The sequence below is a fragment of the Hoplias malabaricus genome, chromosome 2 (assembly GCF_029633855.1).
Source record: "Hoplias malabaricus isolate fHopMal1 chromosome 2, fHopMal1.hap1, whole genome shotgun sequence".
NCBI classification, from domain to species: domain Eukaryota; kingdom Metazoa; phylum Chordata; class Actinopteri; order Characiformes; family Erythrinidae; genus Hoplias; species Hoplias malabaricus.
This window is the reverse complement of record NC_089801.1, coordinates 38625492-38731090: the sequence shown is the minus strand read 5'-3', so window position 1 is coordinate 38731090 and position 105599 is coordinate 38625492. Positions and strand designations below refer to the sequence as shown.

General features: G+C 40.4%; 4 protein-coding genes across 4 annotated transcripts; 2 read left to right on the top strand and 2 right to left on the bottom strand.

The window, feature by feature from the left end:
- Window positions 1-1592: 1592 nt before the first annotated feature.
- si:dkey-237j10.2 (uncharacterized protein LOC568721 homolog) lies at window positions 1593-7677 on the top strand. Its single transcript, XM_066662132.1, has 3 exons — window positions 1593-1789; window positions 5537-5711; window positions 6334-7677. The coding sequence occupies exons 2-3, from the start codon at window positions 5549-5551 to the stop codon at window positions 6978-6980; spliced, it is 810 nt and encodes a 269-aa protein (XP_066518229.1). The 5' UTR covers window positions 1593-1789; window positions 5537-5548; the 3' UTR covers window positions 6981-7677.
- Window positions 7678-24121: 16444 nt separating this feature from the next.
- On the top strand, window positions 24122-56734 carry si:ch211-26b3.4 (uncharacterized). Its single transcript, XM_066659304.1, has 26 exons — window positions 24122-24154; window positions 24485-24604; window positions 25496-25555; window positions 25876-25944; window positions 28662-28808; window positions 31092-31222; window positions 31594-31754; window positions 32814-32894; window positions 33587-33825; window positions 34908-34942; window positions 36893-36941; window positions 38794-38842; window positions 38955-39127; window positions 39433-39506; window positions 39605-39676; window positions 39958-40028; window positions 40142-40224; window positions 40608-41273; window positions 49967-50062; window positions 51038-51157; window positions 51629-51683; window positions 51757-51855; window positions 52027-52118; window positions 52198-52296; window positions 53328-54618; window positions 55489-56734. Exons 2-26 carry the CDS (start codon window positions 24587-24589, stop codon window positions 55575-55577), a joined length of 4119 nt encoding a protein of 1372 aa, XP_066515401.1. The 5' UTR covers window positions 24122-24154; window positions 24485-24586; the 3' UTR covers window positions 55578-56734.
- A 2471-nt stretch (window positions 56735-59205) lies between these two features.
- radx (RPA1 related single stranded DNA binding protein) lies at window positions 59206-69817 on the bottom strand. Its single transcript, XM_066660053.1, has 16 exons — window positions 69512-69817; window positions 68173-68603; window positions 67842-67984; window positions 66837-67029; window positions 66388-66496; window positions 66206-66306; window positions 65986-66105; window positions 65536-65628; window positions 65250-65426; window positions 64810-64982; window positions 64516-64658; window positions 62849-62896; window positions 62230-62324; window positions 61821-62108; window positions 60920-61081; window positions 59206-60561 (listed from the first exon to the last, which is right to left on the bottom strand). The coding sequence occupies exons 1-16, from the start codon at window positions 69625-69627 to the stop codon at window positions 60425-60427; spliced, it is 2529 nt and encodes an 842-aa protein (XP_066516150.1). The 5' UTR covers window positions 69628-69817; the 3' UTR covers window positions 59206-60424.
- Window positions 69818-71706: 1889 nt separating this feature from the next.
- Window positions 71707-100840, bottom strand: npas2 (neuronal PAS domain protein 2). The gene is made up of 21 exons (XM_066659286.1): window positions 100546-100840; window positions 98421-98477; window positions 97366-97520; window positions 96629-96720; window positions 92565-92654; window positions 90739-90862; window positions 87941-88054; window positions 86834-86952; window positions 86494-86576; window positions 85667-85773; window positions 84500-84647; window positions 83981-84062; window positions 83624-83750; window positions 83289-83389; window positions 83003-83071; window positions 82623-82784; window positions 82013-82243; window positions 81451-81635; window positions 80230-80319; window positions 79709-79916; window positions 71707-77986 (listed from the first exon to the last, which is right to left on the bottom strand). The coding sequence occupies exons 1-21, from the start codon at window positions 100617-100619 to the stop codon at window positions 77804-77806; spliced, it is 2601 nt and encodes an 866-aa protein (XP_066515383.1). The 5' UTR covers window positions 100620-100840; the 3' UTR covers window positions 71707-77803.
- Between the last annotated feature and the right edge of the window lie 4759 nt (window positions 100841-105599).

The following is a 105599-nucleotide window of genomic DNA, read 5'->3' as shown; positions in this document are numbered from 1 at the left end:
TTCCATATATCAACAGGTTTTCTCTTGCACAGAAGGCACTTATTCTGCTCAATGCTATTGCGAAATGTACCATTTTTAAGTCACATTCTTCATACTGCAGTATATTTGTACAAGTTACAATACAATATTCAATTGCTTAACACTCATTGAAATGTCAAACAAGAAAAAGTTGACTTAAGGCCACCTTATGACATTAATGCAAACAAATGGAACTTAGCACAACTCTAGAAAAACATTTCATTCTGAAACTGGACATTTTTCTGCAAAACTAAAAACTTAAACTAAAGACTTATTTTAGAATGTCAAAGTAGAATTCCTCCAAAATATCAAAATATTTATTTCTTAAATTAATTAATAACCTCTTGCTAACCTTAGGCAGTGCTGTAAGCAGAATTTTGATAAGAACCTGCCCTCAAATTCCATTTGAGACACATTTTGAAGGTAGCAATACCAATCCCACATTTGCTAGCCAGAACATTTGGAAATAGCAGATGGCAATAATATATTAAGATGAATTTTATGAACTTACATTTGTACAGAAACTTAGCTGGGTCAACTACATTCCTGCAGCTGGCACTACTTGTGTACTGCTGACTGTGCTGACACCCAGGATTTTGTGAAATGTAGGCAGCAAAGATTAATCTACAAGGCCTTCAAGAATCAGCCAAACTGAGGTACCTAGCATGCAAAATTTTATACAAACATCTAGTTCAGCCACAACACAGTGCCTTCCTTCCTCTGAATATTGCCTCAGTCCAGCATTTATGATGTTTTAGACAGGACGTCTAGCAAGGAGATGGCAGACTATATGGTTGTTTCACTGAGGACAAAGTTAGAGGTCCACTGGCGTTTTGCACAGTGTTTTCTGGGCAGACCACCGGTGATTAAACAGAATTTTAAAGAAAATGCCACATTTGATCATTTTTCCATGCACTGTCCAATTTACAAATTTTTCTTTCATTAGGTTCTTTTTTAGTCTTTATAAATTAGATTAGTAAATAATTTTAATTCAGCACAGTGTTAACATTTTTGCTGGTAATATTTGTATTAGGTTGTTTTCTAGAATAAAAGTCTCTGTGAATTTAAAATCTGCTCGAGGTGATTAAAAGTAGTTATAATCTATACACAGGACAGTAATCTGAGCAGTGGTCTACAGTCAGTGGTGTGCCAACATTTTTATGTCAGTGGACTGAAATATGCTCACTGTCTGGGACAGGATAACTGAAAATATAATTTCTAGGATTAAAAAATAGTTTTGAACGAGAGTCATCAAAATGTTTCCTTACTTACTATATCTACAATGTTCAAATGAGATAAAGATAAATATAAGATGGGTTTATAGCTTTTTTTCCTATTTAGATGTGCATTTTCCTCTAAATAAAGCATCTCTCTTTTGTTCTGCTCTGCTGCAGATGGGAGTGTGGTTTTCAGAGACTGAGGTGTGTGTGTATAAGAGTATGTATGTGAATGAGGCCTTCCTTTTTCTCAGTTCTGCTTTGGACACTATAAGAACATGGTGTGTGCCTGTCTGAATGTGTTTGTGTATGGCCAATCTGCTTGCACTTCCTCTTTATCTACACTGGTTTGAGCAGGGAAGTGTTAAAAGCAGAGAATACGTATATTTGTTAAATGGTGTCAAGAGCTTAAAGTTGTGTTGAGAGATAGACAGTAAGTAGACAGTGTAGAAACTGAATGAATGAAAAAAATGAAGACTGAATTGAATTGAATCAAACGAAAATAATTAGAAGGAGGATTATTTTGTGGGAGTATACGTTTAGAACCAAAGTGGGTATGTATGACATTTTCTTTTTCGCTCTCCATTCAGAATTCTGTACATCTGTGTCCATTTATGGTTTAAATTCCACTGTGTGTACATGGGCATGGACAAAATGTTGCTTGGCTCACTTGTTATTTTATAACAAATATTGACAGCGTGGCTCCCCGAGTATTGTCTTACTGTAGCTATAGTTTGTCCCCAGACATTTGGCTGATTGATCTTTAAATTGATCAAGTGGTGCTAGAATTAGTTCATGGCTGTTTCATGAATGCAGAATATTGTCAAAACCATTGTAACAATGATTGTTAGTGTGCAATATCACAATAAACTCTACGTTATAATGATTTTGGGAACATTTAAATCCATGATGATGTCACAAAATAATATTACTGAACAGAATGTTGTCAAACACGACAAACATTTGTACCCTTTATAATGTTCCATAAGGTACAACTGTGTAACGTAAATACATTTTAAAGAGATGGATTGCTGCATGGTTTTCTTGCATAATCAGGTACCAAGCTACACAATTTTGTATTTATCCCAATAAGGGTAGAAATATACTAGCTGTTAGGTCATGCATTCATATACAAAATGTTGTGAAGTGCACATATGAACTGCACTCATATACATATACACACATATAAATGAAAACTGTTCATATATTTGCCTATGTCCTTGTCACTTGAGGGCAGACCAGAGGAAGATGTGGGTAATTGCAGATTTGTCTCTGACACAGCTTTATTAAAAAAGACTTTATGCCAATGCAATTCTGTTGATCACCTGCACTGCCCCCTACCATTTAAGCGTGTGCTGAACCTTGCAAATGTGTAGCGATTGTTTTCTGAGGACGTGCACACCCTACGAACCAAACGGATGCATTATACCCAAAGCAGCATGTAGTTAACAGCAAGCATCTATACACTGATGGTCAAATTAAGAGCCATGGACCTGTTAAGGTTTGGGCTTCTTGGGCATTGATTTCTTAGTAAACTAAGAAGAAATGTTTTGTAATTATTACCAGATGCCAGATGTCACCATTGTTTTTGTCTTTATTTTATTAAATTTATTTATTTATTTTGCAGTAGACACTGAAATTGTAATGTATACAGGAATTAAGGAACTTAAAGACATTCCTGGGAAGTCATAGGATGCCCTTTGGGTTAATTAGCAAATGTAATCACAACTGAGCTGAAATGAATGTATCTGTACAATAGAGTTTTTTGTTTGAAAATATTTGACAAAAAAGGAGATAAGAATGATCTTATTCATTTTAAAAATGAAAAAATGAAAAAACAACTTTATATAATCCTTTCTTCATACATGTTTTGCCATGTGACAGGATGTTTATTATGTGCCTGTTAGTATATTAGAAGATTATATATAGAGATCCAAGTACAAAATGCTGGACTCCTAATTGTAATTTTTATTATAATTTCATTATTACTGTAGTAATTTATTGCTTTAAGCCTGTGCCCAAAATCTTTGTGAGTAATGTCATCATGAGTGGTTGGTTTGGTTTTGCAGCACTTAATCTATTTTAGGTTTGCAGTGTCTGATAAGTTTAAAATAAAATTTTCAAACACATACTTTCCAAAATTATATTCTTTAGTCTCTATCTAACAGGCTAATGCAGATAATTAGTAATGGAATCTTTTTTGCACTAATTAGCTTAGTGTAAACTACATGCAAAATATTTACACCTATTTCAAGTCTTGTCCTTTAAAATAAATGAATGTATTTAATATTGAGCCAGGCTCAGAGTCCATGTGACTAGAGAATCAACTTGGATACATTAGATAATGCGGCTTTTGAGTGTTGTTACCAATTTTCCCACTTGTAAATTGCATCCGAATAGCAGACAAAGTCATACTTACCACTGGTAAACTCTAGATGATACACAAGTTTATGCAATATGACGTATATCACAACATTTTACCTCTACCCCTGAAAAAAATATGCATTTGAATCATTGCATTTTGTATGTTTTATGTAGATAAGTGCAAAATATTATGATCAGAGTTATGATTCAAAAAGCATTTAGTTGTTATTTAATGATAAATCACTATTTGTTGTATATGTGGGCAGATCTTAAGCCAAGCACTCAAACATTGCACGTACTACTTAACCACCTATATCCTCTGAGCACCCGAATGCAGCATTACCAAACTATTTCCTGTGTAAATGTTTATATATATATATATATATATATATATATATATATATATATTAACCACTTTTTGTTCTTCTGTCTTCCTGGGGACAGTTATTTCTGACTGGTGTGTAAAGTCATACAAAAGTAAGCTTCAAACACATTTCCTTCTAGCAAATAAAAAAAATCACAGAGATGCGACAAGATGGGAATTAGTTTTCTGTATATGTGGTGTGTGCAACCAGTGAAATGTGGTCCACTTATTTACACAGTTGCACCAGATCTAGATGTTATCATTGTGACTGGGCTTAAAGAATAGTTCAGCAGAGAAATAGTTTTTCCACTCAGCTAATGCAAATAATGTAGAGCTAGCTTATACCCTGCAGATTAGCTTTTGGTTTTGGCAAACTGCTAAAATAGTGTAGATTGTACCTATAGCCTCTGTAAAGCTGTGAAATAGCAAAACTAATTTGTATTTGGGTAGCTTATAGTAGAACATATCATGAAATATTCCCAGTATTGGTTATCATTGGGAAAAATCTAATTTATCAGATTTCCCATTTACCCTGCTGAAAAAAAATGTCTAGCCAGCTCAAGCTTTTCAAGCTGGTTAAGCTTGTTGACCAGCTTAGCTCTTGACCAGCATATGTTTTTGTTTGAGTTTAATGGCTTGTCTACAAGCATGAAAAACCTGAACAACCAGTAAGACCAAGCTTGACCAGACTGGTTGGCCATCATAACCAGCATCACCAAAGTGATCGACCAACATGACCAGCAAGACTGAGCATATGACTGAAAAAAGGCTATGCTGGTCAAGAGCTTGTTAACCAGCTAGTTTACCAGCATAGGGTATGTTTTTGCCTGATGACCACCTTTTCAACCACTTTGACCATCAAAGACCAGCTTAGACCATCCAAAGCCATCTACCAGCAAAAGCTGGTCTTGAGCTGGATTTTGCAGCAGGGTGGTAGCTAATACAAAAAAAATGTAGTGGTAGCAAGCCATTTCCTTTTGCTTTAGCCTATTGCTAGCACGTGTCTCCAGTTAGCATTGGGAAAGTTGCCTAAAATGGCTAAACATGTAACGTTAGCATGTACTACTGGGCCAAAGAATTAGTAAAAAGAGTAAAAGAAAAAATTATTAATAAATGTTAGCATATTAGACCAATTAGCATTAAGCATATACTACTACTACTACTACTACTAATAATAATAATAATAATACATATGCAAAAAGAAAATTCCAGAAGCCATGGGGAAATATGTTGAACAGCTAACACTTATCAAGTAAATCTGACAAGTCACTGTATTTCACTGAAATGCACCTGACTCAATTACTATATTTTGTAACATTAACGATAGTTTCTTTGTTAGTGTGTGTGTGTGTGTGTGTGTGTGTGTGTGTTTGCGTCTGTGTATGATTGCGCACATGCTGGCTGTGATCAGTAACCTCATTGTTTATTACATAATTTCAACTGTATTTGGCAGTGTGTCTGTTCTTAAAATTAAAAATAAACAGTTAATTAAAAAAGGCCTCCACACAAATGAGCAGACATTTCGAACTCTCTCTCTCTCTCTCTCTCTCTCTCTCTCTCTGTTGTGCTGTAGGTTATCATCATCATGCTTGGTGAAGCATTCCTCCACGTTTTGCAGTATACACAGGAAGCCCCTGAACACATCACCCTCAGGGAACAGTACACACACTCACACACCATTTCTCCACCTGAAACCACCATTACCCAGCTGACCTCAGAATCACCCCTGACACCCCGGGCCCTGCAAGGTGAGCATTCTGGGAACTGAAGTTTTATAAATACATGGCTAAAATTAAATTATTAGTATGCCATATCAAAACACATATATAACAAAATACAACAAGCATCTGTAAACATGTATCAAAACATCTTTTGAAAGCACACTTTCATGACTAGTCCACTACAGATCTTCAACTACCTGTTTAACCCCCGCTGCACATTACTTTCACGGTAGTTACATGAAATGGGCTAAGTTTAAGTTAAAACAACACTAGGTATGGGTTGGTATTTATTCTACTGGGTTCCCGCTAGAGCTGCAGAGTGTAATTCACTATTACAGCACTGTCCTGAAATCAGGGGGGGTGTTGCCCCCCTCCAGCTACATAGTGCAGTTTTACAGTGCCTGGAGTAGCAAACACAGATGTTCTGTTCTCCCTATTACAGCTCAGCGGAGCATCACAAAAATTTTTAATCTGTAATTTTATATTGAAAATACTACCTAGTGTTGCTTTAAGGTGCACACAGATTGTTTTAATTAATTGTTGCTTCTTGTACATTTCCAACACTGTTCTTTTTCTGTAAACACCACTGCAAGATGCTCAGTATTGAACTATTATGTAGTATATATATTTTCCGCATTTTCCTTGCTAGTTACTTGGCTTGCGGGCCAAGAGAAGCCTGTGTATTGCCGGACTCTGACGCACAGCACAGCCCTTACCATTCCCAGCTGCAATGTAGATGACCTGAAGCCCTGCAGTTCTGGGAGCTGTCCCAGTTTCTGTAAAGCTTACCCTGACCTCCAGTTGGCAGGGGACACGCTGAGGGGTCCTCACCACCCAGCACTCCTCATCTCCCCATCCCAGGGTCCTTTTCTGCAGTCACAGGATCTCAGCTCCCTGGATGCCTTTGAGGAGGATGGACCGGACAAGGAACCTACATCCAAAACAGACAAAGGTTACCTGGTGATAGAGAGCATGCAAGGCCCAGGTTCAGAGCCCAGGCTCACCAACTCAATGCTAAATGGCTTTCTGGAGACTCAACTGATGGAGGTTTACCGCCAGCACATGCAGGACAGCTTGGCTCGCTGTGCCTCGTCCTCACTAACTGATAGCGTTGTCCCAGTGCTAGTCCCTGCCAATCTGAGCTCATCTGATGAGCGTAAGGCCGGTCAGGGGTTAAGCTCCTCCCACATCAGTGTACGATACCTAAGCACCTGCTCTGCCCCAGCCACTTCTCACTTTAGTTCACCTGTGCTGCGGATTTCGTACCCTTCAGAACACACACAAAAACAGCCTTAGATCAGTATATTAAAAATATGCTAAATATGCTTTATTTTTCCCAGAGATCCTCTTATGTGTGACATTTGTATGGTCATCATTCATTTTTGCATTCAGCCTCTATTTATCTCTTAAGATTAAACCTGCTGTTGTTACTCCGCCTTTAAGGCTGATGCATGTAAATGAGCTCTGTTTTGATTGCCTGATTTAGGCTTGAACACTACCTATACTGGTCTAGGTTTTGGAAGGCACCTGCATATACTTTCCCGTTGTGTATAGAGCCCTGCTGTTGACATCCTTTCAACATCAGTGTAGACATGTAAATGATTTAAGGCATTCACACTCCTTAAGTCATTCCTTATTAAGTCATTCTCATGCCTTCAGTTGTTGCTACACATTAGTTCATTCTCATACCTTATTAAAGCCTTCCCTCACATGTCAGTTCCAATGCTTAAGTGATCCCCAAACTAATTCTTGCTCCTTAAGTTGTTCCTATGCATTATGTTGTTCCCATAACTTATTACATTGTCCCCACTAAGTCAGTCACATGTATTAATTTATTATAGATGTAGGCCTCAGTAATCATTAATATTGCACTTGTGATGTGTTCCTTGTTTATACACACACACACACACACACACACACCTCATTGGTTCAAATACATAATACCTTGCTGCTTTGTCTTCCTTTTCACTGAACTGACAGGAGCAATGGGTTTGTGGAGCATTTTTAAATAAACATTGTTAAATAAAAAAAAGTTAGTTTTTTTTCTTCTTTTTTTTCCTCCAGTTCTGTCTTAATTTACATTTACGTTTGAGCCATGCCCTATTTAATCATAGTCTGCTGCTTCAGAAGAAGAGGAACCAAGTCACAGTGACATGACAGGACTGTGTCGAGTAATGACATACTTTAGCACTTCCATACATTCATGTTTAAAATAAAATGAAGTAAAATTTAGCTGCTTTTCCACAAGGGTTGCTTATTTAATTCTGAACTTTGCCACCATATCAACAAAATCTAAGGGTATAAGATATTGTAACGGTGGGTGGAGGCAAATGCAAAGTAACAATTTATTTACAAACAGAATAACTAAACAAGACAGAACTAATGACCAAAGCAGTTACAAGAGATGAGACTAAATAGAGAACTAAACAGAAAAACACAGCTAGAGAAAGGAAACCTGGGACCTAAGCTTAATATAGAAAAAAGACACGAGCAACAACATACATAACTAAAACTGAAATAAACAAGGGATTAACTAAACGGGGCTAAATACTAAAAGACTAGAATGAATAAACCTGGGTCATATTAAACTAAATCTAACCAAAGAGTTAGAAAGGGAAACTAAAACAGAGTTACAAGGTTAAACAGTAAACTAAGACTAAACACAAAGCTAGGACTAAGATAAGGAGCTAATGATAACACATAGAGCTAGGGCCAAACAAACAGAGTTAAGGATAAACAAACAGAGCTAGGGCTAACACACAGAACATATACGAAAACGTGGGAAATGTGACAGGAGCAGACAGAAAGATAAACAGAATACACATTGAGAACACCGGGAACTTGAAGTACATAGAACAAACAGAAGACTAAGAACAAGGATATGAAATGTCCACCAACAACAACACTGAAACACCTGGGAAGGATAATGAGAGGGGAGGACAACAAAGGAGACACAGTTGGAGACACTGATAACAAAGTGGGGACTAAGGCGGAGACCAGGACAAAATTAAAACAGAGCTTAGCACATAGTAAAAAATTAAGCATTTATTTCAGTAACCTGTAGAGTCAAAAAACAATAAAAGGGGGAAAAAAAGAAATAAAAGAAAAAATATCTAATGACAATGTTTATAAGGAGTCGGTGCGCTAGCGGAGCGGGTAGTGTCGCAGTCACATAGCTCCAGGGACCTGGAGGTTGTGGGTTCAAGTCCCACTCTAGGTGACTGTGTGTGAGGAGTTTGGTGTGTTCTCCCCGTGTCTGCGTGCAGAGCCTAGTGCTCTGGTTTCCTCCCATGGTTCAAAAACATACATTGGTTGGTGTGGTCAAAAGTGTCCATAGGTTTGAATGTGTGAGTGTGTGCCACCTTGCGAAGGACTGGCACCCCTCCAGGGTGTGTTCCCACCTTGCGCCCAGTGATTCCAGGTAGGCTCCAGACCCACTGCGACCCTGAACTGGATAAGCGGCTTCAGACAATGAATGAATGAACAACAATATAAAATGGTATCATTTTTATAATTTATGACCTTTAATTTGTTTGTAAGCTAAATATTTGTATTTATCTTCAGACTGTGGCCAAGAATGTCACACTTTCATTTATAGTGAATATTTATTTGACCTATATGAGGATGTGGATTTCATTCATTTCATTTAGTGAAAGAAAAGAGAAGAATTTAACCCCAAGAAAACCACCCCCAATTCAATGTTAATTTTTTTTCTTTTACCAGCCAGTTAGCCAGGCAAACAATCTCATGAGAAACAAGAGCAAGATCAAAATTCAGGAGGAAAAAACCCCTCAGGCAGTCTGCATAAGAATTTAGCTTTAGGCAGCATTGGACATTTCAACAACACAATGATCTGAAACATGGAGCCAAAGTGGTCAGATATGGGTGACACAAAACAATACATCTCATAAAGCATCTGTGGAAGAAATTAAAGCCCAGAATGGTTATATGGGTAAATCTGAACATCTCATTTTAGTGAAAAGGTATGAAATAAATTAAATTCACGATAAACATCTCACTTTTGTCGCCTGATTATCTCTTTTACAGCCTGGAGAGTCATGATGGTCAAATGAAATACAGCTATGAATCAACATTGGTCATGGGTATTAATAAATTTGGACTTACATTTATGTATGAATAAATGTTTGTATGCTGTATGTTTGATTAGTACTGCCACTTGGTGGCCAAGCTTAGGTACTGCGCACAAACAAAAAAATTCTGCTGGTCAAAACTGGAACTGCATTCAATGTCACTATATAAGGTTATGCCATATTGTCAATGTCATCTCTCTCTCTCTCTCTCTCTCTCTCTTCATCTCGTTTGAGATTGATGTGGAATCTCACTATCACCAAGAAGCAAGGAGACATAGAAATTAAGAAAAAGTTGCTTTTAACTTGTATGATAATTCACAACATGCACATGCCACAACAGCCCATCGGCTCATCAACAAACAGTTAAGAATAGGATTTACACCTTTAAGCGAGGAAGCGAGTTTCTTATTTAAAATGATTCAGCACCCATATTCAGATCTGTCTGCCCGATGACCCAGTGATTGTGTCTAGTCCCAGTGTGGTGGGGGCTACTGTGTCATGGCTGACGTCACAGGGGGAGGGCGCGCACATAGTGTGTAGGTTAATCCATAATGGACGTTGGGTGTGAAACCTGTGAGAAAAGTTTGATTCATTTGTCATATTTTCAATCAACGTAGACATTATTTTTTTTTTATATTCAATTAAATTCACACACTCACACTCACCTCAAAACTATGGACACATTCACACACTCACCTAGTCACTCACACACTCACACATATGGACAACGTTACAGACTCACACCAGTGGACAGTTTGATACACTCACCCAGTCATTTACACACTCCCAACTATGGACAGTTTTACACACACACCCATTCATTCACACATTCACACCTGTGAACATTTTGACACACTCACCCAGTCACTCACACCCGTGGACTGTTTAAAATAGCCATTCACGCCCTCCCTCACCCTGTCACTCACATACTCACACCTGTTGACAGTCTCTATCCTTCCATGTGAGCCACATCAATTTTGCAACATGGACAAATGGAACTGGTCCACTCATTTACTCGCTCGATCACATACAGTTCATACTCACTCATGTTCAGGAACTGCTCCACAGTGACCCTGGGCTAGCAACACTGCATCTTGGCCAGAAGTGATCACTTCTGTGTACTATTGCACTGTGTGGTGACTGTGGAAGGGATTAACTGCACACAGAGAATGCGACCAGTGCCAGAGGCTACTTCACACCCTTGTAACCACTCAGTGGGCAACTAAATAGCGCTTTAGCCTTTCAGTATGAAATCAGACATAACACCAGATGGAGCTGCTGACAAACAAACACACACACACACACACACACACACACACACACACACAAACAAACACACACAGGCTCCTTGGAATGATCCCAGTGGCCAGTACCTCTCCAAACATGTTTTTTAGTGTCACAGTGAACATGATGAGAAGACAGAGCTTTTTTCCTAAACAAGCTCTTCCATTTACACCTCTTCATCTCTCTCTCAGTTTTACTCTTTCTCGTTCCCCTCTGTTTCTTCTCTCTCGTGTCATTTTTCTATCCTTTCTTTCTTCCTTTTCTTCCCTCTCACTTTTTGTACACCCACCTTGTTTTTCTTTTCTTTCTCTTTTTCCTTTCTCTCACTCCCTGCCTTTTTCCAATGTATCGCCCTATTCTTCAGTCTCTATTTTTTGTTTCTTTTTCTTTCTGGCTTCCACTCTCATTTTTTTCCTGTTTTCTTCTTTTGTCTTTCTATCCTTGCTTTTATATATCATTACCATTTCCACTTCCACCCCATGCTCTTACCACTTCTCTTCCCTCTTTCCAGCATCTCTCCCTCTCTCTCTGGTGTGACCTGCTTTTCAAAGATTTTTTGTCTGTTGTGTGTGAATAATGGGCAGCGGTGACGTAAGCTCAACCTGGAACACTACAGCATGGGTGGCGGGGGGGGGGGGGGGGGCAGAGAGAGTGACAGATGAAAGAGAAACAGGGGAGATTTTAGTCCTGACTCGAGTGCTGAGCGGAGACCGAGTCTCACTGATGGTTAAGGGGTGGGAGTGAGGGGGTCAGTGTGGTCACTCAGGCACCCAGGACCCTGTCACCACTTACTGCTCATCTTTTCTCTGTTCGCTTTGAGTCAGTGACCCCTGCACACCGGGAAATCCAAAATCTGACCGTTCACTTGCTGCCGATATACACCCCACCCACACCCTCAACAGGGGGTGCTGTAACCAGATCATTAGTGTTACTTCACCTGGCAGGGGGTTCTATCCTGTGAATGATCTGTGATTTATCTTGCTTGTTGATAATAAGTTGTTTTAACTTAAGATGAAGCCTGTGGGTAGAACAGCAAAGCACTGTGGGTCTGAAAGAATGTGGTGCTAGTGAGCAAAGGAAATAGACACAAAAGATGCGTAAATATTATGTGTGTGTGTGTGTGTGCCTGTGTATACACATGTTTATGTGTAAAGTGCATAGAGTCTCATTCATGGATGTCAGGCGCCATACTGCAGCGATGTGTGTGTGTGTGTGTGTGTGTGTGTGTGTGGTAGGGGTGCTTCAGCTTCTTTCCCTTTAACATAGACAGAGAGAAAGTGTGTGTGTGTGTGTGTGTGTGTGTGTGTGCGCGCGCGCGCACGCTGGAGGGGGCGGGGCTGAGCAGAGCTTTGCGCGCGCGCGTGCGTGACTCTCCGTCGCAGTCCTTCCGCGGGACGCGCCGTAACGGAGCCGCACGTGTTTCTTTTCTGACTCGGACCGTGAGGGGCAAATAGCTGTGAATAGCCGCCTCTCCTTACTGCCCCTCCTCGCAACCCCCCACCCCCCACCATCTAACTACCCCCACCGAGAGTCGGATGATCCGTGAGGATTCTGTGCGCGCGCGGCCATGGCGCTGGTGATGGAGCCCATCAGCAAATGGAGCCCGAGGCAGGTGCTGGAGTGGATGAAAGGTAGGGGGGGCTGTGGGGGTACTATTTTTGGACGAGGGGGTTATTATAAGGGCCTTGCTGGGGTAGATATCATCAAGACGCGTGGTGTATTGATCTCGCTCTGTGGGGAGTATGTGATGTTGAGCGCTGCTGCACGCGAGGAGGTGTGTGCGTGCTTGTGTGTATATGTGTAGGCTGTGTGTGTGTGTGTGTGTGTTAGAAGTGTTCAAGAAAACGGTGACCTCAGTGGTGCTTCACGTTTTAGATGACTTCATACATGCAATACACACACACATATAGATACAACACATACACACACTAATAATCACACACACACACACACACACACACACAAAGACAGGCGCATATGCATGCTGTGTTGTGCCGTGTTTTTAACGCTGCGGAACAGCGTGTCCGTAGACTGCGCGAGAGCGCGCCTGTGCGCGGGACATGATGACGGAGTCTGTGGGGAAGCAGCAGCAGAGCGCAAGAGACCCCCGTAATAAGACCCCCATCCCCCTCCTTCACTGACACACACATGCTCACACATACACAATCTCTTTCTATCTCTCTCTCTCTCTCTCTCTCTCTCTCTCTCTCTCTCTCTCTCTCACACACACACACACACACACACAAACACACGCACACACACACACCAGTCCATGCATGCGGGTGTCGTAAGCTCGCTACAGAACCTGAGAGCTCTAGGCCGTGCATAACCGCTGGGGCTGTTTTGGCACGAGATTTAGTTCGGATAGGTTCCACGAGACGCGGCAGAGGTTTGTGATCCAGAAACGGCTCACGCGCTAATCCCCGCTGTGCACGAGACAGGCTGTAAATAATAGTACATCCCGAGCAGAGCCTACAGCTCCAGCCCTGAATTATAATCTAAGGTCTATACTGAATTCAACGCAGCTGGACACTGGAACTCAGAGAGAGAGTTCATGCAGAGCATGAACACATGAATAGCACATTCAAATCACTGCTTCTGCCAGTTAGTCTTTCATCTAGGCGAAATGCACGAAAACAGGTAAAACTGCAAAAATGAGAAATAAGAGAACCAGGCAAAAACGGCAAAAAGGAAAGCAGCAAAATAAGAGAACCGAGCAAAAGCAGTAAAATGACAGTGGAGAAATAAAAGAAACGTTCTGGAGAGTTCTATATGCAGAGAGGAGCATTGTCTGAACTGAGAGTGTGCATATTTGTTCTGTTAAAGTGTTTAGCTAAAACGTATCACATTGTCAACGCTTTCCTCAACAATGTTGTTGCAATTTGTTTGTAAACAAAGGTAAGATAAAGGTAAAGATAACAGCACAGAGCGGTAAACAGTTTCTCAGTTTTTCATAATTTCCACAGTATTATTTTATTAATGATTTCTACAGAGTTGCACATTTATAAAACTTTACAGGTTCCAAAACCATTACCCCTTAGACCTAGACCTCTGCAGACCAGGGGCGCCACCAATGAGGAAAAAGTTAAGAAATTTCTAAGGGCCTGGCAGTGACAAGGTGCCATTTTAGGACTATTAATATTATTTTAATAGTAGGGGGATTTGGGGGTGGCATCTTTCAATGGACCCAAGATTTCTAGCAGCACCTCTGCTGCAGACCATAAGAAGAAGAAATCTAGGTTCTCTAAAAACCTTTCAGAGAAATGTTCTTCCAAAATCTTTGTGGTAAACATTCTGTTCGAAAGCACCCCTGAATATCTGTGAAATGATTACAGCAGCAGTTAGAATCTGCTCCAGTGAATATGTGACAAATAACATTTATTTGTAAGAACTAAACTGTTTAAGGAGCTAAATTTACGGTATATTTAATTTAACACATACAATGTTATAATGTTAGTAATAATATCATTCTTCTGTTCACTGATTGTATGCGATTCAGTTCTAGGTAACATAGGGAGAGCCTCTTTTCATGTGGCTTTCAAAACCATTTCTAGCCCATATAGGGTGAGTTTTTAGGGTTTTTAAGTGGACACCTGGTAAATGCCAGAGCACTGCATTGTTAAACAACTGACGTTTACCATGAGGTATGATTTGCCAGCGTGTGAGCTGTGTTACATTTTGATATACATTTGATTTGTACTGAAACGGCTAAGGCTTTGTTGCTGTATTTTACTATCAGACTACATATTATGTACACAATAGTATAGTCAGTCTGCTTCCTGTAGTCTGTTCTCAGGCTACACTCTCAGAAAATCTGTCACTGTGGTGGTACCATCTAAGGGACATGTTCAGTACCTTTAGTTAGGGAACATTATAGAAAATGTACAAATACTCACCTCTCTTTCTGAAGAAGAGAATGTAATGTACCTTTAAGAAGTGACTATACAATGTACATGTACAATACCTTTTTCTGAGAGTGTACATACTGTAGACTACTATTATTATTGTGCTTACTGCATTCTATTGTCAGTCTACATGCTGTAGTCTATTACACGTACTTACAGCATTCTGCTCTCCGTCTGCTTTCTTTAGTTTTTCTATCAGTCTATATACTGTAGATCATTATACAGCACAGTACATACTGTAGTTTATTATTCTGTGTATTGTAATATTCTATCAGTCTGTTTACTGTACTCTATTATCATTCTGCATACAATAGTCTACTATCAGTGTACTTAATGCACACTGCTATCCCCTGTAGACCACTGTCTGTCTATGTACTGCAGTCTGATAACAGTCTGAAATTTGTAAGATTTTATTTTAATGAAAGTACATTCATTCATTCATTCATTCATTCATTAATTGTCTGAAACCACTTATCCAATTCAGGGTCGCAGTGGGGCTGGAGCCTACCTGGAATCATTGGGCGCAAGGCAGGAATACACCCTGGAGGGGGCACCAGTCCCTCACAGGGCGACACATGCTCACACATTCACTCACACACTCACACCTTTTAAGTCGTCAATCCATCTACCAACGTGTGTTTTTGGACTGGGGGAGGAAACCGAAGCACCTGGAGGAAACCCACGCAGACACGGGGAGAACACACCAAACTCCTCACAGACCTGGAGTGGGACACAAACCCACAACCTCCAGGTCCCTGAAGCTGTGCTGATCCTGCTGCTGCGCCACCATGCCGCCCCTGAAAGTACATCATTGTTTATTTTAGTCAGTGTTTATGATTATATTATTAACGTGTAATGGAAATGAATGGAACCAGATTTTTTCCAAAGCACTTTTAGACCATTTTTTGTTAGTGTTTTCAATTAATTGCTAATATAATTAAGAGGAAACCATGCTATAAAATTTTGACGACCATCAACATATATGCCATGCATTTTTTGATGCTCTCATTGTTCACCTTTAGCATTAGCATTGTATATAATGCTCAGAGTCTACATTGAATGTGTGTGTGTGACAGAGTGTATGTGTGAAAGAAATTGGGTTCATACTCATGTTTTACATATGTATGTGTGTATTTTGTGTTTATTTGCATGTCTATCTTTACTGGTGTGTGTGTGTGTGTGTGTGTGTGTGTGTGTGTGGACAAGTTTTATGGTGAGGGGTTTCCTCTGTGTGTGACTCATCTGTCTCAGTGGGAGGCTGCTAGACGTTTGTCTTTAGCGCTGATCTGACAGCAGTTGAAAACAGCAGTTCTTGTGCCCTGTCCCACAGCAGAAGGGAGTTGTTGGTATCCTTTCTCTAACACACATTACTCAGCTCTCAATAGCCTCACAGTACCCCAGTGGTTTGAATCTAGAGGTTGTTTAGGGCAGCTGTAGAAATTTCTAGCACACTCGAACGTGCTCAGGACAAGAAATGGGTGTCTGAAGTTTCCTTCTCTATTATTGCTATGCTACTTTAACAAGTAATATGGTGCAGTAGCTAAAATAAACTTATCCTACATTGTAAACTAAATCACAGACTTGCCTCAAATCATGTAAAGGCTGAGAACATATTATCAATATGATTCTTTGTCTTAATGTGATATTATTATGGCTGTGGTGAACTGTCAAATATGATCTTTTCAAATCAGATTTGAGTAATGTTTATATGTGGTACTAGATCCAATACATATACAATTAAAGGCCATGCAACATGAATGTGAATGCTCAGGTTGAATGTTTTTGCCTGTATGCATGCATTTAGTGCTGTGGTCATTGGTCAGAACTGGCAGCAAGTGCATGTTGTGTTACAAGCGACTCTCTGCTGCTTACATAGTGCATTGTGCAGGTGATGAAACTGTGACTTCTGCACCAACATAACTCACAGAATGCCAGACAAGGAGCCATGCAGGTGAGAGCTGAATATAAACAGATTTGTTTTAGAAATATTGCGCAGTGCCTGGGTGTAGAAGCTGTTATTTAAGGACCAAATGGCTATAGAGACCCATCTGGGACAGAGCTGCAAACATTTATCAATGTGTGCAAGTGTACCATTTTTGGGACAGATACGTTTACATTACAGACAGATACAGGTCACTTACATTTCATGGCTGTCCAAAGAAAAACATGTATATCTAAAATAGTGACTTTACAGAAGAAAGAGAAACCTTCTTAGCTCTTAATGAAAGTTAAAATAAACAGATTTTATTCAGATTAATTTTGAAGCATTTCTATTGGTCTATTCATTGTGAAATGTTCACACAATAAGTGTGATCACACAGATGTTGTGAACTCTGGGAGATGGCGTTCATTCTTAAGGGTTTTTTTAGAATGTGCAAAGAGTTCCTGTAAAAGGTATCATTCCCTATATTCCCTGCATTCCTACTGAAGTAAACTGAAAAAACTTAAAAGCATTATTTCAAATTCCACAACATTTACCATAACACAATATGCAATATTTTATTAAAAACATTTTACGCTTCATTTAAACTTAATGTAAATGCTCTAGGAATAAAAAACAAATCAAGTAGTACTCATAGCAGATTTATATATGCCTGATTGTGTTTATATGAGGTTGAAGTAGTGACTTCGTAGGTTTTTTTGAGTTGTGGGTGAGAATAGAGCTATGCGGTAATCAGGACCACAAATGTACTGTGAATTAGCCATAACCTGCTGTATGCTCACCTACAATGACCTTGTAAACCTACAGGATATTATGATATTTCAGCTAAAGCTTATTAGAATGAGCGTGCAGCGGGATATGTTTGTATCACAGTTCAGTCGTGGTCATGATTAGTGTGAAATCACTGGATGTAAATCACAGGTGTTAAAGTAATGCACCTAGTATTTAGTAATATTTAAGTTTTTTAGTGTAACATAATATAAATTACAGTATTTAAGCATAGGCCTGGTTGTCTGAAATGATTCCCATTTGCACAGCAGTAAAAGCCACTGAGAACTGAATTTTGTCGGTGCTTTTCTCCGTTTCTATTTATAACAGTATGTCATAGTGTCAGGAACCACATGAAAAGGCTATATGAGATTATTGAGCAGTGTGTCACGGTTTGAGGTGTGTGAGATGACATGGACAGGCAGTGAGCACAGTGCAGGCGTCCATTAGCCTTGTAGCTCAAGTGCAAATCTAAATGCCCTCAGACACCAAGGGCCTTTGTTGACTGGAGGAGGAAGACAGTGTAAATCTAATTTGTGACTGAACTGTTCTTTAATTGGTCTCTGAGCGAGGAGTGTTCAGGAAAAACTGCTGGTGATGAATCAAGGCTTGGAGGAGTGCAAGCTGCAGAAGAGCTTCAGTCTAATCCCTCAGTTTGAGAAATGAATTGAACTCAATCTCCAAGCGAGCAGCAACTGTATGTGCTTGTGGTACAGTGTGTTTGTGTGTGTTAGTGTGCGGAAATGGAAGACTTTATCTTCCTATAGCATGGGGCTTAACTTTACCTCAGCATCACTAAGAAATGGTTGCCAGGGAGCCATGATAGCTAGTGCATGCTAACAGATTGGATGCAGCCATGAGCGTGAGAGCCTATTAAAACTGAAGGACACACATACAGCCACACACACACCAACGCACGCACACACGCATGCACGCACACACCCACACACACACACACACACACACAGATGTGCGAATAAGGCAGCATTCTTTGGTCTAAGCTATATTGAGGCATTGTGTAAATGCGTGTACATGTGTGTGTGCATGTGTGTGTGTCTGTGTGTGTGTGTGTGTGTGTGTGTGTGTAAAATACAGTAGACTTGGATTTCTGGAATGCGTGCTGTGAAAATGAGATTTTCCCACATGGGTATACAGGGATCTATTGCATTGCAGTGCGTGTGCGTGATCTATCTGTCAGTGTGAGTGACGCTTTCTTTCTTTCTCTCTCCTTATGTGTGTGTGTGTGTGTGTGTTTGTGTGTCAGGTTTGGATGACTGTCTGCTGCAGTATGTTCGGACGTTTGAGCGTGAGCGGATCTCAGGCGAGCAGCTGCTGCATATCACTCACCAGGAACTCGAGGAACTAGGGGTCACTCGCATCGGCCACCAGGAGCTCATCCTCGAAGCAGTAGACCTGCTCTGTGCACTGGTAAGTGTCTGTGTGTTTGTGTGTATGGGTGTGACAGCATGTGTGTGCATTGTTTCAGGGTTAAAATCGGTATTGCTTGGATGCCAGATCATTCTCAGAGTTGCAGTGACAGTGGTATGGTGTATTTTGCTGATGTGTTTGGGAGGTGGATCAAACACAGAAGTGCTGCTGGAACTTTTTTTTAAATCCCGTGCCACTGACTTTCATGTCACACCTACCTCGCTGTTTCACCTATTAGATGTAAAGCCATAGACTAAATATTCAGTCAGTCTTATATTTAATATAAATCAGTTCAATATGTAGAGGGCCATTAGTTTTTTTTAAATAATTTAATATATAAAACAGTCACTAAACGTTTTGAATGATAGTGTATTTGTGTGTGTGTGTGTGTGTGCACATATATTTGTATGTTTTCTAGAAAGTGATAATGATGTGTTTACTTTGTATAAATGACACTGCAGCAAAAAATCAGTTCAATTTGCACTGTATGATTATCACTCAGCAGGAAACACGCAAGAAAAACAGCCAGAAAAAAGTCTGTGTTTGTGTGTGTGTGTGTGTGTGTAATTTCTGTATATTGTTACACATTTTTATTGGCAGATTCTGCAGATTCAGGACAAAGACAGAAAGAGAAAGAGTTAGAAAGACACAGAATAGAGAGTGAAGTGGTGGGAGAAAGTGAGAGAGTGAGGGAGAGAAAGAGAATGAGAGAGAGAGAGAGAGAGAGTGATTGAGAAAGATAGAGAGAGTGAAGGAGAGATAGAGAGAGAGAGAGAGAGAGAGAGAGAGCATGCGAGGGATTCTGAATGAAAGAAAGAAATCAATAACAGATTAAAGGATAGAACACTATGCTAATTAGGAGAGACATTGCCCAGGTTGCTATAACAACCACAACTGTGTTAGTGCTGTGGTCAAGGATATTAGAGCATCTTCTTAAATTAGCAAAGTGCCAAGAACACACACACATATACACAAACACAAACATGTGAATTGATTTTGAGCCCGTTCCAGGTTCACACGTTTACTAGAGCTCTAGAAAAACATTCTTGAGGAGTGACTTCACAAAAGCAGATTTGTGATACCGCAGTGAATGATGAAAGTTTGAGGTCGTTCTCATTGGTCATGAACCGATGCATCCTCGTTATTATGGAGGGAGTGTGAACAACATCCTGTACTTGAACCTTTCTTGGCATTTGAGTATTGGAACGTACTTCAGCTGTGGAAGATAACGTCAAGCAAGAACGTAAGAACACACAAGAACACCTATGGAGAAACAACCTAGGTGTTTGCTGTGTGGTTCTATCTGATTTTATTTTTTTTTCTTAATGCCAATTTGTTTTATATTTCATACACCATACGGCCACAGAAGTAAATATGTCTGTGTGTATTTTTTTTTGTGTTTTTTTAGTTAATTGTAGGAAACACACGAACGATGAGATGGTTCATGTTAATGAAATAAATTAAAATATTTGACCTGACAGTGATTAGAGTGATTCTTTCTGTTTTTTATTAAAAAATAATGTGTTGTCCAGATGGCCTAAGTGTTAGTCTGTCTAATCATCATGAGTCTGTGAGTCCGTCCATTAATGTGTTTCCTTGACCTAACCAAAGAAACGGCTAAAATGTCTTTAGTGTTTGAAGAGAAGTTTTGATTCAGTGATTTTTTGCTCTTGGGCTCCCCCTAGAATTGCAGAGTGCAATTAACTTTTACGGCACAGTCCTGAAATCGGGAGAGTGGGAACGGATGGGTGGAGGTTTCCTACTCTCCACCAAAATTTACATAGTGCAGTTTCTGCAGTGCTGAGACAGAAGTAGCAACAACAGAGGAAGTTCTTTTCTTCCTGTAACAGCTCAGTGCAGCAGTACAATAATTTTGAAACTTTCATTTTTTCTCACTAGGAACTTTCATTCCTAGTGTTACTTAAATTACACTTAAAAATGAATGCAGTGAAACCACTGCCTCCTGACAAGAGCAACACAGTGCACCCAATACTTCTTACAGTCTCCGTTCACACAGAAACACATCTTTATTATTGTTTTTATACATCACGTTTATCTCAGAATTATATTTTTTCAGAATTATGGCCTTGAGACGGAAAATCTACGCTCCCTCTCTCACAAGCTCAACGCTTCGGCCAAAAACCTGCAGAACTTCATCATAGGGAGGCGCCGAGGGGGCCACTATGATGGACGAGTGTCCAGACGACTCCCCAATGACTTCCTCACTTCTGTGGTGGACCTGATCGGAGCAGCCAAGAACCTGCTGGCCTGGCTGGACAGGTAAATTTACTCTGATAGTTAAACTGACCAAACATAGTTGGAAAGATCAAACGATACAGAAACGAAATAAAAATATGAATAACTCTCTTCTCTGCATTGAACCCATCTGTTGTAGTGAACACACAAACAGACACAAGTAAGCAATTCTTCACACATGCTTGGGGCAGGGAGCATACACACGACAAAGCCAGCAGGTTGCCAACAACCTTGGCGCCTGGGGAGGGCTTTGGGGGTTAGATGCCCTGCCCAATGGCAGCAATGTCACAGTAAATTTACAGCATTAGGTTTTAGATGCAGTGCTCCTTGTGGAACTGTCTTGTAACTCACTTACTCACTGTTGTTTAAGAGCTGCTTCACAAGGGGGTTGATATTCAGTGCTTGGCTTCTGTTTTTTTTCTGTGAAAAACAGAACCGATTCAAATAAACCAAATTTGGGCCTCAAGTTTTCTAGGCATTTGATCAAACTAAGGCTGGTGAAACTGGGTCTAGAATCAGATCCAGTTTAACTAATAGTAAACAGAACTAAACTTCGTGATTGACATCTGAGCTGAGTTGAAGTATCCTCTGCTGAATCAAAGTGAACAGATGGAACCAGATTGAACTACATTATTTCCTATTAAACAGGTTTGTGTGTCAGACAGCAGGGCTGAATGACAGTATTGATGTGTATTGATGTATACTGATGAGTATTGACACTTATCACATATAGCAATGCTAACAGCCCACACGCTGAACTGAACTGCCCTATGTTTAGACAGAACAGACATATGGAACAAGCCAGCTCCGTAGAAACAGGTGTATGTCAAGTGCACTGTTCAGATGGGGCTATTGTAGAGTCAACCTGAACTCAAAATAGAGCTGGTTTATCTTGTTGGTACACATCTTACATCAGAATAAGTAGAATTTATTGAGCCATGTGACCTCTTGCTACTTTATTAAGTTTAAGCACAGATTAATGATTTTCTTCTCTTCACTCTCTTCACTAAAACACATTCTGATATGTGAGGACCTCAGCGAGAGCCTCTGGCTATGGAAAACTTTTTAATATTAAGATTTATTTTGAAACTTACACTCTATATCCAGTCAAATCTTGAAGGATAAAATCATGTCCCGCCTCAATGTCCTGTTTCACACAGTAATACATCACTTAAAATGCATTCCCATTTCCATTTCACAATGATTTAAAGATCAGCTCATCATCTCGCTTTCTAACACCTCCTTGAGGCAGAAGAGCGGACCTCTTTCATTCTTTCCATCTCGTGTGTGTGTGTATGTGTGTGTGTATGTGTGCCTCTGTGTGTATTGTTGTCTGCAGTCACACCAAGGCCTCAGCTCATGTAAAGACATAAATTACACAATCCTGGAACTCATTTATGAGAACTACTTTCTTGAAGAGTCAAACGACAAGGCCATACAAGGACATGTCCACATTCATCCATTCTACACTACAACTGTGCCACTTTTACAGATAAAAGGCAGCAGTTCTTGCTCTCTGTGATGGTGGGTTTCAGTACAAGGCGCATCTTGGTTTTTGATAAATAATGCATCAAATTTGACCACTCAATATAAAAAGGTCTAGTAAATAATATCCTAATGTTGTATCTGATTCAGTCTGAAAAAACAGGAGTTAGTAGCTATCAAAATTGGTCCAAAGAAATACATGGTGGAGGGGAGTAAAGGAGTCATTGTGGTCATTCAGTCTCATCCACCGCCAGCTGTGCTGACCTGTGGGTTCTGACCAGCATCAGAGCAGCGTTGACTCTTTCAGCAGTGTGTGTTCTGACCTGGTTCTATCAGAGCAGCATTAACTCTTTCAGAAGTGTGTGTTGCTGTAGCTTCTCTGTGGGACTGGACCAGACAGACTCTCCTTCACTTCCTCCACCCTCAGTGAGAGTCAGGGCCAGGACCAGGTCGCCACTCATTGCTCGTCCTTCCTCGGACCACTTTGGGCTGGTACTGACCACTGCACACCCCACAGACCTAGGTTCTGGAGTCTGAGTTTTTTCAGAGTTCTAGAGACTGACCGAAACATTATGACCATCGCAGTGTGGCCCTCAAATCCTTACTCTGACCATTTCTCCTGCTTCAACATCAGCTTCATCACTCACTGCCTGATATATCTCCCCCACCTTCCACAGGGGGCATTGTAACCAGAAAATCTGTGTTATACTCACATAGTCTGTTTTAATCTTGTGGCTGATTGATGTATTTTGGGTGTTGATGGATTTAATTGTACACCATTTTGCTTGAAGTTTTAAGAACATTTGCAGTTATAAGCTATGAGTGTTAATCACAAATAAGGACATAAATGCATAGTTTATGATTGTGTGGAAGTGTTACATTTAATGTGGACACTTACCTGTGTGTGTGTGTGTGTGTGTGTGTGTGTGTGTGTGTGTTCTGTTTGCAGGTCTCCGTTTGTCAGTGTCACTGAGTATTCGGTGCTGAAGAACAACATTGTCCAACTGTGTCTCGAGTTAACCACCATAGTGCAACAGGTGTGTGTATGTGCGTGTGTGTATGTGTCTTAGTGTGTGTATTTGTGTGTCTGTTTGTTCAGTGTTGCCATTGGATTCTAGATGCTCAGTTTGTTTGTCTTTGTGTAATGAAGAGCAGACACGTGTCTTAAGAGCTTGCAAAACATAAACACTCATATTTCAATGTAAAAAGCTGTATGTTAAAATATTAATATTTTGCATAATGTATTTAATATAATGAATATTTTTACAGGATTGTACTGTGTACGAAACGGAGAATAAGATTCTGCATGTGGTGAGTGTCTCTACAACACATAAACACACACAAACACACTCACCCACTCACACCCACCCCACACACACCACACACAAACAAACTCACTCACACACACACACACAGAGATAGTGGTTTTAGTTCTCTCAGTGTAGAGTGCAATACTTTCTGAATAGAATCCTCTCCTGATTCTCATTAGTCCTAATCACTGTGCTATTTGTTCTAACTCCTCCCCATGAATGTGATTGGCCCATATATATATATATATATATATATATATATATATATACATATACACACATATATAATAATGTTTTAATAAATATTTATCTCTCTCCCTCCCTCTCTCAGTGTAAGACTCTGTCTGGTATCTGTGAGCACATAATTTCTCTCTCGTCTGATTCGCTGGTGTCACAGTCCGCTCACCTGGAAGTGGTTCACCTGACTAATGTCATGCCCAACGAAGGCCTCGTGAGTAAATCACAGCAACAACACAAAAACAAGAGCAGCTATAAGATATTTGTATTTTACAGTTCATTTTTTATAGTTTCTTTCCAATGAAAGCAACAATACAATAATAATAATAATAATAATAATAATAATAATAATAATAATAATAATAATTATCGGGCGGCACAGTGGTGCAACAGGTATTGTCGCTGTCACACAGGGTCCTGGGGTTGCCCCGCTCTGGTGACTGTCAATTTGGTGTGTTCTCCCTGTGTCAGCGTGGGTTTCCTCATGCCTTGCACACAGTGATTCGATGTAGGCTCCGGACCCACCGCAACCCTGAACTGAATAAGCAGTTACAGACAATGAACTGCTGAATGAATATTATTAAACTTTATTTGTTTAGCACCTTTCATATGAAAATGCAGATTTGTCCTGTGTCACATTAATGATCGACATGTTACACCAGGAGATGATGGGGATTTTCCATATTTTACAACTGACTGAACTCTTGTTACATCCAAAAATAATGTACAAATATATATATTCATTCATCAACGGAGAAACACACCCTGGAGTGTACTCCAGTCCTTTGCATGGTGACACACACTCACACCTATAGACACTTTTGAGTCACCAATCCAGCTACCAACATATGTTTTTAGGACCATGGGAGGAAACCGGAGTACCCGGAGGAAACCCACAGAGACAACACACAGACATTAACCCGGAGCAGGACTTGAACTCACAACCTCCAGGCCCCTGGAGCTGTGTGACTGAGACGCTTCCTGCTGCGCCACTGTGCCTCCCACAAATATATATAGATAAATCTATTATCTGACAAAGATAAAAGATTGATATTTTTTGCTCTCTCTCGTTCTCTCTCTCTCTCTCTCTCTCTCTCTCTCTCAGGGGATGTATATTAAGTCCACTTATGATGGGCTCCATGTGATAACAGGAACGACAGAGAATGTGAGTTTAAATTTGTAATGAAACAATGCTTTTTATAAGATGTGAAGCTCCTCATGGGGCTGGCTTGTAACTCTCTCACTCACTCACTCACTCACTCACTCACTCACACCCTTTTAGAAACTGCTTCACAAGAGGGTGCTATTTAGTGCCTTGCATCAAACACATTGTCCTTTTTCGTTATAGTGCTTTTTGTGATGTTGCTGTTTTCTTGTGCTTTGTATCAGAGAGAATTTAAGCAGAAATATACACATTTCAGCATACTATTAACTGTCTTTGCTCTTCAATTTCTCTCTCTCTCTCTCTCTCTCTCTCTCTCTCAGTCTCCTGCTGATCTGTGTAAGAAGATTCATGCTGGTGATGAGGTCATTCAGGTGAACCACCAGACTGTGGTGCGTATCTGTGTGTGTGTGTGCTTGTGGGTATTTGTGTATGTGTGTGTGTTTCAGATCATAATGGCTTTATTCTTTATTAATATTCAGGACGTGTAGAGGTACAGTGCAGTTTTCTTCCTCTTTGTTCAGAGTGTTTTATAATAATGTAAAGAGGGGAGTGTGGCTTCACACTGTTAAAGGTATTTGACAGAGACAGAGATCATTTATAATACGCACGAATCCTGCGTCTCTGATGCGAATGAAAATGTACATTTTTTTCAGCACCTACCGTTAAAAAATTATTCAGAATGAGGGAAACATAGTGCTACCTGCACAGGGAGGGTGAGGATGAGGATGAGGATGAGGATAATCATGCGATTCCTCGTAGAAGAGTCAACCACAGCCTCTTTTCACACTGCCACTAATGGGACACCACTGGAGAATTTAACTCATTGGAGGAGAGTGTAGACTCCCCTGATCTCACATCAGCTGACTCCTGTGTTAGCTGCCCCCAAGCTGTGTGTCAAAGGGTGGTGGAGATGTTTTTGATTAATCTGTGCATCAAAACATCTGAGATATTATGTGTTAAACCAACACAGACATAACACAGTCCTTATTCCCACCTGGGGGTTTGATAAGACTCATGTGTGGACTGATTTCTGAAGGGATTTTAACCACATGTATTTACACTATGGGTCAAAAGCGGCTGTGGCCAGTGTTAAATGCAAATTATCTCTATGTTTTGTCTAGGGACCCACTGTGTGTGCCCTCCATCATTGCCATGGATTACTGTGGTGTACATTATTGCAGGGGGGATTTGGAGGGATGGATTTTTTTTACACTTCCATAACATCTGGCTACAGTGTGTCTCAGACCCCCTGCTGAAGTGGTCGGAGGAAATGAGGTTTAAATGAGTCTAGGATGTGTTTACATCTGTGTTTATGTGGATAATCTCTATCCAGATACAATCCTGCTACTCAACACACATGAATCCACCAGGGTTGTTGACGAAAAGTTTTGGACAAAATGGATTTGTCCAACACAGTAATCAGATTTCATAGGGAATGGATAAGAGCTTTTGAGCATCCAGTGTAAATGTTTGTGGTTAAAATCAGGATGCAATCCACACACTGGGCTTTTAAAACCAGTATGTGTAAACAGGGTCAACGACAAAGAGACTTGAAATAGCCACCTTGGTGAAAAGTAAACTGTACATCACGCGTGGGAGCACCCACAGCAAAGCTTTTAAACTGATTTCGATAAAGTGATTGCTGCTATTCTTAGACGAGCGATCAGATGGAAAACGAGAGTCTGTATCAGAGACCCCATTTACCCACAGTGCCCCGGGGCGTTGTACTGCCATCGATTAGAAAATGGACTCAGTCGTGTGTGAGTGGGTGAGGAGCTATACACTCTCTCTCTCTCTCTCTCTCTCTCTCTCTAATCACTTACTACCTGCCTCTTTCCACGCTTCCTCTCCTGGTATTCTTCTCTTTCTGTTCCTCTGTCTTTTTCTTATTTTCTATCATTCTATTCCACTCTTTCTCTCTCCCATCATTCTCACTCCCTCACCCCTCCTCTCACACTCTTATTTAATCAATACCCTGACAACACTGCAGTGTTACACAACAGCAAAACCAGCTGAATTCAAAAAAGTGAGGAGAAAGCGTCCCGTATTGGACTGATCACCAGCCTGCCATACAACAAACAACCCAACAGAACAAAAATAAACAAAAACCAACAGGAACGAACACGATAATCACAGAAAATCCTACTGTAGCTTGTCGCCAGGTGGTGGCTTGCTCTTGGCTCCTTCTCCAGCTCCTGGTTAATCCTGTGAGTTCAGGAAATAATCCCCTCAAAACCACACCATCCACTGGGACTGTTATGTCGTGTCTGACTGCTGGCCGTTCTGTTTGCTGCGAGGAGTGATGCCATTTGAATCAAAGGAGTGTGGAGTATGGTCCTGTGTTTGCAAGAGCTCTGACTTGAACACCACCTCAACAGTGTTAGAAGAGAAGAGTCTTTTGGTGGGTTTTCAGGACTGTTTGGTTTGGTTAACATTTGGAAAAAAAAATCAGACAGTTTTTCAAAAATGTTGGGAGCTGGGAAGCTGTAGCACCCCGAGGAAACTCACACAGACACAGGGAGAACATACCACACTGGGTTGGACAGTGGAGCGATGCCCAAAGAATTCCTGAGTTTTATCTTCATTTTGTGTTTGTGTGTGTGTGTGTGTGTGTGTGTGTTTGTGCATGTGTCTTCAGTCCCCAAAAGAGAATTCAATGATTATATGATGAAAAAAGAAGAGCTGATGTAACAGAGTGGTAAACGTGCTCCTGCCCAAGCTTTTTGTGGGAATGGGTCGCAGCCATCAAATCTGGAAAGAGGACATCTTTAACAAACAAAAACAAAAAAAACCCCACAAAACTATAAAGTTCATAAAGTAAAACTCATATCATGTTTTCATATTGTTTCAGATCAAAGAGAATTCACTGCTTTCTGTTTCATTTGAATTTCCTGTACCTCTTATTAGACTCATTTCTCACTCTCTGTATCTCTCTCTCTTCTCTTCTCTATCACTCTCTGTCTCTATCTCTACCACTTTGTCTCTCTCTTGCTCTCTCTTTTTCATCTCTTTCTCTCTTTCTGATGTTTCTCTCTTCCTCTCTCTTGCTCTCTCTCTCTCTCTCTCTCTCTCTCTCTCTTGCTCTCTCTCTTTCTCTCTCTCTCAGGTTGGATGGCAGTTAAAGAATCTGGTGAATTCTCTTCGTGAAGATCCGAGCGGAGTCATCCTCACACTTAAGAAACGGCCACAGAACACCCTAGGCTCCACCCCTGGGCTGCTTAAGAACACACGCTGGAAGCCCCTCGCCCTTCAGGTGTGTATGTGTGTGTGTGTGTGTGTGTGTGTGTGTGTGTGTATGTGTGTGTATGTGTGTGTAATTTGGGCAGGTGTGTTTTAAATGTGTATATTTGTACCTGTTTTTTTTCCAGTACATGTGCATGTGATGCGTGCTTGCATTAGGGAGGCACCGATCCGATATAAGGATCGGATATTGGTCATGATATTAACAAAATTATCTGGATCAGGTATTGGATAAATAGGCTGATCCATGGGACAGATCCATTCACTTTCAATTCATATTATATAAGCTAAACTTTTTTTTATCATTTTTAGCTGCTACATTATTTATTTTGAATTGCACTAAATGTTTGCATGTTTGCAATGTTGGATTACTGATTGTATTTCACTTATTGTATTTGTTTTTTCTCAGGTTCAGATGGTAGATTTTATTTTGGATTTCTGTTTACACTATTTATTTAAAAATAAGATTGATTACTGTTCGTATGTTTGACAAAGTGAAGCTGCGTATTTTCATTTTTGACTGAAACATTTCAATATATTTTGAGAAGCCTGACTCCTTTTTTATTTTGAATATGAATGCTGTGCCAAGTTCCTGCTCAGTTGTTCATTTTAGTGACAAATAAATAGTCTTTCAGTATATTTATATCTATTATCAAATATTTTAGATATTATTAGATATTTTATTTTGTTAATATTTTTGCTAGTTATGTTTAAGTTAATTCTTATGTCTTAAGTCTCTCTCATATGGTCTGGTATATGGTTTATTAATTCAATAATGTTATCTGATTGGTATGGGGTATCAACCAATACGAAGAGTTTATGTATCAGCATCGAAACTGAAAAAGTCGGATCAGTGTATCCCTAGTTTGCATATATATGTATAAATGTGTGTGTGTGTGTATGTGTGTATTACTTCTTGCCTTGTTGCCATGACTCCTTGAGTTCTGTAGTTGCCGTGGTTACACATCTCCGACAGACAGAAGTAGGTTCACGTGTGTCAGCATCATCGGAGTCACGACGCATAGTAAGGGTGTGTGTGTCTGAGTGTGTGTGTGTGTGTGTGTGCGTATGTGTGTGTGTGCACCTGTTCAAGATGATCAGCAGACTCAGTAAATATGAGCTGAAGGATTCTGAGGTTTTTTAAGGGCCTCTGAACTGGGTTTAAAATTCTAAGCATTAAACCTCATGCAATATGATACTTCAATATGATACTTTAATTCTGTTAATTATATAATTCAAATATTTATATAAAGGGCGGCACGGTGGCGCAGCAGGTAGTGTTGCAGTCACACAGCTCCAGGGGCCTGGAGGATGTGGGTTCGATTCCCGCTCCGGGTGACTGTCTGTGAGGAGGGTGGTGTGTTCTCCCCGTGTCCGCGTGGGTTTCCTCCGGGTGCTCTGGTTTCCTCCCACAGTCCACACATTGCAGGTGGATTGGCAACACAAAAGTGTCCGTAGGTGTGAGTGCATGAGTGCATGAGTGAATGTGTGTGTGTGTCTGTGTTGCCCTGTGAAGGGCCCTCCAGGGTGTATTCCTGCCTTGTGCCCAATGATTCCAGGTAGGCTCTGGAACCACCGCAACCCTGAATTGGATAAGCGGTTACAGATAATGGATGAATGAAAATATTTATATATATTCATTAGCCTTTGTAAAGCCTTTGTAAAGGTTAGTGAATTGTTCAAAAAAGAGCATTCAGCCTATATTGCTCTAGCCTTCTTTGAAGCTGGACACCACACACAAAAAATAGGACAAGGACTTTTTTCTCAAGCATGTCATAACACTTAGTTTTCAGTCATGTGGTGTAGTTTCAGAAAAAAAATACAGACATATATGTTTTTATGCGAAATAAGGTATACAGCTTAAAGTATTTATTTGTTGCTAGGGATGCTCATGTTGCTAGGTATGCTTGTTGCTATGCTGTACTCCCTGGATGCTGGAAGTCTGATCTAAATGTTCACTGTTGCTCCTATACTTCTGTTCTGTTCCTATACTTCAGCTCAAGGGCTGTGTCTGTGTGTGTGTGTGTGTGTGTGTGTGTGTGTGTGTGAGAGAGAGAGAGAGAGAGAGAGAGAGAGAGAGAGAGAGAGAGAGAGAGAGAGAGAGAGAGAGAGAGAGAGACTGGTGCAGACTCCAGTTTGATTTTATGGTGAATCCCCTCTGGGGGCAGCACTGAGCTGATAAGTCGAGAAAAAAACTATTGCTGATTTATTTGTAATGTTTTCCTCTGTGTGTGTGTTTGTGTGTGTGTGTGTGTGTGTGTGTGTGTGTGTGTGTGCGCATTTGTTTGAATTACAGCCGCTCTCTACCAGTCCATGTAGTGAGTCTCCAACACCACCCAGTACTCTGGGGTCTCTGGGGATCTCACCTGGTCTGGACACACCTTCCGGACATGATGTTTTCATACTGTCTCCAGCATACGGACACAGGTACACACACACACACACACACATACACACACACACACACACAAAATAAACAGCTTATAAAGAAGCTTTCTGCTGTGAGAGGTTCATGCAGCTCTACTGCTTGAACCTGCTTCAGACCTGAACACATCCACAGCTCTGTGTCCATGCTTGAACTGTGAGAAGAACAGCTCAAGTATATGGGTCTGAAAGGATGTGGAGCTGGATAGAAGCTCTTAATAAATAAACAGTCCACACTGGAACAGCACTGAATGTGTTAACGAACGTCTAAGACAGGAAATGGGGAGATCTTAAAAATATATATATATAGCTATGCGTTACTCCACCTCTCTTTCTCAGTGCCCTCTTTCTCTCTCTCTCTTTCTCTCACTCAGGGAGGATGATTCTGAGCGGGTGGGTTTCGGAGTGTTCGGTTCAGAGTCTCCAGGGTTCTATATGGATCAGGAGGGGCTCGGAGTGCATCATTTCCCTCTGCTGGAGGATGAAACAAGCAGGAATCCTGGGATACGCCGTAGAGACCGGACCCCCACACGAAGTATGTATACTAATTAACTCAGATACACACAGCCCGTAGTGTTAGAGTCTTGGTTACAGACCTTAACATATATTTGAACAGCTTATGTCACTATTTTACATAATATTTTACTTAAATTATATATATATATATAGAATATAAATAGCAGGTAGTGTCGCAGTCACACAGCTCCAGGGACCTGGAGGTTGTGGGTTCGATTCCCGCTCCGGGTGACTGTCTGTGAGGAGTTGGTGTGTTCTCCCCGTGTCTGTGTGGGTTTCTTCCGGGTGCTCCGGTTTCCTCCCATAGTCCAAAAACACACGTTGGTAGGTGGATTGGCGACTCAAAAGTGTCCGTAGGTGTGAGTGAATGTGTGTGTGTGTGTGTGTGTGTGTTGCCCTGTGAAGGACTGGCGCCCCCTCCAGGGTGTATTCCCACCTTGCGTCCAATGATTCCAGGTAGGCTCTGGACCCACCGTGACCCTGAATTGGATAAGCGGTTACAGATAATGGATGAATGAATGAATATTGCATTATGTATCCCCTGAACTGGATAAGTGTTCACAGACAATGAATGAATGAATATATTTACCAAAATCCAAACACTGCCGTCAAAGAATTAGCCCTGTCATCAAGAGAGCCGGAGTTCTAACATTTCTTGTCGATACCCCACTAAGGTGAGGAGTCCTTGGTCTCACTCTCTGGGTGGGTAAGATAGCCCCACCCCCCACGTCTCACAGTGCTAGCTGATGTGACAGATGTGGGCAGTATGTGTTCTCCTCAGAAGTGTTAAGCTATTCAGTGATGTTCTGTTAGAAGCAGTTTGTAAAGAAGTGGTGGGTCGGCCTCAAGTGTCTTGACAGAAACACATGTTGTTTATGTTATTTTAGATCAGGTTTACATATGAATGTGGAGAATTCTTTCAGGTTCATACTACATATCACGTTTAAGGGAAAATGCTTGCTTTTTAAGTGACAGACGGTCATTAAAATGGTCATGTATAATGCTTTTGAATTGTTTATAATAAATTAATACACCCTTTATGCTGAAACACGAACTCACAGTGTTGTATCTCCCTCAGGTGATCCAAGGCAAGTCTCCATGGCAACGGAGTGGCTTACAGAGCCTCAGGAATCTGGGGTGTACAAGCGAGGAAGCAGAGGTGTCTACTTTACTTTACTTTAGTCATTTCAGTGCTAATGTCTCAGTCTATCCTACCATAACTCCTTTGATGCTTTCCAAGAAACTTTTTAGTTTTTTTCAGGTGAGAAATATTGAAAACAATGTGTTTTGAAATAAATCACATGCTTCCTATAAAGTGCAGCATGTTCACACTCATCTCTAGAGTTTCCTCATGGTCTGCGGATGATTATCTTGTTGTAGGATCTTTCACCTATAACCACTTACTCTAATGTGTTTTATTTCTGGGAAAGAGAAGTTATGCCATGGAGATGTGTGTGTGTAGAATTAGCTGATTCTTGTTGATTTCAGCTGTGTGGAAACAGACTTCAGTTGAGATTGAGTGGGAAACTGAGAGATCCAAATATAGCACCAAGCAAACCACATTAGGAAACTAATGTCTCTCTCTCTTCCTCACACACACACACAGCCGCCGACACACACAAACATACATACACGCACACACACACTAAACATGCACACAAACAAAAACACACACACATCTTTACAGTCTTAGAATGTTGTGGCATACAGTGTCTCATATGTGCCATATTTATGTAATAATCTTATAAAGAGATGGTTAAGTTATTACAGCATGAAACACACACACACAATAAGAACTCTCTCTCTCTCTCTCTCTCTCTCTCTCTTTCTCTCTCTCTCTTTCTCTCAAAGATTCTGACTCCTCCCTCTTGCGGTTCCTGAGTGATGACAGGATCCTGGTTCTACAGGAAGAGGCGGAGTTTTCACAGCGTGACACGGGCCGGAGGACCAGGAAGAAGAGCCGCAATCCCAGTAGCCCCAGCTTTCCCATCAGTCCCTCAATGCTGGTCCCACCCGTGCGGCTGGACTCAGGACCCCCAGATGGGCTGCCTTTCCCAGTGCCTGACTCCAACACCATGCCACACTACCATGTGAGTCTCTACACCAGGGGTGTCAAACCAAATCCACAGAGGGCTGGTGTGGGTACAGGTTTTCCTTTCAACTATGCAGAAGCCTTAAGGTCTATTGATAACATCCATTAATTAAAAACATGTGGAAAGTAATGTTACTGCTGCTTTGTTGGAAAGAAAACCTGCACCCACACAGGCCCTATGTGAATTTGTATTGACACCCCTGCTCTACACAATACACACACACACACACTAATCATCAACCACACTAACAGATGAGTCAATACACAGTACACACAGACACACACCAACCATTTTACCACACATCACACTACCAAGCCTACACACACTACTCATCAACCTTACTAACACGTGAATTCACACCCACTGCATAAACACTGATCATCATTACTGCACACACTACAGACACTACACTACTATATAAACACACATACACACACACACACACACACACACACAACCATGTTAGTCTATCTACAACAGTCTACCACAGACAACACACAAATCTTAAAACACTTTTAAAACACACCATTTGATGTCACAAATTTGCTTGAAAAAGACCCAAAAAGAATTCATTTTGAAGAAGTGATTTATATAAACAATAATTAATAAATAATTAATATATTTTCATCAACAGTTCATTGAGGATTATGTACTAACTCTTAACTCATTTGTGTGTGTGTGCATGCCATTAGATAACAGTCTCAGAGATATATATCTGTGTGGGCCTCTAAGTTATGCATCTGTTTTTGTGGTGTAAACTTCATCCCATTTGTTGGTAGTGCTGTTATAGGACATGCACACACACACACACACAAACACACACACACACACACACACACCGATACCACCTAACCTATACACATGGTTAAAGTGAACTTTCAGTTCAATACTTTGAACAGGAAATTACCCTTACCCACTCTCTCTCTCTCTCTCTCTCTCTCTCTCTCTGTCTCTGTCTCTCTCTCTCTACTCTTTTTCTGTCTCTCTCGTTCTCTTTCCCACACACCCCCAACGACCCAACCCACGGTCTTTCTTTCTTTCTCTCTCTCTCTCTTTCTCTCTCTCATTCTTCCTACCAGAGGGCCTCAGACACACTCCGGGCCGACACTGAAAGGTGAGTAAGCTCTATTTTTTGATTTACAATTTCATGTTAAGAGCTGTTTTGAGCTGTACGGTTAATTAGAAGATCATTTACAGTAAACAGGACCTACTACTTCTGGATTACATACAGTAGATTTCAGTGAATGTTCTTATGGCTAACTCAGTGATAACTGATAACACTTGCAAAGAAGAACCTTATTCCAACCGTTTTTAATTGTAATTTGAGCACTGCTCACTTGTCCAATCTTACATGTGGAGGTAAATGTGTTTAAGTGGATAAATAGAACCTAATAAACAGCAGTAATTCTTTAGTGATTGCTTTATTTTAAAGAGAGGATATTAAACAAAGTCGTTTCAGGCTTAAGAGGTTTTCAGAAAAAAAAAATCACATATACAATTTTTTGTTTCAAGGGCTTAGATATTAAAAGAAGAAGGTTGTATGCTATGATTATTAAAGTTTAAAAAATATTTTAAAATAAAATATAAATAAATGTAGTGATTTTACCATCAGCCAACACAGTCCTGACCTGACCTTTATGTAAAGAGATTTGCCACTGTACTCGAATGTTTGTGTGTGTTTAATGGTAAATTTTGTTCAGAATCAGATTGTGTCAATGGTATTAGAGCTGTTAAAAATGTTTCACAGAAAATCTGCACCATATCATGTTTCCTTTATTAAACAGTAAACCTCTCTTTCTCTCTCTCTCTCTCTCTTTCTCACACACATATAAAAAAACACATGGTAACTGTTTACAACACATATAAACTTTTTTTTCCACATTGAAATACAAAGAGCATTTGCTTTTTCAGAAGGTGCACACACACACACACACACACACACACACACACACACACACACACACATAAACACACATCCTGTGCACGTTTAGTTTCTGCTCACCTCATGCTACACTGTGGCTAGTGAGGTATATCTGAGAGTAAAATAGGGTAATTGTAACATCCTTTACACCACACCTTACCCACAGAGAGAGAAGGAGAGATAGTTAGAAATAGAGAGGGATACATTATATATTATATTATACTTTATATGTTGTATATGTGCATGTATATATGTTATATCTGCATTATATGTAGGTATATATATATATATATATATTTATGTGTGTGACATGACATTGGACTAGAGAGAGAGAGAAAGAGAGAGAGAGAGAGAGAGAGAGAGAGAGAGAGAGAGAGACTGGCACTAGCTCAAAACACACAAACACAACCACAAAGTCAGTTACTCTGCCACCCTGAGAATAATCCTCCACCCAAATCATACCTGCTCTGTGGAGGTCCTGAGCATTGTATGAATACTTAAGATGTATGGAGAACAACAGATGGACTACAGCCTAGAAATGTAGAGCTACAGCGTGACCTGTGTGGTCAGTGGAGCTGAGAAAGTGAACAGTGAGTGGAGAAACAAAGAGGTAGTTTTAATTTAATGGCTCATCTGTGTATAAATGCACATAGATGTGGCTTAAATGGAAAGTCTATGATTGTGGGGAACTGCAGATCTCTCTGGTTTGTTTCAGTCAAGGTATGTTTGAAGAAAAAAATGACTGTTGTTTGAATGTGGCTGAAGTTTATGTCTGTATTTTTTACGTTTTCTTTTATATGAATTTGTTTTATAACGATTTGGTCTGTGTTTACTTTCATGTCATTAGCTCTTTTCATGATTTTAATGTTTGGAGGGCTCTCTTTGCTGTTTTTCTGCCATGAGCAGAGAGAGAGGAAGCTTAGCATGTCACCTTTAAGGGTTACTAGCTCTGCACTGAGATGGTGGAGGAGGAGAGATCTGTAGGCAGTGGTGGGAAGAGGATCTGAGATAGTGGAGATGACAGCTGCCCACCAGAAGAACTTTAGCACAATGTCATGACATTTTTCTTTCTTCACTTTAAGTCATACTTCTTCTTGTTTATGCCCATTTTTAAATTATTATATCTGTATTCCTCCTCCTCAGGTATGCCAGTTCTGCAGGGGACAGACAAGCAGGAGCATCCATGAGGAAGGTAAGAACAATACACAGTCAATACTCTCTGTCCCTGGGTGAAACAGGACGTGTTCAGTGTGTTTAGCTCTGGCTCTACCAGGCTTCAACTTCAACAGGAACAAGCCCCACAGCAGCTCTCTTCCCCGTCTAAACAGTCCTCTTCAGAATGGCCACTTTCAGCACCTGGTCCTTTAAATGATAATGAGCCACTCACTGTTCACCCACAACCCGAGCACACAGCAGTAAGGAGTGAGGAGCAGAAGCTATGGTTTTCAGCTGTTTTTGCCTGATTCTATTTATTCTCTGATTTTGTTTCCTTCGTTTTTACTCTGTACGTAATTCTCAGTGTTTTGCTGTGTTTAATCTTGACTTTGCACTCTCATACAATGGGAGATTTAGGCATGGGCCACATGGGCAGACACCCACGCAACGAAGACAAAAAAAAACAAAAATACAAAAAAAACAAAAAATCTGTGATATTTGTGCTGCGCATCACGTTAATAAATGAAGGTTACCTATTTTGAAGCTGGTGCCCTGTCATCATGATGTTCTCATGGGTCATGTAGCTTCCCCGTTGTCATCTGTTTTCCTGTCAGGTCCACCATGTGTTTTGTTTATGTTATAACAGCACTTGGGTTCACTTTGCCCCTTGATTTTGACAAGCACTAGAGGAGAGGGGAAGGGGGGTGGTGAAGTCCTGTCTCTACACTGAAAGCCCGCTGCAGAGGGGAGCAGGGGAATGAATCATATTAAACTGTGCCAAATACTCTTTTCCAAGAGTGCTAAAAGAAGTAAAAATAGGTAGTGACACTAAACTTTTTCCTAAAGTTTAGGAAAAAAAGGAACGAAAAAGAAGAGATTTGTGCAAAAGATGCAGCTGTTGTTTATCTCTTTATTAAGATACTTATTAAATATATAGCTAATAGATTGGCTAGTTTAAAACTTTCTTTTTCCGATATTCTTGATATGCTATTAACATAGACTGACAATATTCCATTTACTGTATTTAAAATAAATACTGCATTTACTGTACTATATTTATTGACATAATTACACACTTTTCTTAAATGATATGTGTAGCCTGTGTCATTAATTACTCAGTCTGTATCACAACTTAATAGTACATTATTGATTTGGTGAGGTGATATCATAAGGGTTTCCTGTAGTTGTGTTAGGTACTGTGATGTAATTTAGTGAATAAATTTCATTATCGGTTATTTTAATAAATGTACGTACTTATTGCGCAACAATAAGTGTAGTGTCTCTGGCTCTATAAGTTTTATATACTGAAATTCCCTGCAAATGTAGGTGCACTAAAATATTTAGGAGCTAGAGCACCCTCTGGCAGTGACCAGAACACGAGGTCTTACACCTTTAACCTCACAGGTGTTGAGAAATGACTTAATACTTTGCTATGTTCCCACACTGTCCATAGCAATAATTATTTTCTTACTGGGCACATATTAAGAGTTCATTTGCAAAAACAGACTTCTCAGTTTATAATCATATATTGTATTTATTTTATTTTTTATATTACCTGGAGTACACAATAAAAAAATGATATATGATAATTAATGTAAAAAATCTGTTTTATTTGTGTGTAAGTAAAAGCTTCACATGTTTCATCATTATATATACTGTGAATACAAATGTGTAAACTAATGCCAATGTGGTTTCCAATAGAAACACCTGTAGGCGCACATCCACACATTCATTTGAACATTGACTGAACAAGGGATATTTTTAATGTCATGACCCCGTTAATTAAATATTACGATTGCTAAATTGCTCTAATATTTAATGATGTTACTTAACACTGTATTTATTTGTGTGCATGTGTGTGTGTGTGTGTGTGTGTGTGTCTTCTCTAGTCTGTGCATTATGCCTCTTTAAGGACCAAGACCAAAAAGAAGAACAGAGGTAGGAGAGGAACGGCAGACTATTTTCATGCTGATGTTTTGCATTAGCTAGAATGCTGTTTGTACTCAGTTGTGAGTTCATTGTATGTGTGCGTGTGTGTGTGTGTGTACAGGTTCCCAAAGCAGTTCCAGCAGGAGGCGTATAGCGTGTAAGGATCTGGGTCATGGAGACTGTGAAGGGTGGCTTTGGAAGAAAAAGGACGCGTCTGGATACTTTACTCAGAAATGGAAGAAGTACTGGTTTGTCCTGAAAGACTCGGACCTGTACTGGTACACCAACCAGAATGTAAGCAGCAGCTGGACCAACCCAGAACAGCAGTGTTATACATTTACTCAGTTCTATAAATGGTAAACCTAGCTTCACCGGACTCTGTTGGGATTGAAATTGGGTGGGGCTCTGCTGCTATTTTTGCTTTGGTTTCATAACAGCATATAAACACAGGGGGCAGAAACACTAGAAACAATAAGCATGCTCCAATTCATGTAGTTTCTATGTGGACAGGTTTGAGTCTGCAATCCTGATTTAATCATTAGTCTATTACAATATTGCAAAACTGTTTTGTTCTCTTCTTTTTCCCATCCTTCGTTCAGGACGAGAAAGCTGAAGGCTTTATTAGTTTGCCTGAGTTCAGGATTGACAGAGCGATCGAATGCAGAAGGAAACAGTGAGTAAAAAAACAGTAATCTAATAACGACGCAGCAATAAATCTGATACTTCTTCATTTGGGTGAAAATTTAATTATTCTTTTCTTTTTTCTCTAAGTGCTTTCAAAGCCTGCCATCCAAAAATCAAAAGCTTCTTTTTCGCAACTGACCACCTGGAAGAAATGAATAGGTACATTTCTCTTCTCTTCTCTTCTCTTCTCTTCTCTTCTCTTCTCTTCTCTTCTCACATTGTCTCTTCTCTTCTGTTCTCTTCTCTTCTCACATTGTCTCTTCTCTTCTGTTCTCTTCTCTTCACTTCTCTTTTCTTCTCTTCTCACATTGTTTGTTCACTTCTCACTTGGTCTCTTCTCTCTACTCACATCTTTCTTCTCACATTTTCTCTCTCTCTGTTTTCACTCGTCTGCTTCCCTTCTCTCTCCACTGTGCTCATGCTTGTGCTTCTTGTTTCAGGTGGATGAATCGCCTGGGCTTGGCTGCGATTGGCTACACTCCTGATGACCCGGTTCCTCGTCCGGATGAAGGTGAGAGGTCACATGACCTGTCAGGCCAGAATATTCATCAGCTGCTCAAAGCAGATCCACTTGTGTTTCAGCGAAATTCCAGTGTTATTCCATTATTGTTTCTGGTTGTGTAGATTACTGGAGTGAGAGTGATCAGGAGGAGATTGATGGCTCCATGACGCTCAAACAGGAGTCGACTTATCACTGCAACCCGTCTGTGAGCATCTCTTCTTCTCATCCCTCCTCTTCTTTCTTCATCTCCACACATCACACATTCTCATTCTCACTCTCATTTGGTCTCTTTCTTTTTCTCTTGGTCTCTTTCTCTGTCTGTTACTCTCTCTCTCTCTCCCTCTTGCTCTCTGTCTCTTTCTCTCATACTCTCAATATTTGTCTGTCTTTCTTTCTCTTGTTCTCACTCACAGTCTCGCTTTCTCTCTCTTTCTCTGTACTGTGCTCTATATTGAGACATTTGACCATTCATTTTGAGCAATTTACATTGTCCACCTGACTCTGGACCACCAGCACCGGGGGAGGGGCTCTTAATTATTGATTGTTATAATAATCATTATTAAGTGTATTATTCTGTGTTTTTTACAGGCGAGTTCCTCCAGCCCTTTTGCTGAGCGTCACTTCTCCAGTGGTTCCACCTTCTCTCACTCTTCCGCAGAAGACTCTCACTCGTCTTGTCGTTCCAACCATCGAGAGCGCCGCTCCTGGCAGGACCTGATTGAGACCCCTGTAGGCAGCACAGGGCTTCACTACCTGCAGACGGCTGGGGGCGGGCCCATGCTGGAGGGTCGTGGATTGGCACTGTCACCTGACCGGCTACAGCAGGCCACTCTCCCTGCTCGCCGCCGCAGGTGTCCCCCTGAGCGTGAGGGGCCTTTCCCTCTGACAGACAGTGAGGAGCCACGCCCCCGGCACAGCCACACCCACAAACAGAGGAGCCAGAGTCTCCCTAGGAACCGAGGGGTCCCGCACACACACGTGGCTCATGCACATGGGACGCTCCGGCCCCGCTCGCGTCTCCGAGAGGAAGAGGAGGATGAAGAGGAGGAGGAGGTGTTAAGGGTGTGTGAAGCTCCGCAGCTGGACCCTCTGGAGCAGCTCTATCGCTCACTGGAGCAGGCCAGCGTGTCTGCCTTCGGAGAGCAGCGGCCCTCCACGCGCCAGGAATTCAGACGCTCCTTCGTCAAACGCAGCAACGACCCAGCTACAAACGAGCGACTGCACCGCATACGGGCCCTGCGTTCCACCCTCAAGGTTAGATCAACTCGCCTCAGTGTTGTCGTCCCCTCCTTTAGCTTTAGACCCCCAAACGTACAACTGCTGGGGGAGTAAAGGCAGCACATGCTTCTCTAGAGACATGTGAAGCTCCACCCCTACTATTCAGTCATTCATTCATGTCACTGGAGCTCAACACGCTTTCTCTCACTCTCTCTCTCTCTCTCTCTCTCTCTCTCACCCACTCTTTCTCTTTTTCTCTCTCTTCAGTGAAAAATCAGAAGATAAAAAACCTCCAATGCAAAGTATGTGCACTCTACTGCTGCTTAAACTCTTCGATCAGTCCAAAGATTTAGCTACAGTACAGCCCACCCCCACACACAATTTTATATCTATTTGTAGCTCACTCTCTCCCACCTTCTTCCTCTCTGAAACCTTTCTGTCCCCTCTCCCTCTCTCTCTCTCTCTCTCTCTCCCCTCTCTCTCTCTCCCCTCTCTCTCTCTCTCTGTCTTTCTCTCACTCTCTCAGGCTAAGGAAGGGGACCTGGCTGCTATAGTTCAGGTGCTGGACGACCCATGTCTGACCTCGAGGAAGTTCAGAGAGTGGAAGCAGAAGAACCACGAGCTCTTCTTGGATATCTGCGAGTTTAGCTCCGCCCCTCTGGAAGCGCCCATCGATCCCAGCGACCTCTCACCTCTCTCTCCTACACTGCTGATGCACACACACTCCTTCATAGAGACCCATGTCTAAAACACACACACACACACACACACACACACACACACACACACACTTACATTGCTTTATACAGGGACATACCTGAACCATGCATACACACAGCACTGTGCAAAAGTCTTCCAAAAATGAGTTTTATTACATCAGTGAAAATAACAGAAAGTAATAAAAAAAACACCTCCAACGCAAAGTACATGCACTCTACTGCTATGCTTTAACTCTTCGATTGATCCATAGAGTTAGCTACACTACACTACACCCCACACAACATGGTCCAAAATCACACATTGGTAGGTGGATTGCCGACTCAAATGTCCATAGGTGTGAGTGTGTGAGTGAATGTGTGAGTGTGTGTCGCCCTGCAAATAATTGGCAGCCCCTCCAAGGTGTGTTCCTGCCTGAATAAATACTAACTTGTACTTAATAGTTATTTTTATTGGCCATTAAAACATGTTAAGGTGGTCTCTGACTTTTGCACAGTGCTGCACACTTATTCAGCCTCCATGCACTGAAGGACACATATAGGTTTGTTGGAGGAGATCACTCTCACGCTTACAGATGGCATGAATGAAACACTGTGCAATCAAATGCCCCTCCCCCTCCCCCATGGATCCCTTCTGCCCACCCTTGACCATAACTGACCATTGAGTGTGTCAGAGCACTGTAAAATAACTCTGAAGGCATTTTACAAACTCTAAACCTGGGCTGTGCACCATGTCTGCGTCTGCCTTTGCTCTCTGCAGGTGAACAAACCTGTCCTGGACACACTCAAACAGATATGAACTCCGTTTGTCCAGTTTCACTGACCACGGCTATGACCACACCATGCAAAAGATAGTTTTTTTCTTTTATTTTGTCCTCCAATCTTTTCCACTTTCCACTTTAAAATCTGGAGTTTTTTATTAGTTTGTATTTTTTCTTGTTTGTTTGTTTGTTTGTTTATTTGTTTATCTCCTTCCCTCAGAATGCTGCAGGAAGAGCGCTCATGTAGCCATGGGCAACGGGCTTCACTCTGTTACCAAGCAACACCGCCCTACTGTGTTAACTCTGTACAACTCTCAGAGCATGCAAGCGTGCGTGTGTGTGTATGAGAGAGAGAGAGAGAGAGAGAGAGAGAGTGTAAGAGAAGATATATTTCCTGTGCATTTTTGATGTAGGAATGGCCGACTCTTGCGGCAGCCCCTGAGGCGTCTGTAATTTGAATGATACTCGGGTTCTTTAGAGTACTTAGAAAATAGCTAAACTCCTGCATGGTTTAAAGATATATTCCTATATTGCCAGAAAAATGGGCTGATAACGTATGTACATAAGAAAATATTCTTTGCCTAGCTGCATCCTCTGTTGAAAACTGTGAAATTTCATTGTGAATGCAATCTTCTGGGTCTGCAAAGACAGAAGCTTTCTACTTCTATTATTTTTTTCTAAAAAAAAAAAAAAAAAAAAAAAAAAAACATTAAAAAAAACTAAAGGAAAACAGAAAAAAGATTAGGAAAAAAGGAAGACAAAACACAACAAAAGCTTTGCTTATCTGGTATTCTGACTGTTTTTGCTCGGAGTCAGCCCGACGGCTGGCCATTACCTCTTAAGCTATGGGTTATATTCAGGTCGGAGATGTTTGTTTCGTTCTTTCTTGTTGTTTGCACTTGGGCGTGTTTCTGAATTTTCCAAATTTTCCAGCTGAAATTTCTGGAAGAATTTGGTGAAAACTCTGGAATCGTCTGTGTCTGAGGTTTTGTCTGAGGTGATCAGCTGGACATGAGCTTTACTGCAGCCTCACAGAGATAGGTTTAAGCCTCGGAGGTCTAGGAGTTACTCGACTGATTAAATTACATCTTTAATAATGTTCATACTGACACAGTCATTTATATTTACACTAACTCTATGTTCAAAAGTGACAGCAAGCAAGAGCACTGTGATATAAAGTTTAAAAACTGTTTTAAAAACAGAGACTATCTGTATTTACCCTCAATTTTGCATTTCACTTTCATTAAGGTCCAGTCTACTTTGGTTACATGTCTCTCACCGTCTCACTTTCCATTTAAAAAATCTTGCTTGAGTTAAAGCCCTGATTTGACATAAGGGCAGGATCAAGTCTGTCATTAGCTATGGAACAAATGACTGACATAAGAGCAATAGCTCCACCCACAGAATAAAACCTATGCCCCTGCTCCAGACACACTTTTATCTCTCAAAGATAAATGGCAAACGTGGATAATCTGTGTTTTCTTGTTTGTGTAATGTCTGGCCCATGCCACATGATTCTGAGGCCAATTTGCTCCTCCAACCTTCTCCCAGTTCAATAATTAACAACAATCAAGCTCAGAAACATCTGCGAAAACTGTCCTTATGTGTGCGGTGTCTTGGCATTTTGAATTTCATATAGGGTTTTTAAAACCCTGCGCTTAGTCCAGATATAACAAAGAGTGTTAATTAGTACAATGTTTGTCACAGAGACAGAAAGTGAAGCTGTTATTGACTGGTCATTAACATCTCAACTTGTCAAGCCAATGACTGACTGGATCCCACCCTCAGGTCTAATCAGGGCCTAAACTTCAGTGAGAGACTTTCTGAGGTGTAAATGAGACAGTGGGTGATCTGTAAATGAGGAAAAGTCAAGTAAAAGCAATTATGATAATTATGAAAGTGAAATACAAAATGCAGGTTAAAAATGGAAATATCGCTATTACAAAATCTTTATAAAACTGAAGATTTTAATGACTGAGCTTTGGTTTACTCATTCTGATTTCCTAGTTATAAATTTACCTAATTTGACTCCATAGCTGATGCTAACATTTGTTTTTATGTACAACTAAAAAACATTGTTAGAGAAATTTGTAGCGAGTGAAGTCACCAGGGCATCAGCTGCAACTAAACTGCAGGGAAGAACTTTCTTTCCACAAACCAATATTTTATTAATAAATATCTCCTCCTCACACAGATATGATTCAGAGCTCTGTGATCTACACTTTTACACAGTTTTATATTAATCTATAATCACAAAACTGTTTAATTAACACAGGCAATAGCTATGACCTCCAAGGGTTAACTCTTCTGTATCCAGTTGATTCTTGTGGCCTAAGGAGAAGACTTCTTTTTGTGTGTGTTCTGTTCATGTCATTTGCGTTACTTTAGGTTGTGGGTAGGACTGTCGTGGGATGTATTTTAATTGAGTAGAATGTAATTATTTTTTAATAGTCTGTAAATTGTACAGTTTATCAGAAACAAACACCAACACACATGGATACAAACTCCATTTTTGCATTTTAATATTTTTATTTGTGCGTTTTGAAGATTCCACTTGTGTAAAATTGCCCTCATTTAGTTTCAGTCCAGGGGTTTTATGAACCTCTCTCAGTGTGTGTGTGTGTATGTGTATGTGTGTGTGTGTGTGTGTGTGTGTGTGTGTACTGGGCTTCACTGTGGTTCTAGGCATGTATCTGCCAACTGTTCTGCTGAGTGAAGTGCAGGTTGCACTTAAACTTTTCAAACAGAAAGTATTGCTTTTTTTTCTCCTCACATCAACTTCCTGTCCCTGCACTCCACCACCACTCACCCATCTGCAGACTCCTTTTTCCTATATATACATACAGAAATATATATATATATATATATATATATATATATATATATGATAAAGATTGTAAAATGTAAAAGAAATAAATTAAGTTCTCTGCACTCTGGAGACTGCATTGTGATTAAAAGAAACAACAACAAAAAGTACACATTACACATTCAGAATCTTTTCAGTTGGTTCTGAATGAATAAATTGCCACTGATACTTGTAATGTTTGTAATTTAGTTTAGAAACATTTATAAAAGAGTATACTGAGAGTATTAAAAAAAAGTGCTACTCCTAATATTGCCAATACTACTACTACTAATAATAATAATATTTATTATTATTATTATTATTAACAAAATAATTACGTTTTGTTCTATATGTTCTGAAAGATTACTTTGACACAAAAATTGCTATAGAAAGAAAAGTATATTATGTATTTTTCTGAATATTATTATCTTGTGGAAGTTAAAGCACACTTTGAAATGTTCCAGGCTTTGTACAAAACAAGTGTATATTTTTATGATGATGAATATTATTAGTATTATTAGGAAAACTAAAGTGTTAAAGTTTTTTTTATTATTTTATGTATAATAAGATAAAGTTTTGAGGGTCAGTTTGTCCCACTGTGCTCTCTGTACCAAAAGCAGAAGGGGGCGGGGTTAACATGGCGTTCAAGGTGAGTTCCACAAAAACAAACTCCGCGGGAAAGCAGCAACACTCTGGAGTGAATGAACGAGCGTGTGAGTGAGTGAGTGAATGAATGAATGAATGAATGAATGAAAAGATGTGCAAACCGAATCTTGAGTGGAGTTCTCCGCTTTACGCCTTTCCAGAGTTAGCTGAGTGTGCACGCGCTTCTCAGTGATTTGTGCGCGTTCTAAATCACGGAGTAGTGCACTACTGTGCACACTACAATATATTACTAAATTATAATACACTGTACTGCATACTAAATTATTGCTCTAGTTCACACTATATACTTACGTACATACATTACTACATAAACTTACACTATGTGGATATGAATACAGCCAGAGTCATAGTCATCTTGCTTAACTGGATTAGATCAGCTTTAACTCACTGCTGTTTCTAATCCTTTCATCAATTAAACTACCCCCACCTTTCCTGAATAACATGCAGAGGATATTAACCAAAACAATAACAGCTAAAGGACAGCTTCTAACTATAGCCTGAAGGCTCTCAGAAAGCATTACAGAACTGAGCTTTTCTCAGAATATCCATACAAAACACTTTATAAGGTCCTGAGTACCAAAGAAGACTGGTCCTTTACAAGCTCACAGTGTCCAATACTGTCCCTGTCTGCTGTCCAACTGCATTCATCAGTCATCAGCCCGTTTCAACAATCTACTCCATATTAGAGAATATTCAGATGATAGCAGCAACACCTCAGATCTAAAATTTGGGTTACTAAGATCACTTAACTCAAAAGCAGTCATTGTAAATGATATTATAAGTGATCATAAATGTGTTTTCTGTCTCATGGAAACGTGGGTTAGACCAAATTAATATTCATCACTAAACGAAGCCACCTCTGTAGGCTATAATTATGTACATAGCCCAAGATTTTCAGGAAAAGGACGTGGAATATGTAATTTACCAAAATGCCCTAGATATCAGTCATAAACCATCTGACACCTTCACATCTTTTGAGGTTCTTCCCACCATTATTACAAATCTGATCACAAAAAAGAACACATTTTTATTATGTAACATTTACAGACCACCAGGGCCCTACTCAGAACTTCTAAAAGAATTCAATGATTTCGCTGCAAACCTATCTGTGTGCAATGATAAATTTATAATTGTATGAGATTTCAGTATCCATTTTGAGAAGGCAGATGACCCACTAAAAAGGTATTTACCACAATCCTAGACTCCTGTTGGTATTACTCAAGATGTAACAGGGCCTACATACTACTATAGTCACACTTTAGATTTAATTTTGACACTAGGTCTTAACATAGACAAAGTTAATATTATACCACAATCCTCAGCAATCTCTGACTATTACCTAATTTCATATGAGTTACGTCTTAGCCGTAATATATGTGCTTCCCCTCGCTATTCTAAAAAGCATTCAATAAAGCCATTCATAGTTCATAGAAAACCTCCCAGAACTATCATCCCCAATTCCCACTCCATTAGACCCAATGGAGCTAGATGTACTAACTGACTACTTAGAAAATACCCCTCAATCTACTTTAGAAAATGTGGCACCACTTAAAAGAAAAAGGATAAGACAGAAAAGTCTCACCCCATGGTACAATGATAAAACCCTTACCTTAAATAGCATGGAAACTAGAGCGTAAATGCCGATCAACCAAGCTGGAAGTGTTCCACTCTGCCAGAAAGGACAGCCGTATAGAGTATAGAAATGCCCTGTCTAAAGTTCGCTCAGCATATTTGACCTCGCTGATCTACAATAATAAATTTAATCCTAGAGTAATGTTTAGTATGTTTTCCAGAATTACAAAAAATCAGGCAGATACTGAACCACAAATTCCGGCAACTCTCTCGAGTAAAGTCTTTATGGACTTTTTAAATAATAAAATTGCAAATATTAGACAACAAACTCAACAGTATTAAATCCGACCTGACTGTCATCTGATGTGGCTGATATAAAACATAACGTAATTGTAAAAGAAAGACTTGAATTTATTTACCCACTCTCGCGGTTAGAACGGGAGAAAATGATCACCTCTGCAAACTTGCACACTTGATGCAATTCCCACAAAATTACTTAAAGAAGTACTACCAGCTATTATCAATCTTCTTTTAACTATAGTAAACTCAGCTTTTAAACTAGCAGTTATTAAACCTCTGATCAAGAAACCAAATCTTGATGCTTGCGTATTGCCTAACAACAGGCCTATTACTAATCTACCATCTAATCTACAATCTCTTTATATCCAAGATCTTAGTTCATATCTACATAAGAATCATATATATGAAAAATTCAAATCTGGATTCAGGCCACATCATAGCACTGAGACAGCTGTAGGTAAGATAACAAATGATCTTCTTCTTGCCTCTGATCAATGCTACATATCCCTGTTGGTGCTACCTGACCTCAGTGCAGCTTTCGATAAGATAGACCACAATATTCTCCTAGAAAGGTTAGAAAACACAGGTTGGAATCACAGGGACAGACCTATTGTGGTTCAAGTCTTACTTAATGGAACGTTATCAGTTCATAAAAGTAAATGATTTATCTTCAAATTATTCTAAAGTAAGATTTGGAATTCAGCAAGGCTCTATTTTAGGACCATTATTATTTACATTATACATGTTACTGTTAGGCACAGTTATAAGAAACTCTGACGCTAACTTTCACTGTTATGCAGATGACATGCAATTGTACATATCGACCAAGCCTGATGACAAACGCAGAATAAATCAAATACAGGGTGTGAAAGGCTGGATTTTGTATAACTTCCTCTTTATAAACAGAGGTTCTGCTTCTGGGTCCAAAAGTGGCCAGAAACAACTGATCAGATTTAATTTTAAATCTTGCTGACTTTTCATAGTCAGATCTGCCGGAGTCATTAGCCACACTCACATTCTCTACTTTACATGCACCCAAACAGAACAAAGCTAACTCCATCCCTTTACCTGTTTCCGAGTAAACAATCCCTGACCTGTCTGTTTGGACATTGTTGGAGGACTGATTGTCAAGCTCCTGCTCCACGCTTCAGACCAGCTGCCCACGCTCCAGCCACTACCAATTACCTTGGAGCAGCCCACCCTACATTGAAGTTTGGACTCCTAACTATTATTACCAATAGACTGACCTTTCTGGAAGGATAGCCTCCCCTTGTGAGCCTTGGTTCCTCCCAAGGTTTTTTCCTCAGCTCAGAGGGAGATTTTCCTTGCCACTGTCGCCCTTGGCTTGCTCTCCTGGGGGATTTTTACATTCTTTACATTTTTACATTTCATGTTAAAACTTCATATTTACTGGAATTCTGTGAAGCTGCTGTGTGACAATATCAGTTGTAAAAATAGCTATACAAATAAATTGGATTTGATTCGATTTTTTTTTTAGCTCCTATACATTTTGCTCATTAATGGTCATAAAGCAGGTATGGTTTGGGTGGTGGATCATTCTCGTTGCTTCAGTGATCCTCACGTGGTGGTGTGTTGTGCTGGTATGAGTGGATCAGACACAGCAGTGCTGCTGAAGTTTTTAAACCCTGTGTCCACTCACTGTCCACTCTTTTAGACAGTCCTACCTCTTTGGTCTACTTTGAAGTCAGAGACAGTAGCTCATCTGTTGCTGCACATTTTGTGTTGGTCGGTTGGTAGTCCTTCATCAGAGACAGGATTTTTTGGTTGGTGGGCTATTCTCAGTCTAGCAGTGACAGTGAGGAGTCTGAAACACTGCAGTTATTACATTAGGTGTGTGTGTTTCCTCAGGTGATGAAGTTGACCGCAGTGCCTGCTGCCCTGGGCTTGCTTTCAATGCGAGTGTATGCTGAGGAAAAGGCAGATAAACAGATTTCTCCAAGAGAGGTAACACACCTGGTGATTTATTATTATTTTTTTAATCAATAATAATAATTATATTGTTCAACATGACAGCTTCAGTTAAAGTCAAGGAAATTCAACCTTATTTTCTTTCATCAGTATAGCTTGTACACTCAAAATGGCATCCTTCAGGCACATGAAATAAAACCAAGAAAAGTTATGAGACCTGTCTTATTAGGGTTCAAGCAGATAGTGCGTAGAACCATATTGCTTTGTAAGGATTTTTCTTATTATTATTCTTTTACCGTGTAATTTTATTTTATTTTGTTCCTACACTGATTCTAATATCTGTTGTGAAACAGCTGTTACACTGTCACCTAGTGGTCTAAAAGTGTCAGAGATTGTGTACATGTATTTAAAACAAGGCCACTACCTTTTGGAGAACTTGCTCTCTGGAGCATAAACTGGCTCCTCCCTTATTTCACATGAGTTGCACTTCATAGAAAAACAATTAATACTATTAATAATTCATCACGGTGGCGTAGCAGGTAGTGTCGCTGTCACACAGCTCCAGGGACCTGGAGGTTGTGGGTTCGAGTCCCACTCCAGGTGACTGTCTGTGAGGAGTTTGGTGTGTTCTCCCTGTGTCTGCGTGGGTTTCCTCCAGGTGCTCCTGTTGCCTCCCAAGGTCCAAAATCACACGTTGGTAGATGGATTGGTGACTCAAATGTGTCCATAGGTGTGAGTGTGTGTGTGAGTTTGTGTCACCCTGTGAAGGACTGGCGCCCCCTCCAGAGTGTGTTCCCACTTTGCGCCCAGTGATTCCGGGTGGGCTCCACCACGACCCTTAACTGGATAATCGGTTACAGACAATTAATGAATGAATAATTAATCACATTATATTATACACATTATACACAAATATCTACAGCTAATATTGCTGGTGTAAATGATTTATGGTACTTTGGGCTTTTTCTTTGTGTTTTGACTCTGTGGATGTTTATGTCCTCATCTCTCCAGCTCTCTGTGTACGATCAAGAACCTGCAGTGAGGCCGCATGTGGAGAAGGAACCAGGAGAACTGCAGACAGCACTGGGCCGAGTTAGAGTGGGACTTCAGCCTTATATCAGAACTCTGCAGGTACACACATGCACAGTTATTGCCAATTCCATCCTATTATACAGGACTTCCTCAGTCAAACATAATGCCGCCAACCTGAGAGGTTGAATGTGAGTATGTGCTTCCACCGAGACGACCGAAGCCAGCCTTCACTTCTTTTTCAAAGTGCTGACAGACACCCGTGAAGGCAAGCACTGCACACTCTGTGATGAGGGGAGAATGTGGACCATCCGTTCTACCAGGAAAGCAAAGCTATATTTGCTTTTCTTGACAACCTCCGGAGACTGAGGCAGCACCATGTGCTTTCCAACGTTAGGAAACACTTTGACCACTGTGTGATTCTAGAGCCTCTCATGACAATGATTATTGTGAAAATATTATTGCTGTCATTGGTTTCTGATTATTATTTTTAATAGGCCTTTATTTTCTTATTAAATATGTCTTACTGAATTATCAGGTGTTGTTGTTAATCAGCGTATTTTTATTTTTCAGAGGACATACACTTCAGTCAGAGTTGGAGCCCTGTCTCTATACCAGGCTGGTCAAGGTGAGGAGGGGTGAAAGAAGGTGGACGTCTTCTATGATAAGTCTTTAAAATCTCAATATTTCTGTCATTTCAGATACATATGAATTCCTGAGAGAGCCGCCCCCAGGCTTCCTGCCCAAAGTCGGGGTCATCAGTGTGTCTGGCCTGGCTGGACTCATCCTTGCTCGAAAGGGTGAGACACTGGCACTCAAAAAGGTCTTTCACAGAATCCGAAAAAGAAAATTTAATTTTTGAACAAATAACAAATATCATGTTGATACACTCACTGGCCACGTGAGAAACGGGGGGTAATGTGGTCTCAGTGTGTGAATGTGTGTGGGTAATTTTTTTTTTGTCTGTTCAGGCTCTCGGATGAAGAGAATAGGGCTTCCTCTGGCTTTGATGGCTGCTGGTAGTGCGGTGTGCTACCCCACACAGACAGTGGAAATTTTGAAGGTAGTGTTGTCATCATTGTCACATCTCTTTAACCTGATGTTGTTTTCTTCCACTGTATAAAATGTGTTTACTCTTGCAGTTTACAGGTAAGAAGACGTATTCTGCCAGTTCATTTGTGGCCTCAACTTTTAAATCCAAACCCAAAGAGGATGTCATTGCTTCCCCTGCACATTTAGAGGTACCCCATTCATGTATATACACACACAGACTGCATTTACACAGCATGTAAAACCACACATCTTTTTAACATGACCCATGTCCAGCATCAGTGTGAACAGAACCTAAACTCACTCTTATGAGCAAATGAACTTTGCTTCAGGAGCACTGACCTGAGCTGACCTATTTCTTTTTCAGAGTGATACTCTATGTGAAAAAATGGAGAAAAACATAAATATTTAATAGAAAATTATAACTGATTTTGAAACATCAGTTTTTACCTGAGGGTCTGGCTGGGTCTGTGCAAAACTTTCCTTTGTTTTCTGTGTGAACTTTCTGGTGTTTCTTGACAACATGATTTTACGCGAATCACTTTCAAGCAGCATTTGTACCAACTTAAAAAACATACAACTGACATATTGAGAAATGAGGACTTCCCTCATTTAATTTTTTTTCAAAAGCTTAATAATCTGATTTCTGTTCTGATTTTAAATGTTTTTCATTTCCCATTCATTTTAGAAAATGAAAATGCTTTTCTCAATCGGTTCCCATTCTCTAACACTTTGAACAAACATACATCAGTCATTCCTCACTGCTGTTTCCCTCCTTCTTTCCTTCCTTGAGGTGTGAAATAATGAGGGATGTCCAGTTCGATTGATAATCATTAGCATGAATTCAGTTCTGTTTCTGATATGGTTGCATTGCTGTGTATTAAATATAGAATTCAATTAGCACGCATGTAAGTGGCCCACATCTGAACTGAAAAAGCCAGATTTTTTCTTTTTACACAATACATAAACGACACATCTGTGACACACAGGAGAAAATCAGAATGTAGCCTAAGTGTTTTTCAGCCCTGCTCTTTAGTTAATCAGCAAATGAACAAGTATTTTCATAGTTGCAGTGGGTGTGTTAATGCAGGGAAGCCACTAAAACATGCAGGGCAGTGTGCCTCCAGGACCAGGGCTGAGAAATACTGGTCTATGATTAGGTCTATGATTGGAACATTACAAATTTCAGAAGAATTACATTTTTATTTTGCCTTCATTTCAGCCCTTTACTTCCAACCTTGGCCTGGAGACTATGCCCTCTACAGCACTTCTTGGATCTGCTACAGGGGAGGGTGCGACTTCAGACACACCCAATTTCACACCTAACACTATTCTCACACATCCAGAGAATTCACGCCTCTCTGCACAAGGACCAGACCTGACAGCTGTGGCTAAAAGTGCAGAGTCAGGTGTTGTCTCACTCCCAGAAACTGAACCCCCAGCAGATGTTACCTTTAAAGACCTTGCCCCTGTTTCAACAGAGGATGCCCCTGAGCCTAATTATACACCAGGTGTTACTGCTTTGCCTGAAAGTGAGGTAGATGATGCGGGTCTATTAGAAGCTGTCGCACTTACAGAAGTTACCCCAGAAGATACTCTGTTATCTGATGCCCCACAAGAAGACCCCCCTACATCAGAGGCTTCCCCAACTGTGGATATAGTCCCTTTTGTAGAAGATCTTCCAAAAGATAATATTTCTTCTGTGGCTGATTTTGCCCTGGAAAATGTCATTCCAGATGTTTTTACCCCAAAAACACAGAAGACCACAGCTGCAGAAGTTGCTTCAACTGGAAACACTGACGTTGTGTCTGAGGTTACTTCAGCAGTGGAACCTGAAGAGGTGACAGTTGAAGATATTACCCCACTGGCTGATGTTACCCTGGCAAATGCTGTACCAGCAGAGGATACTACAAATGCAGAAGTTGCCCTTGTACCTGATGTTGCCACTGAAGATACAAGTCCTGTGTTTGAGGCTGGGCCGACAGACATTGCCCCAGATGAAAAAGAGGCTCCACTTCTTGATCTTGATTCAGAAGATGCTGCCTCAGAGCATGCTCTTGTTGTTGAAGATAGCCTTCCTCCCCTTGTTGCCCCAGAAGAGGCTACACCACCCGAGGCTGCTGTAGAAGTAGACGTTGTCTCTGCAGAAGTAAATTTGGCTGTTGACCTGGACATTTACCTGGGTGAAGAACCTAAAACTGAAGTTACCCATGAACCTGCAGAACCTGCCAAAGTCCATGACTTTGAGGCAAACCCTGAATCTGAAGCTGAGGTTGAGCTTGAGCCAACAGGGGAAGAAACTGCACCTATACTTTCTCTGCCAGCTAAAGAGCCTGCCCTTTCTTTGTTGTCAACATCACATCCTATGGAAAAGGACAGTTCACTGTCTGCTGCCTCAGCTTTACCCACTGCTTTAGAGAAGCCCAGTCATGTGCCTCCTGCAGCTGAGGAACCTATTTTCGACCCTTCAATCTCAGCGAAGGCTGGATCTCTAAAGTCACCTGCTATGGAAGGTGAGATATAGGGACAGATGGTTAATGTGAAGTTGCATATTTCTCACAATATGGTGCAATTACAGTTAGGTTTGGGAGGTATAACTGTATTAGCATGTACCGCTGTATTTATAAATGAGGATAGTATCTCAAAATGAGGGCGATATTTATGATGTGTGTGTGTGGTCCAGTTCTCTGGACAATCATCTGCTGTGGTGTGCTAAACTACAAATGCCTGTTAGATGGCCAGCTGTGCTTCTAAACAGTGTAGAACTGTCTTATTTTGCCTATTTTCTAACTTTTCTCTTCCTCCAGCACCAGTTGCTGAAATTTGTCCTCTCAGAAACAAATTAGCGTGTCCTCTTTCCTTATGGAGCTGAGTTACAGGGTATAGTGGCTAAATTTCCCCCTAAAAAGTGGGACGACCCTTCAAGAGAAAGGCGTCATAACCTTCTGTTTGAACAGAGACTCGAATAAAATTTCAGTTTAAAGGGCCATGTCGCCCTAACACTTCACCCTACCCCTCTATCTCATCAAGAACTGAGGCCCACACACCTAGCAGGGAAAAGCAGGGGTAGGGCTATGTGGTGGTGGTGGTGGGGGCAAGAGGTGAAATGGGAATGGGCCTTATTCTTGACTGGCATATTTTGCTGAGAAGGGGCTTTACTGTTGCTTAGTTCATGTTACAGCTGTAGGTAACTGTAGGGGTAGGAGACTTGCCCAGGGACTCTTACTCCTGTAGTGTGCTGGGTTTAACCACATGGGGAATTGAGCCCTGCTACACTACACAAGCTACGCTGCTGTCAGGTATGTTTTTAGGAAGGTGCTTTATTCTGATTATGTTTTCTCTCTCTCTCTCTCTCTCTTTCGTGGTGTATTTCACTGCTCCAGAGAAACCTCGCTTTGTTCCAGATCCATTCTTGCTGGACCATGGTCAGGCTCATCCTGAAGATGCCGACATGTACAGCACCCGTGGCTAAATGGAAAAGCCAAAAGGAAAAAAACTATTTGGAGAAAGAAGGCAGAAAGGATGAAGCTGTGGGTGAAATTAATATGTTAGGTTTCTTAAGGTGCCTGAACTCTCTAACCCTCCCTCTCTCTTTCCCTCTATTTGAGACTCTACACCTTTATGGGTGACAGTTTAAAGCCATAGGTATTCTGTTGCCTCTTCTATTCCAGTGTTACACTAGAGCATCTGCTGTTTACACAGACCCTCCTGCAGTTGTGTTCCGACTTTCTATGTTTTAGCGTTTTCCACAGGGAGCAAAGTTAAATAGGACATTTTCCAGCACTCATTATTTATTATTTATTTGCTTATTGAAAAATATAAAACATAAATACAATATGTTTTTTTATAACTGTGCAGGTTTCTTCAGAGTATGTGTTCACTTATTTTCACTTCACCTTGTTTATTAAGTTTAATTATCTTTTATTTCAGAGAGAATTATGGAATATATTCTGAACTATTCTAAAATATCTCTGTGTAGCATCCTTACGTTTACATTTCTGACCTAAATTCTAGTCAGAACTAGACACTCAGCTCAGTGCTGCTTTATAGTGTGAAAACATTACATACTGTGTATTTGCAGGTGGACCACAGACGTGACTGGACCTAAAACTCAGAGATTCTTACTGTTATATTTTACAGGGAGTGAATTATATTAACGTTACATTTAACATTTATATTTGAAAGCTGAGCCATTTCACTGAGGTCAGGAGCAAAGAGCCACACCTTCACTTAGTGCTCTCACTCTCTCACTGTTACTCTCTGTCTTTGTGCCAAAATATGGGAATCCCTTTGCTATTTCCAGTGATGTCTCCAGTGATAATATCTATGCATTTCCGGCTTTCTGCTGCAGGTGAGGTCAGGGTTAATTTTCATCATGACTGTTCTCTGTTTGAAAACGTTTTCATAGGCAAAAGTTTTTATGCACATTTTGTGAGACAAATTTCTGAGCTATTTACTTCAGTACATGGTTCCACAGACTCATGCGTTTTAGGACACGTTTCTCTGTATTTTTATAGTGGTTTGGCTAGCCTATATTTTATAGCGCTGCATGTATCCTCTGTCTGCATGAGGAGACGTGAAGTGTGTGATTACACCAGTGTGCAGTAGAGGTAGTGACGATGTGGAATAAAGGGATGATTAAAAATTATTGTGCCATCATTGCTTGAGCGACGTTTGAAATGTATTGTAGAGTTGGAGTTGAGGAATGCCCTGAAATAACCATGACTCTCACAACTGGGTGAAAATGTCATCATGAAGAGGTGAAGGAGAGGTTGAGGAGGTGAAGCAAAGTTGGAGTGATTAAGTGAAGGTCAGAGGGAGGAAATAAAGGAGAAAATGAGGAGATGAAGCATAGAGAGGGAGCAAGTGAAGGAGAGACCTAAGATGGAAAAGGAAAAGGTGAGAAAGTGAGGTGAATGTATAATGGGTGGGGGGGAGGGGGAGAGCAGGACATGATGGAGGGAGGTGAAGGAGAAAGGGGGATGATGGTGGGAAGTGAAGGAGAAAGGGGGATGATGGAGGGAGGTGAAGGAGAAAGGGGGATGAGGGTGGGAGGTGAAGGAGAAAGAGGGATGATGGTGGGAAGTGAAGGAGAAAGGGGGATGATGGAGGGAGGTGAAGAAGAAAGGGGGGTAATGGTGGGAGGTGAAGGAGAAAGGGGGATGATGGAGGGAGGTGAAGAAGAAAGGAGAACGTGATGGAGGGAGGTGGAGAAGAAAAGAACATGATGGAGGGAGGTGGACAAAGGGGGATGTGATGGAGGGAGGTGAAGGAGAGGGACATGATGGAAGGAGGTGAAGGAGAGGGACATGATGATGGAGGGAGGTGGAGAAAGGGGGATGTGATAATGGAGGAAGGTAAAGGAGACGGGGTGTGGTGTAATGATGGTGAAGGAGGATTTGAAATGAGATGACAGAGAGAGAGAGAGATTTGCTGATGAAGGGAGGTGTATAAGAGCATGAAAGTGTAGAGAAGACGGGTCCAGGCTGAGGGTGATAGAGCTTTAGTGACAATGAAGGAAACTTGTTGTTTCTCTGCTGCTGCTGCTTCTGCAGAACGAACTGTGACCCACTGAGGCAGTGTCTGACAAGCTGCTGCCGTTCTGAGACACTGTTCACCAGGAGGGCAGCGCTCCGACCCAGCTCGGGACAGGGGCCCAAGAGAAGAATGAAGAGAAGAAAGGTAGGGGGCTTTAAAACTGAGTGTGTGAGTGTGAAACTGCATAGATTGGTGCTTGTGCGAGTGACTGTGTGTATGAAAGAATGAATGAATCTAATCATAAAGCAGGATTTCTCAGTTTGGAAAGATAAATTAAGCCTCAGGTCAGAAGGATGTTCCATACCGGTCTCAAGCCTTTAACCCTGGGCTTAAGATATCTGTCTAACTCACCTCCAGCTCAAGGGAATGGCCTCAGTTTCAGTAATATTTCACTGTGTTTTAAAAAATCCTTTCTTTTAAGGAACCAAAAATGGTTGCATACTTGTTCTAGACTGGAGCCCTGATTTTCTGAATGAGCATTAATCTGGAGACATTCCACCATAAGTGAATAATAAGCTTTGTACACACATTAGACTGGTTTCCAGCAAAACCAACTACAGAGCAGCAAATGATAAGGAACAATCCTCAGAAATGTATAAAAAGTAATTATATTATTATTTATACGTTAACATATTTGTACGAACTGGAGAGCCTTGTGATTGGTCAGGTAATAGTGACCTGGAGTAATTACCCACTTTTTTGACTGCCCATTCTTCATCAAGATGAGAGCAGTACTGGTGATTTTTATTTATGTTTTGTGTTTTTTATTTAAACTTTGCTGAAGGTTTCACATAACACCCAAGTTTAGAATTATATCAAAAAAACACAAAGCTCCTTTGAACCCATTTTGAAATTTTAACAGCTGAAACAATGAGCACTCTTTCTTCTTGACAAGTGAGAAGGAGCAGGAATCTGATAGTGGCGGTCTGCTGAAGAAATGAAAATCCACTCTCAAACAATACATTACTCTCATTCAAACAATACATAATTCTAATGTCCATTTTTAATTTCTCGTCCTGTGAGTCCTCTCAGGAACCAGAACAGACTCATTCACCTGTTTGATAACTGCAGTGTTGGCTACACATCTCTCTGTGCAACGATGACCATGGATGACCATGCAACTACCTACCCGGTGGACCCCTGAACCTGGTCACAACTTTTTACCATCTAATAAATTCACATCTGATCATTAACAAGGCTTCAGTCTTTTTTTTCCCCCTCTAGCATCCCTGGTATTATTACATCGAGATATGTATTCTTATCACTCATTTATTTAAGAAGGGCTTATTTAGAATCAAGCCAGGAACACACTGGACAGGGCTCCAGTCCATCAGGGCTTCACACATACACCCACCTGTGGACAATTCACTCCTACCTGCTGAGCTTCACATACATGTACACTCATATTTTCACACACACACTCACAGACCTGTAGACAATTTCACACATTCATCCAGTCACTCACACCCCTCAAACCTCTGGCCCTACAATGTCCCTGGCAAGATTGAAATGCTTCCAGAAAACAAAACATATTTTAATAAATTCAGTAAGATCTTTATAAATTACATTAAAATGCAGCATCACAACTCTACATCAAACCAAACATTTTTGTAAATAACTGAATAAAGAGTGGGCAGCACATTGGTCAGCAGGTGTTGTGGGTTCCAGGTGACTGTCTGTGAGGAGATTGGTGTTCTCCGTGTCCTCGTGGGTGCTCCGGTTTCCTCTCACAGTCCAAAAACACGTTGGTCGGTGAATTAGTGACAAGAAAGTGTCTGGAGGTGTGAGTGTGTGTCGCCCTGTGAAGGACTGGTGCCTCCTCCAGAATGTATTCCCATCTTGCCCCCAGCGGTTCCAGGTAGGCTCCGGACCCACCGCAACCATGAACTGGATAAGCGTTTACAGACAATGAATGAAGGAATGAGTAAAGAGTGACACTATTGAAGAGAATGACTTAAGGTCTGTTGTTTTTAATCAACTGCCATTATTAAGATATAAACAGTGTAATAACATTATGAGAAAGAAAGAGTTGCTCATGATCAGGCATGATTTTAGAAAGATAACACAGCTTATCGGAGCAGAGCCGCCACAGGAAACCCTTCAGCAACACTCCTAATTACTGAGCATTTCACACAGTAACGCTTCTGTAACAGACACTGGCCCAGATACTGTCTGTGTAGTAAAAGATCACTAAACACAGACGAGATATTCATGACTAAAATACAGTTAATTTACAGCCCGGTCCACAAAAGCACTTAAGTTGTTGAAGTATCACCCGAAAATACTAAGGAAAGTACAAATCAAACTAAAAACTACTGTAGAAATGGAGGGCATCCCTCATATATATTAATATTTATTTAAAAAATAATAAAAATAAAATACACATTGGGTTGGGTTAGAAAAGCAGGCCTGGGACCAGAGGGTCGCCAGGTAAAACCCCTGGACTCGGAGAGAGTGAAGGAACAGTGCTATCACCTCATAAGCAAGACATATGGATCCCAACTGCTCTCTGGGTGCTGGGATTACTGCCCGCCACTCTGTGTGTGTGTGTCTGTGTGTTCACTACCATAGGTGGATTAAACTCGGAAGCGCAATGAATTTTTTTTGTTGTACAATGGCAATAAAAGCACCATTACATTCATAGCTGGGCACAGCTTAAAGCAGGTCAAAAACACAACAACCAACATTTATTCCTCCATAATTACCAAAAACATAATTATTTTAGTAAACTTTGAGAATAGAGAAAATACTATTTAAAATATCCTTGTGTGTGATGAAGTGCTACACATGAGTGATGTCTGCTGTCCTATAGATTTTGGAACAGAGGATTTCAACCTTATTCTGACCGAGCAGACACACGTCCAACAAGCAGACCAGCTTCTCCTTCTCTAAAGCTGGGGCTGAGCTCAGTAAGGCCTCTGGGGGGGGAGAGGGCGAGAGACAGAGAGAGAGACTCAGTAGCTGTATTTACATAGATTGTATATTATTTACACTGTTAATATTTTTTTTTAACTATTTTTCTCCTTCATCCTTCAGTGCATTTACTTTGCCTCCCTCTGTACTATGAGCCTGAAGGCGTTTCCCTTGAGAAACCTTAGGCTCCACTGGAGTTTCGCACACTTGGAGAACATCTAGTCTAATGAAACAAATTTTTTAAACCAGCTAACAGACACTGGGCTAAATTTTTTATTGCCTGCAATGATATTTAAAAAGAAAAAAAATTATGTCAATAAAGAGCTGCAGAATTTGCGAGAAAATGATCTCTCTCTCACACACCTGGAGAAAAGTGTGTACCGCTGTGTATCCAGATGCGACCTGTGGAAATGCAGGACATCAGTGTGTTGTCATGGAGAACAACAGGAGTTCCCACAGCTCGGGGGTCTTCAGCAGAAAACACAGGAATAAAGTGAATGTCTACTGCAGCCTGCTGATTCAAACCTGAGAGAGAGAGAGAGAGAGAGAGAGAGAGAGAGGCGTTGGCCCTTTCATCAGGAAGTCACTGGTTCGAACCCCGGTGATGCCCCCGCCCTCTGAGATGGGCGGGATAGTCAAATTCTCCCCTCATCCCAGAAACACACTACCAGCCAATGCAGGCGAGTGTTGATTGAGAGAGGAGCGATGGAAGACTGGCTGCTGGAGGCTAGTGCTCACTAGGGGTGGGCGATATGGCCCTAAAATAATATCACGAAATTTCAGGGCATTTTGGTGATGATAATATTCTTGATGATATGAAGAAAACACTGAAAAATACTTTTATTCATTTTCAGGACACACTATTGCAACAAAATAAATGTTATATTAATATGAATTATTTTTTATCGGTTGAAAACATTTTGCGGTATCATTGAGCACAATACTATACGGCACAGCCCTAAAGCTCACCCGCATTGTTACCAGTTATCTACCTCCATTCCCACCATCTGCTCCACTCCACATCTGTGTCCCCAGATGATTGATGGGACTGATTCAGCACAGACCCTTAGCAAACACCTCTATTACCAACACAGACTCCACGGCAGCTTGTAGGAGGGGGGAAATAGGTTTTGGATTTTCCCACTTCTCTCAGAGAAAGCACATGTTCCTCATCGTGGTCTTGATGTGGAGAGTACTAGACTTTCCCTGATTGATTTGTTATGATCAATTCTGATCAGACTTTTATAGGTTGCGTGTGTCTTACCCAGCAGTGTGAGTGTGAAGTACCCTCTACAGTCCACAGGAGTGTGTTTCTCCATGTGTATGTTCAATGGAGTATCCGGGCTCCATCTTGACGGGCTGAGGTTGATCCTATGAAGAAGGATGTCTCTGTCGTCAAAGCGGAACTTTTCCGGAATGCTCTCCGGATGCAGGGAGCCGTAGCTTAAATGATCTGTCACATTCTCTTTCAGTAACGGCCACACACTGCTCTCCCATGATGCACTGGGCGGAGGGATGGCAGGAATGCTCTCTGTCTCACTGGTGCCTGCCACTGAAAGCAAAAAGAAAATTGTGACGTGCTGCAACTGCACTTATCTTATATACATCACGCATCCAAAAGTTTGTAGACACCTCTTCCTTCGGTGTTTTTACTCTGGTGGTCATTTACCTACCGGCTGTTGGAGGTGACTGAGTCATGGGACTTTGGTTTGAATATCCTTCCTCACTCTCCTCTTCTTCAGACCAATTCTCATCCTGCAGCTGCTCCCTTATGAAGGAAACACACTTTCAAAACCTGGACGGGTAGCTAAATATGCACTATATTTAATGGAGCATTAGATATGTTTTTGGTTTTTTTGCTCCTAGGCTCCCCCTACAGTGTAATTCACTTTTACAGCAGTGTACTGAAATCAGGGGGGAGGGTAAAAGGAAGGTTTCCTACATTCCTCCAAATGTTATATAGTGGAGGCTCAGCACTGTTCTATTGTCTAGGCTCTATTCTCCCTGTTACAGCTCAGTAGAGCATCACAATGATTTTGAAGATGTAATTTTTAATTAAAAATACTACTTAGTGTTGATTTAAGGAAATCATCATTAAAATAAACAATGTTTAAGACTATAATTTTTCTACCTGTTAACTGACCAGTGTGGAGTGTTTAACTCATCTAGGGCATTACTTTAGATAAGTGCTCATATTCTTTATCTGAAGCACACGAAGGTGGTGCAAATATCCTTCTGGGAAATGCTGAGTCAGTCCAGGTCTGTGATATTAATGCTCACTGTGGAAATTACCTTTCTGAATGCACCTTCGCTCTGGTCCAGTACTGCTTCTGCACTGTGCTGAATAAAAACACAACACAAAAGACACTGTAAAGCTTTCTTATTCTGCTAATAGTCAACTGTCAACAGACAACATTTGTAAGGGAGTATGTCCCCCTAAAAAAAATTTCAATTTTTTTTAGTTTCATGACAAAACAAGCTGCTGCTACAAAACTGGAGGAAGGAAAAGGGCAGTGTTAGTATAATACATTCAGCTGGTTTTAATTCTGGAAGATGTTCAAACTAATAAAAACGGGTGTGGTTTAGATGTAAATAAGAATGGGCAGAGACATTGGGGGGGAGTAGTGGCACAAACAGTGGTTTATTTTATCAAAAATGGGCACAATATCCTTGTTTGTTGCTAAACTAACAAAAGACAAACAAGCTAAACTAACAGCTAAACAGAGAGACCAGGAGGGCTAACGCTAATTATATAGAGCAGGAAATTAACAGTTAAACCTAAACAGAGAAAGCAAAAGTTAAACCTAGACAGAGAGAGATAGGAATGTAAACTAAACAAAGACCTAGAAAGCTTGACCAAAACAGAAATACTTAGACAGACCTAAAAAGGTTAACTCCTAAACCTAACCTAAGACCTAAACAGAGAGACAATGTAAAATGGTAGACGCCAACTGAGACTCAGGACAGGTCTCAGCAGACACAATCCAATCTACATAAACTCTACTATTATATGTCTTTCCTAGCAATTTACTGGACACTTTAAATTGAACATGGATAAATATAGATCATTTTATTATGTAAATTCTAGGGCTGTCCTGAATACCATTTATTGGACTTCGATGCTTCGGCAGGGATATTCGGTGAATATTCGATTACTCGGAGAGTGGGATGGTGTATATTGTTGTCATTAACAAAATCAGCTTCCGCCCCTGCTTTAATATCCCTCTCTTCAGGCTGCGCCGTGGTTCAAAGCACGGCTTCGCTCGCAAACCTAACTAGCTCTATTGATAATCATGTTTATCCAAAAATATCAAAATCTCAAAATTAGAAACCGAATGCATACCCAATGAAAAATATCTGAATACCCGAATATTTGGGGCCAACCGTATTGTTCAGAAAATCAGCTCTCAGCACCCGCTGCAAAATTAAAGCTGCACTTTGGCTCCCTTCACTGAGTCACGCGCTAACTCGTGGGCTACAAGGGCACAGTGTACACAAATAAGCCAGAGCTGAGGTGTTCTAATTTGTGGTGTAAAGCTGACAAAATGAACTGTAGCTTTGCCATGCTTCGTTGTAAGTAGGTTGCTGTAGCGTTAGGCTGTGTTAGGCTTCGTACAAGACTTATGTTGACAAGGCTGAATACATGTGGAGTGGAGGGTTGCCTTTATCGTAACATGTATCCAAAAAAACAAATAACCGAATCTCAAAATTATAAACCATATACCTACCCAACGAATGAATATACGAATATATATCCGAAGATGACCTGGCCCACCAAATTAAATCACAAATGTGTTACTACCAGTAAGAATAATACTAACAATTATACACCACACAGTAGAACTCTTTTGTGTATTTATTAATAATAGTTCTGATAGAGTTAGTCAGTAAAGATTATTAATTTATTAATGTATAATTAACATGGATGTGTATCTGGGGTTTAATTCACTCAATCTCACTTTGCTCCTGGCTCCACTCTCCTGCGTTTGGAGTACGCTGTGCTGTCAGTAGGTGGGGCTACTGAGCTTCTCTCACTCTGCTCCACTACTCCCGGGTTAGATGCACCTGAGCTTCCTGACACTCCCTCTGAACCACTGTCCAACTGTTAAAATGAAACAAATTCCGATTTCATATCTATTACAAAAGCAGTACCACTGCCATTGAAGTTATTACTCAGAAAACACCTCCAGAACACCATTCTTCAGGATTCACTCAACAGAGAGGCTGAGCATAAAAAAAGCCCTGCTGCTCACCTGAGTTGTCTGTGCGGTGCATTGTGCAGACTTCAGTGCATGTGGCCAGTGGTGGTATTGCACTGCAGTGATGTGACCCTGGATGGCCACTCTCCTGCACTCTCGGTACTGAAAGCTGTCTATCTCCCTCCTTAGGTCAGCTACTGCTATTAGAGACAGTGATCCTGGGGAATCTACAGTACACACACACACAAAGTACAATGAATTTCATATCAATAAAACACAAGGATCATCAACAACACGTTACAGCAATTTACCCTAAACCTAGCCTCACCTGTCGATGCTCTGCACACACACTGATATCTATAGTGCATTACTGGGCTATAAGACTGAGATGCTTTAGGTAACCTCTTCCATTACTTATTAGCTTCATTATCCCCATAATAATAATAATTAATAATAAATGGCTAAATCTGCTGTTGATTTGTCAGCTGTCTTACTGGCTATGTTGTTTGCGGTGGTGGACTGTGGTGTGAAGGTTAGTGGGGGTGGTGGATAAGGGAAATGCCCCCCCATTGAAGTCTTCTTCAATACAACATTGTCCTTCAGGGTTTTAGTCCACTGGATGAAAGCTCTCACTTTAGGGTCAGAGACATATGGCTGCTTCTTGTGGCACCCTAAACACAGGTAGACACAGACATACACAAAACAAGAGAGTGTGTTCAGTCTAATTCCTGAAGATTTACAGTCCTGTGCGCTGGCTGTAAGATATAGAGATCACTCCACCTGTGATGAAGAGCTGTGTCTCAGCGCTGCTGGTCAGATACACAGAGCTGGCCTCTCGACAAGCTCGCATCTGAGTACATACCAGATATGTCACTGCAGAGAGAGAGAGAGAGAGAGAGAGATCAAACCTCAATGAACCTTAAATCAACCTTGTGTTCATTCATTCATTCATTCATTATCTGTAACCGTTTATCCAGTTCAGGGTCACGGTGGGTCCGGAGCCTACCCAGAATCACTGGGCACAAGGCAGGAACACACCCTGGAGGGGGCGCCAGTCCTTCACAGGGTAATCAACCTTGTTTTTACATCTTTAAGTCTAAAAGGTGGCAATTAAACTATCTTCTATTAAAATAATAATTATAAATGGTTTAAAACAGACTGGGTGTACATGCACTAAATAAGACATTGTTTTTATAATATGTCCCCTTTAACATAAGAATGGCGTCTTACTGGGACAGATGTTGTTGAAGATCTCTGGCTGGGAGGTGGTGAAGATCTCCAGAATGAAGGGCAAATCTGAGGTACCGTCCACAGCATGAACCCAGCGATGTGACCAATATTTCTCTGGGCCTGTTATGTTCACACACCCAAACACATCACCAAAATCTTAATAATCAGTTTTCATGACATCACTTGATGGTTTTAATGTACAATCCGAAAGAAGCCTTACTAGGCAGTCCCTTGTTTCTGATTCTTTCAACGCGACTGACATAGGTCACCAGGCCGATGACGTCACATGCCTGATTACTGCTGAGACTCTCGATTTCAGACCTGATGAGGAAAACATATGTACTGAAGCTCAGGTTTGTTTGCTTATTAAATATACAAGGATGTGTGTGTGTGTGTGTGTACCTGGTGCAGAAGTTATAGGTGACATCTGGTAGACTCCACTGTGGCAGGACACTTTTAGGAGGGATCACACAGACCACAGCTGTAGGATTCCTGGGGTTGAGGGTGATCTCTGTATCAACACAAACAACACACACATCTGATCAAATTGGCAGTGAGCTGGTTTGTGTGTGTGTGTATGCATGTATGTATTTGTTTGGATGCCTTTGTTGATGAAGCTGATGAGCAGTGGTCCAGATTTATTTATATATGATGTTATGGGCACCAAAATCTATTTAAATGCTCTCATAGTGGGGACTAGTCTTCTTTATGAGGGTAAAAAGCATGTCCCCATGATGTAAAGGTCTCCAAGAAATAAATGTCTTTTTATTGTCCCCTGAAACCATGAAGACAAGACTGAGTGTGATTGTTTGTTTGTGTGCGTGTGTGTGTGTGTGCGTGTGTGTGTGTACCGATGTTGATGAAGCTGATGAGGGACAGTGAGCTGATCTGAGGTCTGGAGCGGTTCTGGTAGCTCTTCTTCAGTGAAAAGTTCTGCAGGTATAGGACTGACCCCACAGTGAGTCTTTGGTACCACTCCAGACACAGATCATTCCACAGGACCATCGACATCACCCCACTCTGATCCACCACCTCAAAATAAGCCTGGGAGAAAACACTCTGCATTACTACTAATATTATATTTATTATTACTACATGCCCTGTGAAGGACTGGCGCCCCCTCCAGGGTGTATTCCCACCTTGCGCCCAATGATTCCAAGTAGGCTCTGGACCCACCGTGACTCTGAACTGGATAAGCACTTACAGATAATGAATGAATGAATTAATTAATTATTACTACAAAACACAACATTGTTGATGATCACGCTGTACTGAGAATATACTAATTAACACTTTCATGTTCAACCACTAAATGTAGTTTTATGAAAGAAAACACCACATATTTTCTGATTTGTCAAATGTGATGATCATTTGTTTATGTTAGTATCTGTGCTTCTGTGTATTACAAACACACATATTTGTCTATCACATGACTGGTGTAGCCTTGGGAGTAACATCACTGCCATTGTTTTTAGGGGCATAAAATGGTCTAAAAGTAAATGGGACTGAAAAGTTGTTGGTTTGAATTGGCTGCCCGCCGCTCTGTTCACTGCTCCTAATCACTGTGTGTGTTTTCAATGCGGTGGATGGGTTAAATTAAGAGTTGAAATTTATTTGTACTGCTATACAAGGATGACAAAGCATGTTTCAGTTTTCTACCCAGAAGACTAGGCTCAAGTCCCAGCTTTGGCAAGCACTCTATGCTACACCAGTAAGAGTCCTTCGGCCAAAATGTTTTACACTCCATTCATCTACCTCTGTAACATGACTCAATCATAAGTGGCTCTGGAGAAGAGCATCCTTCAAATGTTATACATGTTAATGGTACATCTCAGTCGTGTAGAGGTGTCCCTCACCTGGAAGGGGAAATCTATGCTTTGTCCAGGTTTTCCGTAATACCGTAGCCGAGATCTATGCAGAACTCTGACCAGCAGAGGGAGAGGACGTCTATTACCCCTAAAGAACGAGTCCAGATCACCCAGGAGACAGATTTTGGACACTGCAAAACAGAGTGAAATCACCAGACGGACATTAATAATCATGATAGAACATGATAATGAATAATTAAGTAAAACAGAGTTAATTGAGTGTCAAAACAATGAAAGTGACAGCTCTAAAAATGTAATAACATGCACCAAACATGGCACAGAACCTCTTAGAAAACCCATTCCTCCCTGTTTCTCTCACCATCGATCACTACGTCAGGAGGAGGAGTATTGGGAACCCACATTTCTCCCTGAGGATCTTCATTATTCCACAAAGCCAAATAATGTTTCCTCCCGCTGTGGAGAGGACCATCTATGCGCCACATCATCGAGCTTCCGACACCATCCCCACGCCACCATTGAAGAGTGTCCAGGCTTTTAATGGAGGAGAAGATACTGCCATCCTCAGCCTCACAGTCAAGCTCCTCCAAACACACATAGCTCTGTCCGAAACGTCGCTCATCATAAATGAAGGAGAAAAGTGATACTGAGACACAGGAGCCACAGCGGACGGCATTCGTCACCAACGCGTGATGGAGAACTGAGCTGAGGCGACACTTGAGTCTCCATTTCCCATCAGTCACGGTAACATCATAACTGTAGTTCTGTGACGCTCCCTCCTCAGCCAAATACCTGTACAAACAAACACAACATTACAGAGCTCCACTTGTATGGAAATGCAGTCCCTGATCCTGGGGTTAATAATATAAACATGTCACTGGTAATTTGCAAAAGTCAGAAACCACACTATTTATTAATGTTGAGCTCAAATCAGTCATTAAGCACAAGCTGATCATTTTCAGTGTCAGACAAACAAAAGACAAGAGTAACTGCAAAAGATAAACGTGAAAACAAATGCTTTTCGTGGTCTAGGTAATGTCACTCTTTAAAAGGCAACTGGGAAAGTCACCAGTTAGATTCCCTCAAATGGCAGGACACAAGGAAGCAGGAGGAGTGAAGGAATTCTTTTGTGTCCTTTCGTTTTCTTAGTGCAGGCTTCTTCTTTCAAGGTCCACATACTTTCAGACCCAGAGTTGAGTTCCTTCCTTCTATCAAAGCTGGATTTTCTACTCTCTCTCTCTCTCCAAGATGAAAACTGGAAGAGTGGTTTATCTGAATGGCACTATTTTTATGCTCTACTACAGAGTTAAGCCCAAAGTTGAGGACTTGTCCAATAGGATTCTCCCTCAGCTCTGTTCCTACAGGACAGGTTGGATTTTGGGCTTAAGTTATCCAGATATTTTTCTGTAAAACCCGTTTTCCAGTTCTTGTGCAGTTATTCTGAGTCTTGTTTGTTGTTTTTTTTTTTTTAAACTCATAATATGATTTACCTCTTATGACTTAGCTGATAAATTTTGTGTATTTGCCTTACGTGTCTAAAATGTATTTGTAGGCTTTTGGTTTCTGGGAAATAAATAAAAAATGCTGGTATCATATTCATGCCCTGCACTGCAGCTCATATAACTGAATACAGTTTTATCATCATCACTTACACTCATTCAGAATATCTATCTGAATTAAATTAAAAATATATACTGAACCTGTTAATCCCGATAACAGCCAAACACAACGGGGGTTCTGGTTTATAGCGGAGGGTCCTTGAGGAGCAGAGCTGCTCTAACACAGCCTTCAAACCAAACTCTTCAGCTTCTGCCATTCACACCATTTCTTCTGCAATAACCCCACAGTTAACACAGGACTAATCCCCAACAAACGTCTTCTGCCCGCCTCTGTAAACTTTGTCTGACTGAAGTTCAACGTATTAAAGTGTTACATTAGTATACTGGAGAAGAAGAACACAATGTAAACAAAGCTAAACAGAGCTCGGATGGCGGGTAAAGCTTGTTCTGTTCCTCGCCGGTAAAGCTCCATACCTGAACAACACCGCCCCCTACAGGCTCGGAGAAATATGGTGGAAATCTCACCATCCACCACTCGTGGGCGCTACAGACAACATCTTTATCTCTAACTTCTCAGACCCTATTTAGTTTGGGTCTGACACGTATTTTGGCAGAATTTTGTTATTATTAATTCATCTTTATAACCACTTCATCCAGAGTATAACCAGAATCACAGGGTTTAAGGCAGGAACACACCCTTGACAGGGCCAACAGTCAATCACGGGACAGTATACATAAACACATTCATGACTGAGGACAGTTTCATACACTCACCCAGTCTGACACACTCACACAGGCTTTATACAGTGACCCTATCACACACACTCATACTCAGGTCATCAGTCACACACTTATACTTGTGGACAATAGCACACTGTCAGTCACACCTGTGGATAATTGCATACACACACACACACACACACACACTTATTTACAATTTGACAAATTCACCCAATCATCACACATGTGGAAAGTTTCATACACTCACCCAGTCTCTCACAAACTCACTCTTGTAGTCAGTTTGGACAGGCACACACTCACACGTATGGAAAATCACACACATTCACATTGGTGGACAGTTTTACACACTCACTCAACTACTCATACCTGTGGACAATCACACACTCACCCAGTCACTCACACCTGTGGACATTTTTATATACTCACCCAGTGACCCAAAAACGCACACCCGTGGACAGTTTGAACAATCACACACTCACCCAGTCACTCACGCCTGTGGACAATCACACACTCACCCAGTCACTCACGCCTGTGGACAATCAAACACTCACCCAGTCACTCACACCTGTGGACAATCACACACTCACCCAGTCACTCACGCCTGTGGACAATCACACACTCACCCAGTCACTCACGCCTGTGGACAATCACACACTCACCCAGTCACTCACGCCTGTGGACAATCACACACTCACCCAGTCACTCACGCCTGTGGACAATCAAACACTCACCCAGTCACTCACGCCTGTGGACAATCACACACTCACCCAGTCACTCACGCCTGTGGACAATCACACACTCACCCAGTCACTCACGCCTGTGGACAATCACACACTCACCCAGTCACCCACGCCTGTGGACAATCACACACTCACCGAGTCACTCACGCCTGTGGACAATCACACACTCACCCAGTCACTCACACCTGTGGATAATTCAGTCCATCAGCCTAACATGGAATTTTGGTCTACACATTGCAGTGTAATGTTAATGTTTTAAGATCAGTATTGTAAATTAAGAATAGCACTCTCTGGACTTTTACATTTACATTTATGCATTTGGCAGACGCTTTTATCCAAAGCGACTTACAAAAGAGGATCTAACATTCAAACTACAGCACAATTTATACAAAATATCTTACATTAAGTGCAATATGCCAGGAAGTAATAAGTGCATTAAAGAAAGATTTTCAGTGCAAGAGATATTCTCGGAAGAGCTGGGTTTTCAATGATTTCTTGAATGTGGAGAGGGTTCCTGTTGCTCTGATAGTGCTTGGAAGCTTGTTCCACCAGCGTGGTACCAGAGATAAGAATAGCCTCAACTGACCTGTACGGGGGGTTGGTTGTGTTAGTTGGCGCTCCTTTGAGAAACGGAGAGGGCGGGCACTAACATATGGATCAGCTACACATGAGTCTAAGGTCACGACACCCAATGCCAAGGGGTATAAAGCCCCACCAGCAGCACACCTTGGTTCTGTTGGTGAATGCAGTGAAGCGAACATTGTATTTGAGTCTTTTAATGAACAGAGGGTACACAATCCACAACACAGCACTTGATTTTAAAAAATATTTATTTTTATACCACATTATCCAGATCGAATAAAAATAATTCAGTATCACTATGACAATTAATATCCAAGCTGTTTCAGAATGTAAACTTTTTTTTTTATTAATTTCTTTTAAAACAATATTAACAATATGTTAAAGCTTATTTCAATGGTATATATACAGAAAAAAACAAGCCATACAATAGACTGTGCAACACCACCCTGCTGAAATGAAGAATAGAAAGCTTCCATCTCTCCCCGATAAGACACTTCAATAATTATTCTGTTACAAAATACTTGTTTCTTTTACTTTTTTAAAATTAAACAACGTATATAAATGTATTTCAATCTATTTGACATTTTATAAAATAAACAATTATATATATATTTTTTTCTTCTAAACATTTTTGTACATTCTATATTACAACAATGTTCAGAGTGCGTTCTGCACTGTAAGAGGAGAAATGGCCATTTTTGCACCAGAAGCAATTTTTGTTTTCCTAATGTAATTCATTCAGGTAACACACACAAGAACCTTGCAGCCCACCAGAGCAACAGCATACACACACACACACACACACACAATGACCAGGGCAGAGAGAGGGAGAGTCACAACACATTTACAAGGAGATATAACTAGGGAAAGAAATTAATACAGGTACCATTTTAACGACTGCACTGCACAAAAATCAGACACCACTCTTTCATTTATTTAACCCACTGTCACTAACATTATTCTCCTCTTCAGTGACAACTAAACATTCTAACATTCAGGCAAAAAAAAACTACACAAACAAACCTTAACATTTCTCACATCTGCCTCTGGACTAATACATACGTGGCTGGCCAATCTGGCTGAAAATGAAATAAATGACAGTGTGGTCTCTGACTTATGCACTGTGCTGTATCCCAACACACAAAAAGCAACACATAAGACACACACTCAAAGAAACTGAGGCAAATAACACAGCAACCAAAACTGACTCCATCAAGGATTTAACATTAAACCCGTTGCTCACCTTTAAAAAAGACCCCAAATGAAAGCCCAACCAGATCACTGTGCTGTGTCTGTATATGGTCAATTACAGCATTAGAACATTTATAGTTAAGCCAATGGGCAGCTGCTTCATCTTCACTTTCACGTTCTTCCAGCTCCTTTATTTTACAATAACACAAGATTTGTTGAAACTACAGATGCAGCAGTTAACAATTAGTTCAGACCAACCAGGCTACCCACCTTCATTTCAATTTTAAAGTACATAATTTATTAATAAAATATAGTATAATATAATAAAATAAACATTTTTACATAACTTTGAAACTTTAAAAATCAAACCTGTTTTTGTATATCATTTTGTCTTTAGGTCCATGGTCTTCCATAAACATTGCACTTTAACCCATCACCTCAATCCCCTCTAAAAGTTTGGTCATCCCTGGGGCCACATTCCTAGTAATGAGTGAACCGTAGCCAATTCCTGATAAATGAAAAAGAGCTGCTCAGTTTTACATGGAACAGCAACTGCATGCTAGCATGAGAGCAGAAAATGATGCCTATTGCACGTCTGAGTGAATTTAGCAGCGTGCAGTAGGTGCGTGGGTGTGTTAAAATAATTTTAAGCACACTTTACATTAGGAGTCGCTTTCTCATCCCTGTCCTTCTCGCCGTATTTAACCCTGAGTCAATGCTAGCAACAACCCTTCAGCACAGACCACCATTTTTATTTCATGTTTAGTGCTCTATGAACAAAAACCATTAGCTTGTGATCTTTTTAGTGCACTATACAGGGAACAGGGGTCATTTCTGAACTGTTTACGTTTTCCACATTGAATCTATAAGAGCTTTTTTTGTGTACAATAACATGAAAAGATGTGAGCACAGCACAAAACCCAGCAGCATTCACTGCCAAACTTATTGCTGCTAGTTTTCATTCCTTGCATACCATGTTCTTTTTAGGGCTTTTTTTTTTTAGTTCTTGTTTGGTTCTAGAAGCTATTAAAGTGCTTCATTGTGCTAGCAATATCCTAATGTAGTGAATGTGTGAAAGTGAGTAAACCTAGAAGTTAACACATAACCCAAAATAAACACTGCTCACTTCTGTTCTAGTCTTTCAGGATTAGTCAAGTTCCAGCTGCTCATATCAGAAGTCATATATTGGATGATCTTCAGTTAAAAAAGTAAAATTTGACAAAGCAAAACGTGACGATTAAAGAAAATAAGCATATTCAGAGAGATAGAACAACCTGAAATTTGAAAAATTGAATATAAACATAACGACAGGACCAAATCAACAAAATGTTCGTCATGAAATCGTTTAGAAATATCAGGAGTGTTTAAATTCTCCAACCTGTGTGTGTAGCGCTTAAATGCTTAAGCTGTAAATTGTGTAAACTGAATCTAGTGAAATGAAAATTATATTATAATTCCTTTAAAAAAAAAGGAACTTAAACCTGAGTGTGTCTGGATTTTTACACACTTTTTTTCAATGAATGAAGGAATGCTGGAGAAATTTTACATACAAAACTGTTTCTGCTGTAATTTCATACAGACTTGTTAAGTACAACCTCTCTCTCACACACACACAGAAGATAAAACATAAAAAATAAAAACACACAAACATATAACCTTAAAATATAAATTAAACATTCTCATTTTTAAATTGACATTGCACATAAAAAGGGCACATCCTATACACTTCCTTTCCTTAGCCTTTCCCGAGTCATTTTAAATAAATGTTTATGTATATACAAAGCATTATGTTCCTGTATGTGTGCCATATTAGAATATGGAACAACAAAATATCTTCAGAGAAGCATACTGAGTTTACTTTTGAACTATTGTTATTATCATCATCATTTTTCCTTCAATGTTCCGGAGCACAGTTCCAGAACAAATTGACCATTTTCCAGCCCCAAAACAATTGACCGATTTCAAGAAAATTTGGGGACTAAGTGGATGGACTTAAAATGTTGTCACTGTCCTAAGAAAACCCTGCAATCTCCAACACTGAAACTGTTCCTAAAGGGGCATTCTGGCCAAAATGAATCTCCTGTCCGACACTACTTTAGCACTGAGGGCGTTAGCAATGTGTGTATGGTTTATTTTTGTAATGCATGCTGAGTAGGGTAATGTAGTGAGGGAACAGTGTAAATACAAACTGTATACAATCTCAAAAAAATGTGATTAGTTCATGTAATAACAAGAAATATCATTTAGATGTAGGCCAGAATGCCCCTGCACTTTAATAAATGTAACAGGACTGTTTAAGTCATTTTGGACCATTTTCAAGTGGCCATTCATCATGGACATATAGGGCAGCTGGCATTTCCAGTACAGAAAGATTTTGATATGACAGTATCCATAAATTGTATTTTTCTTTTTGCTATGAACTCTTGTACACTTCAAACTGCATTCCCCAAAAAGACAAAGTGCTAAATGCATGCTAACCTACTGTATCCCTTGAGAGAAGATAAGTTCACTCTTAATGGGGTTTGTGTGTGTTTCTGAATCACAGGCAGTTTTCAAAAACACTGGAGAACTCAGGTCCATTTCTACAGCCCTTCTGAGCATGATCAGATTGTCTTTAATATAAATACCTCATTAGTGCTCATCTCATCACTTTGTTCTGTTACAGTACACCTGGATATTCCTAAATATTCTTCAATCAGACACACAGTGGGCACACACACACACACAAAAAGACGTCCATCCCAAATCATCTTTTCCTTTTCCCCATTATAGCTTTAGCGAACTCTGAAGTCATAAAGTCTGTAACTTCTGAATGGGGAAATAAAACGCCAGTGATTTTCCACCATCCTGCTGTAGGCTAATACTGACAGTATTGTTTTCACACATAACCTGAGAACACTTCTCAAACCTCAACCTTTTAACCTTATTTCATTAATATGATTATCGAATTTTCCTGTGCAGATTCTGGATCACTTTAGCGACCAAAGTTTGGAGCATATCTCCCTCAACAATGTTAATGTGGCTAGAAATGGTGCTGTCAGTGTCATGCTAGCAGTTTTTGTTTTTAGAACATTTTTAAGAACTGTAACCTTATTCCACCTAAAAGGAACTTCACTGTGAATGAGTGCCAAATAACATGCAGCATGTGTGTTCTGAGGCTAAACTAAATCGTTATGTGGAAAAACAATAATACAACATTTAGAACAGCTGCAAAAGATTTTGGGAACAGGATCCAACATGGAAATTAAAAATAAAAAAAAGAGAGGAATTATTAGCCAGTGCTAGCATTATGCTAAATCTTTTGACAGATTTGAAAGCATTTTTGTTTTTATGGTAAAATATTCAAGTCTCTCTTTAAGCTTGGTGATCTGAGAGAGCGTTAGTGGTGGGGCAAAGTGACTAGGATGATTTGGGTTTGGCTAAGTATGTGGGTAGGTCTGCCTGTTTGGATTAGTCAGACTTTAGCCAGAGACCAACAACCTCCCATTTTACTTCCAAGGCAGACAACTCGCTTTCTCTCAAATTGAAACCTGCCCACTCTTTGAAAAGCATCACACGTGAGATAAAGAATATAAAACCTTTTCCAATTCAGTTCAGCTCAATTAAATTAAAATAGATGTGTTTAACGGGATGCTAACTGAGGAGTGATATAGGGGTAAGACGTACACAAGTGCCCTCTAAAGTTTGGAATCACTGTTTTCAAACCAAAAATCAATCAATAGACAATTATATCTCATCACTAACTGTCTGGTTATAATTATTAGAGTCCCATGAAATAAACGCTGTCCAATGAAAAACATGTATCTCCATGTTTGTGGATGTTTCATTTGAACACAGCAGCTTTCCTTCACATTGTGTGAAAACTTCATGATAAATGGACCAATAGAAATGCCCCTAAATTACTTGGAACAAAATCTTCCACTGAAATTTAGGAAGGATTTTTTTCTCCTGTAAAGTTACTATTTTGGAGATACGTGTTTTACTTTCGACAGCGACAATTTAAATCTTCATTCACTCATTTATTCATTCATTCTTCTTCTGTAAGCGCTTCAGTCCAGGTCAGAGTACCAGTCCATCAAAGAAAATCACACACTCACAACTGTGGATGGTACAGCCACCCCACCTACAGATGTGTGTTTGGACTGTGGGAGGACACTGGAGCACCCAGAGGAAACGCACACAGACACAGGGAGAACACACCACCCTCTTCACGGACAATAAACCAAGTTAGAGATTCATCTCAGGATCCGGGATTTGTGTGGCAGCGACACCACCTGCAGCACTTTACTTCATTCTTATCTTTAGAAATATTAGTTATTCTTGTATAAAAGATATAACAGAAACAACAGGTAAGTGATTCCAAACTTGTGAACACTAGTGTAAAATGAAGGGAAGGGTTTTATAGGCTGCGGAGAGGAATGGTGCTTCCCAAACAAATGCATTTCATACCAAAGCAAAATCTGAAATGAGCTCAATCCGACTTTGCTTCTGTGTCTTTGCCTTAGGTAGTTTTCTGTTTGTTTTTGTTGTTTTCTCTGCAACAATGATCAGATGATACAAAACTGCTGTAACATTACAGTACAGAAAAAGTAAAAAAGTAAAAAAAAAAAAATTTAATCTTGTCTACAAAAAATAAAATAAAGACAAACTTCTGAAGCCCATATTTTCTGACGTGATTACATAAACCTGCAGTGGAAAGTGAAAACCTTTCAGTTTTGCTTTTATATAAGGACTGCGTTCGGATAAAATTTAATTTATCGCTTCGTTTTACATTTGTTTCTTATTTATCTTGTTTTTATTTTTCTTCCCAAATCTTTTAGAGATTCTCTCTCTCTCGAATACGCCAGTCACGTGACCTCATGACAACAGTGCTAGGGGTCAGCGGGTGCGGGGGTTTCTCCAAGACCCCTGGGCTGTACGAATAGCTGCTGAATTCAGCTCCCAGGGCGTGCTCCTCCCATGTAGCCCTGCTTTCTCCATTTGCAGTTTCAAGGGGAGGCGGAGCCTCTGGACTGCACTGTATGTGCATTGCCATGGGAACAAAGGGACTTTGGCTTTGTCGTGGTGTTTTAGGCTTGGCAGCGAGACATCGCTTGGGAGCCTTCCCATCATCCCTTTCTCTCGTGCCATGGAGCTCTAGCGCCCCACACACTATCCCAGCAGCCTCTCTGCTCCTGCGTTACCGTGGCAACATGTTTCGGTAGTCTGGAGGCTGGGAATGAAGGTGCTGCTGTGGTTGCTGCTGTTGCTGTTGTTGTGGCTGTTGCTGCTGTATGTATCCCACAGTGCTTTGTGGAGGGATGTTAGTGGTGTGGAAGAAGGCCTGGGCGGGGCCGCCGTGGATGAGTCCCTGCGGTTGCATCTGAGAGAGAGAAAACACAGTTTTCTTTCAGGTGAATTTACATGAAATTTGAATGCTGTAGGCAATGTCTTCGATTGTGGGGAACTGCTGCTCTCTCTGGTGTGTTTACGTTCAAAAGCTTTGTGTGTTTGAGGAGAAAATGACTGCTGTTTGTAACTAGCTGAACTTTAACCTGTCTGTAAGTTTACTTTCAAGTGGTCAGTGGTCTAACCAAATTAGAGTCAGTCCCTACCTAAATAATCTGGTACAGCAAAATTAAGTCAATATTATCCACCAACGGAGCAGGAATTATTATCTATTAGATTATAGAGAACTATATAAAAGGATAGCCACAAGAACAATAAAGAAAGAGACTGGGAGAAAAGACAAATAAATAACTAAAAAACAAAAAATCAAAACAAAACTAAACTAAACACAATGGTAACCAATGATAAGGACTAGAAATAAACAATGACGGAGAACAGAGGTGGGGAGGACTAGATATACAAAGTAGGGTTGGGTGGTATGACGATAATACAGCATACCACGGTATTTAAAAATGCGGATGGTATCTCAAAATGAGGGAAGTATTTATGACCTGTGTTCTGTGTCAAATTTCTATTGTGTGTCTTTAAGAAAATGGCCAAACATCTTTGTACATTTAAGTGAGCCACAATGAGGGGGCGCTGTGGGAGCTCACTGACTGGAGATGTGACTATGGTGTCAAAATAGGTTCTGAAGTTCTGAGAACCAAAAAACAGAATTCATAACCAATAAATTAAATTTTGTAATTGTGAAAACTCTCATTAATATTGAGAGTTATGACAACAGGTTTGTACCGAGAATATTTCTGTATATAATTGTCTATTTTGCATTTTATATTCTTGAAGAATACAGTTTTACTTTCATTCCGCCTTTTCTCGGTTACGCTTCTCTCAGTCTCACTTTCACCTCCAGAAGTTTCTCGCTTTTTCAAAAGTCAAGGCTGTAAGGCGGGAAGGCGGAAGGTGGAATCTAGACAGTCATTGGCTTACCCTGATTGGAAAAAGACAGACCGGCAAACACAGGAAAGCCATATGAACAATTTTAACAATTGTCTTTTAGTAATGCCCTGTTCGTCATAGAAGCTTAGAGTCATTTTCCAATCAGGGTTAGGGTGTGCAGAATGGGCTGGGTGGGCTCAGAAGACCCTTCACTCGACTTTGTGCTCACAGGTATGTGGCTTTATTCTCTAATTATGTGTGTGTTGAGCCTCAAATGATCTGCTGGAAAATGATCTGCTGTGGTGTGCTAATCCAAGTTAGGCTGTCGGCCTGTTAGCCAGCCAGCTTTGCTTCTACACAGTACAGAACCGTCTTAGTTCACTTATTTTTTGAACTTTTGTCTTCCTCCAAAACCAGCTGCTAAAATTTGCTCACTAAGAAACGTTTATCGTCAACATGTGTGCTGGTGTCGGGTTGGGCTAAGATAAACTTTCACAGCACAAACACTCAGAAAACCCTTATCTGGACTTTATGCTCACAGATATAAGGCTCAGTGCAGCTCGACAGTGAAACCCAACACACCCACGGTAATACAAATAGACATAAAAAGATTAAAAACATAAGCATAAAAGACTAAGCACAACCTAAATCGGGAACACAGAAAACTTAAGCAATGGACCTGGAATAAAAAACTTAATAAAATGTGAGGAGTGGTGAGACTAGGAAGAGAAGTACCAAATCCTGACAGGGAGTTGCTTACCTGAAAGAACTGCTGAGGCTGCTGGATCTGTAGGCTGTGCTGCGTGCTCTGAGGATGCGGTGTATAAGCAGGAGGAGCTCGAGGAGTAATGAAGCTGTTGTGAGGGATCATGATGGGTGAAGTGAAAACAGGTGAGGGGACAAGCACAGCGTTACAATTGACCTGCTGCACCGGAAAAGAAGGCGCCATCATCTGCTGGTCCAGATATCTGCACACACAAACACACACACACTTAAACACTAGAAACACTAGTTAAACACTACAAAAAATTTTTGCCTTAAAACTACAGCTTGGAAATCATTGTGGTGCTTCATTGAACTGTAATATAGAATATAGCCTCTGTCTTTGCTACTCCAATCTCAGCACTGCAGAAACTGCACTATGTAACTTTTGGAAGTAAGTAGGAAACAACCCTCCAACCTCCCCTCCCCATATCTTTTCATCTTTATTTGAAGTGGTGTTGTCTGATGTTCTCAAAAAGCAGCAAGACAAAATCCACTGACCCCCTCACGGTCACTCACTTGGTTTGCTGAATGGTGGAGCTGCACTGAGATGTTGGAGCTCCACTGCTGTCAGGAACAAGAGTCTGAACTGGCTGGTTTAACAACATCCTGCACAACACACACACACACACACACACACACACACACACACGTCATATTATATATTATTTAATTATCTCAACCTCTCCTTGAAAAGTAGAGTTTTAACAAGGGTGCCACATTATTATGTTGTATTCCACAGCACTGATTTTAGAAATTAAAATGAAAATTGCATTTCTTGTCATTAATTTATTGAATACTAAAACAATATGATTTACACATGTGCCAAGTTAACATACTGTCCTACTGTCCAGTGATGGACAAAGTACACAAACCATGTACTTGCGTTAAAGAACAGATACTCAATGTACAATATTACTCCAGTAAAAGTAGAAGTCCTCGATTTAGATCTCCACTTGAGTAAAATTACAAATGTATTTACCTTCAACTGTACTTAAGCATTGAAAGTAAATGTATGAAAAGTAAAATTTATTATGGTTCTAATGTCCTATTATCATTTTTATAACAAGACTCTTAATGCTTAATCAACGCATTGTATGTGAAAAGACTTGTGTCACTCTTGGTTCACCGGTCTTTTAAGAGAATGTCAGTTAAACAGTTTAAAACGTCAGTTTAACAGTTAAAATAAAAAGTCTGTCTTTCTTATTCCCTGGTTTTAGGCAGAAAATCTTGAGGTTTGTTTGTTTTAGCACTCTGACTTTATCTGTCTCCTAGCAACGGTGCTGTGAGGAGAGCTGTGCAGAGCCGGGAGATGTGTTCAGACATGTTACATATTTACCTACACATAAACCAAAAGAAATGGCAGATTGTCATAATGTAGTGGAGTAAAGAGTAAGATATTTGACTTTGAAATGTTGTGGAATTAAAGTAAAAAGACATCAAAATGGAAATTCATCTGTAAAGTACAGATACATGAAAAAACTACTTAAGTACAGTAAAAAAACACATTTACTTTTTTACTGTCCACCAATGCTCCTGTCTAATCTTTCCTCCAGTGATATATGTGTATGGAGTGAACTGTAACATACCAAAAGTATCAAACTAAATAAAATAAAACTGAACCAATATGTGATGACTCTTATTTCATGATGCACCAAATAATTTCTTAAGGAATCATTACTTAATTATATTATTGAGATCAGAGTGTTGTTTGGGGTGTGTGTTGTTGGTGGTGTTTACCTTAGCTGTCCATCTGGGCTATTGTCTGTGTCTGTGTGGCGGTGTGTGTGTGTCTCGGGGACAGTGCGGTATCCATGGTTTGGGGAGAACATCATGGGGTTACTGTAGAGTGGCATAGTCAGGCTGGTCTGGGTCTGCACAGGAACACTGACTGTCTGCATCTGAGCGGTACGAACCAGCCTCTGCTGAACACACACACACACACGCACACGCGCACGCACACACACACACACACACACACACACACACACACCAAGTTAATAAACACACACATGCACATATGTTTAGATATGTAGAATCCAGTATTACTAAATAGACATCAAAGGTATTTTCAGGTGTTTAATATGAGATAATAAATTATTTTACAGAACATTTTTGTTATTATATATAAGATATAAGATTTAATCATCACTTCACTTTAAAATTGTATTAGAACATCATTCAATGTATATTTTGATGTATATTTATTGCCCGTCTATATGTGTGTGTGTGTGTGTGTGTGTGTTTGTGTGTATTATATATAAAATGTGTGTGTGATTGTGTCTGTTTATGTGTGTTTTACCTGTGTGGTCGAGCTGCTGGGCTGTTCTCGGAGCAGTGTGTGTGATGAAGCTCCATGTGGAGTGCAGTGGCTGGGTTTGGGGGTGGTGTGTGTGTGAGTGTGTGTGTGAGAGTGTGTGTGTGTGCTGTTGTGGCGGATGACTCCTGATTGGCTGCTGCTCTGAGGCTGGACTGAAGGCTGTTGCTGCTGGGGAGATGGGAAGTCACTGTGGATCGGCTGCTGCAGCAACATCTACTCACACACACACACACACACACACACACACACACACACACACACACAAAGAGCTCTACTTAATATCTTTTTTATTTTCACTGCATTTCTCCTTAATATCCAATTTGTGCTTCCTTAATATATCTGTAGTGTCTACTTAATCTCTAGTTCCTCCTTATTATCTCTGTATTTTCTCCTTAATATCCGTGTCTCCTTAACATTTCTTTAGTTCCTCCTTCATATCTCTGTAGTTTTTCATTTATATCTCTTTACTTCACTCAGGTCTGAGTTCAGATGCAAATATATTGGAGAATTTAGTTTGTCTCCCACTGCTCAGATATTTTTCCTAAGAAAATGAGCACAGGAACCTCAGTTGTATCTCCTCTGGAGTGTGTACCTGCAGGTTTGCAAGCTGTAGTTTCTCTTTAATGTCGTGTAGCTCCTGCTGCTGCGTTTTGATGTCGTCCTGCAGTATCCGGGTTCTCTCCTCCAGCTGCTTCTTCAACTGGTGCATCACTCCCAACTGAGGCTGCTGGAAACCCCCGCTTACTGACTGATGCTAGGTACAGGATTACACACAAACATAAGATAATAAAACACTACAAAATTACAGATAGAGAAAGACAGAGATTGAGAAAGTGAGGGGGAAGGGGGGGAAAAGGTGGAGAAATACAGTGAGAGGAAAAAAACGAGAGGAGAGAGTGTCAGGAAAAAGGGAAAGGGAAAGAGAAGATACAGAAAGTGTGAGAGGGGAGAAGAATGGGGAGAGAGACTAACCATTACTGAGGGTTGAGCGCAGGAAGGGGAGGGAGGGAGGGGCTCAGAGGCTTGTCTCTGAATCAGACTCTAAAAAAAAAAGAGAGAGAGAGAGAGAGAGAGAGAGAGAGAGAGAGAGAGAGAGAGAGAGAGAGAACACATAACCCACCAGTGTCACAGAACATCAGTGTAAGTTGTACAGAATTTTAAACTGTATTGAACTGTATGTTTGTACCTGTTAGGACAGTATAACATCAGAATGTATGTATGTGTGTGTGTGTGTGTGTGTGTGTGTGTGTGTGCGTACCTTTGAGCCGCTGTGTGAGAGTCTGCTGGAGCTCTCTGGTCCTATTGATGCTGACTGCTGTGATGATGTGCAGGTTTCTTTATATCGGACGGAAGAGTTTGCTGTGGAGTCAAACACACACACACACACACAAACACATTATGCGACTGCACTTAATCCACATGTACTTGTGTATAATAAAGTGTCAGTGGGGGAAACAATTGTCTGCTTATGCTTCCACAGTCCAAGCTCCTCAGACGCTCTCAGAGAAACTCTGTGGTAGCCAACCCCCCATATTCTTGTTTTACAGTTTGAGCAAACAATTGCCGTAAAGTCTCTGTCTTTGTGTTACTCACATGCTGAGTCAGACAGTGCAGTGTGTGATGATTTGCGTGAGCTGTGTGATGAGGGTGATCGAGCCCCACTCATTCTGTCCCGTGATGCATCCATAGGAGCACACATGTCCAGATAAACCTCCTGGCCCTAACACAAACAGAGACACATATTACAGACAATGTAATCACTCTGTGTTAGTGTCTCACTCTATTTATTTCATGATCAATATGTACATTATTTGGCCCTCCTAGTGATATTTAGGTACACAGCTACATGTCTAAAAATATGTATAGACATTACACTGGACAAAAGCATCAAACACAAACAACTGCATAAATAATGAGTGAGTGTGATGGGTGAGGGTGGGTGTTCAGTACCTTTATTGAGGTTGTGGCCACTTCAGAAGAGCTTTCTTCTAGTCCATACTCTCTCCTCCTCTCTGCCCTCACTTCAGCATAACTACAGAGAGAGAGAGAGAGAGTGAGAGTGAGCTGAGCATAATTATATATGTGAATATACTACTGCAATAACAAACTTCGGCCACTAGATGGAGATGCGGATGTTAAAACGCAATCAATTATTTTTTATTTGACACTACCAGACATTTCAAGATGAAAAATCTTTGCTAAAAGATTTATTTCTCCTTTGCTTTAAAACATGAATTAATTCATTCATTCATTCATTCATTCATCCATCCATCCATTCACTGCCTGTAACTGCTTATTAAGGGTCACTGTTGCTTTAAAACAATTTGAGGGTGACTTAAAAAAGTTGGCTATGTTGGCAAACCCCTTTGCATCTGAATCTACTTTTAAATTTCGTGTGTGTGCATGTGAAAATGGTTTTTTGTGTGTGTGTGTGTGTGTGTGTGTTGGTGTGTGTGTGTGTTTATTTACCTGACGACAGTGTGTGTACAGACGATGAACTCTGGTTTGGAGTTCCACTGATGGTATGTGATGTAGTAGTGCGTCTGCAGCCAGATCCACTGCTGGCCTTTGGTTAGGAAACGATAATAACATGACTTCCCCTTCCCACACTGCATCACTGCGGAACACACACACATACACAGAGTGACCTATTTCTGACTGAAATGGCTGCACCAAAGAGAAGGGGTGAATGAGAGAGAGAGAGAGAGAGAGAGCTAGGGAGAGAGAGTCAGTGACACACAAAGGGTAAGAGAAACAGGAGAGAAAAAAAAAAAAATATATATATATTTTTATATACTTTCTTTGTTGTAACAATGCTTCTTGCCAATAAATCTCATACCATTGAAAAGTCTGTTAATTTCCCTTTTAAATGGTGCCACATTTGTAAGGAAAATACATTTGTGGGATGAGTAGTAAAGCTGAGTATGTGGGTTGTGCCCATGAAAAATTAGCCAAATCCTTTCTGCCAATGCCAAACAGCTTATTCTGTGTGATGGTGTGGGGCGGCACCTCCCTCATTGGAAAATCGAGGCTTGTCATCATTGGAGGCAATCTCAATGCAGAGAGCAACCAGTGGCAATATCATATCTCTACTCTATCCTTATCAGAGACTACCTCCAGAATTTGGGAGTGGAGAGGATGGAATGGCCTGCCAGCATCTTGACCTCAACCCCTATGAACATTAACATGCTGGTCCTGCCAGAGTGACCAACACATCCACATTGGCTTGTGACAAATGCTGGTTGAAGAATGGGGTGCCATCCCACAGCAGTGTGTGACCAGGATGGTGACCAGCATGAGGAGGAGGAGGAGGAGGAGGAGGTGCCAGGCTGTTGTGGCTGTGTATGGTTCTTCCACTCACTACTGAGGCTCCTGTTTGTTAAATGAATAAATTGTTTAATTGCCAAAACGTCTTGTTTCTTCAAACTTCAATTATCCAGTCACCAAACATCAAATGTGTCAATGGCAGAATAAGCCATTTGATGTTTGGCATTGGCAGAGAGGATCTGGCAAATTTTTCATGGGCAGAACCAACATACTCAGCTCTACTGCTCAGTAAGAAAGGAAAGGTGTTATCTGTGATAATTGAGTTATGTTGCCATACGGTTCGTTCCTGCTTTAGAAAGTTTTACTTACGCTGTTTGTGGCACTGTGCGATCAGCTCCAGATCATCAACGTGATAATAATCATAGCCTGACGTACCCAGAACCTCAAACGGCAGGTAACCAATAATGGGAGACGCTCTAAATTACACACAAATACACACACACAAACACTGGTTACACAAATCACATCCACACACATACAGGCATGTCACAGTAGGTGGCTATATTTCCTATTATTATTATTATTATTATTATTAATAATAATAATAGTAATAATAATAATATATGGCATTATGGCTAAGCATGTGCATGTGTGTTTATTAGAAAAGGTTTATAAATTTCATGAGTATGATCATGATATTAGCTTATGTGAACTTTTATTTGTGTGTGTGTGTGTGTGTGTACGTGTGTGAATGCACAGGGAGGGAGAGAGACAGAGTTTGGCAGGCATGTGTGATATCCAATAATAGTGCTGTAAAGGACAGAACATCCAGTCGCTACTGAGGGAATCAGCTCTAACCCCCCCCCCCCCCCCCCCCACACACACACACACACACACACATAGAATTACATAACCTCCTCTCAGTAGCTCCCACTCAGCAGAAGTGGGGCTGTCACTATTTATTATATTTATAATAGGGCGAGAGACCAATTATTCTGATGAATGATAACAAAACATCACCATTTTCATCAGATCACTCACAAACACACACACACACACACTTGCTACATATTTGCCTACTATTGCTTAATGTTTATTACGTATATATATATATATATATATATATATATATATATATATATATATATATATATTAGAATTAGAATGCACACACACACACACATTAGTTGACTGACCTGTGATCTAAGAAGAGGAATTTCCACTCCAGACTGTGTCTCGACGTGAACTCATCACACGGATCCTCAACATTACACAAGTCCTGACACACAAAACACACATATATTTATGGGTTATTTAATATATTCTGTTATTTAAATTTACACGTATGTTATACATATGTGACACAGTAAGTCTACAGGGGAGTTGGAGATAATTCTTAAGTTTGTATTATGATTTAATTCAATGAGATTTGTATCGTTTCTATTGGTTTGTTCACTGCCAACTGTGAAAGGTGTAAGGTGCAGCCGGCATTTTCCAACTGCTAAACCCACATAAAAATTGTGTGTGTTCTCTCACCTTGAGGAACTGAGGAGTGACGAGCCTGACCGTCGCCACCAAACACACTTGTTCCTCCAGAGACGCAGCGAGAGTCCGTGGAAACACCAGTTCATACCCATTACACGAGGATGTAGGCACTAAAACACATACACGTACACGTACACACACATACAAAAACAGACCCACTCAATGTCATAATTTAAAAGCACAACATAATGGGCCTTACACCCTAACATCAGTGGCGGTTTTTATTTTATAATTCAGTTATATGTTTTATAAAAAAATAGATATGGAGCACTGATGCACTGGCTATTCTATCTGTGTGGTTGTGTTTTTGTTTGGCTGTTTGTTTGTTTTTTTACTTCTCGTTATTTTCTGTTTTATAAAGTGACGTTGGGTACTAGAAACGTGCAAAATAAATTGAATTTATTATTATTCATATTAGGGCGGCACGGTGGCTCAGCAGGTAGTGTTGCAGTCACATAGCTCCAGGGACCTGGAAATTGTGGGTTCGATTCCTGCTCCAGGTGATTGTCTGTGAGGAGTGTGGTGTGTTCTCCCTGTGTCCGCGTGGGTTTCCTGCAGGTGACTGTCTGTGAGGAGTGTGGTGTGTATTTAGTGTGTTTCATCATTCAGCCTTACACTCAAACAGTAGCAGTGGGGTATTACAACACTATGACACATCTGTGACAGTAAAAGTTATACAACACACACACACACACACACACACACAGTCCTCATCTTCCACCCACATGCACACACACTGTGTCAAACAGGTGTGTCAAAAAGCATGTAGCCTCATTAACACAGCATAGATCATGCCAGATTTAAAACAGGGCTACACAAATCCGTCTGACTGTGAGTTGTACATCAAAGAAATGAGTTCTGTGCAGAACTGAAAAGGGGTTCTCTGCCCTGTAACAAGTGGGAACCTTTCCAGTGTTACACAGAACCATTTAATGTAGTTGTTCAAATTTAAATGGTTTACTCTCTCTCTCTCTCTCTCTCTCTCTCTCTCTCTCTCTCTCTCTCTCTCTCTCTCTCTCTCTCTCTCTCTCTCTCTCTCTCGGACTGGCCTCAACTAATAACAACAACAAAAAAATAACAATAAAGCTGAATACACACCACTGTTATGAAACTTGAAATCTCCAACAAATTTGACGTATTCGTAGGTGGGTGGCTCTTTCGGATCAATGTTTCCTCTCACCAAATGACAACAGAACTCCACATGAGTTTCACCTGAGAGAGAGAGAGTGAGAGAGAGAGAGAGAGAGAGAGAGAGAGAGAGAGAGAGAGAGAGAGAAAAGAGAGAGAAGAGGGGGTTGAAGCTTGTTAAGATATACATACAGGTGAAAGCTTGTTGTAATAGTTGATGAACCTGTACTGTTTTTGCTGATCAGAATCACAACAAGACACGCTGAGTGTGTTTCATAGCCATTTACACTTGCAAATTGGAAGTGTTACTTCGAAAATTTCACTCTGGCGCTACGGTTAGGGTTAGGGCTATGTCTTTTTTTAGTTGATCATAGTCTTATAAGCGTATATATCATTATAAATAACTATAAATAATGTTATGGAACAAGTCTGGGTGAAGGACCCCTTTCAACCTTCTGTTTCTTGTAATTAACAACAATGCATCACACAGCCACCCCTTCTCTGACATTTCTGGCTGTGTCAGAAATGAATCACTTGTTCACTCGTTCACTGATCACTGAGTGACACAAAATGGGGAATTCAGACAACAATTATTCCAGAAACTATTTATCTCAACCATTCGTCATGAGAAGAAATGTAGTTTGGCAATGTTTTTATTAATGAATCTTGTATTATATATATATATATTTGTATCTACTGTTTTTGTTTTTTTTTTGTTTTTTTTACATGTAATAAATATATAAGGAATAAAAACAATTTACATGTCTTATTTCTGCACTCAAGCTCCATTTATTCAATAATCTCCACGTGCACACTTTTGTATTCAGTATTAATTAAAATGTCCATTCAGTCCATCCAGTCCTGTTGGTTTTAGTAAAGATTTTAGTTGTAAGACAGAGACGAAGACAAGGACTAGGGATCTGAGACGAGATGTGTTAGTTCGCCTGTGAATTCAAATTGTAGCTGTAACTTACTGCTGTGGCCACAAGGCTTCACTCTTATTCAGAGAGATTTACAAAAGGGCTTGTCATTAACACCCAACGCTGAATATTAGCTTTATAGTTACCGAATTCGAATAATTAATATACACTGCCTGCTTTTTATCAAGTACAAACTTATTTCGAATTTTGTATACTATTTTAGGTTAAATTGTTAGGAAACCGTACAACCTGAATGCATTTTTATTACTTATTTTACAGTAAGCAACAATTATTAACTAAGGTTTTATAACTCAAACACATTTAATCTCATTTACTATTACTATTAGGAAACTCATATCACTGTACCATAAGAAATACAGACAAACTGGAAATCTTTATATTATTAAACGACTATGTATTGTGGGAAATTAGTCCGTAAGCAGTGTACATCAGTTTTTCACTGGATTTATGGTGCATTGTGGGTAATAATCTAGTGTACTATATAGGGAATCAAATCACTCACCGAGAATTCGGAAAACACTATAAAATGGCCAACACACTTATTAGTACACAAAACAGTGAATAGGGAGCGATATCATACACAGCCCCTGTCACCTCTCTTCCATGATTTTCACCTGCTGAGTGACAGGGTGTGGTCCAGAACGCATCCTGAACCTCCTCAGAGTTCACCTCCCATTTCTCAACCTCAGTTTTGAGCATAGTTAGTGCTCAAATATCCACCTGTAACATTTGTGGCCATTTACTCACTCTGTTCATCTGTAACATTTAAGCACGCTGTGCCTGAGAGACTGAGAGATATATCCTAATGCGGTATTCTAATGAGATCTGCTCTGATTGGCTGCCTCTTTCAAAATGGCGTATAGAGAGAAACACGCCTTATAGCTTCAGGGTGAATGGGTGAAGCTAAAATGCTCAATATTGTCTCTCTCTCTCTCTCTCTCTCGGATTAGGGTCAGAGGGTGAGGGATTACCACAGTAGCGTAAATCAGATTAGCAGCATTACTGTGTTACTGTGCCTGACATATAGAGCTTTATAATTAGCCCTAAAGTTAATCATAGCAGAGCGCTGCAGGCAGCCAATTACAATGTAGTATTATATACAGCAAATCAGAGTGCAGTATCATATCCAGCCAATCATAGTGGAGTATTATCTCCAGCCAATCAGAGTAACAACCAGGTATCAACCAGCCAGTCAGAATGTAGTGTTAACAACAGCCCACTAGATTTAACCTATCAGAGTACAACATGACTCACAACAAATCAGAATAAAATGTGACATAATAGCACAATCCCCAAGCATCATGTAATATCCACACAATGTAAACGGATGTATTCTATTAGTGTTAATTAATATAACATTATGTTATGTATGTTGCCTGTGATGAGGATGGTGTTAATTTGCTCTTTCAAAATGAAAAATGATTAAAAAAAATTTTAATCAATCAATAAATTAATTAATTAAAACAACAATGTTATGTATATATTATTTCTTTTGATTTACTTTTGCACTTCTTCTTTCTCTTTCTTAATGTACATATTTCTCAATTTATTTATTTATTTGGTGATGATAAGTGTATACATCCTTGTGTGTGTGTGTGTGTGTGTGTGTGTGTGGTATTTTATTGTGCACTGGGTCAGCGTATGTCATTGATGAGCTATTTATTGAGACTTCTGCTATAACAAAATGAAACAGACATCAAACAGTCCGAAGGTCAGGAGACCGATTCTCACAGCAGTGCCTCAGCGAGAGACAGCTTTATAACCCTCAGTGTTACAGTTTACACTTACTGTGTGTGTGTGTGTGTGTGTGTGTGTGTGTGTACTCACTGTTCTCCAGGTAGTCTGTAGTGATGGGATCATTCATTAAAAGGTGAGTAGAGAGTAGTTTATACACCTCAGCATGCTCTCGCTCAGGCAGAAAATTCAGGATGTTTTGGTCGACCATGTCTGACTGAAACACACCACAAACAAACACAGTGTCACTGCCTGCAGTTCATTGAGGGTTAAAGGTTAAAGTTATAGTGCTTTTCTCGGAATCCAGAAGTATCTACTGTGATCATCGGCAATTTGACCATCTAGGAGAGGTAAAACACCTTTTTACGGCTGTGTAAGTCAGTTTATTATTTTTTTTTTAACCATTCAACATGAAATATTCACATAGTGTAAAGAGAGCTATCTGCTTTCAGATTAGGTTTCCTTTCCAAGAAAAGAAAACAGACAAAAATCAAGATAGTAAGTATGTAGTCCAGGGCTTTCTGGGAATTGAAGTACTGTGTCTCAAATGCCAGTGACCTGCAGCAGTGAGTTCACTAAATCCTGCTGGTGTTAATCCGGTCAGACACCACAGCAGGGAAGCAACATGGTGATGTAACTGTCCTGGTCCTGAAGAACAACATGAACATGTAACACTCCAGCAGGTCTTAAACCACAGTAACATTTACACATGGGCCGAGCAGATTTTATCTGTCTGCCGCTTTAATCAGTGAATGAGTTTACACGACATCTGTGATGACTCCATTACTGAGTCAAAGAGAAGAAAACGAAGAGCACATGTCTGAATATGACAGGCACAGTTTAATTTCCATTCATTCAATGAAGCTGTTCGCGTTAGTTCAGAGACGGCTTTCTGTTTTAATGAAAGTCACATTGTCTCCACATCGAACCTAATAAAACACCATCAGCCACACAGATTATGAAACATCAACAATGGTATATAACGAAAAAAAAAATCTCCAGGGTTCTCTACTTCAACCAACTCCCCCAGAAAATGTGGTGCATGTGGGTTGCTTTGGCTAAATTTATCCAAATATGATCATTTATCTCTTAGTCATCACTTAAACTGGGCTCAGTTCAAAACATGAGTCATTTCTACAAACTGCAGGGATATTAACTGAGGTCCATGTTTCTGAAAATCACAGAATCATATAAAGGTGCTGAACATGACTTATTTGTTCACTGGCTTTGGTGCTCTGATGACAGAAATAAAACAATCTTTCTAGAAAGAATAGACAGATGGAGCCTCATTGAGCGTTTTTGTGAAATCTCATTATATCCCAATATAAATAAGATCTGCACAGGTGAATTTTACAAAATGCAACCAATTATAACTATTGTGAAGCTCATGAATTCATCCTTTTGCTTGCCATCCTTACCCTAGTGCTCTGAGAATGAAATGTTATTGCTGACGTTCCTTATTTTGTCCCCAATTCTTTTCCAAAAATTTTTTTTCCACATATTAGTTATCCTCTCTTCCACTCTTACAGTGAATCTCCCCCTATCACACAGTGCCTCAAACTTCTGCTGATGCAACGTCATAGAGCAATGAAGCTCGAACATCTGTGGCATCACCAAAAGACTGAGGCTGTGATATCCAGATGATAGGACTGTTGTTTAGACAACTGCACTACAAGGTAATCCCCTTTATTTGTGATATTATAAAATTATAAGTATTATTATTAAATTATCAAGTTGTTTATTTTGTTGCTGCTTTTGTTGCTAATCCACTTAAGCACTGTATGTGCATTCAGTGTTTGTTATAATGATGCAAATTATTGTTCACTATAAGTTGAAATGCTGCTGGTCAGATGAGGATTTAGTATTAAACTCTTCATAAAATATCCCACCATGAGCCAGAGCCCCATCCCTTTACTTACTGGTAAATGTCCAATGAGAGAAGAGACGCTGTCGGACACATAGATGATGTTCCCATCAGTCGTGAGTGCAATTAGGAAACCGTCCAATGCCTGTGTACACGTCAAAAACACACACAGTTTCAAATGTACATTTAATTCACACCCACTAATTTATTTACTACTCCCATTTATTTCAATTTATCTGTTGTTACGACAATGACAATTTGCACTTTTCAAAATATGCAATTTTAAAAAAGCCAGACTATCTGTTTTTTTGCTGGTATAATGTGAAAATGATCCAGTAAAGGCAGGTCATAGATGCTACACTAGGTCTCTTTGCCAGTCATCTAAATTAACCCAGCAGTCATTTCTGTCATTACAGACAAGATTTATTTTGCAGAAAATACAGAATAAAACCCACATGAAGGGAGCGTGGGCTGGTGCTGGTTGCTAGGCAGGAGCCAGACCTCAGCCCAGACACAACCAAAGCTCTGTGATTAATTCTGCATCCTGTGTTTCATTTAAACCGCAGTTCAGAAACATCACAGACGTCTCTGTGTCTGAATGACAAACTGCTTCGCATCACACAATAATCTCCATCGCATCTCTCTGTGGAACAGAGGCGTCTTCTTTTCTGATTCCTGAAACTTTTATATTTACAGACTTATTACATCCTCAGGCTTAGTATTAAATAATTTACACAATGAACATTACATCCTTGGGCTTGGTGTTAAATAATTTACAAACAGAACATACAAACATACAACATACTGAGTGGTTCTCAGGATATATGAGTGAGGGCTAGAACTCTGATTTAACTTGTCAAAAACAGTCCGGACAAACTTCAGCACATTTTACTGCAATTAAAACTGTAGTCTTTGAAGCAAAGCACTGAATAGTGCCCCCTTGTGAAAAATTTCTTAAACATGAGTGAGTATGATTGTATGTAGGTGAGTCACAAGCAAATACCATGCTTTGCATCTAAAACATGAAATGTCTCCTGGAGACCTATCCTGTAAAAAAGGGCTGCACAGAACTGAATGAGGAATGAAGTTTTCCTCCGGGACGTAATGAATCTCAATTCATCCTAGAGAAAGACTTGAGTAACAGGAGCAGGCTGCATTGAGTCTGAGTGTTGTTCACACATTAGGGACTTAACTAAACTCTCATTATAAAGCAGTGAAGAGAGAAGGTAGCCATCTCTGAAAGGAAGCATTAGCGGCTGTGGATTGTTTCCTTTGCCTAGAAAATACTAGCGCTGACTGCGTATTGTTGCATTTAAAGTTTAATGATCACTTCCCTCATCATCTCAGCACAAAGCAGAGGGACACCCTCGCAGCTCAGACATTTCCTGTGTTTTCCACCCCAGAACTGACTCACTAATCCTTTCCTACGCTTTGTTTCCTTTTTAGTTAAGCACATACAAACACAGTACCCTTCATTCTCTTCGGCCTCAGCTCTGAGAGGAAGTAGCCAATACACTCCTGAAGTATGGCTCACTCTCACCTAATTCTGCGTGAACAACATATATATATATATATATATATTTTTTTTTTTTTTTTTTTTTCTCACTCATTCATGTTCTTTAACTGCTTCATCTAGTCACTCAGTCACTCACACACACCTGTGGACAGTTTCACATACTCACCCTGTCACTCACACACTCACACCTGTGGACAGTTTCACATACTGACCCTATCACTCACACACTCACCCTGTCACTCACACACTCACATCTGTGGACAGTTTCACACACTCACTCACTCAGTCACTCACACACACACACATCTGTGGACAGTTTCACATACTCACTCAGTCACTCACACACTCACATCTGTGGACAGTTTCACACACTCACCCAGTCACTCACACACTCATACTTATGGACAGTTTCACACACTCACTCAGTCACTCACACACTCACATCTGTGGACAGTTTCACATACTCACCCTGTCACTCACACACTCACACCTGTGGACAGTTTCACACACTCACCCTGTCACTCACACACTCACACTCGTGGACAGTTTCACACACTCACTCAGTCACTCACACACTCACACTCGTGGACAGTTTCACACACTCACTCAGTCACTCACACACTCACACCTGTGGACAGTTTCACACACTCACTCAGTCTCTCACACACTCACATCTGTGGACAGTTTCACACACTCACCCAGTCACTCACACACTCACACCTGTGGACAGTTTCACACACTCACACTTGTGGACAGTTTCACACACTCACTCAGTCACTCACACACTCGCATCTGTGGACAGTTTCACATACTCACCCTGTCACTCACACACTCACATCTGTGGACAGTTTCACACACTCACTCAGTCACTCACACACTCACATCTGTGGACAGTTTCACACACTCACCCAGTCACTCACACACTCACACCTGTGGACAGTTTCACACACTCACTCACTCAGTCACTCACACACTCACATCTGTGGACAGTTTCACACACTCACTCAGTCACTCACACACTCACACCTGTGGACAGTTTCACATACTCACCCTGTCACTCACACACTCACATCTGTGGACAGTTTCACATACTCACCCTGTCACTCACACACTCACATCTGTGGACAGTTTCACACACTCACCCAGTCACTCACACACTCATACTTGTGGACAGTTTCACACACTCACCCTGTCACTCACACACTCACATCTGTGGACAGTTTCACACACTCACCCAGTCACTCACACACTCACACTCGTGGACAGTTTCACACACTCACTCAGTCACTCACACACTCACATCTGTGGACAGTTTCACATACTCACCCTGTCACTCACACACTCACATCTGTGGACAGTTTCACACACTCACTCAGTCACTCACACACTCGCATCTGTGGACAGTTTCACATACTCACCCTGTCACTCACACACTCACATCTGTGGACAGTTTCACACACTCACTCAGTCACTCACACACTCACATCTGTGGACAGTTTCACACACTCACCCAGTCACTCACACACTCACACCTGTGGACAGTTTCACACACTCACTCACTCAGTCACTCACACACTCACATCTGTGGACAGTTTCACACACTCACTCAGTCACTCACACACTCACATCTGTGGACAGTTTCACACACTCACTCAGTCACTCACACACTCACACCTGTGGACAGTTTCACATACTCACCCTGTCACTCACACACTCACATCTGTGGACAGTTTCACATACTCACCCTGTCACTCACACACTCACATCTGTGGACAGTTTCACACACTCACCCAGTCACTCACACACTCATACATGTGGACAGTTTCACACACTCACCCTGTCACTCACACACTCACATCTGTGGACAGTTTCACACACTCACCCAGTCACTCACACACTCACACTCGTGGACAGTTTCACACACTCACTCAGTCACTCACACACTCACACCTGTGGACAGTTTCACACACTCACTCAGTCTCTCACACACTCACATCTGTGGACAGTTTCACACACTCACACAGTCACTCACACACTCACACCTGTGGACAGTTTCACACACTCACACTTGTGGACAGTTTCACACACTCACACTTGTGGACAGTTTCACACACTCACTCAGTCACTCACACACTCACATCTGTGGACAGTTTCACATACTCACCCTGTCACTCACACACTCACATCTGTGGACAGTTTCACACACTCACTCAGTCACTCACACACTCACATCTGTGGACAGTTTCACACACTCACTCAGTCACTCACACACTCACATCTGTGGACAGTTTCACACACTCACTCAGTCACTCACACACTCACATCTGTGGACAGTTTCACACACTCACTCAGTCACACACACTCACATCTGTGGACAGTTTCACATACTCACCCTGTCACTCACACACTCACATCTGTGGACAGTTTCACACACTCACCCAGTCACTCACACACTCATACTTGTGGACAGTTTCACACACTCACTCAGTCACTCACACACTCACATCTGTGGACAGTTTCACACACTCACTCATTCACTCACACCACTCATATATGTGGACAGTTATGAAGACATTATGAACGAGATATTGAAAGAGTTTTACCTCCAGCATTAACTGGGTGAATTCCTCATTGCTGAGGAACGAAGGCTTCCAGTCCTGCCGGATCTCACACGACTCTGTCTGCTCTGTGATCTCTGGAAAACAGAAACCAGCCACAAAACTTGGACTGAGACTTCAGCCTGGAATTCCTGGGATTCTGGAAGCATGTGGAGTAGGAATTTTTAAAGCCAGAGGAGATGGAGCTGATTAAGGAGCCACACGTTGCATTTAGCCTTTTTACGGTAATATAAAACATACCGGCTGCGGTGTCAGTGGATAGATTCTTTTGGGAATCCTGCAGCTCAAGAAATGGAGAATACCATGCTTTTTGTAACAGGGAATGCTTTGGATTGGGGAATGTGGGAAACACTGCAAATAAAACTTGCGCACTCTCCTGATTTTTAGAGCCTTGTAGGTCCGATGCAAGCTTAAAGAAACTCAAGGTAAGTTTACCTTAAAATTACAGCTTCAAAATCATTGTGATTCTCCACTGAGTTGTAATAGAGAGACCAGAGCCTCTGTCTGCTATTCTGGACTCAGCACTGCAGAAACTGCACTATGTAACATCTGGAGGAGGGTACCTTAGTTTCAGGACTGTGCTCTAACATGCTGCAACTGTACAAAATCTTACCTAGTGTTGCTTTAAAATTTCAGACAGCAAACACGTCTGAGCTGATCAGACACACTGTGATTAAAGGTGAAATCAAGGTTTTACTAAAATGCACCTTTTAAGATTTTACCTTTTTGCTTCTGTAGGAAGTCGATGGTCCTTTGGAGGATGGTGGACTTGTCCATTTTTCGGGGATGTCCCTGCCCCTGCAGCATGGTGCACAGCTCTTTAATGAGAACATTGAACTGGTCTCTCCTCTTTTTCTCTGATTTATTACGTGAGGCTCTGCACACACACACAGGGAAGTTTGAGTCTCTGAAATTTTTGAATTCACTTCACTGAAGTGAGTATAAACACACACACACACACACACATTTTCATGCTTTCAAGGAATATTATATATACTTTCATTCATTTTGTGGGGGCTCAGGCTGACCTTAACCATAGCTACTACTACCCTAACCCTAACCTTACCACATCTTCACCATAAAATGTAATGATTTTAGTCATGGGGCATTATTTATTTCTGTCCCAAAAAGACAATTAATCCCCACAATATTCATGTGTAAACTGATAGTCCCAACAACATGATGAATATGGAGACCACACCTCATACCCACACAATATTGTCCACTATCAAATGTCCATAATACAAAACACAGTGTGGAATCCAGCTGAATATAACCATTCACTTCTTAAAAGTAATTAGCATATGGGTGTAAAAGTCAATCAATGCATCACTTTGTAGTTGGACATTCGACTGTATTGATTATATAATCTTAAAATGGATTATCAATCACAGATTTCACCCCAAGTGATGCCACAGCCATCCAGCAGTGAGAATTCAAGGGACCATAATTAACAGTCCTTCTTGTGTGAGTGTGCAACACTAGATGACAATGGTCTCGCTCTCTCTCTCTCAATCTTTTCCTCTTTAAATGCTTCAGGCTTTTCACACTCATTCACGGTGCTGTTCTTTTGTGTTTACAGAGAGAGTGAAAGAGAGGGAAGGGGAGAGGTGTGAGAAACAGGTGGAAGAGAGAAATCTTCGCTTTTGATGTAATGAAAGTTACAGGCCTCAGCACGGAGCCCAGTGCAAAGTGAAGAGCTTATTAAAGCTCACTTTATATTATGTTTAAACACACACACACACACACACACGAACACAAGCACTCACTCTAGTACCTTTTAGCTCTGTCTTTCTCATCTTCATCCATCAAATCATCCACACAGCTGCTGGTTCTGAAAAAAAAAATCTCACTTACAGCACTGTTTAAACATATTTTTCATTTAGTTTCCACTGAAAATAGCCATTAGATATATTCAATATGATATATATGACAAAAACGTTTTTTGTTAGCAAATTATATATTTTTTAAACATACAGCGGGTGAAATAAGTATTGAACACATCACCAATTTTGTAAGTAAATGTATAAAGTTGCTATTGACATGAAATTCTCACCAGATGTCGGTAACAACCCATCCAATCCACACATGCAAAGAAATCAAACCATAGATGTCCATAAATTAAGTTATGTGTAATAATGAGAAATGACACAGGGAAAAACGAAGAAAGAGAGGTGCAAAAGCCATGGAAAGTCATGATCCCAGCTGAAATCTATCCGTAATAAGCAAGCAATCCTGCCACTTTATAATTAACCAATTAAGGGGGGCACGGTGGCGCAACACGTAGTGTTGCTGTCACATCGCTCCAGGAGTTGTGTTCTCCCTGTGTCCATTTGGGTTTCCTCCAGGTGCTCCGGTTTCCTCCCACGGTCCAAAAACATGTTTGTACTGTAGGTGAATTGGCGACTCGAAAAATGTCCATAGGTGTGAGTATGTTAGTAAATGTGTGAGTGTGTGTCGCCCTGCGACGTAAGGGTGCCCCCTCCAGGGAACGCTCCAGACTCACAATGACCCTGAACTGGATAAGCAGTTACAGACAATGAATTACACAGTTAAACAATTAATAAATGAATGGTTCAACTGATGGCCTATGAAAAGGTTGCAAAACATACTGATGGCTGAATTTCTAAACTACTGAAGGTTCCAATGAGCACTGTGCGGGCCATAATCCGAAAGTGGAAAGAACATCATTTCACCATAAACTGGACACGATCGGGTGCTCCCTGCTTCAGACAGAGGAGTGGAATTAATTATCAGAAGAGATGTCCAAGTGCCAAGGATCACTTGGAGAGCTACAGAAACACCTGGAATCAGTAGGTTCAATTGTTTCAAAGAAAACAATAAGTAACGCACACACAATGGTCTGTATGTAAGCTCACCACGCAAGACACATTGCTGAAGAAAAAACATGTTGAAGCATGTTTAAAGTTTGCTCAACAACATTTAATGTGAAATACTGGGCGAATATGGTCTGGTCAGATGAGACCAAAATTGAATTCTCTGCATGCCATAATACACACCATGTTTGGAGGTCCAAAGGCACTGCATATATTAAAGGATATTGAAGGAAGGATGAATGGATAAATGTAAGTCATTCTTGATCTACTGCCATCTACCAGGATGATAAAGGTGATATGAGGTTGGACATTTCAGCAAGAAAATGATCCTAAACACACAGCCAAGGAAACTCTGGTTTCAGAGAAAGAAAATATAGCTGCTAGAATGGCCCAGCCAATCACCTGACCTGAATCCAATTGAAAATCTATGGAAGAACCTAAAGCTCAGAGTTCATGAAAGGAGCCCATGGAACCTTCAGGATTTGAAGAGTGTTTGTGTGGAAGAATGGGATATAATCACACCTGAGCAACACATGTGACTAGTTTGTCCATGAGGCATCTTGAAGCTGTCATCACCAACAAAGGCTTTTGTATGAAGTATTAAACAAATTTTAGTAAGTGTGTTCAATAATTTTTCCATGAGTCATTTCTCATTATTACACATAATTTATGGACATCTATGGTTTGATTTCTTTGCATGTGTGGATTGGACGGATTGTTACGGACATCTGGTGAGACTTTCATGTCAATAGCACCTTTAGAAATATATTTACTTAGAAAATTGTTGACATGTTCAATACTTAGTTCAACCGGTGTATATTTAACAGAAAATCAAATACTGCAAAATCTGTTATTCTTTAAAAAGACAATTGCAATACTATTGTCAGTAAATTCACTTAATTGCTACTAGCAAAATTAGCATGATTTTTCATTAACATAACTTAATTAGCATAACATCATCAGTAGTTAATCAGCATTGGTTCAAACAGCATCAGAGTAAAAAAATGCTCTGGACTTAGCATATGTACATTAGCCTCTAGCTACATTAGCATAAAATGTACTCACTCCCATTCCCTCCGACTGGACGGACAAAGACCCCCAAATTCAGAAAGGTTTTCCATTCTCACTCCCTCTCCCATCCAGGCCGTCTGCGAACGCGGCTGTGTCCCATTCGCGCTCACTGCGCTCAAACTGCTGCGAAAACAATTTAACACTCTTCTCTTGCTAGCTTTCTGCAGCTAGCAGCTAGCCTCTACCACCAAGCCACTGAAGGCTAGATGTTAGTGCTGAGCTCCCGCCGGCCAGCAGCTGCTAAATCTGTCCCAACTGCTGCTGAGCCTTCTTGCTAACACTTAGCTGATCATTCGGAAACAGTTAGCCTGTAAAGCTGAGCGCTAACATTGAGGCACTCCTATGTCGAATAGTCACCTTCGTATGTCCATGAGGGTCAGTCGTGGAAATGGCAGGGCCTGAAAAAGAGAGGGTGGGGAGGAAGAAATAGCATTAGAAATTTTTAAGGAGTTTCAAAGTACAATCGTAATAATCATTTTAGTTCAATATATATTGTAGAGCATTAGTTATATAAAACCAACAATTCTCTTTACATTAATTTAATTTAAAAAATATCTGGTGTTTGAAGGACGCTAATGTAGCTAACATGATAGATTTTAGCTGTTCATTAGCACTACACACTGTATATTTAAAGGCCAAGTTCCGATTGTAATCAAAAACACATTTTATAAAATTTAGATGATGCTTCCTTGCCATTTGTTAGCTCTCCAGTCTGTTTGCATGAGCAAAACCCGTCTAATGTGTTTATGAAGCCCCAGTATCTGTAAATTATTTTTAATTATTATTATTATTATTTAATTATATTTATTAAAAATAAGCTCTGTCTGGTATGCTAGGCTTTCTCTCTCTCTGTCACTCTCTCTGCTCATGGTAGAGACAAAAAAAAAGTTATTTTTACGGACAGAAATCCAAATGTTAAAAAGCACTAACCAAAATGAGGTTTGCTCTATTCCTGCTCCAAATGGGTAATATTGGCTTATTTTTCACTTAATGTGGAGTATTGTTTGTCCAAACTCGGGAAACGTCTAATTGCATCACCCAATTTTGCTACAAAACTGAACAACTCAAGTTACAAATGAGTTTCTGTGGTATTCACACAATAAATAAAAACTTACAGAAGTTAAACTTAAGCCACATAAAAAAACAGTCAGTTTTTCCATTTTCCCTCAAATATTCCATTCCACTTTAAAAGATGAGGAGCTTAAAACTGTGTTTTCCCACAATCGTAGATGTTCCATTTAAAGCCCAAAATTAAGCCATCATACAAAATGTACACACATACAATGTTTTCTGACAACATTGTTCAGTTTTTTATGAAAAATATTTTTTTAAATATTAAAGATAATTACTGCAACTGTTTAAGATAGTCTAACCTCATTTTGTCCAAGTTTACAAACAACAATGTGTCATGTCAGAAAGAGTTTAAACTCAAATAGATATATCTGCTGGGTTAGTGTGTGATAACAGGTTTTGTACATTTAGCACAGTGCTAACTTTGTGGGTAGTATTCACTATTTGTTAAGTGTCCTCTGAATTCCTGTGCAAATCTAAATACTAACAGACTACAACTGGGAAATTGTGGAAATTTGAATATTCTCCAAACTGTTTTCATTAATCCATTTAGTCCATAACAGGGGGTTACTCCTCAACTTTTTAAGTAACAATATGCCTGTACAGTTGTGCACTTACACCTGAAAAAAATGTTCTAATACTTCTCATGAAAGCAAATGCCACAAATAGCACTTAAAAACAGTGAATGATTTATTGTGGGCAGCAAATAAACCTGAAGGTCTCTAAGGACACAGTGAAATGGCTATTAATCTGGAATCAGGTCAACAGCCATGTGAAAAGATCACAACTGAAGGGCCACGTCAAGACACGCAGTGGAAAAGAGCGGCCACTTCAGACTTTAATTTGCCCTTTTCTTTCATCCAACAGCTAAAAAAAAAAAGGCCACAACCACATTGCAGCTGATCACATCTGCACAGCTGTCAGTGGGGAGTATGTGATGAATAAATCTGGTCCACAGATGGAGGAAAATTTTCAGTTCAGCACCTATTTCATTGCAATTATAAATAAATTTCATACCATTTTTAAAGCCATATTTAGGTCAAAAATCTACTTATCCAATACAACACTTTCCAATCTAATGCAGCCAAATTCAGCCAAGACATTGGTGTCTGAGGCTTGTTTAACTCGAGCTATGAGGCTAATTTGGCTAGTAGGTAGAGTTTAAACCCTACTAATTAGCATCATTTACAACATGCTTAAATAATCACATACGCACATACAATCTCAAACCATGTCCAAGTAATCTCCATTAGACTGATTATTGTCATTTTTAAGCTAAAATTATTTGGTAAAAACAACTATTATAAAAATGTAAAAAAAAAAAAAAAATATTTAAATAAAATTTTATTTAAAAAGCAAACAGAATCAGTCTGTGCTGATGGACTTCATTTGGTTTAACTGAACAAACCATGATTTTAAAACAGAATGACTTGGAGAGATGACTTGTTTTGTAATAAAACCCACAGCAACTGAGATAAAGTCTATAGTGATGTAGCTAATCAATAAACAATTAACAATTTTAGAACCCTCCTTTGCCCAAAACACACACAGACACACACAACCAGATGTGGTGAATGTGCATAACCCACATCTGACGATGACAAAGCAGCAGAGCCAAGCTCCAAAAGCTCCGTAAATATTACATTCATCCGCTCAGAGGAGTGACCTAGAAACCAACTCAGATAATCCAACACATTATAGACAGACAGAGAGAGAGAGAGAGAGAGAGAGAGAGAGAGAGAGAGAGAGAGAAAAGAAATACATGAGAAGCGAAAAAGAGCAGAGTGAAAAAGAAAGTGAGAGAGAGAAAACGAGAAAGCAATCAATGAGACATCGCCCAGAAAAAAGAGAATGGAAAGTGGAAAAGAAAATTGTGAGACTTGAGGGGGGTGGAAAGTGGAGGAGACCGAGGAGAGAGAGCAAGAGAGAGAAACAGAGAGAGAGAGAGAAATAGGGACTAACAGGAAGGGATGAAGAAACAAAAAAAAAGTCAGTGCCGTAAGACATCGAGGCTGAGGAAACCTCGCTGAAAACATTTCATCATTAAACAAACATGTCTGACAGAGAAATACACTAACAAAACACACACACACACACACACTGAGTCATATCCTCACATCCTTTTCTCAGAGAGAGAAGAAACATTAAGATCACGTTGGAGAATCCTGCAACATTAAACCATCAGAAATGTATAATCATTGCATGTGGGTCCCACCACTGTAGCGATGCACTTTCACCCAAGAACACTGAAGTTTTCATTAATGTATTCGTTCATTCAGCTTCTGTAAGCACTTCAGGATCACGGTGAGCCCAGGTCCTGGGGACAATTTCATACATTCACAAGAATCAAGCACCACAGCAGCGCTCTCCCTTGTTTTCTCTGTTTTTACTTTAGTGCTCTTATTTCTCCGTGATCATTGTGTCGGTTCTGCTGTGTTTAACCTCGTCTTTGTATTCTCACATTGGACACACTCAAATGAGGGGGCGGGGCAATTCTAAAGTCTCTGCACTTGATGTCAGAAATGGAACAGAATTTGAATGGCTCGTTTTATCCCATGTTTTTTGACTTAAGCAGCACATCAAAGTGGAGGGGGGTGGGGTCTTGTTTCACAGTGTGTGGGTTGGTGGGCTCTAGATCCCTATATTTATGTGAACATGCACAGAACAAGTTTTATTCATAATATGCCCCTTTTAAGACTTTTAAGAGTAGTGGGCTACACTTGGTTACAATAGTTCTACTAATAACAGCAGCAATAACAATAACGCCCTCTTTAATTTATGCATTCTTTTAAGGACAAAAATAGAGCCAATAAGACTGTGCAGAAAATAAAAACAGCCCCAGTGCTTGTCTTGTTGTGCCAATACCCAGCTGTGATGAGTTCCACATTGGTCTTGTACTGGACTCTTGTACACTTTCCCTGTCACGCTTGTGTGGTCTGTAGAAGAAATGACAGGTTGGTATGTGGGACACTGGGGCACTGAGGGATATGACATTATCCTCAACACTGAGATGTGAGAAAAACAGGGCTTCTCTGCTGAACTAGGAAAAACTGGCATTTTGATTCTCAGTGATACCTCAGATATCCATGACACTCGGCTGCTGCGTGAGAATACAAATGCCTTTTAAAAAAACAGGAAAAAACATTTGATTGACGCTGGAAAGATGACTAGATTTATATTTAAACATGACCAATTAACTTGACCTAGAGTCATTTTATTGAGGATTTTTAAGCTCTCAGTCCAAGCTGGTCCAATACAGAGGAACAGACACCTTATTCATATCAAAAACCTGCCACAGAAACATCATTTCAAAGCAATAGAAACAGGTTTTATCTTTGAGACTTGCCTGCTCACATAAGGAGACAAAGATCCAGTTCATGTTCCATTTTGTAAATCAAATGAATTTCCATCAAAAAGTATTCCATCAGTAAAAATTCAGCGCTGACCTGGGACTCTAAAACCGTTGGAAACAGCTTTTCAGGAAAACAGAAAATCTATTACCAATGAAAACATAAACATTCCTGACAGCCTCATTACAGAAAAACTTCCTGGAGGGCTTTAAAACCAGGCACTGCTGATTTATCACTCAAACAGGAGAGAGAGAGAAAGAGAGAAAGAGACAGAGAGAGAGAGAGAAAGACAGAGAGAGAGAGAGAGAGAGAAAGAAAGAGAAAGAGAGAGAGAGAGAGAGAGAGGGGAGAGAGAAAGAGCGTGAGAGAGAGGGGGGAGAGAGAGAAAGAGAGAAAGAGAGAGAGAGAGAGAGAGAGAGAGAAAATGTGAGAGGTGTGTTTGTGACCTATATTTCAGCTACTGTTCAAACACTCTCTCTCGCATAGCACACACACAAACACATTTCTGCTGTGTTGTGCTACATCAGCTTCAGCAAAACTAACATCCACACAGCACATCAGATTAATTACTTCACATTTACAGTTATAAACAGCAAAAGATTATCAAAAGCAGATAAACAGTACTAC

Coding starts and splice junctions, on each gene's coding strand:
- radx (XM_066660053.1), bottom strand. CDS start 69,627: ATGGCAGAAGCTGAAGAGTTTGGTTTGAAGGCTGTGTTAGAGCAGCTC. Junction 64,983..65,249: donor CACCGCAAACAACATAGCCA/GTAAGACAGCTG, acceptor TGTGTACTGTAG/ATTCCCCAGGATCACTGTCT. Junction 62,325..62,848: donor GCGAAGGTGCATTCAGAAAG/GTAATTTCCACA, acceptor TTCCTTCATAAG/GGAGCAGCTGCAGGATGAGA.
- si:ch211-26b3.4 (XM_066659304.1), top strand. Junction 36,942..38,793: donor CAGGAGCATCCATGAGGAAG/GTAAGAACAATA, acceptor TGTCTTCTCTAG/TCTGTGCATTATGCCTCTTT. Junction 41,274..49,966: donor CCCTGCGTTCCACCCTCAAG/GTTAGATCAACT, acceptor GTGTTTCCTCAG/GTGATGAAGTTGACCGCAGT.
- npas2 (XM_066659286.1), bottom strand. CDS start 100,619: ATGGGAGAGGGAGTGAGAATGGAAAACCTTTCTGAATTTGGGGGTCTT. Junction 86,953..87,940: donor TTTCAAGTTTCATAACAGTG/GTGTGTATTCAG, acceptor TATGTGTTTTAG/TGCCTACATCCTCGTGTAAT. Junction 83,072..83,288: donor TCTCACACAGCGGCTCAAAG/GTACGCACACAC, acceptor TTTTTTTTTTAG/AGTCTGATTCAGAGACAAGC.
- si:dkey-237j10.2 (XM_066662132.1), top strand. CDS start 5,549: ATGCTTGGTGAAGCATTCCTCCACGTTTTGCAGTATACACAGGAAGCC. Junction 5,712..6,333: donor GACACCCCGGGCCCTGCAAG/GTGAGCATTCTG, acceptor TTTCCTTGCTAG/TTACTTGGCTTGCGGGCCAA.